This window comes from Lagenorhynchus albirostris, chromosome 15 (assembly GCF_949774975.1).
Source record: "Lagenorhynchus albirostris chromosome 15, mLagAlb1.1, whole genome shotgun sequence".
In the NCBI taxonomy this organism is placed as follows: Eukaryota; Metazoa; Chordata; class Mammalia; order Artiodactyla; family Delphinidae; genus Lagenorhynchus; species Lagenorhynchus albirostris.
The window spans coordinates 28,995,540-29,121,537 of record NC_083109.1 but is presented as its reverse complement, the minus strand read 5'-3'; the positions used below and the strand labels follow the sequence as shown (position 1 = coordinate 29,121,537).

Genomic DNA, 125,998 nt, shown 5'->3' with positions numbered 1-125,998 from the left:
ATCCCATAGGTTTTGGATCATTGTATTTTCATTGTCATTTGTTTCTATGTATTTTTAAATTTCTTCTTTGATTTCTTCAGTGATCTCTTGGTTATTTAGTAGGGCACTGTTTAGCCTCCATGTATTTGTGTTTTTTTCTTGTAGTGATTTCCAATCCCTTAGCGTTGTTGTCAGAAAAGATGCTTGATACAATTTCAATTTTCTTAAATTTTCCGAGGCTTGCTTTGTGACCCGAGATGTGATCTATCCTGGAGAATGTTCCTTGTGCACTTGAGAAGAAAGTGTATTCTGCCAATTTCAGGTGGAATGTTCTATAAATATCAATTAAATCTGTCTGGTCAATTGTGTCATTTGAAGATTGTGTTTCCTTATTTATTTTCTGTTTGGATGATCTGTCCATTAGTGTAAGTGGGGGGTTAACGTCCCCTATTGTTATTGTGTTACTGTCAATTTCCCCTTTCATGGTTGTTAGCATTTGCCTTATGTATTGAGGTGCTCCTATGTTGGGTGCATAAACACTTATAATTGTTATATCTTCTTGGATTGAACCCTTGATCATTACGTAATGTCCTTATCTCCTGTAACAGTCTTTATTTTAAAGTCTATTTTATCTGATACGAGCATTGCTACTCCAGCTTTCTTTTGATTTCCATTTGCGTGGAATGTTTTTCCATCCCTTCACTTTCAGTCTGTATGTGTCCCTAGGTCTGAAGTGGGTCTCTTATAGACAGCATATATATGGGTCTTGCCTTTGTGTCCATTCAGCCAGTCTGTGTCTTTTGGTTGGGGCATTTAATCCATTTACATTCTAGCTTATTATTGATTTGTATGTTCCTATTACCATTTTCTTAATTGTTTTGGGTTTGTTTTTGTGGGTGTTTTTCTTCTCTTGTGTTTCCCGCCTAGAGAAGTTTCTTTAGCATTGGTTGTAAAGCTGGTTTGGTGGTGCTGAATTCTCTTAGCTTTTGCTTGTCTGAAAAGCTTTTGATTTCTCTGTCGAATCTGAATGAGATCCTTGCCAGGTAGAGTAATCTTGGTTGTAGGTTTTTCTCTTTCATTACTTTAAGTATATCCTGCCACTCCCTTCTGGCCTGCAGAGTTTCTGCTGATAAATCAGCTGATAAACTTATGGGGATTCCTTTGTATGTTATTTTTTGCTTTTCCCTTGATGCTTTTAATATTTTTTCTTTGAATTTAATTTTTAGTAGTTTGATTAATATGTGTCTTGGTGTATTTCTTCTTGGATTTATCCTGTATGGGACTCTCTGTGCTTCCTGGACTTGGGTGGCTATTTCCTTTCCCATGTTAGGGAAGTTTTCCACTATAATCTCTGCAAATATTTTCTCAGACCCTTTCTTTTTCTCTTCTTCTTCTTCTGGGACCTCTATAATTCGAATGGTGGTGTGTTTAGTGTCCCAGAGGTCTCTGAGATTGTCTTCAATCCTTCTCATTCTTTTTTCTTTATTCTGCTCCTTGGCAGTTATTTCCACCATTTTGTCTTCCAGTTCACTTATTCGTTCTTCTGCCTCAGTTATTCTGTTATTGATTCCTTCTAGTGTATTTTTCATTTCAGTTATTGTGTTGTTCATCTGTTTATTTGTTTTTCAGTTTTTCCAGATCTTTGTTAAATATTTCTTGTATTTTCTCAATCTATGCCTCCATTCTATTTCCGAGATTCTGTATTATCATTACTCTGAATTATTTTTCAGGTAGATTGCCTATTTCCTCTTCATTTATTTGGTCTTGTAGGTTTTTACCTTGCTGCTTCCTCTGTGACATATTTTTTTGCCGTCTTTTTTTTTATGAGTGGGATTGTGTCTTACTGGTTGTTTGACCTGAGGCTTCCAGCACTGCTGTTTGTAGGATGTTGGGTACAGCTGGGTCTTGGTGCTGAGATGAGAACCTCTGGGAGACCTCACACCGATGAATATTCCCTGGCGTCTGAGGTTCTCTGTTAGTCCAGTGGCTTGGAGTTGGTGCTCCCACTGCGGGAACTTTGACCTGACCCCCAGCTCGTGAACCAAGATCACGCAAGCTGTGCTGGGTGGCCAAAAGAAAAAAAAAGGAGAAAAATAACAAAGTAAAAATAAGATTAGGCTAGGAAACTAACAGCTATGTTAGAAAAATAAAAATAAAGATATAGATGAAACAACAATCAGGAGGTAAATCAGAACCACAATAGTAGAAAAGAGGAGGAGAAAAAAAATGGTGGAAAAGGCCTTGGCTGTGGAGCACAGGGCCTATGCTTAGTACCCACAGGGCTGAAAAAGGTTGGAGGTTTGTGGAGGGTGGGGCTTAGGCTCAACAGAACAGAATAGGCCCAGGTGTGCCCCCCACCTCTGGTCTCAGAAGGGCAGGCAGGGGGCCCCACCTTGGAGCCCAGCAGGCTTCCTGGGCTCGAGTGGGCAGTGAAAATGCCCTCGCTCCTCTCCTGCTCCTCCCATCCTGGAGAGCCCCTGTCGCCTGCCTCTCCTGACTTCCCCGGCCTCCCTCCTATGCCCCAGGACCCACAAGGCCCGTAGGGGGCTTTGGAGGGTGGGGGACTGCCCTGGGAGCTCAGCAGGTTACCCGTGCCCAGTGGGTGGGGCAAAAGCCCTCTGCTCCTTTCCTGCTCCTCTGGTCATGGAGGGCCCCTCCCGTCTGCCTCTCCTGTTCTGTCCCAGCCTCCCTTCTACACTCCCAGGACCAACCCAGCCTGGAGGGGACCTCTGAGGGCATAGGACCCAGCCCAAGAGCAGGGCAGGCGTCCCTGGCCGATTGGGCAGGGGAAACGCTGGGCCCACTTCCCCCCGATCCAAGCCCCCCAGGGTCCCTCCAGGCATGGGAACCCCTCCACCCTCTCAGCCACCCCTCAGGGGTGCCGGTTCCTGTCTGGCCTCCACTTCTCTTTCTGTCTCAGTCACCCGCCGGTCCTACTGGTTCACCCTAGCTGTGGGGAGACATGAACTCTGTGTCTTCCCAGACCACCATCTTGATTCCTCCCTATAGTTATTATAAAACAAAATATTTGTTATATTCCCTGTGTTGTACAATATATCCTTGTATCTTATTTTATACCTAATACTTTGTACCTCTTAATTCCTTACCACTTTATTGCCCCTCTCCACTTCCCTCTCCCTACTTATAACCACTAGTTTGTTCTCTGTTAGTGAGTCTGTTTCTTTTTTTTATATTCACTAGTTTGTTGTATTTTTTAGATTCCACATACAAGTGATATCATACAGTATTTGTCTTTGTCTGTGTGACTTATTTCACTTAGCATAATGTCTTCCAAGTCCATCCATGTTGTTGCAAATGGCAAAATCTCCTTTTTCTATGGCTGAGTAGTATTCCATTATTTATACATATATATGTTATATATAACATATATTGTATGTATGTTATATGTAATGTATATACTATATACATTCCACATCTTTTTTTTTTTTTTTTGGCTGCATTGGGTCTTTGTTGCTGTGCACGGGCTTTCTCTAGTTGTGGCAAGCAGGGGCTACTCTTTGTTGTAGCACACAGGCTTCTCATTGTGGTGGCTTCTCTCTTGTTGCAGAGCATGGGCTCTAGGCATGCGGGCTTCAGTAGTTGCAGCACACAGGCTCAGTAGTTGTGGCACGCAGGCCCTAGAGCACGTGGGCTTCAGTAGTTGCAGCGCATGGGCTCAGGAGTTGTGGCAAGTGGGCTCAGTAGTTGCAGCACACAGGCTCTAGGGTGCGCAGGCTTCAGTAGTTGTGGCACAAGGGCCTTAGTTGCTCCACGGCATGTGGGATCTTCCCAGGCCAGGGACTGAACCTGTGTCCCCTGCATTGGCAGGTGGATTCTTAACCATTGTGCCACCAGGGAAATCCCATACCACATCTTTATCCATTCATCTGTTGATGGACATTTAGGTTGCTTCTGTATATGATTCTTTTATATGAATAGGTAAAACCATAGAGACAGAAAGCAGATTAGAGGTTACCAAGGGATGCGGATGGAATGGGGGAAATGGAGAGTGGTTACTTAATGGGTATGTGGTGTTTTTATGTGGTGATGAAAAGGGTTTTGAAACTAGAGAGAGCTTACCAGCTCTCTATGCACAGTGCACAACATTGTGAATATTCTAAATACTATTGAGTTGTAATGGTCAAAGTAAAGTGGTTAATTTTATGTTAGGTGAATTTCACCTCATAAAAAGGAGAAAAAAAGTTTCCTCACGGAAAGAGTTTACTAAGGCTTTTTGTTGTGGGAAGGTTATTCCCACGGAGGAAGGCTGAGGAGTAGGGACATCAGGGAGGTGAATTTGGCAGTGGCTTTTGGCAGAAGAGTCAATGGTTGGCTCAGACAGTGTTGCAAGAACCTATACCCTGAGCAGCATGAACCGCAAAGCAGGGCTGGTTTGCCTCTCACTTACCTGCCAGGCGTGACACAGAAGGGCTTTGTACTCCTAGCCTGAGCTGAAAGACGGGGACTCTTACTTCTATCACACAAATAAGCATAGTCAACTAAGGAAAAATAGAGTCACACACTGCCTAGTGATCAGTAAGTAAAAAGCCTGGATGCTCAAAACTGTTCTTGAAAGTCGACTAAAACCTTCTTGAAGTATATATGGTCCATGTGGTTCTGTGTATACAATCTTACATAGAATAATCTTTGGCACACCTGCTTTTGAGAACCATTGACTAAACTAAGAGAACAAAAGGAGAAGTCTGCAATTAGATACTGGGGCATTCTGACCATTTTATCATGAAGAGAACTCCTAAGTCCCTGGAGGTAAAGGGGTTGGGTGGAGAATTCTAATGTGCTTTGACCTGCTTACAGACTTTACTCCTTTCCAGTTTTCACATTAAGACTCTATAACAGGGGTCCCCAACCCCCAGTCAACGGACCGGCACCGGTACAGGTCCACGGCCTGTTAGGAAGTGGGCCACACAGCAGGAGGTGAGCGGCGGGTGAGTAAGCAAAGCTTCATCTGTATTTACAGCCGCAACCCATTGCTCGCATTACCGCCTGAGCTCCACCTCCTGTCAGATCAGTGGCGGCATTAGATTCTCTTAGGAGTGGGAACCATACTGTGAACCGCGCATGCGAGGGATCTAGGTTGCGTGCTCCTTACGAGAATCTAATGCCTGATGATCTGAGGTGGGGCTGAGATGGTGATGCTAGCACTGGGGAGCGGCTGCAAATACAGATTATCATTAGCAGAGAGGTTTGACTGCACAGAGGCCATAATAAATCAATTGCTTGCAGACTAATATCAAAACCCTATCAGTGAGTGGCAAGTGATAAGTAAGCTGCATCTTACGGAGTAGACTGGACATAAGCAGAACACTTTGGGTGTCACTGTCTCCCATCACCCCCAGACGGGACCATCTAGTTGCAGGAAAACAAGCTCAGGGCTGCCACTGATTCTGCATTATATAATTATTTCATTATATATCACAATGTAATAATAATAGAAATAAAGTACGCAATAAATGTAACACGGTTGAATCATCCTGAAACCATTCCCTCCCCCGCCCCCCCAGTCCGTGGAAAAATTGTTTTCCACAAAACTGGTCCCTGCTGCCAAAAAGTTGGGGACCGCTGCTCTATAACATTAGTTCAGTTAGTGAATTGGTCTGTGGCTGTGAGGACTAAATGAGATAATAAAGGCATTAGGTTTGCTGCTGGATTTAAATCTAAATTGTGCTTGGTCAGAGCCACATGTGTACTATTTCATAGGTCTTGTATTCTACTCATTTCTTTAAAAAATATTTTATTATATAAATGCTCATAAAGAATGACTATAGAAAGAAATTACTCGAGTCCCAAAATTCCATATATTCATTGTTAGTCTTGTCTCCTTTGTTGGGTTTTGTGAGCTTACTATGTACTCAGCTTTCTATTTATTTTAACATCAAAACACATTCTGAATCTTTGCAAACATTAGAATGACTTTAGTATCTCATTAAGTATCTCACTATTTACTTAGCCAGTTTTCTGTAGTTGGACATTAAGATTAGTTTTTTCATTAACAAATAATGTGATGACCATATTTTTGCATAAGGATTATTCTATATTTAGATAATTTAAAAAGGAATCTCTGAGTCAAAGGATGTCAGTGTTTTAATTAACACTTGAGTCGATTTACTCTGTTATAAAACAGGCACAGCTACACTTTTCACAACATGCTCCTTAGAACTGATGATTATCATTCAGAAGAAAAACACTTTTCTAGTTTGACAGCTGAAAAATGATATATCATTGTTTTAAAAGTTTTAAAGTAGGGATGTATTTTTAAGTTATTTCCTCTTTTGTGTATTGTCTTCAAAATAAACTTCTGTGATAGACATTTTCCATGTTATTACATAAATCTTCATAATGATGACCGAATGTACATTTAGTGAGTGTAACATAACGTGGTCATTCTTCCTATTTGGGAAATTCATAGTATCTCTGATTTTCTATGACTTCAAATCAGGCAGTAATGAATATTTTATGTAGAAATATTTTTTCTTTGGATTTTCTAAGTTTTTAGGAGCAATATTCATGATTCAAAGGCAGGCAATAGAAAGAAAGAAACTCTCACCAAATGAATCCAGGTGTATGCATAAAAGATCTCTGGAAAGCTATGTATGAGGAATTGGCCAGTTCAGTTGCCTGTGGGGAAAGGACACCAGTTCAAGGGGAAAAGGAATGGATGGGAGAGTTTCCACTCTATTCCATTTAGAACTTTAAAAATATTGAACCGTGTGAGTGCACTACCTAGTTAAAAAAATTAAGTACATTTAAAAAATCAAAAATGGTAAAATAATGAATGTACTTAAGAAATAAATCCACCAGGAGGCAGCATTTCTCTGTCAGGAGGAAGGAACCGCAGCAAATGTGTGGGCTCAGTCTTATTCAGGGATGCTTGGATTGTGGGTTGGATTTTTTCTTCCTAACCTTCTGTATTTTCTAATTTTCTACAAACACCTATACAGAAATAAAATACACTTTAAGGAAAGAAGGAGGTGTCAAGCCCTGCCCCTCTTTAGCTGTAGGGACATACCTTTGTCCATGTTTATAAATTCCTAAAAGTAAGGTTACAAAGGGAGGGGGGGGCTACATTTAAAATGTTGATAGATCTACCAGGTACCCTTCCAGTGGTATCACCCTACACCACTTATAATGGTGTATGCAGGTGCCAACACAGTGTATTGTTACAGTGTTAGAGCTTGTTCAATTTAATTTTAATTTAAGTTAAAAATATCTCCTTGTTTTAATTAGTATATATTTAGCTATAAGGGACGTTAGTTATGTTTTCATATATTTAAAAGCAATTTACATTTATTTTTCTGTGAACTACTTCCTTCACCCTACCGAGGGCTGGGAATTTGTCCATGTTTTTTTCCCACTGCTCTGTGCACTGAACACCTGTTGTTGAATAAATGAATGATGAGTAACTTTTCTGAGCTCACATTCCTCATCTATAAAATGGGGATGTGTCTTCTTGTTGCTTCATGCGCGCAGGATTGAGCCTTCCGCCAAGTTCAGTTTGGATATCTGAGACTGATGACCCTATAAATGCACCACAAGTGTTTGAAAGGATTTATTATAGCCATAATGAGGCTTTCTGGGGAGAGCAGGGCAGGGTCCCAAGCAGGCCTGAAAATGGCTTGAGAGAGTCAGGTGGGGCGACTGTCCCATTTCGCTGTGCTTGCTGGGATGGGGGGCTGTGGTAAGGTCCTATAGAAGGGCCAAGGCATGTATGGCTTGGACATCCCACAGGTGCCAAGAGAGAGCACCCACAGCTTTCTTAAGAGCTTGAAAGCTGTCAGCAGTCAAAGAGCAAAAAAAAGTGGGCTCTGGTGTTACAGAATGAAGAACCTCATCTCACTGAAGATTAAATGAGGTAATATACACAGTAAGGTTGCTGCAGAGGAAGTGGTTAATGAATGTTTGCTATTTTTATTGTTATTCTTGAGTCTTTCAATTCTAGGTTTTTGTTTTGTTTTGTTTTTGCGGTACGCGGGCCTCTCACTGTTGTGGCCTCTCCCATTGCGGAGCACAGGCTCTGGACGCGCAGGCTCAGTGGTCATGGCTCACTGGCCCAGCCGCTCCGCAGCATGTGGGATCTTCCCGGACCGGGGCACGAACCCGTGTCCCCTGCATCGGCAGGCGGACTCTCAACCACTGCGCCACCAGGGAAGCCCTCAATTATAGTTTTGTTTTTTCTTTTGAGTATAACCTTAGAATTTTTTTTTTCTGGAGTGAGATCTATAGTTACAGAGTTTGTTTACTCTTACATATCACATGGCTTACTTGTCTTTGTTTCATCCCACTGAACCAGGTACAGGACTTTGCATGAAATCAAAGAAAGGGCATGCCCGTTTCCAGAATCCTCATATTGAGGGCCATGCACAGTGCTGGGTGCTTCATATAGGTCATGTCAGGGAATGCTAGTTGACACGAATGAAAGAGAATATTCCTGGGGTATGGGCTGGGGAGGCTGATGGGTAAAGCTGAATATGTGCATATCCACTCTTAGATATATACCCAACAGAAATGCTGACGTATGCTCACAAGAAGACACGTACAGGAAAAGCATATAGTGATTCTCTTCATAATAACTGTACAAATATCCATCAACAGTACAACAAATAAATTGTAGTATATCCACACATTGGAATATTGCACTTCAAGGAGTAGGAAAGATACACACAATAACACAAATATGGATGAATCTTCTATAAAAATGTCAAGTGACAGAAGCCAAGACCAATCACAAAATACATACTGTGTTATTCCACTCATATAAAAGGCAAAAACTAATCTCTGCTTCCACAATCTAGGAGAATGGTTACATTTAGAGGGGGCACAAAGGGAGATTCTAGGTTGCTTGGTAATGTTCTATTTTTTGATTTGGGTGCTGGGTGGGTTTAGTTTGTGAAAATTCAGCAAGCTGCACATATGAATGCATTTCTGTGTGTATGTTAAGATCCTACAAAAAATTAAAAAAAATCCTTATTGGGGAAAATCTGAAAGGAAACTTGTCATGTTAACTGTGGTAGTGTCTCAGTGATGAGATTCTGGCAGGTATTTTTCCCTTCTTTTCCTGTATGTTCCTAATTTACAATAATTTATTCAAAATTTTTAATTGAATGCCTACTATGTACTAGGCACTGTTCAATTCAGCTCTGCTGGATATAAAAAAGTGAACAAAATAGAATTCTCTGTACTTGATGAGCTAACATCCTAACTAAAAGGGGAAGATGGACAATAAATAATAAACATGCAAATAAATAATTGCTTTGGAGAAAGGAAATCAGGACGAGGGAGATGGTGAGTGCTACGAGTATGGTGCTATTTAATTAGGTTGGTCAGAAAAGACCTACTGATAAAGAGCAATTTGAGCAGAAATCTGTTGGATGTAAGGGAGCAAGTCATGCAGAAAATGTTGAGGATTGAGAAGGATTCTAGGTGGAGGGCACAGCAACTGCAAAGTCACTGAGGTGGGAATGTATTTTTCAGAGACTATCAAGAAAGTCACAGGCCACTTATCAATTGACTGCATCTCAAGTCCTTTTTGACAGCTAGCATGATTTTAAGGTTTGTCAGTGGAGGGTGCTGGAGAGACATTGCAGGAGAAGAGGACTTTCTGTTCTGGTTCTGCTGTGCTCTCAGCCCACTTCTGCAGGGAAGATGGCTTCTTTAGCACTGCCACCTGCAGTGCACATTGGCCATCAGCACCCAGCGACCAGCAGCTTCCCCTGGCACCTGTCTTGGGTGGTTCTGTACAGAATGCCTCTGGGGAGATACCTCACCATGAATGGCTTTCCCTGGCCATTGCTAGAGGGCAGATTCCCAGGAGCTTCCACTAGTGAGGACCACGGTGACTCCTCTGCCATCTGTAGAGCCACAGCATGCCCTCTCCAGCTAAGCCTGATCTCAATCTCGTTTGGGGCTGGGGGGTGGGCTCTTTTTGGGCTCTCTCAGGCCTAGGGTTAGAAGCTGCTCCTTAAATATGAAACCCCTGTATTTTTTGGTGTTCTCCAACCCCTGATTACTCCACCCCCCTGTTATGGTCAATAACTCTTTGTATTAAACTTTCCCCATGCACATTACTGATGGTTTCTGTCTCATGGATAGACCCTGACTGACACAGTCAGCCTGGCTCTAAAGGAGTGGGCGAGTAAGAGGATGGAGGGGATGAAGTTAGAGAGCAGCTAGGGGCCCTGAAGGACACTTGTTTTCACTCAGTGGGAGGGGATCGGAGCAAAGGAATGACAGGACATGACAGATTTTGGAAAGTTCCATCTGGTTGCTTAGAGGAGAAGGGACAACTCATTGTTTTGACTTGCATTTCTCTAATAATTAGTGATGTTGAACATCTTTTCATTTATCTGTTAGCCGTCTATATGCCTTTTATTCAGGTATTCTGCCCATTAAAAATTTCTTTTTAGTATTGAGTTGTATGAACTGTTCACATACCTTGGATATTAACTCCATGTCAGTCATATCATTTGAAAATATTTTCTCCCATTCCATTGGTTGTCTTTTTCTTTTGTTGAAACCATCAACAAAACAAAAATCAAAAAGCTTTTAAAAGCAAAGGCTTTTAAGTGTAATAATGTCCCATTAGTTTATTTTTGTTTTTATTACTTTTGCCTTAGGAGACAGTTCCAAAAAATGTTGCTATGATTTTGTGTCAAAGGGTGTCCTGCCTATGTTCTCTTCTAGGAGTTTTATGGTTTCAAGTCTTACAGTTACTCTTTAAACCACTTTGAATTTATTTTTGTATATGATGTAAGGAAATGTTGTAATCACATTGTTTTACATGTAGCTGTCCAGTTTTCCCAGAACCACTTATTGAAGAGACAGTCTTTTCTCCATTATATATTATTGCCTCCTTTGTTGTAGATTAATTGACCATAGGTACATGGGTTTATTTCTGGGCTCTATTTTGTTCCATTGATCTATGTGTCTGGTTTAGTGCCAGTACTATGCTGTTTTGATTATGGTAGCTTTGTAGTATAGTATGAACTCTGGGAAAGTGATATTCCAGCTTTGTTCTTTTTCTCAAGATTGCTTTGGCAGTTCGGGTTATTTTTTGTGGTTCCATATGAATTTTAGGATTATTTGTTCTAGTTCTATGAAAAATTTCATTGTATTTTGATAAGGATTGCATTAAATCTGTAGATTGCTTTGTGTAGCATGGCCGTTTTAACAATATTAATTCTTTGAATCTAAGGGCATGGGATATCCTCCCATTTCTTTGTATCATCTTCAATGTCTTTCATTAGTGTTTTATAGTTTTTAGAGTATAGGTCTTTCACCTCCTTGGCTAAATTTATTGCTAGGTATTTTATTCTTTTTGATGCAATTTTAAATGAAAATTTATAAAACTTTCTGATAGTTCATTATTAGTATATAGAAACAACAGATTTCTGTATATTAATCTTGTATCCTGCTACTTTGCTGAATTAATGTATTAGTTCTAATAGTTTTTGAGTAGAGACTTTAAGGCTTTCTATATAAAGTATTGTGTAATCTGCAAATAGTGACAGTTTTACTTCCTCCATTCCAATTTGGATGCCTTTTATTTCTTTTTTTGTCTGATTTCTCTGGCTAGGACTTCCAATATTATGTTAAACAGAAGTGGTGAGAGTGGGCATCCTTATCTTTTACTAAATTTAGAGGAAAGGCTTTCAGCTTTTACCATTGAGTATGATACTGGCTGTGGGCTTGCCATAAATGGCCTTTATTATGTTGAGATATGTTCCCTCTATGCCCACTTTGATGAGAGTTTTTATCAGGAATGAGTGTTGAATTTTGTCAAATGCTTTTTCTGTATCTATTGAGATGATCATGTGATTTTTATCCTTCCTTTTGTTAATGTGGTGTATCACATTGATTGATTCGTGAATTTTTAAAAATAAATTTATTTATTTATTTATTTATGGCTGCATTGGGTCTTCATTGCTGTGTGTGGGCTTTCTCTAGTTGTGGCGAGTGGGAGTTACTCTTTGTTGCAGTGGGCGGGCTTCTCATTGCAGTGGCTTCTCCTGTTGTGGAGCATTGGCTCTAGGCACACGGGCTTCAGTAGTTGTGGCATGCAGGCTCAGTAGTTGAGGCTCACAGGCTCTAGAGCACAGGTTCGGTAGTTGTGGCACCCGGGCTTAGTTGCTCTGTGACATGTGGGATCCTCCCTGACCAGGGCTCAAACCCGTGTCCCTTGCATTGGCAGGCAGACTCTCAACTACTGTGCCACAAGGGAAGCCCAATTTGTGAATGTTGAACCATCCTTGTGTTCCTGGAATAAAATCAACTTGATCATTATGTATCATCCTTTTTATATTTTGTTGGATTTTATTTGCTAATATTTTGTTGAGGATTTATGCATCAATATTCATCCAAGATGTTGGCCTCTAATTTTTTTTTTTTAATAGTGTCTTTGGTATCGGGTAATGGTGGTGTTGTAGAATGATTTTGGGATTGTTCTGTCCTCTTCAATTTTTTGGAATAGTTTAAGAAGGATAGGTATAAGTTCTTCTTTATATGTTTGGTAAAATTTCCCTGTGAGGGGCTTCCCTGATGGCACAGTGGTTAAGAATCCGCCTGCCAATGCAGGGGACATGGATTCAAGCCCTGGTCTGGGAAGATCCCACATGCCACAGAGCAACTAGGTCTGTGTGCCACAACTGCTGAGCCTGTGCTCTAGAGCCCGTGAGCTATAACCACTGAAGCCCACATGTCTAGAGCCCATCCTCCACAACAGGAGAAGTCACTGCAATGAGAAGCCCGTGAACCACAATGAAGAGTGACCCCTCCTCACCACAACTAGAGAAGGCCCACGCAGAGCAATGAAGACTCAATGCAGCCAAAAAAAAAAAAAAAAAAAAAAAATTCCCTGTGAAGCCTTAAGTCCTGGACTTTTGTTTGCTGGGAGTTTTAAAAGTTTTTATTTATTTTTTAATTACAAATTCAATTTTACTACTAGTGAGTGGTTTGTTCAAATTGTTTGTTTATTCTTGATTCAGTCTTGTCAGGTTGTATGTTTCTAGAAATTTGTCCATTTCTTCTAGGTTGTCCAATTTGTTGGCATACAACTGTTTGTAGTATATTCTCTTATGATTTTTTGTATCTCTGTGATATTGGTTGTTATTTGTCCTCTTTCATTCTTATTTATTTGGGTCCTCTCTCTTTTCTTCTTGGTGAAACTGGCTAAATGTTTATCAATTTTATCTTTAAAAAAGAACAGGGGGCTTCCCTGGTGGTGCAGTGGTTGAGGGCCTGCCTGCCAATGCAGGGGACACGGGTTCGAGTCCTGGCCTGGGAGGATCCCACATGCCGCGGAGCAACTGGGCCCATGAGCCACAGCTGATGAGCCTGCACGTCTGAAGCCTGTGCTCTGCAACAAGAGAGGCCGCGATAGTGAGAGGCCCATGCACTGTGATGAAGAGTGGCCCCTGCTCGCCGCAACTAGAGAAAGCCCTCGCGCAGAAACGAGACCCAACACAGCCAAAAATAAATAAATTTAAAAAAAAAAAGAACAGATCTTGGTTTCACTGATCTTTTCTATTTTTTTGATCTCGATTTTATCGATTTCCGTTCTGATCTTTATATTTCCTTCCTTCTGCTGATGTTGGGCTTTGTTCATTTTCTAATTCTTTTAGGTGGTAGGTTATGTTGTTTGAGATTTTTCTTGTTTTGTGAGGAAGACTTGTATCACTGTGAACTCCCCTCTTAGAACTGATTTTGTTGCATCCCATAGATTTTGGAGTGTTGTGTTTCCATTTGTCTTGAGGTATTTTTCTGATTTCCCCTTTGATCTCTTCATTGACCTATTGGATTTTTAGTAGCATGTTGTTTAGTCTTCACGTGTTTGTTCTTTTCCCATTTTTCTCTCTGTAGTTGATTTATAGTTTCATACCATTGTGATTGGGGAAAAAATGCTTGATATAATTTCTATCCTTTTAAATTTGTTGAGACTTGTTTTGTGGCCCAGCATGTGATCTATCCTGGAGAACGTTCCATATGCACTTGAAAAGAATGCATATTTTGCTGCTTTTTGATGTAATGTCCTGTAGTTATCTATTAAATCCAGCTGGTCTATTGTATCATTTAAGACCAATCTTGCCTTTTTGATTTTCTGTCTGGATGATCTGTCCATTGATGTAAGTGGGATATTAAAGTCCCCTACTATTATTGTATTATTGTTAGTTTCTTCCTTAATGTCTGTTTGTATTTGCTTTACATATTTGGGTGCTCCTGTATTGGATGCATATATGTTAAGGGGTGTAATATCCTTTTCTTCTATTGATTCCTTTATTATTACCTAATGATTTTCTTGGTCTTTTGTTATAGCCTTTGTTTTAAAGTCGGTTTCGTCTGATATGAGTATTGCCACCCTTCTTATCATTTCCATGAAATATTTTTTTTCATCCCCTTACTTTCAGTCGTGTGTGTGTGTGTCTTTGGCCCTGAAGTGAGTCTCTTGTAGGCATGATATTGAAGGGCCTTGTCTTTTTTTTTTTTAATCCAATCAGCAACCGTATCTTTTGAGTGCAGCATTTAGTCCACTAACATTTAAAACAGTTATTGGTGGGTCTGTACTTTTTGCCACTTTATTACTTGTTTTCAAGTTGTTTTTGTAGTTCTTCTTTGTTCATTTCTTCTTCTTTTTGTTCTTCCAAACAAAGACAATTTTCTTTGGTAGTATGCTTGTGTTCCTTTGTTTTCAGTTTTTGTGTATCTATCATAGGTATTATTTTTTCTTTTGTATTTTTGAATTTTATTTTATTTATGTTTTTATACAGCAGATTCTTATTAGTCATCAATTTTATACACATCACTGTATACATGTCAATCCCAATCACCCAATTCATCACACCCCCACCCCTACCCACCTGCTGCTTTCCCCCTTGGTGTCCATATGTTTGTTCTGTACATCTGTGTCTCAATTTCTGCCCTGCAAACCAGTTTATCTGTACCATTCTTCTAGGTTCCACATATATATGATAATATATGATATTTGTTTTTCTCTTTCTGACTTACTTCACTCTGTAGGACAGTCTCTATATCCATCCATGTCTCAACAAATGACCCAGTTTCATTCCATTTTATGGCTGAGAAATATTCCATTGTATATATGTACCACATCTTCTTTATCCATTCATCTGTCGATGGGCACTTAGGTTGCTTCCATGACCTGGTTATTGTAAATAGTGCTGCAATGAACATTGGGGTGCATGAGCCTTTTTGAATTATGATTTTCTCTGGGTATATGCCCAGTAGTGGGGTTGCTGGATCACATGGTAATTCTATTTTTAGCTTTTTAAGGAACCTCCATAGTGTTCTCCATAGAGGCTGTATCAACTTACATTCCTACCAACAGTGCAAGAGGGTTCCCTTTCCTCCACACCCTTTCCAGCATTTGTTTGTAGATTTTCTGATGATGCCCATTCTACCTGGTGTGAGATGATACCTCATTGTAGTTTTGATTTGCATTTCTCTAATAATTAGTGATGTTGAGCAGCTTTTCATGTGCTTCGTGGCCATCTGTATGTCTTCTTTGGAGAAATGTCTATTTAGGTCTTCTGCCCATTTCTGGATTGGGTTGTTTGTTTTTCAATATTGATCTGCATGAGCTGTTTATATATTTTGGAGATTAATCCTTTGTCCATTGATTTGTTTGCAAATATTTTCTCCCATTCTGAAGGTTGTCTTTTCGTCTTTTTTATGATTTCCTTTGCTGTGTAAAAGCTTTTAAGTTTCATTAGATCATATTTGTTTATTTTGTTTTTATTTCCATCACTCTAAGAGGTGGATCAAAAAAGATCTTGCTGTGATTTATGTCAAAGAGTGTTCTTCGTATGTTTTCCTCTAAGAGTTTTATAGTATCCGGTCTTACATTTAGGTCTCTAATCCATTTTGAGTTTATTTTTGCGTATGGTGTTAAGGAGTGTTCTAATTTCATTCTTTTACATATAGCTGTCCAGTTTTCCCAGCACCACTTATTGAAGAGACTGTCTTTTCTCCATTGTATATCCTTGTCTCCTTTATCATAGATTAGTTGACCGTAGGTACGTGGGTTTACCTCTGGGCTCTCTATCTTGTTCCATTGGTCTATGTTTCTGTTTTTGTACCAGTACCATATTGTCTTGATTACTGTAGCATTGTAGTATAGTCTAAAGTCAGGGAGTGTGATTCCTCCAGCTCCGTTTTTTCCCCTCAAGACTGCTTTGGCTATTCGGGGTCTTTTGTGTCTCCATACAAATTTTAAGATTTTTTGTTCTAGTTCCGTAAAAAATGCCATTGGTAATTTGATAAGGATTGCATTGAATCTGTAGATTGCTTTCAGTAGTATAGTCATTTTTCACAATATTGATCCTTCCAATCCAAGAACATGGTATATCTCTCCATCTGTTGGTATCATCTTTAATTTCTTTCATCAGTGTCTTATAGTTTTCTGCATACAGGTTTTTGTCTCCTTAGGTAGGTTTATTCCTAGGTATTTTAGTCTTTTTGTTGCAATGGTAAATGAGAGTGTTTCCTTAATTTCTCTTTCAGATATTTCATCATTAATGTAAAGGAATGCAAGAGATTTCTGTGCATTAATTTTGTATCCTGCCACTTTACCAAATTCATTGATTAGCTCTAGTAGTTTTCTGGTGGCATCTTTAGGATTCTCTATGTATAGTATCGTGTCATCTGCAAACAGTGACAGTTTTACTTCTTCTTTTCCAATCTGTATTTCTTTTTCTTCTCTGATTGCCGTGGCTAGGACTTCCAAAACTATGTTGAATAATAGTGGTGAGAGTGGACATCCTTGTCTTGTTCCTGATCTTAGAGGAAATGCTTTCAGTTTTTCACCATTGAGAATGATGTTTGCTGTGGGTTTGTCGTATATGGCCTTTATTATGTTGAGGTATGTTCCCTCTATGCCCACTTTCTGGAGATTTTATCATAAATGTGTGTTGAGTTTTGTCAAAAGCTTTTTCTGCATCTATTGAGATGATCATATAGTTTTTCTTCTTCAATTTGTTAATATGGTGTATCACATTGATTGATTTGCGTATATTGAAGAATCCTTGCATCCCACTTCATCATGGTGTATGATCCTTTTAATGGGTTGTTGGATACTGCTTGCTAGTATTTTGTTGTGGATTTTTGCATCTATATTCATCAGTGATATTTGTCTCTAATATTCTTTTTTTGTAATATCTTTGTCTGGTTTTGGTATCAGGGTGATGGTGGCCTCATAGAATGAGTTTGGGAGTGTTCCTTCCTCTGCAGTTTTTTGGAAGAGTTTGAGAAGGTTGGCTGTTAGCTCTTGTCTAAATATTTGGTAGAATTCACCTGTTAAGCCATCTGGTTCTGGACTTTTGCTTGTTGGAAGATTTTAAATCAGAGTTTCAATTTAATTACTTGTGATTTGTCTGTTCATATTTTCTATTTGTTCCTGATTCAGTCTTGGAAGGTTATACCTTTCTAAGATTTTGTCCATTTCTTCCAGGTTGTCCATTTTATTGGCATAGAGTTGCTTGTAGTAGTCTCTAGGATGCTTTGTATTTCTGCAGTGTCTGTTGTAACTTCTCCTTTTTCATTTCTAATTTTATTGATTTGAGTCCTTTCCCTCTTTTTCTTGATGAGTCTTGCTAAAGATTTATCAATTTTGTTTATCTTCTCAAAGAACCAGCTTTTTGTTTTATTGATCTTTGCTATTGTTTTCTTTGTTTCTATTTCATTTATTTTTACTCTGATCTTTATGATTCCTTTCCTTCTGCTCACTTTGGGTTTTGTTTGTTCTTTCTCTAGTTCCTTTAGGTGTAAAGTTAGATTGTTTAGTTGAGATTTTTCTCGTTTCTTGAGGTAGGCTTGTATAGCTATAAACTTCCCTCTTAGAACTGCTTTTGCTGCATCCCATAGGTTTTGGATCATCATGTTTTCATTGTCATTTGTCTCCAGGTATTTTTTGATTTCCTTTTTGATTTCTTCAGTGATCTCTTGGTTATTTAGTAACGTATTGTTTAGCCTCCATGTGTTAGTGTTTTTTACATTTTATTCGCTGTAATTCATTTCTAATTTCATAGCGTTGTGGTCAGAAAAGATGTTTGGTATGATTTCAATATTCTTAAATTTACTGAGGCTTGATTTGTCACCCAAGATGTGATCTATCCTGGAGAATGTTCTGTGCACACTTGAGAAGAAAGTGTAATCTGCTGTTTTTGGATGGAATGTCCTATAAATATCAGTTAAATCCATCTGGTCTATTGTGTCATTTAAAGCTTGTGTTTCCTTATTTATTTTCATTTTGGATGATCTGTCCATTGGTGTAAGTGAGGCGTTAAAGTCCCCCACTATTATTGCGTTACTGTCGATTTCCTCTTTTATAGCTGTTAGCAGTTGCCTTATGTATTGAGGTGCCCCTATGTTCGGTGCATATATATTTATAATTGTTATATCTTCTTCTTGGATTGATCCCTTGATCATTATGTAGTGTCCTTCCTTATCTCTTGTAACATTTTTTATTTTAAAGTCTATTTCATCTGATATGAGTATAGCTATTCCAGCTTTCTGTTGATTTCCATTGGCATGGAGTATCTTTTTCCATCCCCTCACTTTCAGTCTGTATGTATCCCTAGGTCTGAAGTGGGTCTCTCTTTTTTTTTTTTTTGCGGTACGTGGACCTCTCACTGCTGTGGCCTCTCCCGTCACGGAGCACAGGCTCCGGACAATGCAGGCTCAGTGGCCATGGCCCATGGGCCCAGCTGCTCCGCGGCACGTGGGATCCTCCTGGACCGGGGCACAAACCCGCGCCCCTTGCATCGGCAGGCCGACCCCCAACCACAGTGCCACCAGGGAAACCCTGAAGTGGGTCTCTTGTAGACAGCATATATATGGGTCTTGTGTTTGTATCCATTCAGCAAGACTGTGTTTTGGTTGAAGCATTTAATCCATTGATATGTATGTTCCTATGACAATTTTCTTAATTGTTTTGGGTTTGTCTTTGTAGGTCCTTTTCTTCTCTTGTGTTTCCCACTTAGAGAAGATCCTTTAGCATTTGTTGTAGAGCTGGTTTGGTGGTGCTAAATTCTCTTAGCTTTTGCTTGTCTGTCAAGATTTTGATTTCTCCATCTAATCTAAATGAGATCCTTGCTGGGTAGAGTAATCTTGGTTGTAGGTCCTTCCCTTTCAGCACTTTAAGTATATCATGCCACTCCCTTCTGGCTTGTAGAGTTTATGCTGAGAAATCAGCTGTTAACCTTATGGGAGTTCCCTTGTATATTATTTGTCATTTTTCCCATGCTGCTTTCAATAATATTTCTTTGTCCTTAAAATTTGCCAATTTGGGGCTTCCCTGGTGGCACAGTGGTTGAGAGTCCGCCTGCTGATGCAGGGGACGTGGGTTCGTGCCCCAGTCTGGGAAGATCCCACATGTGGAGCGGCTGGGCCCATGAGCCATGGCCGCTGAGCTTGTGCATCCGGAGCCTGTGCTCTGCAACGGGAGAGGCCACAGCAGTGAGAGGCCCGTGTACTGCAAAAAAAAAAAAAAAAAAAAAAAAAAAATTTGCCAATTTGATTACTATGTATCTTGGCGTGTTTCTCCTTGGGTTTATCCTGTTTGGGACTCTCTGTGCTTCCTGGACTTGGGTGGCTGTTTCCTTTCCCAGGTTAAGGAAGTTTTTGACTATAATCTCTTCAAATATTTTCTCTGGTCCTTTCTCTCTCTCTTCTCCTTCTGAGACCCCTATGATGCGAATGTTGTTGCACTTAATGTTGTCCCAGAGGTCTCTTAGGCTGTCTTCATTTCTTTGCATCTTTTTTCTTTATTCTGTTCTGCAGCAGTGAATTCCACTGTTCTGTCTTCCAGGTCACTTATCCATTCTTCTGCATTAGTTATTCTGCTTTTGATTCATTCTAGTGTGGTTTTCGTTTCAGTTCTTGTATTGTTCATCTCTGTTTGTTTGTTCTTTAATTCTTCTAGTTCTTTGTTAAACATTTCTGCATTTTCTCAATCTTTGCCTCCATTCTTTTTCTGTGGTCCTGGATCATCTTCACTATCATTATTCTGAATTCTTTTTCTGGAAGGTTGCTTATCTCCTCTTCATTTAGTTCTTTTTCTGGGGTTTTATCTTGTCCCTTCATCTGGTACTTATCCCTCTGCCTTTTCATCTTGTCTATCTTTCTTTGAATGTGGTTTTTGTTCCACAGGCTGCAGGATTGTAGTTATTCTTGCTTCTGCTGTCTGCCCTCTCTCTATTGTAGGTTTTGATTTGTGGTTTCCATGGTGTTCATATATGTTGATCCATAATTATATCTACTTGTTTTAAACTGGTAGTCATTTAAGTTCAAACACATTCTAAAAGATCACCTTTTTTACTTCCCTCCCCACATTTTCTGCTTTAGTTGTCATATTTTACATTTTCATGTTTATCCCTAAACTGTTTATTGCAGATATAGTGGGTTTTATAAAAAGCAATTTTTGTCTTTTAATCTATGTACTGGCTTATTTAAGTGACCTTCAATCCTTACTATATATTTGCCTTTTCTATTGGGATTTTCCCTTTCCTACAGATTCTTATTTCTTTTCCATTTAGAGAAGACCCTTGAATTCTTTTTATTCTTGCTTGTCTGAGAAGTTCTGTATTTTTCCTTCTATTCTAGATGACAATCTTGCTGGGTAGAGTATTCTAGATTGCAGATTTTCCCCTTTTAGCCCTGACAGTATATCTTGCCACTCCCTTCTGGATACAAAGTTTCTGCAGAGAAACCAGGTGATAGCTTTATAGGGATTAACTTGTATATGACTCTGTTTTTTCTTGCTGCCTTTAGAATACTCTCCTTATCTTTAACTTTTGCCATTTTAATTATGATATGACTTTGTGTGGGTCTGTTTGGGTTCATCTTGCTTGGGAAACTCTGTACTTCCTTTACCTGGATATCTGTTTCTTTCTTCAGTTTGGGAAGTTTTCATTCATAATTTCTTCACATACATTTTTGAAGATATATGATTTTTACTCTTCAATTTGTTAATGTGGTATATCACATTGATTTATTTATGAATATTGAACCACCTTTGCATCACTGGGATAAATCCCACTTGATCATGATGTATGATCCTTTTAATGTATTGTTGAATTCAGTTTGCTGATGTTTTGTTGAGGAATTTTTGTGTCTATGTTCATCAGGGTATTGAGCTGTCATTTTCTTTTTTTTTGTGGTGTCTTTCTCTGATTTTGGTATCAGGGTGATGCTGCCCTCATAGAATGGGTTTGGAAGCATTCTTTCCTGTCCAATTTTTGGGAATAGTTTGAGAAGTATAGGTTTTAACTGTTTTGTTAATGTTTAGTAGAAATTACCTGTTAAGCCATGTGGTCCTGGACTTCTGTTTTGGGGAGTTTTTGATTACTGATTCAGTTTCATTACTGGTAATCAGTCTGTTCATAATTTTAATTTTTTCCTGTTTTGGTCTTGGGGGACAGTACATTTATATGAATCTATCCATTTCTTCTAGGGTATCCATTTTATTGGCATATTATTGTTTTGTAGTAATCTGTTATGATCTTTTGAATTTTTGTGATGTCATTTGTAACTTCTCTTTCATTTCTGATTTTATTTATTTGGGCCCTTTCTCTTTGTTTTTTGATGAGTCTGGCTAAATGTTTATCAATTTAGTTTATCTTTTCAAAGATCTAGCTCTTAGTTTCATTAATATTTTTTCTATTTTTAAGTCTCTATTTCACTTGTTTCTGCTCTGATCTTTAAGATTTGTTTCCTTTTACTAATGTTGGATTTTGCTCATTCTTCTTTTTCTAATTCCTGTAGGTATAAGGTTAGATTGTTTATTTGAGACTTTTCTTGTTTCCTGAGGTAGGCTTGTACTGCTATAAACTTCTCTCTTATAACTGCTTTTACAGTGTCCCATAGATTTTGGACCATTTTACTTCCATTTTCACTTACATCAAGGTATATTTTGATTTCTTCTTCACTTTCTCCAGTGACCCATTGGTGTTTAGTAGCATATTATTTAGCCTCCATGTGTTCATATTTTTGCAGTTTTTTTCTTGTAGTTGATTTCTAGTTTCATATTGTTGTGGTTAGAAAAGATGCTTGATATTTCAATATTCTTAAATTTATTGAGACTTGTTTGTGGCCTAGCATGTGATCTATCTTGGAGAATGTTCCATATGCACTTGAAAAGAAAGTTGTATTCTGCTGCTTTTGGATGAAAAAAAAATATGTATACATACATTACCTATATCTATATCCACATCCATCTCTATCTATATCTCTATCTATCTGATCTGTCATTTAAGGCCAGTGTTTTCTTATTGATTTTCTGTCTGGATGATCTGTCAATTGATGTGAATGGGGTGTTAAAGTCCCCTACTATTATTCTGTTACTTTCAATCTCCCTTTATGTTTGTTAGTATTTGCTTTATGGATTTCGGTGTTCCTATGTTGGGTACATGTCGCTTTACAATTGTTATATCTTCTTGTTTGATCAATATCTTGTTGGATAAATCACTTTATCATTATGTAATGTCTTTCTTTGTCTCTTGTTATAGTCTTTATTTTAAAGTCTATTTTGCCTGACGTGAGTATTGCTATCCCAGCTTTCTTTTCATTTCCATTTGCATGGGATACATTTTTTCCATACCCTCATTTTCAGTCTGTCTGTCTTTAGATCTGCAGTGAGTCTCTTGTAGGCAGTCTTGTTTTGTTTTTAGCCATTCAGCCACTCTACGTTTGTTGATTGAAAACATTGAGTCCATTTACATTTTAAGTAATTATTGATAGGTATGTTTTTATTGCCATGTTGTTCATTTTTTTGCCTGTTTTTGTAGCTCTTTTTTGTTCCTTTCTTCTTCTTTCACCCTTTTCCCTTGTGATTTGATGACTATCTTTAGTGTTATGTTTGGAATCTTATATCTTTTTTGTGTGTATCTGTTATAGGTTTTCGGTTTGTGGTTACCATGAGGTTCATATTTAACAACATGTATACAAATATACATACATATATATAATTATTTTAAGTTGATGGTATTTTCAGTTTGAATGCATTCTTACAACCTTGCATTTTTATTCCTCCCCATATTTAATGTTTTTTTAATTTACTTATTTATTTGGCTGTGTCACATCTTTATTGCAGCATGTGGGCTCTTCTTTACAGCATATGGGCTTCTCTCTAGTTGTGGTGTGTGGGCTCCAGAGCATGCGGGCTCAGTAGTTGTGGCATGCGGACTCTCTAGTTGTGGCATGTGGGCTGTAGAGCAGGTGGGCTTAGTTGCCCCATGGCATGTGGGATCCTAGTTCCCCAACCAGGGATCAAACTCATGTCCCCTGCATTGGAAGGCAGATTTTAAACAACTGGACCACCAGGGAAGTCCCAAATGTTTTTGATATCATATTTTACATCTTTTTGTTTTGTGTATCTCTTAACTGCCTATTGTGGATATAGATGATTTCACCAACTTTGTCTTTTAACCTTCCTACTAACTTGATCTACTACATTTACTGTATGTTTGCCTTTACCAATGAGATTTTTCCTTTTGTAATTTTTATATTTCTAGTTTTGGTGTTTTCTTTTCTGCTTAGAGGAGTCCCTTTAACATTTCTTGTGAAGCTGATGTAGTGTTTCTGAACTCTTTTAGCTTTGCTTGTCTGTAAAACTATTAAAGTCTGAATGATAGACTTCCTGGGTAGAGTATTCATGATTATAGGTTTCTTCCTTTCATCATTTAGAATATATAGTGCCACTACCTCTGGCCTTCAAAGGTCTGCTGAAAGGTCAGCTGATAGTCTTATAAGAGTTCTCTTGTACATAACTAGTTGCTTTTCTCTTGCTTCTTTTAAGATTCTCTTTCTATCTATATTAATTGCTATTAATTAGTTGTTATTTTAATTATAATATGTCTCAGTATGAACCTCTTTGGGTTCACTTCGTTTGGGACTCTGTACTTCCTGGACCTAGATGTCTGTTTCATTTCCCAGGCTAGGGAAGTTTTAAGCTATTATTTCTTCAAATAGGTTCTCTGCTCTCTTCTCTCTCTCTTCTCCTTCTGGGACCTCTATAATGTGAATTTTCTCATGCTTGATGTTGTTCCAGAGGTCTCTTAAACTATCCTCATTTTTTTTAAACCATCCTCATTTTCAAAAATTCTTTTTTCTGTTCAACTTGGGTGACTTCCACTACTCTGTCTTCCAGTTCACTGATCTGTTTCTCTATATCATCTAATCTACTGTTGATTCCTTCTAGTGTATTTTTTTTATTACAGTCTTCACCTCTGATTTTCTTCTTTATATTTTTTAACTCTGTTAAACTTCTCACTGTGTTCATTCATTATTCCCCAATGTTCATTGAGCATCTTTATGATCTTACCTTGAACTCTTTATCAGGTAGACTGCTTATCTCCACTTTACTTAGTTCTTCTTCTGGGGTTTTGTCTTGCTCCTTCCTGGAACATATTCCTCTGTTTTCTCATTTTGTCTAATTCTCTGTGTTTATTTCTATGTATTGGAGAGGTCATTTATGCTTCTTGATCATGGAGAAGTGGCCTTATGTAGGAGACATCCTATGCGGCCCAGAAGCACACACACTCCCCTATGGTCACCAGAGCTATATGCTCTAGAGGTGCCCCCTATGTGGGCTGTGTGGGCCCTTCTCTTGTGGCAGGGTCAACTACTATGGGTATGCTGGTAGGTGGGGCTGACCCTCAGGTCAGTTGGCTGCCAGGCCCTGCTTCATGTGGTGGCTGCCAGCTCCCTGGTGGGCAGAGCTGGGTCCCAGCATGGCTGATCGTGTGGCTCTGCTGTGTGTGGGATATCACTGGACTGGTTCTGGCCAATGGGTTGGCGAGTAAGAACCCAGCATTAATAGGCTAGAGGGAGTTCTCCAAAATGACACCTGTCAACACTAGTGTCCTCGTAGTAGAACAAACTCTCAAAAATGGCTGCCACCAGCATATTGCTTTCATGTTACTCACCTGAGCTGGGACTCAGAGTGTGAGATTTTGCATGCACACTTTAAGAGTGTCTTGTTCTTACAGCCCTGGCTCTCCCATACTCAAGCCCCACTGGCCTTCAAATCTAGATATTCTGGGAGCTCATCTTTCTGGTGCAGGACCCCCAGACTGGGGAGCTTGATGTGGGGCTTGGACCCCTTCTCCTTGGGGAGAACCTGTGGAATTGTGGTTATCCTTCTGTCTGTGCGTTACCTACCCAGGGGTGTGGGTCTTGACTATACTGCATCTCCACCCCTTCCTTCTCTTCTTATTGTGGTTCCTTCTTTGTGTCTTTAGTTGTAGAAAATCCTTTCTGTTATTTTCAGGTCATTCTCAGAGAGAGTAAATAGTTGTAATTTTGGTGTGCTCATGGGACAAGGTGAGCTCAAGGTCTTCCTACTCCATCATCTTGGCCACACTGAATAATTCCAAGGTTTTTGATCTGAAAAGCTGGAAGGAGGGAGATTCCAATTACAGTGGGAGGGGATAGGAGTCATGGATTCAGTTTTGGATGTGTTACATTAGACACAACAAACTGAGAAGCACATTTACCAAGCCTTAATATGAATGATGGGAATTCATGGCATGTTAGCTCCTCTCCCACTACCCACTGCTCACACCTCTGTAGTCCTATGAGGACTGCAGCTCTGCTAATAAAGGGGACAGACTTTATTGGAAAAGAGTACAGAAAATTACTTGCCAGGGTGGTTGTAAAAATCAACAGTGATATCAGTGTCAAATAATTAGAGAAGGACAACATCACAGCTAGCCTAAGGTCTCTAATGGTTGGAGCAACACATAGGTAGACCAGCCAGAAATTTAACAAGGGAGATCTAGGAAGGAAACAGCCAGAGTTGGTCTTGATAAAATCTTTACTTATGCCTGGTGGTCTGGAATGCTGTGCTCATGTTCAAGGCTGTGATCACCTAAGGAGAGACCAGAGAGGACACCAGCCAGCTTACTCCTTCCTTGCTGAATGTGAGGTGTTGTAAACATAGAACATAAAAGGTCGAACCTACTTGTAAGTTGCTTGAATGTATTCCCCAAACCACCCACAGATCCATCAGCAAAGGATGGATGCCTTACTGGATAAAGGTGCTTTAAGCACAACCTCTGACTAATCCTATGCTGCCCAAGGGTGACCTCTAGGAAGTCAGGCTTAAAAGTAAAAACAAGAATTAAAAAAAAAAACCCTAAGTAGAGATATTAGCCACCACACAATGTGAGGGAAATAGACTCCATGGAATTAATCCAGGCAAACAAATCCAGGACACAAAGAAACAAGTAAACAATACTAACAACCATCCCTTCCGGGGGGGATCAGAATTCAGAGTTTCAGTGATATATAAAATGTCCAATCTTCAACAAGAAATTATAAGACATGCAACACATACACACACACACACACACACCCAGCAAAGTGTAACTTCCACAGAGAAGAAAAGCAGTCAATACACATAATCTCTGAGGGGGCCCAGATGTTAGAGTTAGCAGAACAAGACTTCAAAGCAGCTGTTATCATTATGTTGGCCTAACAGGTCTATAGAACACCCAACAGCAACAGAATACACATTCTTCTCAAACACACACTGAACATTCTCAAGGATAGACTAAATGTCAGACAACAAAAGAAGCCTCAATCAACTATTTTTTACATTAAACTTCTTATTTTCAGATAAGTATAGATTCACATGCATCTGTAAGAAACAATATGGAGAGATCCCACAGACACTTTACCTAGTTTCACCCAGTGGTAACATCTTGCAAAACATCTTGTACAGTATTACAACCAGGATATTGACAATGATACAGTCAAGAGAGAGAACATTCCATTACAAGGACCCTTGTTGTGCCCTTTTATACCCACACTCACTATTTCTCCTTCAACTACCTCCTTAACATCTGGCAACCACTAATCTGTTCTCTATTTCTATAATTTTGTCATTTCAAGAATGTTGTATACTGTTGGCTCTCTGCATCTACGGATTCCACATTCATGGATTCAACCAACTGTGTATTGAAATTCTGCGACTGGTTGAATTCATGGGTGAAGAACCACTGGATGAAGACAGCTGACTATACGATGTCATTTTTATATAAGAGACTTGAGCATCTTTGGATTCTGGTACCTAAGAAGGGTCCTGGAACCAATCCCCCATAGATACTGAGGGATGGTTATACATGGGATTGTACAGAAGGTGACATTTTAGAATTGGCTTTTTTTACTTGGCATAATTCTAGGAGATTCCTCCAGGTGTTGCATGTGTCAATAGTCTGTTCCTTTTTATTGCTGAGTAGTATTCCACAGTATGGATTACTCACCAGTTGAAGGACATCTAGGTTGTTTTCAATTTGTGGTTACTACAAATCAAGCTGCTATAAACATCTATGTACAGGTTTTTTTGTGACCACAGGTTTCGTTTCCTGGAATAAGTGCCAGGAGTACAATTTTTGGGTTATATGTTGGTTGTGTGTGTGTGTGTGTGTGTGTGTGTGTGTGTGTGTGTTTTACTGCCAAACTCTTTTCCAGAGTAGCTGTAACATTTACATATATACCAGCAATGTAAGAGTTATCATGTTTCTCAGTATCCTTCCCAGCATTTGGCATTGTCACTATTGTTTTTTAAGCCTTTTTGTTGATATATAGTGCTATCTCACTGTGTTTTTAGTTTGCATTTCCCTAATGTTTAATAACATTAACATCTTCTCATGTGCTTGCCATCTGTATCCTCTTCAATGAAAAGTTTATATATTTTTCACATTTCCTTAATTAGATTACTCTTTTTTTTACTGTTGAATTCTGAGAATTCTTTATATATATATTCTGAATACTAGTTCTTTGTCAGATATGTGGTTTGCAAACATTTTCTCCCAGTTTGTAGCTTGTTTTTTCATCCTCTTAACAGGATCTTTTGCAGAGCAAACGTTTGAATTTTGATGAAGTCTAATTTATCAATTTTCCTTGCTGGGATTTTGATAGGAATTGCGTTAAACCTGTGTATCATTTTGGGTAGAACTGACTTTTTAACTACGTTGGGTCTTCCAATCTATGAACATGGTATGTCTCCCCATTTATTTAGATATTCTTTGATTTCTTTCACCAGCATTTTGTCATTTTCAGCATATAAATACATGTGTTTTATTAAATTTACATCTAAGTTTTTTTTTTTTACCATTGTGAATATGTTTTAAATTTTGGTTTGGATTATTCATTGATAGTACATAGAAATGCATTTGATTAAGGAATTGGCTCACACAACTATGGAGGCTGACAAGTCTGATATCTACATCCTATTGGTTCTATTTTTCTGGAGAACCCTGACAAATACAAGCACCACCACTACCACAATCATCCCTTTGTCTTTTTTGCTTCGATTTAAAAAGAGTCATAAATTGAGGGAAGGGGACTGACTACAGAGAGGCATGTAAAAATTTGGTGGAGATAAAGAAAAAGAGTCTTAAAACCCACTCTGCCAGACCAATAAATAGAATGTCAAGGATCTTTCTGAGGGACAGCCTTTTAGGCATACAGAAACTGCAAAGATGACACAAATGAGAAGCTATTGAAGTGGTCAGAGTCAAGGTACTGGCCTCTGAATCCCCCTTGTTGGTTGATATCTAGGAATTGTAGGTCAGGGCCACTGACCTATGTCAAGAAGAAGGTATTGAGCTGCAAGTCACTTTGGGTACATTGGCTTTCACTTTGTCCCTTGGATTCATCATGCTTTTTTCCACCTCACTGCTTTATGAGTCAGGGTTCTTGGTTGCAAGCAAAAGAAACTGACTTTTGTTGGCTTAAGCAAAAGGGGATGGAGTAGAAATTAGAGAGGATGCTAACAGACAGACCAGACAGAGGGCAATACGGGATTCCATGAGTCTCCAGAGAGTTAGGAAGCAGGCAGCAGGAAGCAGTATGGCAGATCATGTATTTCCAAAAATATCTACAGCAGTATTTCCAGCCCTACAAGCTCTTCCAGAATCTTTCCACTTTTTATTATGGATTGGGTCTACTTCCTCTCCCTTTGAACTTCTCTGATGAACAGAGCATGTGGCAGAGGTGACACTGGTGACTCCCAATCTTAGATCATAAAGGCAACATGGCTTCCATCTGACTCTCTCTCTTGAGATGCTCCCCCTTGCAATCCAGCCATCATGTTGTAAGGAAGCCCAGGCCATGTGGAGAGGTAGTAGGTAGGTGTTCCAGCCCACAGCCCAGCTTAGGACTCAGCCAACAGCCAGCATCGACCACCAGAAGTATGAGTAAACAAGCCTTCAGATTATCCCAGACTTAGCCTTTGAGCTGTAAAACCTTAGCTTCACTAAGTTGAGCAAAGATGAGTTATCTCTACCTAGCCCTGCCTGAATTGCAGATTCATGAGCAAAATAATTATGGTCATTATTTTAAGCCTTAAGGTATGGGTTGGTTTGTCACACAGTGACTGGTAACAGGAACATACAGCAACTATGTCATAGCAGAAATCACCTGGTTAGGACACTGCCCAGGGCTCTACCACCATTAAATAAATTAATATGTGCAAAGCCCTTGAAACAGTTTCTGGCATGTAAGGAACTCTCCAGGAAACACACTAATTTGGCTTTTAATCATTATTTTATTGTCATTATTGAAATTTCAGCTTAAACGTCACTTCCTCAGAAAGTCTTTCTCTGATGCCACAATCTAACTCCCCACCATTTGGGGAGAGGTGGCCTTCCGTTTTATTTTCTTTTTGTCATGTGTCACTAAATTGAATTAACTTATTTATTTACGAATTTGCTTGTTTACTTGTATTTCTCATTTTACTTTTTATACCTTTAAAAATGTATTGAATACCTCTGTATACCACCTGGAAGGTAATCCCCATGAGTGCAGGGAACTTGGAATCTGACTGCTCTGTCCTTGCATTGAACAGATCGCAGGTGTGGTGGACATGCAGATGTGCTGTCCAGACTTTCCTTCAGTGAAGGGTTTGTTGCTCCAACTGCTAGAAGTGCTTCCCGCAGATGACCCTCAGCTGTCGGCCACTTCAGGGATGGCCTTGGCTGTAGAGTCGCCAAAAGTCACGCCCCTTCTGAGGCGAATTGGTGACAGATGGAAGCATAGAAAGGCCCAGCCATCTCAGCTAAGCCTGGAACAACTCTAACAGGTCATTCTAGCTTCAGAGCTGCCCATGGGTGTGCGCCCAGGCTGTCACTGGACCTGCATCATGGGCCGACTTCTCCTCTGGCCCCTTCCTCCTTCTTCCTCCCCTTCCCTTCCTTGGGGGTTGATCCCAAGGTCACCCCTCAGTCAATACCCTGCACCCTAATCTCCATCTCAGATTCAGCTTCCTGAGAAGCTCAGCCTGCGACAGCCAAGCTTAAGGAAGACAGGAAGTTGGTGTTCGCAGGGAGAGTGAGGTGTCTGGGGCTCCCACAAGGGGAGACCATCTTGGATGACGTATGGAGCCTCCCTGCTGACAGGAGTGTGCTTTATACTAAGAGCAGGAGATGACCTCCTGCTCTGGTATCAGGTGCTTAGCAGAGCTCCTTCCACTCTTGGCAAATGCGTAAGAGAAGTGAATGCACAGGGGTGGAGAGAGGGCCCTGGTCAGCTGCCAGGCCTTTATATTTACTCCTGGAGAGCTGGGCTGTGAGTGCAGACTCTCACAGCATGACACAGATGTGAGGATCCAGTGGTTCACCATGCTTCTCAAATATTTCTGCCCAAGTACCTCAAAGGGAAAGGAAGGTGAGTTCAGATACCTGGTGCAAGAAGACAGGTCATGTTTGCCCAGTGACATCAAATATCCTGGAGGGGTGTGTGGGCCCCCATTTGAGAAACTCAGATCTGGATGAGAAATCCAAGGCATAGAGCTCAATCTGGCTGGGGTCTGATTGAGATCAGGACTTGGAATGAGACTGGATCAGGGCTCAGGGTGGGGTCAGAGCTCAGTCCGGTACCAGAGTTCTGTTTGGGACCAGGGTTCAACCTGGGTTCAGGGCTCAATCAGATATCAGGATTGAAGCTCAGTCTGGGGCCAGGAATGTCTGGGGCTGGGTCAGGGCTTGATCTAGGGCCAGTCAAGTCATGGGTTAGCTGTGGTAGGAGCCAGGACTTAGTGTGAGGTCAAGGTATAGGACTCATTCTAGCATCATGGTCATGACTAAGTCTAGGCAGTCATGGATAGTGATGGCTCTATCTAATGTCATGAGCACAAGCTGGAACCTCATCTGAGTTTCCTTGTGGGGTTTGCTCAGGGCTTGGCCTCAGTTCAAGTCTGGGCTTGATCCTAGGCTTGGTATACCCTGGCATCAGGACTCAGTCCTGGAGCAAGCAGCTGAACCAACATGTTGTTCTGCAGCAGGGTCAGCAAAGCCCAACCTGTGGGCCAAACCTGGCCTGTTGCCTGTTTTTGTAAATAAAGTTTTATTGCAACACATCCACACTCATTTGTCTACCCCTAGTCTATGGCTGCTTGCACACAATGACAGCAGAGTGGAGTAGTTGGAACAGAGACCATATGGTCTGCAAAGCCCCAGATATTTACTATCTGGTCCTTGACAGTAAAAGCTAGCCAACTGCTGTTTTAAAGGCTTCTCTGGCATGTGAAAGCCAGATTATGACCTAACTCAGTGTCAAGAGCGTCCCTGAAGGCAGCATTTAAGAGACCAAGGGGACTTAAAGGAAGCAGGGGGGGGCCTGAGTCTCAGGTTGCTGGTGTCGTTCTGGGTCCCCATGGCCAGCTGACTCTAAGGTTTTGCAGTCTTAAACTATGTGTTCTGCCTTCCTCCATGAAGGGCACTATCAAGGTTTTGCCCTATCAACTGACAGGTAATCCCTACCTGCACATTTTTCTTTGCAGCTTCAAAAGTAGCATTTCCATCCACAGTCCCCCTTGGGCTATCTTCACTCAATGTCCCCACCTATCCCAGTCCTGACCAGAGTATTCTCACTGGCTGCTGCAGTGGCTTCTGCTTTCAGCTGGAGCTAGAAGGACCTGTGAGGCCAGTTTGGTCCCAGTGAAGTGCTACCTCGGCCCAGCTGAGAGGTGCGAGGGCAAGGGGGCTGAACTGGAGATGCAGCTACCCGGCAGGTGACCCCATCACCTTCAGCTACTTTCTCTTATTCAAATACACACACTCTGACAGGCCATACAAGCTTCAGAGCTGCCCGTGGGGTGCACCCAGGCTTCACTGGGCCTGAATCATGGGCCGATTTCTCCTCTGGTTCCTTCCTCCTTCTTCCTCCCCCTCCCTTCCATGGGGGTTGATCCCAATGTCATCCCTCAGTCAACACCCTGCACCCTAAGCTCCATCTCAGACTCAGCTTCCTTGGAAACTCAGCCTATGACAGCCGAGCTTAAGGAAGACGGGCAGTTGGTGTTTGTGGGGAGAGTGAGGTGTCTGGGGCCCCCCCAAGGGGAGACCATCTCGGTCTCCCTCCTGACAGGTGTGTCCTTTGTACTAAGAGTGGGAGATGGCCTCCTGTTGACTTCAGCCCCCAAGGCTCCTTCCTGTTGCTCAAATTTGAGGAAATGGCTGCCTGCTCTGAACCTCCAGCTGCCCTTTTTATACAGGATCAGCAACCAAAACCTTTGGATGGTTTGGAGAGGAGTCCTGGAGCTGAGGGCCTGACTCATTAAATGCATCCACTCATCTGGATTCTCCAAGCTGTCCCCATGCTGTGTGGAATCATCAGAGAAATGTCTTCATTAAGGCTTAGGTCACAAAGGTCATGCAAAAGTCTGTGTGTTTGCCTGACCCCCTTCATGAATTGTTCTCACCTGAGTCATGACCAGGAGACGTCTCACTGCAGATGTGCCTGTTTTGTTGTCGTTCAGATTATTTAAATTGCATGCTTAGTTATAATTCCTTGGCTATCTAGAGCATTTCGGAGCTGATTTCTATGTCTGATGCAGTTATCTTCAGGGCCTGATGGTCTCCACTCTTGTCCTCATCCTAGTAGTCTCTGTTCTGCTTTGATGCTAAGAGAGTGATTGTGTGTAGGGTAAGCTGCTGGGGATGTTTTTCAAAGGCAACACTGTTCTGGTTCCAAAGAAGTAAATGAACATTGGGTGTAGCTGGGTTTGTTGTACGAGATCCCTGATGACCATAGCTAGATCAGATTTGGGGCTCTATCCCCAAACTCAGCTGGGCTTGATGGTCCTTCCTCTTTCTTCAGCTTCTTTCAGGCAGCAGTAACCACTCCCTTCCCCACACGTTCCCCCTCCCCACCTCCAGTTGCTGGGCCTGTGTCTTCATTGAGGGAAATTCTCCCATCACTTTAAACCCAATGCTTTTCAGGAACATGACTTTGGGGTAAAACTTTGCTGATGTAAATGGCATGCACAAGGGCCCCAGCTCTGTCTCTAGCTTACCCCGTGGCCATAGGCTAGACTGTCCCCTCTGTGTAAGACAGGAGTGTTGAGGGATATTTAGGTGTCAGTGCCAAAACTTTTGGGTTCTCTGTCAGAGCTTGGAGAATATTCTTGATCTTGCTGTGGTCAGAGCATTGAAGAGTTGAGAGACAAGCAAGGATAGTGCAGGGGTCAGCCAGAGTGACGGTGAACTGGCTGGCAGGAGGTGGCACAGCTGGGTGGGCCAAGGTTACTGTGACTCTCAGTCCATTAGTCCATCAGCAATGAGGGTGATGAGATGAAGGTGGTAGTGGCTCCTTATATCATCCATCATTGTCCAAAAGTTTAAGGGTTACTGAGTCTAACACCTCATTTTACATATAGGGACACTGAGGCCCAGGAGGGGAAGGACTTGCCCAAGTTCACAGAGTAGGGCAGAAGCTGAATCAGAACTGGAACCCAGACCTCCTGGCTCCCATATGGGAAGGGCAGAGAGGTGGACAGGAGGAGAACAGGGGACATCTCCTCCACTCTTGGCCCCCCATGGCCCATAATTTGGCTGTGGCCACGTGGATGATCACAAAGACCTTGATGTCTGGGAAGTGGGAGCTGACAAGGTCCACCTGCAGCTGCCTTGGGCCACTCTTGGAGGGGATGATGTTGAATTGGACTGAGGCCCTCTCTTGGGGCTGCAGGCTGGGCACACTGGGGAGATGGGAGAAAGGCAGACCTTCAGCTCTGTCTCCTTCCTGAACCTGGTCTGCCAGTCCACAGCTCTCCAGAGCACTTAGGATCAAGGTCACACCTTGTGGCTTAACATTCAAGCCTTTCAATATGCTTCAGCTTAGTTATCCCTTCTACCACTTCTTGCTTCTTTCAACCAGTCAGGCTAGTCTCCTCCCTGTGCCCTGAACATACCTTACACTTCCCCTCCTCTGGGCTTTTGTCTGGTCTGTTCGTCCTACCTAGAGTGCCCTTCCCATTCCAATTACATCTGAGGCCCAGATTAAGTTTTTCTTCTTCCAGGAGACCTTCCCTGACTATACCAGCCATGGAGACCTCTGACTGGGAAGTTGTCCATCCTTCTTGATCCCTGAAAATCTCCTCAATTCATCACTTAAGCCCCAGCTTAAATACCAGCTCCATTGGGGCTTTCCCCTGGTCCCACCCAATCCCAACTCAAGGGCTATCTCTGAGCTTTTGGACCTTGAGGGTCCATCCCTTTGCACAAATCACACTGTCTTCATTTGAAGAGCCATATATTGCTGAGAGTCCTTCTTCAGGCAGAACCGCATCTGTTCATCTTGGTGTTCCCAACAGCTGACAGGTGGGTCAGAGCACAGGCCAATATGATGAAGGACCAGATGAGTGTGAGTGAGTGAATGAATGAATAAATGAGTGAATGATTGAGAATAAGTAAGTAAATGAGTACACTGATAAATAGAATATGTGTGGATGAATGCATACATGAATGAATGAGTGAATGAATAGGTAAATGAGTGAGCAAATTAAAGGAAGAATGAGTGGATGAATGAACAAGTCAAAACTGAGCTGAGTAGATAAATACATGAATGAATGAGTGAAAACATGAAAAAAAGTGTGAATGAATGAGTGAAGGAGAGAGTAAATGAATAAGAGTGAGTGAATGAATAAGTAAATGGATAAATGAAAGAAAATATGAATGTGAATGAGTGGACAAGTTATATGACCAAATAAGTTAATTATTAAATAAAGAAATGAATAAATGAAGAAAGGCTGATGTGTCTAGGCAGTGGGCTGGTTCCTGGGGATCCAGAATCTCTCCCTCTTCCCCCTGCTGGCAGTGTCTTTATGGCCCATTTTATAAGGAAGGGCTATAAGCAGCCCTCCCACCCCAGGCTGACACTTACTCGATGCTGAGCTGTCCCTGGAGAAGGCCACTGCCCTCCACCATCAGCATACAGTCCTGCACTCTCTCCGAGAGGGGGTTGACCACCATCACTTCCACCCCCACCGTGGCTGGGCCAAGCACCTGGAGGGGCAGTACCCATAAGTCAACCCCCATCCTCCCCATTCTCCCAGGAAACCCATGATCTTGGCTGGGTCAGAGGATGGGGAGTTAAACTTGTCTACCCCTTGCTTCCACCTACCCCATTACTGAGATCTATCATTATATCCATACTCCTGCATCCACACCACTTATTCCAACCTTTGAGAGCTGAAGCCAGAGCTAAAAGTACAAACCCCCAGCCTCTGATGCCCTCCCCCAGCTCTGACGGAGGCCTGCCAGGAACAGCTTACAGGAGTCACCTTAATAATGATGAAGTCCTCCAGAGTAATGTCCTTCTCCACCAGGAGCTTCTCTCCCTTGGTGACAAGGTACATGGCAGCCAAAAGGATCTTCTTGTCCTCTGTCAGGTCTTCCTTATATTGAGGGTAAGATATTGCAATTGGGATCTTTTTCTCTGGAAGGGAAAGCAGAGGTGGGAACTGGGAGTCTGATGTTCTTTTTCAAAGAACCTAGAAAAGGAAGGGAAGGCTAAATTCATAGTTATACCCTCTATGATCCTTGCAACCAATCTGAGATAGTAATTACTATCATCAGTTCACAGATTAAGAAAGCTAAGGCTCAGAGAAGGTAATTTCTTGTCCAGTGTCACATAGCAAGTAAATCAAGGCTCCAAGATAAGGTCGGATTCAAATTCAGGCCAGTCAGCTACGATGACAGCAGACTGTCTCTCTAAGAGCTTCTGGAGATGTGTTTAAAATCCCCCCAATCATTCCAAAAGGAAATCTCTCACTCCATCAACAATTTATCCCATCAGGAATTCACTCACTGCTTAATGAGCACATACTATGTGCTAGTGCAGAGAAGAGGGAGGCCAAAGGCCTACCTCAAGCTTCCAACTCAGTGAGGAGGCCAACTTCCTCACAGCTTCTCCAAATCCTCTCTCCCCATTAAGGCGCAGTTCCAGTCAGGCTCACCAACTGTGGAAAGGCTTCACTGATGCCCTTACTCAATCATCTTGTGCCCTTTGCCTACTGAGCTCCTGTGGTTCTGGCCATTTCCATCTCTCTCTCATCAGCCACAACCAACCTGCCTATGCAGTCCCTTCTTTTTTTTAAAAAAATAAATTTATTTATTTACTTGTATATACATTTTTATTTTTGGCTGCTTTGGGTCTTTGTTGCTGCATGCGAGCTTTCTCTAGTTGTGGCAAGCGGGGGCTACTTTTCATTGTGATGTGCAAGCTTCTCACTGCGGTAGCTTCTCTTGTTCCAGAGCACGGGCTCTAGGTGTGTGGGCTTCAATAGTTGCAGCATGGGGGCCCTAGAGCGCGTGGGCTTCAGTAGTTGTGGCACACGGGCTTAGTTGCTCCATGGTATGTGGGATCTTCTCGGACCAGAGCTCAAACCCATGTCCCCTGCATTGGCAGGCAGATTCTTAACCACTGCACCACCAGGGAAGTCGCATGCAGTCTCTTCTTTTGAGCATGGGTCACCACAGGCCATAGGTGATTGTTAGTCACATATATATATTTGACCACTGTACATTTTTTTCTTTTAGGTACAACATGTCATTTCCAGTTTGCTCAGGCTCTACCATCCCCTACTGCCTTATCGCTACTGCTTCCTTTATTTCTGTTTCCTTCCTGCCTCCAAAGGCATCTGAGTTTTCAATCTGTGGGAAAGATCCTTAAAGGATTCAAACTCTCTGTTCCCCAAGAGCTTTGCATATAGTCGATGCTTCTTGAATGCCCATAGCTGATCCATGTGTCAAAGTTCTACCATGTTTTTATGGGTTCCCTTAGTCCAGCAGGCCATTACTAGGAGAACCCTTACTACAGTACTAGTAATAATTAATCATTTTAAAAGCTGACTTTTACTGAGGGATTAAAGTGTCTGGGGCACTTGGAAGCACATTCATGGATTAACTCATTTAATCCTTACAACAATCCCATGAGCAAATATTATTATCCCCAGCTTATAATAATACCAACAATACTGACAATCACTACCATACATTTAATGTTCATTAGTGGTAGGAATTATACCAAATATTTTATATATGTTATATCATTTACTCCTTGCATGGTGGGAGATGAGTTGTTCTCAAAGTGTGGTCCTGGGACCAGTAGCATCAGCATCTCCTGGGAACTTATTAGAAGTACAAATTTTAAGGCTCCAGAGTGAAGAACCACCAGATGCTCCCAATTATGCACATGGACAGAGCTTTGGACATTAGTTCAGACCACGGGAGAAGGGAGGAGAAAGACTACTCCTTACAATATTCAGAACAGAGCTCCTTGAAGTTCTGTAGGTCATGGACTCCACCAACAATCTAATAAAAACTGAGACCCTTTTCTTAGAATAAATGTTCTCAACAGCACCATCAACCACTAGATATAACTGATAATTATAGACTACTTCATCCAACAAGAGCAGAATACACATTCTTCTCAAGCTCATATGGAATATTTCCCAAGAAAGACCGCATTCTGGGCCATGAATAACACATTAACAAATTTAAAAGAATAAAAATTATACAATGTATGCTCTCAGACCACAAGAGAATTAATCTAGATATCAGTAACAGAAAGATAACTGGAAGACTCCAAAATATTTGGAGATTAAACCACACACTTGTAAATAACACTTAGGCTAAAGAAGATATCTTGAAAGAAATTCAAAAATATTTTGAACTAAATGAAAATATAACTTAAAATTTGTGGGATGCAGCAAAGCAGTGCTTAGGTAGAAATTTATAACACTGAATGCATATATTAGAAAAGAAGAAAGATCTAAAAGCAATAAATCTTAAATTTCCATCTTAAGAAACTAGAAAAAGAACAAATTAAATCCAAAGTAAGCAAAAGGAGAGAAATAAAATTTAGAAAAAAGCTAGATGAGAAATCAATAAAATTGAAAACAAGAAATCTAAAGAGAAAGTCACCAAAACCAAAAGCTGATTTTTTTTTCAAGATCAATAAAACTGATAAGCCTCCAGCCAGGCTAAATAAGAAAAAAAGAGAGAAGACACAAATTACTAATATCAGAAATGAAAGAGGGACATCACTATAGATCCCATGGACATTAAAAGGATAATAAAGGAATATTTTGAACAACCTTATGCCCACAAATTTTATAACCTAGATGAAATGTACCAATTCCTTGAAGACAGAATCTGCTAAAAGTCACAGAATAAGAAACACACAATCAGAACAGGTCTATATCTATTAAAGAAATCAATAGTAAATCAAAGAATCAATAGTGAATAACCTTTCAAAACAGAAAACACTGTGCCCAGATGAGTTCAGTGGTGAATTCTACCAAGCATTTAAGGAAGAAATGACATCAATTCTCTACAATCTCTTCCAGAAGATGGAAGTAGAGGGAATACTTCCTAAACCATTTCATGAGGGCAGCATAACTCTAATACCAAAACCAGACAAAGACATTACAGGAAAAGGAAATTACATACTGATATCGCTCATGAACATTGATGCAAAAATCCTCAACAAAATATTAGCAAATTTAATCCAACAATGTATAAAAAGAATTCTATACCTCGATCAAGTGGGATTTATTCAGGTATACGAGGTTGCCTCAAAATTCAAAAATCAATTAATGTAACCCATTACATCAATAAGCTAAAGAAGAAAAGTCACATGATCATCTCAGTAGATGCAGAAAAAGCATTTGACAAAATCCAATACCTATTCATGATTAAAATTCTCAGCAAACTAGGAATAGCTGAGGAATTTCCTCAACTTGACAAAGAACATCTACAAAAAACTGATAGCTAACAACGTACTTAACAGTGAGAAACTCAAAGCTTTCCCACTAAGAACAGGAAAAAGGCAAGGATGTCTCCCTCAACACTCCTTTTCAACACTGGACTGGAAGTCCCAGCTAAGGCAAAAAGACAAAAAAGGAAATAAAAGGTATACATATTTGGACAGTTTTGAAATAAAACTGTCTTTGTTCACAGATGACATGATTATCTATGTAGAAAATCTGAAAGAATCAATAATAAAAAACTCCTGGAAGTAATCATACTAATTACTAATTATAGCAAAGTCACAGGATATAAAGTTAATTTACAAAATTCAATCACTTTTTTAAATATACCAGCACTAAACAAGTGGAATTTGAAATTTAAAATACCATTTATATTAGCACCCCCACAGTGAACAACTCAGGCATTAATCTAACAAAATATGTAGAAGATATGTATATACATGAGAAAAACTATAAAAAACTCTGATGAAAGAAATAAAAAAGTAACTAAATTAACGCAGAGATATTCCGTGTTCATGGATAGGAAGACTTGATATTGTCAAGATGTCAGTTCTTCCCAACTTGATCTATAGTCAAGGCAATTCCATCAAAATCCCAGAAAGTTATTTAATGGATATCAACAAATTGATTCTAAACTGATTTATGAAAAGAGGCAAAAGACCCAGAAGAGCCAACAAGCCAACACAATATTAAAGGAAAAGAACATCAGAGGATTAACACTCCCTGACTTTGACTTACTATAAAACTACAGTAATCAAAAGAGTGTAGTATTGATGAAAGAATAGACAAATCAGTGGAACAAAATAGAGCCCAGAAGTAGATCCACACAAATATAGTCAACTGATCTTTGATAAAGGAGCAATGGAGAAAAGATTGTCCTTTTAATAAGTGGTGCTGGAACAACTGGATATCCACACTAAAAAAAAGATTCTAGACACATATGTTATACCCTTTACAAAAATGAAATTAAAATGGATCATAAGCCTAAATGTAAAGTGTGAAACTATAAAACATCTAGACAATAACATAGGAGAAAACCTAGATAATATTGGGTATGATGATGACTGAATTTTTAGGTACAATACCAAAGGTATGATCCGTGAAATAAAAAATTGATAAATTGCACTTTATTAAAATTAAAAACTTCTGCTCTGTGAAAGAACTGTCAAGAGAATGAGCAGGTGAGCCAAAAACTGGGAGAAAATATTTGCAAAAGACACATCTGATAAAAGACAATTATACAAAATATACAAAGAACTCTTAAAATTCAACAATAAGAAAATGAACAACATGATTAAAAAATGGGCAAAAGATCTATACAGACACCTTACCAAAGAAGATGTACAGATGCATATGAAAAGATGCTCACATCATACATCATTATGAAATTTCAAATTAAAACGAGATACAACCACATACCTATTAGAATTACAAGAATCCAAAACACTGACAACACAAAATGTTGGAGAGGATGTGGAGCAACAGGAACTCTCATTCATTGATGGTGGGAATGCAAAGTGTTACAGCCATTTTGGGATACTTTGACAGTTTCTTAGAAAACTAAACATATTCTTATCACACCATTAGCAATCATGCTTCTTAGTATTTACCCATATAAATTGAAAACATGTTCACAAAAAAACCTGTACATGGGGCTTCCCTGGTGGCGCAGTGGTTGAGAGTCTGCCTGCCGATGCAAGGGACACAGGTTCGTGCCCCGGTCCGGGAAGATCCCACATGCCGCGAAGCGGCTGGGCCCGTGAGCCATGGCCGCTGAGGCTGCGCATCTGGAGCCTGTGCTCCGCAACGGGAGAGGCCACAACAGTGAGAGGCCCGCGCACCGCAAAAAAAAAAAAAAAAAAAAAAAAAAAAAAAAAAAAAAAAAAAAACCTGTACATGGATGTTTATACCAGCTTTATTCATAATTGCCAAAACTTGGAAGCAATTAAGGTATTCTTCAGTAGGCGAATGGATCAATCAACTGTGATATATCCATATAAAGGAATACTATTCAGTGATAACAAAAAATGAGCTATCAAGCTATGAAAAAATCATGAGGAATCTTAAGTACTTATTTCTAAGTGAAAGACACCAATCTGAAAAGGCTACACACTGTATGATTTCAACTCTATGATATTTAGGGAAAGGCAAAACTTTGGCGACAGTAAAAGGATCAGTGGTTGCTAGGGGTTTGAGATGAGGGAGGGAGAAGTGAATAGGTGAAGAACAGGGAATTTTAGGGCAGTGAAACTATTCTGTATGATACTCTAATGATGGATACATGTCATACATTTGTCAAAACCCACAGAATGTACAATACGGAGTGAACCCTAATGTAGACTATGGACTTTAGTTAAGAATAACATGTACCAGTATTAGCTTGTCAACTGTAACAAATGTACCACACTAATGCAAGATGCTAATAATAGGGAAATATGGGAGGTGGTGAGGGGTATATGGGAACCCTCTGGACTTTTTGCTCATTTTTTCTGAAACCAAAACTGCTAAAAAAAAAGCCTATTAATTTAAAAAATTATAAATTTTAATAAATTATTTATATTTAATAGCTATACAATTTGTCTTAGTAATTCCATTTTTGTGAATGTAGTCTAACAAAACAGTCCAAAATCTAGATCAAAAAAAGGGGATTTTTTTCACCAAGATGTTTACTTTAGTGCTTTTTAGAAATAGCAATAGCTGATAACTACCCAAAAGAAGGGAAAAGATGAAATAAATCACCATATATTTGTTTACAGATTATACATCCATTCAAATGATGTGAATGAAGAGCTTATAAAAATATTTAAATTACAATGTAATATGAAAGGAGCAGGGCACTAATGAGTGTTTGTGATATCATTAGAACTGTTTTCCTTTTTTTGGCAGGCTTTTACAAACTGCCAACAAACACATGAAAGAATGCTCAACATCATTAATCATTAGAGAAACGCAAATCAAATCTACAATGAGATATCATCTCACACCAGTCAGAATGGCCATCATCAAAAAATCTAGAAACAATAAGTGCTGGAGAGGGTGTGGAGAAAAGGGAACACTCTTGCACTGCTGGTGGGAATGTGAATTGCTTCAGCCACTATGGAGAACAGTATGGAGGTTCCTTAAAAAACTACAAATAGAACTACCATATGACCCAGCAATCCCACTACTGGGCATATACCCTGAGAAAACCATAATTCAAAAAGGGTCATGTACCAAAATGTTCATTGCAGCTCTATTTACAATAGCCCAGAGATGGAAACAACCTAAATGCCCATCTTCAGATGAATGGATAAAGAAGATGTGGCACATATATACAATGGAATATTACTCAGCCATAAAAAGAAACGAAATTGAGCTGTTTGTAATGAGGTGGATAGACCTAGAGTCTGTCATACAGAGTGAAGTAAGTCAGAAAGAGAAAGACAAATACCATATGCTAACACATATATATGGAATTTAAGAAAAAAAAATGTCATGAAGAACCTTGGGGTAAGACAGGAATAAAGCCACAGACCTTCTAGAGAACGGACTTGAGGATATGGGGAGGGGGAAGGGTGAGCTGTGACAAAGCGAGAGAGAGAGGCATGGACATATATACACTACCAAATGTAAGGTAGATAGCTAGTGGGAAGCAGCCGCATAGCACAGGGAGATCAGCTCGGTGCTTTGTGACCGCTTGGAGGGGTGGGATAGGGAGGGTGGGAGGGAGGCAGACGCAAGAGGGAAGAGATATGGGAACATATGTATATGTATAACTGATTCACTTTGTTATAAAGCAGAAACTAATACACCATTGTAAAGCAATTATACCCCAAAAAAGATGTTAAAAAAACCTAATTCATTGATTAATCAACTCCTTAATATTTGTTTGATAATTTCTGAGTGCTAGAAAATGCGTGCAAATTTTGCATTCTATTCCATAATAACTTCGAGTTAATATAAATAGTGCATTAATTTATATAACATGGAATGATACAGCACCATATATCCAAGACAATAGGAAGCCCAGTTTGAGAAGCATACACAAATATATTTTGATGTTCCTAATATCTTAAACATTATATAGAATGTGTATGTGTGTGTGTGTATTTACTGTGTCTATGTCTCTATCTGTGTGTATATTTGACTGAAAGCAAATTGATTATAGATTTTGGTGACCATACATAGAACCAAACATTTTAACAGATTCTTTTCTTTCGTTTAATTTTCCTTTTTAAATTAAAAAAAAGGAAATTTTACTGGACTTATATTCTGTAATATCTTTTATTTTAATAAAAATATAAAGACCCTATTTTGGAACCAAAAAAAATTATTTATTTTGCTGCAGTGTATCTTAGTTGCAACACATGGGATCTTTGTTGCCACGTGTAGGATCTTTAATTGTGGCATGTGGAATCTTTAGTTGCAGCATGCGAACTCTTGGTTGTGGCATGTGGGATCTAGTTCCCTGACCAGGGCTCAAACCCGGGCCCCCTGCATTGGGAGCACAGAGTCTTAGTCACTGGACCACCAGGGAAGCCCCAGAACTGTTTTTCAAAAAGCAACAGGCATTAAAAATTTGGAAGGAAAACGTTAACAATTTGTAGGTGGGTGGCAGGATCATAGGTGATCTTTCCCTTCTGCTCTCTAAATCTTTAATGAATATGTATTATATTTTTTTTGAATTTTATTTTATTTTTTTATACAACAGGTTCTTATTAGTTGTCCATTTTATACATATTAGTGTATATATGTCAATCCCAATCTCGCAATTCATCACACCACACCCCACACCCCCGTCACTTTCCCCACTTGGCGTCCATACGTTTGTTCTCTACATCTGTGTCTCTATTTCTGCCCTGCAAACTGGTTCATCTGTACCCTTTTTCTCGGTTCCACGTATATGGGTTAATATACGATATTTGTTTTTCTCTTTCTGACTTCACTCTGTGTGACAGTCTCTAGATCCATCCACATCTCTACAAATGACCCAATTTCGTTCCTTTTTATGGATAATATTCCATTGTATATATGTACCACATCTTCATTATCCAATCAGCGGTTGATGGGGATTTAAATTGCTTCCATGACCTGGCTATTGTAAATAGTGGTGCAAATGGACATTGAGGTGAATGTGTCTTTTTGAATTATGGTTTCATCTGGGTATATGCCCAGTAGTGGGATTGCTGGGTCATATGGTAATTCTATTTTTAGTTTTTTAAAGAACCTCCATACAGTTCTCCATAGTGGCTGCATCAATTTACATTCCCACCAACAGTGCAAGAGGATTGCCTTTTCCCTACACCATCTCCAGCATTTGTTGTTTGTAGATTATCTGATGATGCCCATTCTAACTAGTGTGACGTGATAATCATTATAGTTTTGATTTGCATTTCTCTGATAATTAGTGATGTTGAGCAACTTTTCATGTGCTTCTTGGCCATCTGTATGTCTTCTTTGGAGAAATGTCTATTTAGGTCTTCTGCCCATTTTTGGATTGGGTTGTTTGTTTTTTTAATATTCAGCTGCATGAGCTGTTTATATATTTTGGAGATTAGTCCTTTGTCCATTGATTCGTTTGCAAATATTTTCTCCCATTCTGAGAGTTGTCTTTTCGTCTTGTTTGTAGTTTCTGTTGCTTTGTAAAAGTTTTTAAGTTTCATTAGGTCCCATTTGTTTATTTTTGTTTTTATTTCCATTACCCTAGGAGGTGGATCAAAAAAGATTTTGCTGTGATTTATGTCAGAGTGTTCTTCCTATGTTTTCCTCTAAGGATTTATAGCGTCCAGTCTTATATTAGGTCTCTGATCAATTTTGAGTTTATTTTTGCGCATCGTGTTAGGGAGTGTTCTAATATCATTCTTTTACATGTAGCTGTCCAGTTTTCCCAGCACCACTATTGAAGAGACTGTCTTTTCTCCATTGTACTTCCTTGCCTCCTTTGTTACAGATTAGTTGACCATAGGTGTGTGGGTTTATCTCTGGGGTTTCTATCCTGTTCCATTGATCTATATTTCTGTTTTTGTGCCAGTACAATATCGTCTTGATTACTGTAGCTTTGAAGCATAGTCTGAAGTCAGGGAATCTGATTCCTCCAGCTCCGTATTTTTCCCTCAGGACTGCTTTGGCAATGCGGGGTCTTTTGTGTCTCCGTAGAAATTTTAAGATTTTTTGTTTTAGTTCTGTAAAAAGTGCCATTGGTAATTTGATAGGGATTGCATTGAATCTGTAGATTGCTTTAGGTAGCATAGTCCTTTTCACAATATTGATTCTTACAATCCAAGAACATGGTATATCTCTCCATCTGTTTGTTTCATCTTTAATTTCTTTCATCAGTGTCTTATAGTTTTCTGCATACAGGTCTTTTGTCTCTCTAGGCAGGTTTATGCCTAGGTATTTTATTCTTTTTGTTGCATTGGTAAATGGGAGTGTTTCCTTAATTTATCTTTCAGATTTTTCATCATTAGTGTACAGGAATGCCAGAGATTTCTGTGCATTAATTTTGTATCCTGCAACTTTACCAAATTCATTGATTAGCTCTAGTAGTTTTCTGGTGGCATCTTTAGGATTCTCTATGTATAGTATCATGTCATTTGCAAACAGGGACAGTTTTACTTCTTCTTTTCCAATTTGTATTCCTTTTATTTCATTTTCTTCTCTGGTTGCCATGGCTAGGACTACCAAAACTATGTTGAATAATAGTGGTGAGAGTGGGCATCCTTGTCTTGTTCCTGATCTTAGAGGAAATGCTTTCAGTTTTTCACCATTGAGAATGATGTTTCCTGTGGGTTTGTCATATATGGCCTTTATTATGTTGAGGTAGGTTCCCTCTATGCCCACTTTCTGGAGAGTTTTTATCATAAATGGGTGTTGAATTTTGTCAAAAGCTTTTTCTGCATGTGTTGAGATGATCATATGGTTTTTATTCTTCAATTTCTTAATATGGTGTATCACATTGATTGATTTGCATATATTGAAGAATCCTTGCATTCCTGGGATAAACCCCACTTGATCATGGTGTATGATCCTTTCAATATGTTGTTGGATTCTGTTTGCTAGTATTTTGTTGAGGATTTTTCATATATATTCATCAGTGATATTGGTCTGTAATTTTCTTTTTTTGTAGTATCTTTGTCTGGTTTTGGTATCAGGGTGATGGTGGCCTCATAGAATGAGTTTGGGAGTGTTCCCTACTCTGCAATATTTTGGAAGAGTTTGAGAAGGTTGGGTGTTAGCTCTCTTCTAAATGATTGATAGAATTCACCTGTGAAGGCATCTGGTCCTGGACTTTTGCTTGTTGGAAGATTTTTACTCAGAGTTTCAATTTCCTTACTTGTGATTGGTCTGTTCATATTTTCTATTTCTTCCTGGTTCACTCTTGGAAGGTTATACCTTTCTAAGAATTTGTCCATTTCTTCCAGGTTGTCCATTTTATTGGCATAGAGTTGCTTGTAGTAGTCTCTTAGGATGATTTGTATTTCTGCAGTGTCTGTTGTAACTTCTCCATTTTCATTTCTAATTTTATTTATTTCAGTCCTCTGCCTCTTTTTCTTGATGAGTCTGGCTAATGGTTTATCAATTTTGTTTATCTTCTCAAAGAACCAACTTTTAGTTTTATTGATGTTTGCTTTTGTTTCCTTTGTTTCTATTTCATCTATTTCTGCTTTAATCTTTATGATTTCTTTCCTTCTACTAACTTTGGGTTTTGTTTGTTCTTCTTTCTCTAGTTCCTTTAGGTGTAAGGTTAGATTGTTTATTTGAGGTTTTTCTTGTTTCTTGAGGTAGGCTGATAGAGCTATAAACTTCCCTCCTAGAACTGCTTTTGCTGCATTCCATAGGTTTTGGATCGTCGTGTTTTCATTGTCATTTGTCTCTAGGTATTTTTTGATTTCTTCTTTGATTTCTTCAGTGATCTCTTGGTTATTTAGTAACGTATTGTTTAGCCTCCATGTGTTTGTGTTTTTTACCTTTTTCCCCTGTAACTGATTTCTCATCTGATAGCGTTGTGGTCAGAAAAGATGTTTGGTATGATTTCAATATTCTTAAATTTACTGAGGCTTGATTTGTCACCCAAGATGTGATCTATCCTGGAGAATGTTCTGTGCGCACTTCAGAAGTAAGTGTAATCTGCTGTTATTGGATGGAATGTCCTATAAATATCAACTAAATCTATGTGCTCTATTATATCATTTAAAGCTTGTGTTTCCTTATTTTCTGTTTGTATGATCTGTCCATTGGTGTAAGTGAAGTGTTAAAAGTCCCCCACTATTATTGTATAACTGTCGATTTCCTCTTTTATAGCTGTTAGCAGTTGCCTTATGTATTGAGGTGCCCCTATGTTGGGTGCATATATATTTATAATTGTTATATCTTTTTCTTGGATTGATCCCTTGATCATTATGTAGTGTCCTTCCTTGCCTCTTGTCACATTCTTTATTTTAAAGTCTATTTTATCTGATATGGGTATTGTTACTCCAGCTTTCTTTTGATTTCATTTGCATGGAATATCTTTTTCCATCCCCTCACTTACAGTCTGTATATGTCCCAAGGTCTGAAGTGGGTCTCTTGTACACAGCATATATATGGGTCTTGTTTTTGTAACCATTCAGCGAGTCTGTGCCTTTTACTTGGAGCATTTAATCCATTCACATTTAAGGTAATTATTGATATGTATGTTCCTATGACCATTTTCTTAATTGTTATTGGTTTGTTTTTGTAGGTCTTTTTCTTCTCTTGTGTTTCTCACTTGGAGAAGTTCCTTTAGCGTTTGTTGTAGAGTTGGTTTGGTGGTGCTGAATTCTCTTAGCTTTTGATTGCCTGTAAAGCTTTTGATTTCTCTGTCGAATCTGAATGAGATCCTTGTTGGGGACAGTAATCTTGGTTGTAGGTTCTTCCCTTTCATCACTTTAAATATATCATGTCACTCCCTTCTGGCTTGTAGAGTTTCTGGTGAGGAATCAGCTGTTCATCTCATGGGAGTTCCCTTGTATGTTACTTGTCATTTTTCCCTCGTTTTCAACAATTTTTCTTTGTCTTTAATTTTTGCGAATTTGATTACTATGTGTCTTGGGATGTTTCTCCTGGGTTTTTCCTGCCTGGTACTCTCTGTGCTTCCTGGACTTGAGTGGCTATTTCCTTTCCCATGTTAGGGAAGTGTTTGACTATAATCTCTTCAAATATCTTTTTGGGTCCTTTCTCTCCCTTCTCCTTCTGGGACCCCTATAATGCAAATGTTGTTGCATTTAATGTTGCCTCAGAGGTCTCTTAGGCTGTCTTCATTTGTTTTCATTCTTTTTTCTTTATTCTGCTCCATGGCAGTGTACTCCACCAGTCTGTCTTCCAGGTCACTTATCCGTTCTTCTGCCTCAGTTATTCTGCTATTGTTTCCTTCTAGTGTATTTTTCATTTCAGTTATTGTATTGTTCATCTCTGTTTGTTTGTTCTTTAATTATTCTAGGTATTTGTTATTTAATTCTTCTAGGTCTTTGTTAAACTCTTCTTGCATCTTCTCGATCTTTGCCTCCATTCTTTTTCTGAGGTCCTGGATCATCTTCACTACCATTATTCTGAATTCTTTTTCTGGAAGGTTGCCTATCTCTACCTCATTGAGTTGTTTTTCTGGGGTTTTATCTTCTTCCTTCATCTGGTACATAGCCCTCTGCCTTTTCATCTTGTCTGTCTTTCTGTGAATGTGGTTTTTTTCCCACAGGCTGCAGGATTGTAGTTCTTCTTGCTTCTGCTGTCTGCCCTCTGGTGGATGAGGCTATCTAAGAGGCTTGTGCAAGTTTCCTGATGGGAGGGACTGGTGGTGGATAGAGCTGGGTGTTACTCTTGTGGGCAGAACTCAGGAAAACCTTAATCCGCTTGTCTGCTGATGGGTGGGGCTGGGCTCCTTCCCTGTTGGTTGTTTGGCCGGAGGCAACCCAACACAGGAGACTACCTGGCTGTTTGGTGGGGCTGATGGTGGACTCTGGGAGGGCTTACTCCAAGGAGTACTTCCCAGATGTTCTTCTGCCTGTGTCCTTGTCCTCACGGTGAGCCACAGCCATCCCCTGCCTCAGCAGGATACCCTCCAACACTAGCAGGTAGGTCTGGTTCAGTCTCCTATGGGGTCACTGCTCCTTTCCCTGCGTCCTGATGCGACCACTACTTTGTGTGTGCCCTCCAAGAGTGGAGTCTCTGTTTCCCCTAGTCCTGTCAAAATCCTGCAATCAAATCTCGCTAGTCTTCACAGTCTGATTCTCTAGGATTTCCTCCTCCCGTTGCCGGACCCTCAGGTTGGAAAGTCTGATGTTGGGCTCAGAACCTTCACTTCAGTGAGTGGACTTCTGTGGTATAAGCGTTCTCCAGCTTGTGTGTCACCCACCCAGCAGTTACGGGATTTGATTTTATTGTGATTGCTCCCCTCCTACTGTCTCACTGTGGCTTCTCCTTTGTCTTTGGATGTGGGGTATGTTTTTTGGTGAGTTTCAGTGTCTTCCTGTCTATGATTGTTCAGCAGTTAGTTGTGATTCACGTGCTCTCACAAGAAGGAATGAGCGCACGTCCATCTACTCTGCCATCTTGCTCCTGCTTTCCCCTACGTAGCTGTATTACTTTTAATATGAAAAAAACCAGGAGAAAGTGTATGTTAATTAACATTTCCTTGTGAAGTGTTATTTTGTGATTTAGACTGTGTGAAAAATAAGTGACAGAAAAGCAAAAAGTATGTGACACCTCCTTCACATACTTTCACATCCTGTCAAAACACACAAGGTTTCACTTAGCTGAAACTGGTTCAGAGGAACAATGTCTTTATTTAATCAAATCCTTCAGAATGTATGTGCTGGTGGGGCAGGGGAGAGAGAAAGACAGGGACAGAGGAAGAATATGGGAGGAAAGGGGAAGGGAGAGGACTGAGGGTGGTTGTGGGTTGTAGCTGATGCCTGCAGAATTCTTGGGACAGGGCCTGGCACATGTAGGCACTTAATAAACATCTCTTACTGGTCCATTCCTCTCACACCAAACACCTGGAGCCAGATGAGCTCTGAAATTTGTTGGATTTTAGAAAGGTAACACAGGGCATATTCCACATACTATGAAATGCTCCCAGCAGGTATTTATTCAGTGTGTGAATATTCATACTAAGTGGGATCACCTGAGCATTATATGTTTGCCACTAGATGATTGTGTACTTTTATTACTATCTTCATTATTCAGCCCCTCTGAACCTCAGTTTTCTCATCTGCAAATGCTCAGAAATATCCCTTTCTTTCCTGGGAATGAATGTAGGATGCCGTGAAGTCTGCCCCCAACCCCAACCCTCCTGGAAAAGGAGCTGGGCCAACCAGGTCCCACCCAGCTCTGGTGTTCTTATCCTCTTCTGGCCCCAGCTTCACTGCATGGGATTCGTGCAGGATCTCTGCCACCGGCTTGTGGGTGTAAAGTATGGTGACTTGGACCCACTGGACCCAGGATGTGAGGTTAGCCAAGCAAAGGACCAGCCTCAGGTCATGGCCCAGCACGGGCGGCTCCAGCACCTTGAACTTTCCAGTGATACTGGGCTTATTGGCAGGCTCCAGGAGGTCTTCATGCCAGAGACCATGGCTGCCCACACTGTGGACCTGGGCCCTCCTTCCAGAGGCTTCCACTCTTAATAGCTTCTTCATGGTCTTGCTGTACATCTAACTCTCCTTCTGGGATCCTGCAGGGCATCGGACATCATGAGACAGGCATTCTCTCCTCTGCCACCTGTCCCAGGGCCAGCTCTTCTCATTTTCCCTTTTCTCTAGGTAAAACCACCACTCGATCCCCACTTTAACTTACCATGGCTGTCGGAGGTCTCAAATTGGAAGCTCAAGAGCCATATGCAGACCTCATCCATATGCATTGTGTTTGATTCTGGACTATTTAAATAAAATTTTAATCAGTTGCCAACAACTTCAGGTTAGTAAATTTCACATAACATTATAGATGTGTAGCCCCTCTGACAGCTGGATCTGAAGTCTCATATGATAATGATAGCTGACACTTTTGTAGACTTGCTATATGCCATACACACATATGTATATATATACACACACACATATATATATATTTTTTTTTTTCCTAGGAGGAAGGTACTATATTATCATCCCCATTTTACAGATAAAGAACCCAAGGCACAGAGAAGTAAAGCAACTTGTAAGGGAGCTGGAATTTGAATCCAGGCAGTCTGGCTCCAACTTCCATGTTCTTAATCATGCTCCCTTCCCACTCTCTACATGGCAGTTATAGTCTAGAGCTGAGTAAGGGGTGCTCTCTCTGGAAGGGAGTGTACTTGCTTGTTCTCCATGGTCTCCACCTGTAATTCTCCCACTGGCCTGCTGCACTCATGGCTTGCCATCTGCAAGCTCCTGAAGACATGTGAGTTTAGGAACCCTGATCATCCACTTACCCTGTTGCTTAGCACAGACTTCTCTCTCTATTTTTTGATCTCCAGATCAATACACAACCTGACAGCCCCCACCTCACCCCCAGGATGTGCCACAGGTGCCTCCAACCCAACCAAGCATGCCATCTTCTGCCTGGCAGCATTCCCCATTTCAGCAAACAGCTCCATCATTCACCCAATATACAAACTGGAAACTGGATGTGTCCTTGACTCTTCCCTCATCTTTACCGCTCACAGCTGATGAGATAGCAAGTTCTGCCAAGCATCCTCATTGATCTCTGGAATCTTCCCCCTTCTCCCATCATTCTTTTCCCCTCATACCACTGTACAAAACGTCTCACCATCAGATCAATTTGCCACCAGGTGACTGTGGACTTTTTCTTACTATTATCATTACCCAGTCCCTCCCAGTCTCAGTTTCCCATCTATGAAGTGAGGACAAGAGGTGCAAAGGCTAGGCCCCAAGCACAGTGCTCAAGAATGCCCCTCCCTTCCTGAGGACGTGGGCTGTATGCCCACTCTAGTCCTTTTTCCACCCTGATCATTCCAAGATCCAACTCTGATAGTTCTGATTCCCTCCTTGAACCCTGTGCTGTGCTGCTTCTCAAACGTTCTCCCAAGTACCTCTCTACTGTGTGACCTGGGCGTGAAGGGACACATGTGGACCTAAAGGTTCTTTAACATATCATGTTTTATTATTAAAATGTATGTGAATTGTTCATTCTATTCCATAATGTACTCATAATATATTTTTACTAAGAAAATGTTTCATTTCCCTGTCAAAACTTCTAAAGTCAGTTTCTCAGGGAGGGCTTCTCTGGCCACCTGATTTTTTAAAACAGCTTTATTCAGATATACAATAATTCCATAACAAGCAATCCACCAGTTTAAAGGTTACAAGCCAGTGTTTTTTAGTACATTCATAGAGTCGTGCACTCATCACCACAATCTAATTTCAGAACAATTTCTGTCACCCCAAAGAAACTCTGTAACCATTAGCAGTCACTTCCTGTTCCTCCCTGCCCCACCCATAGCCCTAGGCAACTGTTAATTTAATTTCTAACTTGCCTATTCTGGGCATTTCATATAAAGAGAATCATACAATCTGTGGTCCTTTGCGACTGGCTTTTTTTTCACTTAACATAATATTTTTAGGGTTCATTCATGTTGTAGCCTACATCAGTACTTGATTCCTTTTTATTGCTAAATAGTACTCCATTGTATGGACAGACCACATTTTATTTATCCACTGACAGATGTTAGGGTTGTTTCCACTCTAGCTATTTTGAATAATGTTGCTATGAAGGTTCATGTACAAGTTTTTGGGTGGATTTTTTTTTTCATTTCTTTTGGGTGTATACCTAGAAGTGCATCTGCTAGGTTGTTATGTTAACTCTGTGTTTAATATTGTGAGGAAGTGTCAAAGTGCTTGCACCATTTTACATTCCCACCAGCAATGTACGAGTGTTCCAATTGCTCCACAATCTCACCAACTCTTATTGTCTGTCTTTTTGCTTATAGCAGTTCTAGTGGATATGAAGTGGTATGTTGTTGTGGTTTTGATTTGCATTTCCCTGATGATTAATGATGCTAAGCACCTTTTCATGTTTATTGGTCATTTGTATATTGTCCTGGGAGAAAGGTCTTTCAAATCCTTTGCCCATTTAAAAATAGGGTTATTTATTTATTACTGAGCTATAAGAATTATTTATATATTATGGATACAAGTCCCTTATTAGATACATGATTTGCAAATATTTTCTGTTCTGTGGGCTTTTCTTCTTTCTTGATGGTGTCATTTGTAGTACAAGTTTTTAATTTTGATGAAGTCCGATTTATCAATTTTTTCTTCTGTCATTTATGCTCTTGATGTCATATCCAAAAAGGTTCTGTTTAACTCAAGCTCATGAAGATTAACTCCTGTTTTCTTCTAAAAGCTTGTAATTTTAGCTCTTCGATATAGGTCAATGATCCATTTGAGTTAATTTTTATGTACTGTGTGATGTAGGAGACCCATTTTATTCTGTGCATGGGGATAATTAGTGGTCCCAGCACCATCTGTTGAAAAGACTGTTCTCATTCTTTCCCCACTGAATTGTCTTGGCACTCTTGTCAAAATCAATTAAACATAATTTTAAGAGTTTATTTCTGGATTCTATTTCATTGATCTATATGTCCATTCTTATGCCAGTATCACACTATCTGGTTTATTGTATATTTATAGTAAGTTTTGAATTTGGGAAGTTTGAGCCCTCCAACTTTGTTCTTCTTTTCCAAGATTGTTTTGGCTATTCTGGTTCCCTTGAATTTCCAAGTGAATTTTAGGAACAGCTTGTCAATTTTGGAAAAAACTTAGCTGGAACTTTGATAGAGGTTTCATGGATTCTGTAGGTCAATTTTGGGGCATTGCCACCATAAAAAAATAAAGTCTTTCAATCCATGAAAATGGGATGTCTTTCCATTTACTGAAGTCTTTAATTTCTTTCAACAATGTTTTGTAGTTTTCAGTGTACTAGACTTGCTCTTTTTTTGGTTAAATTTATTGTTAAGTATTTTATTATTTTTGATGCTATTGTAAATGGATTTGTTTTCTTAATTTTATTTTCAGATTATACATTGCTAGTGTCCTGAAATACAATTAATTTTTAAAAATTGATCTTGTGTTCTACAATTTTTCTGAACTCATTTATTGGCTCTAATAACTTTTAGTGGATTCCTTAGGATTTTATATATACAAGATCATATCATGTGCAAATAGAGATAGTTTTACCTCTTCCTTGCAAATCTGGAAATTCTTCTATTTCTTTACTTTCCCTCCCACCTTACCCTCCTACCTTCCTTCCTTTTCTTTCTTTTACTTTATTTTTTCTTCTTTCTTTTTATTTTTTAAAAAAATTATGGTAAAATATACATAATATAAAATTTACCATCTTAACCATTTTTAAGTGTGCACTTCAGTGGCATTAGGTACATTCCTATTGTTGTGCTATCTTCACCATCATCCATTTCCAGAACTCTTTTCATCTTGCAAAACTGAAACTCCGTGTTCATTAAACAATAACTTCCCATCCCTCCTCTCCCAGCCACTGGCATCCACCATTCTACTTCTTGTCTTTAAGAATTTCACTACTCTAGATACCTCATACAAGTGGAATTGTATGGCATTTGTCCATGTGGGACTGGCTTATTTCATTAGCATCATGCCTTCAAGGCTTCATCCACTTGTAGCATGTGTTAGAATTTCCTTCCTTTTTAAGGTTGAATAATATTCCGTTGTATGTATATACCGCATTTTGTTTATTCATTCATCTCTTGATGGATACTTGGGTTGCTTCCATGTTTTTTTAGCTATTGTGAATAATGCTGCTATGAACATGGGTGTAATATCTCTTCAAGTCCCTGTTTTCAGTTCTTTTGGATATATATTCAGAAGTGGAATTGCTGGATTATCTGATAATTATATTTTTAATATTATGAAGAACTTCAATACTGTTTTCCACAGTGGCTGCACCATATAAAAATCCCAGCAACAGTGCACGTGTTCTAATTTCTCCACATCCTTATCAACACTTGTGCTTTTCTTACTTTCTTCTTCCCTCTCCTCCTCCATCCCTTTATTCCTTTCTTCTTTCCTTCCTTCCTGACTTCTTTCCTTCTGTGATAGTAGCCACCCTAATTGTTATGAGGTGGTATCTCATTGTGGTTTTCATTTTCATTTCCATAATGATCAGTGATGTGAGCACATTTTCATGTGCTTATTGGCCATTTGTATACCCTCTTTGGAGAAATGTCTATTCAATCCTTTGCCCATTTTATTTTTTTTGCGCTGTCGAGTGTTTAGAGTTGTCTACATATTCTGGATATTAACCTCTTTTCAGATACATGACTTGAAAATATTTCCTCCTATTCTACAGGTTTCCTCTGTTGATAATGTCACAAAAGTTTGATGAGGTCCAATTTGTCTTTCTTTTTTTACCTTTGCCTTTGGTATCATGTCCAAGAAATCACTGCCAAATTCAATGTCATGAAGTTTTCTCCTATGTTTCCTGTTAAGAGTTTTATAGTTTTAGGTCTTACATTTAGGTCTTTGATCCACTTTGAGTTAATTTTTGTGTATGGTGTAAGGTAAGGGTCCAAATTCATTCTTTTATATGTTGATATCCAGTTTTCCCAACACTGTTGAAAAGAGTTTTCCCAACACTGTTTTTTTCTTGACTAATTTCCTTGGCTAATACTTCCATCACAATGTTGAACAAAATGGCAATGGTGTACAACATTGTATTTTCCTCATCTTAGGGGGAAAGCATTCAATCTTTTACCATTAGATATGATGTTAACCTGTAGAAGACTTTTATCAGGCTAAGTTCACTTCTATCCTTAATTTGTTGAGAACTTTTTATCATGAAGGTGTGTTGGATTTTGTTAAATATTTTTCTGCATCTATTGGGATGATCACGTGGTTTTTGTCCAGTTTTTCTATTGATATGGTATATTACATTAATTAGTTTTCAATGTTAAACCCATCTTGCATTCCTGTAATAAACCCTTGGTCATGGCATATAATCTTTTTTATGTGTTGTTGGATTCACTTTGCTAGTATTTTTGTTGACAATTTTTGCTTCTATGTTCATAAGGGATATTGATCTCTAGTTTTCTTTTCTTGTGATGTCATTATCTGGTTTTGCTATCAGGATAATACTAACCTCATAGAAAGAATTGGGAAATGTTCCCTCCTCTTTTTTTGGGAGGAGTTTGTGAAGAATTGGTATTAATTCTTCTTTTAATGTTTGGTAGAATTCACCAGTGACATCATATGGGCCTGATCTTTTCTTTGTGGGAAGTTTTAAATTACTACTCCAATCTCTTTACTTATTATAAATCTATTCAGATTTTCTAATTCTTCCTGAGGCAGTTTTGGTAATTCTTAGAGGAATTTGTCCATTTTATCTAAAGTTATCTAATATGTTGGTAAATAGTTGTTCATTCTTTCTCCTAATGAACTGTTTTATTCACAACTCTTCTGACACAAAATGTGTGGGAGTTTTCCACACCAATCAACTCTCCAACTCTCTGGTCACCACCTTGCTGTCCTGCATTTGAATTCAATCCATACTCTAACTACCTGGAGTTAGTGTCAGATTCCACAGATTTAAAGGCTCAGTCCAAGACTGCCCGCAATTTAGATACCAGTCACAAGTATTGGGTGCCCAAGTTACCTACATTTCTGTTTGACTTGGTTACAAATTGGGGGTTACCATGACTGTGATGGCCCCAGGTTCAGTAATTTGCTAGAGCAGTTCACAGAACAGAAAAACAGTTTAGTTACTATTACCAATTTATATTAAAGGATATAACTTAGGAATAGGCAAATAGAAGAGATAAACAGAAGAAACATAGGGCAAGGTAGAAAGAGCGGGGAGGTAGCATGGAGCTTCCATGCCCTTTTTGGGAGGGTAACTCTCTTAGTTCCTGGATGTGTTCACCAACCTGGTAGCTCTCTGTACCCTGTGTTTAGGGGTTTTTATGACAGTTTAATTATATAGGCATGATTGATTAAATTATTGGCCATTGGCATTTAACTCAATCTCCTGTCCCTTTCCCATCCCCAGAGGTTCAGGTGAAGTGTAAAGTTCTAATCTTCTAAGCATGGTTTTGGCCTTTTTGGTAACCAGCCCCATCCTGAGCTACCTGGGGACCCCCAGCCACCTGTCATCTCATTTCCATACAAAAGACACTCTTATCACTCCAGAGATTTCAAGGGTTTTTAGGAGCCATGTCCAGGAACTGGGGACAAAGACCAATTAGTTATTTTTTTACCACACTCCTTATAATTTTTTTGTAAGTTTAGTAGTGATGTCCTCTCTGACCTTAGTTATATGAGTCTTCTCTCTGTCTAGCTAAAGATTTGTCAGTTTTGTTGATCTTTAAAAAAAATCAACTTTTGGTTTTATTGATTTTCTTCATTGTTTTTTATTTATTTCTCCTCTAATCTTTCTTATTTCCTCTTTCTGCTTTCTTTGGGTTTTCTTTGCTCTACTTTTTCTAGTTTCTACTTTTTCTAGTTTCTTAAGGTGGAAGGTTAGGTTATTTACTTGAGATCGCTCTTCTTTAATATAGGTATTTACAGCTATAAAGTTCCCTCCAGGTACTGCTTTATCTTGCCTCATAAATTTTGGCATGTTGTGTTTTCATTTACTTTCATCTCAAAATATTTTCTAATTTCACTTGTGATTTCTTCTTTGACCCACTGATTATTTAGGTGTATGTATTGCTTCATTTCCATATATTTGTGCATTCCCCAAATTCCTTTCTGATTTTGATTTCTAATCTTATTCCATTGTGATCAGAGAATATACTTTGTATGATTTCAATCCTTTAAAATTTCTGAGGTTTGTTTTATGGATGAGCATATGGTCAATTCTGGATTATGTTCTATTTGGACTTGCCAGGAATGTGTATTCTGCTGCTACTGGGTGGGCCTTCTATAGATATCTGTTAGTGATCACCTGATTTTAATGACAAATGTTCACTTCCTCCCAATCTGTTCCTAAAATCCTTCTCTGCTTTATTTTCCACCAGAATACTTATCACCATCTGAGATACTATTTATTTTACTTTTTCCTAACTTCTAACTGCCCCACTAGAATGTTAGTCCCTTTAAGGCAAGGGTCATACATGTTTTGTTCTCTGGGCACCTGGCACACAGCAGATGTTCAATAAATATATATCAATACAGAGAAATGTGAAAATGTGCCTCATGTATCTCATAACATAAGCCAGTCTTACAATCAATAAAGCAAGGCCCTCCGACATATGGATCACAGTCCTTAGGCATTCAAAGCCCATTATGTGCTATCAGCCTGCATTCATTCATTCATACGAATCCATATTGAGCATCACTATGTGGTAGATGCTGAAACAGGAGCTGGAGATACAGCAGAAGACAAAGTAGTCAGGTTTCCAGCCATACCAGAACTCACAGTCTAGTTGGTGGGGAAAGAATAAAGATTCAAGCAAATATCAGATTGTGATATGTACTTAGAAGGAAGCCAGTAGGGTCCTGAGACCCCTGGTCAGGCAGACTTGGGATGAAGTCAGCAGGACCTTCCCAGGCAGAGAAAGCATCCTGTGCAAAGTCCTTTAGGTATAAAAGAGCCTCCAATGACCCTTTCACACTTGCTATTGCCTGAACAAGCTGTGCCTTCCCCCATGCTGTTCCCTTGGCCATTTTGTACTTTGGCAGGCGGACAGCAACACGCTGTGCTGGGACTGTCTGCTTTCCTGTTCATCTTGCCCACTCTCCTACCTGACACTTGGGGGACCCACTAAATGCAAGAAGGAAGGGCACAGCAGAAAAGTGTAGAAAGAGACAGACAGCAGAGTAACAGAGAGGGAGAGAGAGGGTGGCAGGGGAGTTCCCTGGGGTCTGGTCACTGGGTCTCTGTGGTGTCCCCCTAAATGGTATGTCCAAGTCCTAATCCCTGGTACCTGTGAATATAACCTTATTTGGAAATAGGGCCTTTGCAGATTAATTAAGTATCCTGGGATAAGATCACCCTGGATTTACGGTGGGACCTAAAGTCAATGATTGATGTCATTGTAAGAGAAAGGAAATGGAGATTTGAGACACATAGGAGGAAAGAAGGCCACGTGGAGGCAGAAATTGGAGTGATGCAGCCACAAGCCAAAGAATGCAGGGGCCATCATCAGCTGGAAGAATCAAGGAAAGATTCTCCCCTAGAGCCTTTGGAGGGAGTATGGCCCTGCTAAACCTTGATTTTGAACTTCTGGCCTCTAGAACTATGAGAGAATAACTTTCTGATGGTTTAAGCTGCTACATTTGTGGTAATTTGTTATGGAAGCCCTAAGAAGCTAACAGGCAGGGCCAGAGGCAGATGGCTGAACTGCCAACCTGGCTCCCCTGCAAACCCCTGGCACCAGCCTCTGACTAAGATCTTGCCTCTGTGTTTAGTGCCTCTGCCTGAAGGTTAGCGGGGGAAGCTGCCTTCCTCCACTCTACTCTGAAGCCTGTTGCAGAAAGCCCACCTGAATCTGAGGACGGCCAGTGCGTTTTTTGTACACAGTTTCCTTTGCTTGGAAGGCTGGTTCCTCTTTGCTCAGCATCCAGGCTGACTCAGTGGCAGGGGCAAAGCACATTGTCCCCAAGGACTCTGAATCTGCTCTATCATGTATCCTCCTTCAGTGGACGGAGCAAGCAGACAGGCCCTGCCATTTCATCCACAGAATGGGATGCCCATGGCTTGGATGAACAGCACTGCTTACAGTGAATCTGGAATCAAGATGCATAGGGTCCTCTCCTGGAATGCCTTCCCAACCCTTCATCTCCTGGCTAAATCTACTCCCTTCAGGATCCCTTCCCATGGATGTTCTTCTTGCCCTCTCCTCCCTGGCTGGTTAGCAACCTGTCCTCTGGGCTTCCTCAGCCTTCTGGCTTCCCCAACACAGTACAGCTGATCACCCTGTACTGTCCTGATGCTGTCCGCTCACCAGATGGTGAATCCTCTGGGCACTTCTCTTTCTCCCCTGCCTCTAAATCATGCCTGACACTTAGGAGTGCTTTATTTCTTGAGCACATAAAAGAACCTGGCACGGTACATGGCACATTGTGGGCACTCATGGAAGAGAGGAGCAGTCTAGCAGAGTGGAGAGGCAGAGGCTCTGAGATTACACAGAGGCTCTGGTTAGCATTCCAGCTCTTCTAGATTTTGGAAACTTGGGGAAGTTACTTAACCTTCCTATGCTTCAACTTGCTTATGTAAGACGGGGTTTTTATGAATATTAAATGAAATAATGTGCAGACATTGCTTATCACCATGCTTAACAATATTTAGATGCTATTATTATTATTAACCTAGATGTAAAATCACTTGCCCCATGGTGGGCAATCAACAGTAGATAATAGTATGATTAGATAGCGCAGCCAAGCGTAAAGGAATAGCATGGGCTCCGGAGCCAGACTCGCTACTCACTGGCTGTGTCCCTTCACTGAGTCCACTTCCCTCTGTGCACCTCTGCTTTTTCCTCTATCAAATAAATGTTAAACCAGCGTCTACCTTACAAGCTTGTGGGAACTGCTTTGTAAGCATTTGTTAAATAATAGAATTAAATAACATGTGAATATGGCCAGTCCACAGTGGGACTCAGCAGTGGTGACTACTGTTATTGGCATCTTGTAACAGGATGTTGATTTCTCATGTGGCCATGGCTAAAGCTTAGGATAAGAGACCTCAAAGACCCCGTATTCTAAGTTTTAGAAACTCCCAGCAGATGGGACCAGGCATCAACCTGAAGGACTTATGAGAGAAGTAGTAGTTTGAAGAGGCCTTACCACCTACCGCCCCTCACTGCCCACCCTGAGACAGTGAAGAAGAGAAGGTCATCAACATCAAGGGCCATGTTCCTAGAGAAGGAACTGGGGGAACGTGTGTGTGTGTGTGTGTGTGTGTGTGTGTGTGTGTTGGGGGGTGTTTAAAAGAATCAATGTTAAAGTTTAGGGGTGCCTGCAGGAAGGAGCTGGCCGGTAAAGACTGGCAGAGTGCCTACAGGAAGGGGAAGCTGGCATTTCATCCTTGTGGGAGGTCTGCTTATTGAGCCGTGTGTTCCCTGAGCACAGAGGAGAGAACTGAAGGGAGATGGCAGGTGGGTAACAGCCCATCAAGAACTCTCCCCACCAGCTTTGGAGGTGGTCACAGCATCTAGATGAGTGTGGGGGCCACAGCCTTGCAAACCCCCTCCAGAATCTGGGGACAAAAACTTCCATGCATCAGAGGGAAGCTGTGTGACTGCCAGTGGGGTGGGAGGGGCTCCACTGCAAGAGGGGGCAATGTCTCAAGAAATCAGCAGTGCCTGGGGACAGCACAGGAGTGAGTCCCAAGGCAGCAGGCTGTAACGGAGCCACCATCTGTCCTCCCTGAGCTACGGAGTAACTAGGGCAGCAGCACCCGCCTGCCTTAGGGCACTGAATCCTCGCTCCCTGAAGTCAAAGGCATTTCCATTCTTCTGTCCTCCTCCTTCTTGGCCTAACACACCAGAAGGCTTAGACCGGTGTTCTCAACATTGGCTGCACGTTGGAATCGCCTGGGGAGCTTTTATAAGTCCTGATGGCTGGGCCACACCCTCTAGAGACTGCAATTCACTTAGGGTGCAGTCAGGGCTGCTGTGGTAGATTAAAATGGCCATAATACTTTCTTTGCAACTCTTCCTATTAAGATGTAGAGTGTACTTCCTGGCCCTTCAATCTGGGGTGGTGTTTGTTGCTTGACCAACAGAATGTGGCAAAGGTGACATAGTAAGTTCTGAGTGAGGCCTTGAGAGACCTTGCAGCTTTCATTCTGACCTGCTGAGCACGTTGCTGCCATGTGGACAAGCCGGGGCTAGCTACTGGAGCACGAGAGGCTCCAATAGCCAGCCCAGCAGTCCCATCTGAGGCCCCAGATACATTTGAGATCCCAGCAGACACCACGTGCGAACCATTGCAGCTGAGCACAGCCCACACAGCTGACCCACAGAATCCTGAGCAAAAAGTAATTGTTGTTCAATCTGTGCCCCAGGTGACTCCAGTGCGTTGCAAACCACCACCCTAGAGGGTAAACTGCAGGGGCTGGAGGAAGCCAGAGCTGGTGCCCCTCGATTACAGCAAACTTCTGGGGTCACCGCTCCAGTTCGTGCTCAGAGGAGGGGAGGAGACTAGCTCTGATTCAAGTTTGAACTTGAAGTCTTGATTACCCAAATAACATTCCTTTAACAAGCAGGAGTAGCTGAAAGTGTGTGATCAGATCACAGCACTGCTAAGGGACCTGTTATTTAGGGGGAGGGGAAGAGGGTGACTTTTTATAGCTAGAGGCAGTGACCAGAAAAAATACATGTTTTGTTTTTGTACCCCCGACAAGTACAGGCTCTTCAGTAAACCAGTGACCATTAATTAGTGACCATGGCTTAGTAGATGATAAGCAGGAGCTGCTATATTATTATTATTTTGCGTGGGGCCTATTGCTGTGTGTCCTAGGTGTTCAATAAATAATACCTGCTACTAACATCACTATTATTAGTAATTATTGTTATCACATGTGAGCATACCTGATACAGTACCTGGAACATATATGTTAAAGGAAATGTAGCTATTGATATTGTTAGATGTGGGAAATCTACTTGCAAACAGAGGAAGCTGTTAATATAAGCTAAAAGTACTTGGCTCAATCTCAGAGACAGTACTGAAGGAGGCTATCACCACCACATCACATGGGAAAGGGCCTGGCCCTGGGGCGGCCCGTGGTTGTCCCTCTGCAGCAGCCGGGTCACTGGGGAGGCTGATGGAGGCCGCTATACGCCCTTACCTTCCAGATACTTGTAGAGGCTGGTGATGTCCACGTGGGAGTCGCTGCCCACTGCCTTGGTGCTGAGGCACCTCCCGATCTTCTTAGTACTTAGTGTCTGAGGACACACGCTCCCGGCTTCATCCTCATTCCAGAGCCAGGTGATGTAGTCCACGTTGACCTCCGCAAACACAGAAGGACTGTGGTGGGCCAAGTGCACGTCGCCCTTGCGGATGGCGGTGACTGAGGCCGGGCCGCACTGGAACACACCTGCGCAGGAGGGATGGGCGTGAGCAGCTCCAGGGGAGCAAAAGCGGGGGTCTGGGACCTGCCCCCCTAAGCCTGTACTTTCACTCTCCTCCCTGGGGGTGGCATCCAGAACCTGCCAACCATTGTAAGCGGGGCCCGGGTCCTGCCGGACAAACCAGCTCTCATTCCAGACATGGAAATTCCTCCCACAGAGAGAGGATGGGGCAGGGTGGCCTCCGGTGAGCAGAGAGGAGCCCTCGGAGAGGGAAAGTTCCTGTTGCCAGCTAGGCCCTGGGCCCTGCTCTGTGGCTGAATTTTTTTTTTTTTTTTTTTTTCCGGTACGCGGGCCTCTCACTGTTGTGGCCTCTCCCGTTGCGGAGCACAGGCCCCGGACGCGCAGGCTCAGCGGCCATGGCTCACGGGCCCAGCTGCTCCGCGGCACGTGGGACCTTCCCGGACCGGGGCACGAGCCCGTGTCCCCTGCATCGGCAGGTGGACTCTCAACCACTGCGCCACCAGGGAAGCCCTGGCTGAATTTTTTGAACCGTTCATCAACTGTAATGATAGAGCACCTAGCATTGAATATACCTACAGGCAGACCTTTTTAAATTGCACTTCACTTATTGTACTTTATAGACATTGCATTTTTTTACAAATTGAGAGTTTATGGCAACCCTTCCTTAAATAAGTCTATCTGCCCTGTTTTCCCAATAGCACCTGCTCACTTCATGTCTCTCTGTGTCACAGTTTGGTAACTCTTGCAATATTTCTAACGTTTTCATTATTATTGTATTTGTTATAGTGATCTGTGATGAGTGATCTTTGATGTTACTAGTACAACATGCTGAAGGCTCAAATAATAGTTAGCATTTAGCAATGAAGTATTTAAAAATTAAGGTATGTAGATTGTTTTTTAGACATAATGCTATAGCACGCTTAATAGACTATAGTATAATGTAAACATAACTTTTATATGCTCTTTTGGATTAAAAAATTCATGTGACTCACTTTACTGTGATATTTGCTTTATTGAAGTGGTCTGGAACTGAACTGGCACTATCTCCGAGGCCTGCCTGTATGTATAAATATACGTGTGTATATCTATATATCTATATCTATATATCTATAACCTGTTGTTCAAGGTCCAGAAATACAACAGCAAATAAGATGGAAGATCCTTGTTCTCGTGCAGCTTACATTCTAACAAAGGAGACAGATAGGGAGACAGGCAAAAGTAAGTAAGCAGATAAATAAAACAATAAAGTAACAAAAAATAAACAAATAAATAAAACAATAAAGTAATAATAAATGCTGTGAAGAAAGAGAGGAGCTTGAGTTAGGGAATAACTGCAGGAGACCTACTCTAGGTAAATGACATCTAAGATGAGACTTAAAATGAAAAGAATTAGCCATAGGAAGAGTGAAGGGAACAGTGTTTCAGACAGAAGGAACAGCATGTGCAAAGGCTCTTGAGACAAGAAAAAACTTAGTGTGTTCAAGGAACAGAAAGTATATCTCTGGGCTACGGCAAGCACGGGGGTAGGTAGGTTTCATATTATGCACAGTTCTGTAGGCCTTCGTTTAGGCTTTAAGTCTCTTATGTTAAAGATGAGAATATGAGATTAGGAAAAGTGACATAATTTGCACAAGGTCACACAGTAAGGAAGCAGCACAGAGAAACGCTTCTTGGCCTGGGTTGGCGTCTTTACTCTGGCCTCCAAACTTTTCTTTGGGAAAATATTGTGAAAAGCATTTGGGGGTGAAAGGGAGAACATGGATCACCTGTATGGCGACAGAGATCCCCAAAACAAAAAGAAGGGTCTGTCTATTCTGCATAAAGAGAAGAATGCAATTTTTTTTAGAGCTCCTGTATCCACAAGGCTTCCATGAATAACCTTGTCCGAATGTCTGCTTATACATGTGCAAGTTGCCAAGAAAAGCCGACTTTCTAAAGAGCAGGGGAATAGTGAAGAGCACATAGTACAGAAGGAAACACAGCCAGCCTCAGCAGCCCCCTTCTTAAAAATGTCCTTCAGCCACGCCCAGGGGAATGTGCCCAGGACTCCTTCCTCCCAAGCTGGTGTCCAGCCTCAGACCATCTCTCTGCCTCTCTTCTCCCCTTTCCTTCTCCTCTTTTTGGTTTTCCAAAAGCCTTGTTTGTAAAGGCAAATATTTGGTCCAGCCATGTGAGGTGGTTAGATAAACAATGGTTTTGCTGTACAATTGAAAGGCAGGACAGGTTTGTAACTTCTCATCCACTCACTAGCTGTGGAGCCTTAGACAAGTTACTTAACCTCTCTGTGCCTTGGTTTCCTCATCTGCAAAATAGAGATAACAATACTAGCTTGCTTACAAGGTTGTTTGGAGGAATGAATTAGTACACAGGTACACCTTGGAGATATTGTGGATTAGGTTCCAGACCACTACATGTGGATAAAATGTGGATACAGCAATAAAGCAAGTCACACAAACTTTTTTGGTTTCCCAGTGCGTATAAAATTATGCTTACAGTATGCTGTAATCTATTAAGTATGCAATAACATTACGTCTAATAAAACAATGTACATACTTTAATGAAGCTGTTGGAAAAATGATGCCAATAGACTTGCTTGCCACAAGATTGCCACAAACCTTCAATTTGTAAAAAAATGCAATGTCTGGGGCTTCCCTGGTGGCGCAGTGGCTGAGAGTCCGCCTGCCGATGCAGGGGACGCGGGTTCGTGCCCCGGTCCGGGAGGATCTCACATGCCGCGGAGCGGCTGGGCCCGTGAGCCATGGCCGCTGAGCCTGCGCGTCTGGAGCCTGTGCTCTGCAACGGGAGAGGCCACAACAGTGAGAGGCCCGCGTACCGCAAAAAAAAAAAAAAAAAAAAAAAGGAAAGAAAGAAATAAAAATGCAATGTCTGTGAAGCACAATAAAAAGAAGAGTAATAAAATGAGTCAGCCTGCATGTGCAGCACAACTGGGTCTGGCATAGACGAGGTGCTCACTGAGCATGGTGTTACTACTTTTTGAACACTATAAAAAATAAGGGGACTTCCCTGGTGATGCATTGATTAAGAATCCACCTGCCAATGCAGGGGACACAGGTTCGAGCCCTGGTGGAGGAAGATCCCATATGCCGTGGAGCAGCTAAGCCCGTGCACCACAACTATTGAGCCTGCGCTCTACAGCCCGCGAGCCACAACTACTGAGCCTGTGTGCCACAACTACTGAAGCCCGCGCGTCTACAGCCCGTGCTCTGCAAAAAGAGAAGCCACCTCAATGAGAAGCCCGCACACCGCAACGGAGTAGCCCCCACTCGCCGCAACTAGAGAAAGCCCGTGCGCAGCAACAAAGACCCAATGCAGCCAAAAATAAATAAATAAATTAGAAAAAAAAAGAAAGGAAACCTTGTATGTACCAATATGGAATTGTTTCATGTAGAGCAAAATGAACAGTTTACATTATGCTGCTGATATTAAGTGAGGGGAAGTGGGGGTGTGTGGGGATTGTGCATATGTGTGCCCCTGTAGCTGCAGGGCTTCTCTCTGATGTTGTGTCCAGAAGGAGGAGGGGGAGGCTGGCAATGGAGAGAGGGAGACTTACACTGTAGCCCATTCTGTACCTTTTGAATATTAAAGCACATGAATGTATCTCCTACTTTAAAAAATCAAATCAAAATGAATTTTGTAAAGCTTTGTGCAAAGAGTTTTGCTTGAGCTGAGAAAGGAGCTTGTTTCCCACCTGAGACACAGCTCAGAGCACAGGCAGCTGACAGACAGCAGGAGCGGGATACAGAGGTGACTCTGCAGGGGCGGGACTTGGCCCCACCTGCAAGTCACAGGTGTCTAGGGGAGGGCTCATAGCCCTGCAGAGCGGAGAGCCAGGGGTACAAGGCTGTCAAATCCTGAGCCCACCTCTTGGCTTCTGAGTCATGTGTCCAAAGACCCCTGTATCTCAGAAGAGGAGTCACCCTGCCAGGGACCACCCCCTCTGCTGGGCACCTGTCACCCCTTCCAGAACTGGCTCAGACTCAGTGGAGCTGAGCTCCATCTGGGAGGGCCTCAGGGTGCCCCTGGGAGCCAGCGGCTGAGGACCCACCACATGCTGTCCTCCATCAAGTCCTCCAGTGTCCACCCGAAGGAGTCCATGTACTTGTCCACACTAAGGTTCCTGCCCGTGTCATGTGCCAAGTTAAATTTGGACACAATCTGTATCGAAATCCCCAAGCACCCAAGGAGTGAAAAGCAGGATGCTTGCAAGATTCCAGGACAGGCCGGGACCCCAGACTCAGGGAGGAGTGGTGTGGCCACCCCTAGCAGGCCGCCTGCCTCAGGTCTGGCCACAGCCCCCTCCCTATCTTTGCCAGGGCCGACTCTCGTCTCCACTCTGAGAAACACCTCCATCTCCTGTACATTCTCTCAGGGGACTTCTAGAGTCACCACCACCACCCCCATTTGAATAGATGGGCTCTGAGGCTGGCAGGACCTTGGAAGCCATATAATAACCCTATAATAGCCATAATAGCCTGTAGGGACTGAGGACCCAGGACCACAAGACTCACTCAAGGGCACTCAGTGGGCTTGAGAGGTGGGACTCCTGTAAAATAAAAGACCAAAAGTCAAATAAATGAGGGATCTGGTTTCTCTCTTCATTACCCAGACTTCTATTTCCCCATCACTAATAAAGAAAGATTTTTTTTGTTGGGGGAGGAATGCCTATGCAAATATATGGAAACAAATGCAAACTGAGCTGACTAGGGGTTGGGGAACTTCTTTCCCAGGGTACCTGTACACATGACTCCAGCAAAGACCCAGCACTGGCCGTATCTGACTGGCTTGAACCTGCCCTTGAACGACTTGTGCAGAATGGCCAGGCTGCCACGCCAGTGCAGTGGGCTGGTGCTGCCACCGTACTTGCCCTGCCACTGGCCTTGTACCACGCCCTGGTCATTGTTGCTGTTCACCTGGGCAGAGGAGGCCAAAAATCCACCACCAGGCAGGGCTTCCCTCTTCAGGAACATTGCCATCGTAAAATCATCTCCAACTTTGGGCCACCCATTTATTTGGGGCCACCGCTTGTTTTTAAATTGTCTGAAAATTGGGGCCATCTGCTGTTTTAAAATACCTACTTTTTGGTACCATTTATCATTTTCAGTTACCTTCCATTAGGATGCTCTATTGCTGAAAATCGTATTCAGTTTTAGAGCATTTCCTGTTTTAAGTAATCTGTTTTTTGGGACTGTTGGTGGTAATGATAGTTATAGAGATGCTTAACATTCATTAAATGTTTACCGTGTGCCAGACACTATTCTAAGGGCTTAGCACACATTATATTAATCTATATTAATCTATGTTAGTCTATGATGTAGGTTCTATTACTTCCTTTTTTTTTTCAGATGAGGAAACTGAGATTCATAGAGGTTAGGGCACTTGCTCAAATCGCACAGCAAGTTAGCAAAAGGGGTTCAGGAGTTCAGGACTTTGACTTGGGAGCCTGTACCGCTATCCTACAGGGTTGTACCACTCTACTGTTCGGGACTGGTCACTGCTTTTGATTCTCTGTGCTCCAACATGTCTCTGAAGTCTTGAGGAATTGAGAGTATCAAATATGAGAAAAACAGCTTTGCCCATTTTTGGAATCACAGTTACCCACCCACTGATCTTAACACCTACTTGCTATAGAGAGAGCTAGTAGGCCCTCTGGCTACCTTCCAAGGAGGAAGCACTGGCATGTAATAGATTAAAGATGGTACTCCTCTCACAGCGAGGTGGTTCTGTGTACCCTTTCCCTGAATCTGGGTTGGCCTGTGACTACTTTGATTAATGACATGGTGGAAGTGATGTTGTGCCTGTTTCCAGGCCCAGGCTTTATGAGACTGGCAGCTTCCACTTAATTTTAGAATAATCGCTTGGGGAGAAGCCAGCTGCCTTATCTGATTACCCTGAGACTGCCATGCTTTGAGGAAGCCCAACCTAGCCATGTGGAAAGGCTGCATGGAGACACAGAGCAATGACTGGCCAGACCCAGCTCTTCCAACCATCCCAGCCCAGGGGCCAGACATGAGAGTGAGCAAGCCACCTGGGCATTCCAGTTCCAGCAGACACAGCATGGAAGAGAACCAAGGAAACATTGACTGTTGGAACCAATGCCCTAGATATATGGTCCCGTCAAACCATCCCAGACATCTGCAGCCATTCAGACACACCCAGCTGAAGCAGCTTGGAACAGAGGTGTTCTGTCCCCACGTTGCCCTGACCAAGTCCCTGATTTGCAAAGTTGTCAACATAGTAAATGGCTGTTTTATACCACTGAGTTTTGGGGTGATTTGTTATGCAGCAGTAGAGAATTAAAACAAGAGGTGATGGGAAAAATCTTAGGTTGTGGCCCTGGAGTTGGCCCGGGGACCCACGAGGGAGGGAGCATGCAGGGATAGCTGGGCTCCTTACCATGGCGCTGATGGCTCCAGTGACGTAGATGGGGTCGTAGTGGTGGGACGCTTTGGTGGTGGCTGGGTCATCTTGGTGACTAGGGCTTCGGTCCAGGATGCAGAAGCAGATGTCCAGGATGTCCTCCTCAAACTGTCCCCAGAGAGGCTGCTCTTAGAGGCCAGAGCCACACCTACACTTCAGACCCTCTCACAACCCTCCCCTAGTCAGTCACTGTATTGTGCAGGGAGTTTGCCTACCCCACTGCCCACCCGTCCACCCCCTCCAGGGACACAACAGAGCACACCCAAGTCTCAAAAACCCTCTTTCAAAGAGTCACTGGGAACCAGAAGCTCAGCCTTAATCACCTCCCTTCCCTGTTCAGTAGGCCCATGGCTCCCCACGAACCACAGTAAAGTTCATGATAAACTGGGACTCTGGAGCCGCATCGATCCCACTGGTTTACATAATGTTTTCAAATGACTTAGTTGACAACATTTAAAAACTGGGGGATTTTCACATACAAATTAAGATTTCTGGTCTTTGAAAATTGGGAAGGTCTGGGAACCCTGGGCTCACTTTCCTATTTGGCAATAAGAAGTGGATGCTGGGTTTCCCTGGTGGTGCAGTGATTGAGAGTCCGCCTGCCGATGCAGGGGACACGGGTTCGTGCCCTGGTCCGGGAAGATCCCAGATGCCGCGGAGCGGCTGGGCTTGTGAGCCATGGCCACTGAGCCTGCACATCCGGAGCCTGTGCTCCGCAGCGGGAGAGGCCACAGCAGTGCAAGGCCCGCATACCACACACACACACACAAAACAAACAAAAAAAACGAAGTGGATGCTGAGATGGGGTTACCCTTAGGTGGACCTTAAACTCTCTGGTATATCATCCCTGCCCAGCCCCTGAGCCCCAGATGCTTTCAAACCCCAGCTCCTCAGTCTGACAGTCAAGGCTCTCGACTTGCCCGGAGCCCGGGCAGACAGAGCTCCTCTACAGAACCTCCGCTACTCTCTGGCTCCCCTCCTCCACTGCTCTGTCTGCTCTTCCCTCTGCCTGTCCAGATCCTGCCCGACTTTGGGGGCTCCACCCCCATATCATGAAACCTTCTGCAATCCCTGAGATGGAGTTTCCCTTCATGACCTTCTGAACTCCCTCTGCTCCCATCTCTACCTTTCCAACCGCCTCCACCCCCTCCCACAACATCTCACCTTGTATTGTAGCTACTTATCTAAGTCAGGGGCTCTCAAAATGTGGTTCCAGGCCAGCGACGGCAGCAGCACCTGGTAACTTGCTAGAAATACAGACTCTCAGGCCCCACCTCAGACCTAGTGAATCAGCAACTTGGGGAGTTGTGGCCCAGCCACCTGTGTGTTTTAACGAGCCCTCGGTGGCCTTCTGGTGCACACTCAAGATTGAGAGCCCCTGATCTAAGCTATTTATTTGTACCCAATGTACCACCCCTTCCCAAGGACCCAGCACAACTAGTAGTAGAGACTGGAGAAGTGGACTTGGTCTAAGAGTCAGCCCAGCTTGTCCCTCCTGGGAAGAAGAGGGCAGACATAATGGCTCCTGCACTGACTTTTCCCATCTCCCCAGCCCCCCTTCTGTCTCTTATGACTCTCAGTCCCCCTTCTGGCCTGGGTCCCTGGAGACCTTCCTGAAGTTCCAGCCTTGGGCTCAGATGTGCTTCTCCACTCCTCGGAAGATGATCCCGCTGTCATTGAGCATGTATGTACTCCTGTCTCTCTTCCTCTGTGGCCAGAAACACATCATCCTCTGAAAGGCAGTGGTTGGGTCTGGCGTGGGCAGGGAGTCTGGCCTCACTGGCCTGGGGAAAGGGCTACAGCAGGGCTCAGCTGCAGGATGGCGCCTAGAGGCTGCTGGGGCAGGAGAGGTCAAGAGGGGCTTGCTGGCTCCCAGGCTGCCTCCCGGCCAAGCCCTACTCTACCTGGCCGGTCTTTCCCCAGGCAGGGACCACCCCCAACCCAGCCCCAGATGGAAGGAATTTAGAAGTCCTGATGCTTTCGAGTGACCTGATTTAATGACAATGGCAGGTTCATATTTGTTAAACATTAATAAGAATACTGATCCAGGCTACTGCTTACTGACTTACCCCTTAATAAGAATACTTACCCCAGTACTCCTTAAGATGTGCCTTGCATATTACAAACATTAGTTCTATGGTTTCTCACCATAACACTAAGAGGTAGGCACTGTTATTCCCATATTACAGGTGAGGAAACTGAGACTCAGAGGGAAGAAACTTAGCAAAGCTGGGACTAAACCAAGGCTGTCTGGTGGCTGAAACCTGGCTCTTACCCAATCCTAGGCCTCTCCTGCCATTAGGCCACCTCCTTGCCCACTGGCCTCCATACACCAGAACCCACTAATACCTGCCCCTCTGTCGCGGCAGGTTTGGAACATCTGCTACCAGCTTCCTCTGTCCCGTGCCTGTCTCCTCCTGGGCCCACTCTTGCCAAGCTCTTGGCATTCATCTCCCTGTCCCTAACTTGCCTCCCAGGACTTCCTGAAGGACAGCTTCCAGGAAAACCTCAGCCTTGGACTCAGGAGCTCGTATCTGGGCACCATGGGTTGAAAAGCAGAACAAACTCGCCCAGCTTCCTGTTACTGTGTTTGCAGCGAGAGGAAACCTTGGTGCTCAGCTGGTAGCAGGCAATGACAGCATCTGGAGGGTTGGTGAGGCTGATGGTCATGGTGTTCTCCATATGAGCCTCCTTCATTGCCATCCAGGCATTGCTCTCCTCCAGCTCCGATGTCTGGAACACAGCTTTGGTGCGGAGGGCCTCAGAAGCCTGGGGTCCTGGCAGAGAGGAGAGGGAATCAGGAGACCCAGCCACCCACAGGAAGCTCACCTCTGGAGAAAGGGAAAAGCTACAGACCTGGAAGATCAACCTTCAGGCCCTGAGCTGCTGGGACACTGCTGTGGGGAAGGGCCTGACCAAGATGCAAGAGAGCCAGCTGTAGGGAGGGGTCCACTTTAGCTGTTCTAACTTCCACCCACTTCCTGGATCAAGGAGGAAGTGAAAGCACTCTTTGAAACCAAAGTGTGCCTTCTGTCTGATCAGCAAAGGAAAGCATGGACTCCAAAAATGCCTGATGAACTTCCATACCCTTCCAGAGCTCTGGATTTCTTGGTGTGCCTAGGATTCCAGAGTTGTCATCTCATCTGTCCCACTGCCTGCTGGCAGCACCTTCCAACCATCCCCAGAAAGCTGTCATCAAAAGCCTCCAGGAGCCTGAACAAAGATGGCAGAGTAGAAAGACGTGCTCTCACTGCCTCTAGTGAGAACACCAGAATCACAGCTAGCGGCTGGACAATTATCGACAGGAAGACACTGGAAGTCACCAAAAAAGATACCCCACAACCAAAGACAAATGAGAAGCCATAATTTGACGGTAGGAGGGGCACAATCACAACAAAATCTAAGACCATAACTGCTGGGTGGGTGACTCACAGACTGGAGAACACTTATACCACAGAAGTCCACCCACTGGAGTGAAGGTTCTGAGCCCCATGTCAGGCTTACTAACCTGGGGTCTGAAAACAGAAGGAGGAATTCCTAGAGAATCAGACTTTGAAGGGTAGCAGGATTCGACTGCAGGACTTCGACAGGACTGCATGAAACAGAGACTCCACTCTTGGAGGGAACACACAAAATAGTGTGTGCATCAGGATCCAGGGGAAGGCCAGTGAACCCAGGGGAGACCGAACCAGACCTACCGGCTAGTGTTGGAGGGTCTCCTGCAGAGGCAGGGGATGGCTGTGGCTCACCGTGAGGACAAGGACACTGGCAGCAGAAATTCTGGGAAGTACTCCTTGGCATGAGCCCTCCCAGAGGCTGCCATTAGCCCCATCAAAGAACCCAGGGAGGCTCCAGTGTTGGGTTGCCTCAGGCCAAACAACCAACAAGAGGGAACATCAGCAGTCAAGCGGATTAAAGTTTTACTGAGCTCTGCCCACCAGAGCAACAGTCAGCTCCACCCACCACCAGTCCCTCCCATCAGGAGACCTGCACAAGCCTCTTAGGTAGCCTCATCTACCAGACAACAGACAGCAGAAGCAAGAAGAACTACAATCCTGCAGCCTGTGGAACAAAAACCACATTCACAGAAATATAGACAAGATGAAAAGGCAGAGGGCTATGTACCAGATGAAGTAACAAGATAAAACCCCAGAAAAACAACTCAATGAGATAGAGATAGGCAACCTTCCAGAAAAAGAATTCAGAATAATGATAGTGAAGATGAAACAGGACCTTGGAAAAACAATGGAGGCAAAGATGGAGAAGATGCAATAAATGTTTAACAAAGACCTAGAAGAATTAAAGAACAAACAAACAGAGATGAACAATACAGTAACTGAAATGAAAACTACACTAGAAGGAATCAATAGCAGAAAAACTGAGGCAGAAGAACGGACAAGTGACCTGGAAGACAGAATGGAGGAATTCACTGCTGCAGAACAGAATAAAGAAAAAAGAATGAAAAGAAATGAAGACAGCCTAAGAGACCTCTTGAAAAGCATTAAATGCAACACCGTTCGCATTATAGGGGTCCCAGAAGGAGAAGGGAGAGAGAAAGGAGGCGAGAAAATATTTGAAGAGATTATAGTCGAAAATTTCACTGACATGGGAAAGGAAATAGCCACTCAAGTCCAGGAAATGCAGCAAGTCCCAACAGGATAAACCCAAGGAGAAACACGCCGAGACACATAGTAATCAAATTGGCAAAAATTAAAGACAAAGAAAAATTATTGAAAGCAGCAAGGGAAAAATGACAAATAACATGCAAGGGAACTCTCATAAGGTTAACAGCTGATTTCTCAGCAGAAACTCTACAAGCCAGAAGGGAGTGGCAGGTTTACCTAAAGTGATGAAAGGGAAGAACCTACAACCAAGATTACTCTACCCGGCAAGGAACTCATTCAGATTTGATGGAGAAATCAAAAGCTTTACAGACAAGCAAAATCTAAGAGAATTCAGCACCACCAAACCAGCTCTACAACAAATGCTAAAGGATCTTCTCTAAGTGGGAAACACAAGAGAAGAAAAGGACCTACAGAAACAAACCCAAAACAATTAAGAAAATGGTCATAGGAACATACATATTGATGGATTAAATGCTCCAACCAAAACACAGTCTTGCTGAATGGACACAAAAACAAGACCCATATATATGCTGTCTACAAGAGACCCACTTCAGATCTAGGGACACATACAGATCGAAAGAGAGGGGATGGAAGAAGATATTCCATGCAAATGGAAATCAAAAGAAAGCTGGAGTAGCAACACTCATATCAGATAAAATAGACGTTAAAATTAAAAATGTTACAAGAAGCAAGGAAGGACACTACATAATGATCAAGGGGTCAATCGAAGAAGAAGCTATGACTATTATAAATATATATGCACCCAACATAAGAGCACATCAATACATAAGGCAACTGCTAACAGCTATAAAAGAGGAAATTGACAGTAACCCAATAATAGGGGGGGACATTAACATCTCACTTACACCAATGGACAGATTATCCAAAATAAAAAAGGAAACAGAAGCTTTAAATGACACAATAGACCAGATAGATTTAATTGATATTTATAGGACATTCCATCCAAAAACAACAGATTACACTTTCTTCTCAAGTGTGCATGGAACATTCTCCAGGATAGATCATACCTTGGGTCACAAATCAAGCCTCAGTAAATTTAAGAAAATTGAAATCATATCAAGCATCTTTTCTGACCACAACGCTATGAGATTAGAAATAAATTACAGGAAAAAAAAACGTAGAAAACACTAACACACAGAAGTTAAACAATATGTTACTAAATAACCAAGAGATCACTGAAGCAGTCAAAAAGGAAATCAAAAAATGCCTACAGAAAAATGACAATGAAAACACAATGATCCAAAACCTATGGGATGCAGCAAAAGCAGTTCTAAGAGGGAAGTTTATAGCTATACAAGCCTACCTCAAGAAACAAGAAATATCTCAAATAAACAATCTAACCTTACACCTAAAGGAACTAGAGAAATAAGAACAAACGAAACCCAAAGTTAGCAGAAGGAAAGAAATCATAAAGATCAGAGCAGAAATAAATGAAATAGAAACAAAGAAAACAATAGCAAAGATCAATAAAACTAAAAGCTGGTTCTTTGAGAAGATAAAGAAAATGGATAAACCATTAGCCAGACTCATCAGGAAAAAGAGGACACAAATCAATAAGATTAGAAATGAAAAAGGAGAAGTTACAACAGACACCACAGAAATACAAAGCATCCTAAGAGAGTACTACAAGTAACTGTATGCCAATAAAATGGACAACCTGGAAGAAATGGACAAATTCTTAGAAAGGTATAACCTTCCAAGACTGAACCAGGAAAAAATAGAAAATATGAACAGACCAATCACAAGTAAGGAAATTGAAACTGTGATTTAAAAACTTCCAACAAAAAAAAAGTCCAGGACCAGATGGCTTCACAGGTGAATTCTATCAAACATTTCGAGAAGAGCTAACAGCCAACCTTCTCAAACTCTTCCAAAAAACTGCAGAGGAAGGAACACTCCCAAACTCATTCTATGAGGCCAGCATCACCCTGATACCAAAACCAGAAAAATATACTACAACAAAAAGAAAATTACAGACCAAAATCACTGATGTATATAGATGTAAAAACCCTCAAAAAAATACTAGCAAACAGAATCCAACAACCCATTAAAAGGATCATACAGCATGATCAAGTGGGATTTATCCCAGGGAGGCAAGGATTCTTCAATATACGCAAATGAATCAATGTGATACACCATATTAACAAATTGAAGAATAAAAACCATATGATCATCTCAATAGAAGCAGAAAAAGCTTTTGACAAATTTCAACACTCATTTATGATAAAAACTCTCCAGAAAGTGGGCATAGAGGGAACCTACCTCAACATAATAAAGGGCATATACGACAAACCCACAGCAAACATCGTTCTCAATGGTGAAAAACTGAAAGCATTTCCTCTAAGATCAGGAAAAAGGCAAGGACGTCCACTCTCACCACTATTTTTCAACATAGTTTTGGAAGTCCTAGCCACAGCAATCAGAGAAGAAAAAGAAATAAAAGGAATACAAATTTGAAAAGAAGAAGTAAAACTGTCACTCTTTGCAGATGACATGATGCTATACATAGAGAATCCTAAAGACCCACCAGAAAACTACTGGAGCTAATCAATGAATTTGGTAAAGTTTCAGGGTACAAAATTAATGCACAGAAATCTCTTGCATTCCTATACACTAATGATGAAATATCTTTTTTTTAACATCTTTATTGGAGTATAATTTCTTTACAATGGTGTGTTAGTTTCTGCCCCATAACAAAATGAATCAGTTATACATATACATATGTTCCCATATCTCTTCCCTCTTGCGTCTGCCTCCCTCTCACCCTCCCTATCCCACCCCTCCAGGTGGTCACAAAGCACTGAGCTGATATCCCTGTGCTATGCGGCTGCTTCCAATTAGCTATCTACCTTACGTTTCTTAGTGTATATATGTCCATGCCTCTCTCTCGCCCTGTCACAGCTCACCCTTCCCCCTCCCCATATCCTCAAGTCCGTTCTCTAGTAGGTCTGTGTCTTTTTTCCTGTCTTACCCCTAGGTTCTTCATGACATTTTTTCCCCTTAAATTCCATATATATGTGTTAGCATACGGTATTTGTCTTTTTCTTTCTGACTTACTTCACTCTGTATGACAGACTCTAGGTCTATCCACCTCATTACAAATAGCTCAATTTCGTTTCTTTTTATGGCTGAGTAATATTCCATTGTATATATGTGCCAATCTTCTTTATCCATTCATCCGATGATGGGCACTTAGGTTGTTTCCATTGCCGGGCTATTGTAAATAGAGCTGCAATGAACATTTTGGTACATGACTCTTTTTGAATTATGGTTTTCTCAGGGTATATGCCCAGTAGTGGGATTGCTGGGTCATATGGTAGTTCTATTTGTAGTTTTTTAAGGAACCTCCATACTGTTCTCCATAGTGGCAGAACCAATTCACATTCCCACCAGCAGTGCAAGAGTGTTCCCTTTTCTCCACACCCTCTCCAGCATTTATTGTTTCTAGATTTTTTGATGATGGCCATTCTGACTGGTGTGAGATGATATCTCATTGTAGTCTTGATTTGCATTTCTCTAATGATTAATGATGTTGAGCATTCTTTCATGTGTTTGATGGCAGTCTGTATATCTTCTTTGGAGAAAAGTCTATTTAGGTCTTCTGCCCATTTTTGGATTGGGTTGTTTGTTTTTTTGTTATTGAGCTGCATGAGCTGCTTGTAAATTTTGGAGATTAATCCTTTGTCAGTTGTTTCATTTGCAAATATTTTCTCCCATTCTGAGGGTTGTCTTTTGGTCTTATTTATGGTTTCCTTTGCTGTGCAAAAGCTTTGAAGTTTCATTAGGTCCCATTTGTTTATTTTTGTTTTTATTTCCATTACTCTAGGAGGTGGGTCAGAAAGGCTCTTGCTGTGATTTATGTCATAGAGTGTTCTGCCTATGTTTTCCTCTAAGAGTTTGATAGTTTCTGGCCTTACATTTAGGTCTTTAATCTATTTTGAACTTATTTTTGTGTATGGTGTTAGGGAGTGATCTAATCTCATACTTTTATATGTACCTGTCCAGTTTTCCCAGCACCACTTATTGAAGAGGCTGTCCTTTCTCCACTGTACATTCCTGCCTCCTTTATCAAAGATAAGGTGTCCATATGTGTGTGGGTTTATCTCTGGGCTTTCTATCCTGTTCCATTGATCTATATTTCTGTTTTTGTGCCAGTACCATACTGTCTTGATTACTGTAGCTTTGTAGTATAGTCTGAAATCAGGGAGCCTGATTCCTCCAGCTCCTTTTTTCGTTCTCAAGATTGCTTTGGCTATTCGGGGTCTTTTGTGTTTCCATACAAATTGCGAAATTTTTTGTTCTAGTTCTGTGAAAAATGCCAGTGGTAGTTTGATAGGGATTGCATTGAATATATAGATTGCTTTGGGTAGTAGAGTCATTTTCACAATGTTGATTCTTCCAATCCAAGAACATGCTATATCTCTTCATCTATTTGTATCATCTTTAATTTCTTTCATCAGTGTCTTATAATTTTCTGCATACAGGTCTTTTGTCTCCTTAGGTAGGTTTATTCCTAGATATTTTATTCTTTTTGTTGCAATGGTAAATGGGAGTGTTTTCTTGATTTCACTTTCAAATTTTTCATCATTAGTATATAGGAATGCCAGAGATTTCTGTGCATTAATTTTGTATCCTGCTACTTTACCAAATTCATTGATTAGCTCTAGTAGTTTTCTGGTAGCATCTTTAGGATTCTCTATGTATAGGATCATGTCATCTGCAAACAGTGACAGCTTTACTTCTTCTTTTCCGATTTGGATTCCTTTTCTTCTCTGATTGCTGTGGCTAAAACTTCCAAAACTATGTTGAATAAGAGTGGTGAGAGTGGGCAACCTTGTCTTGTTCCTGATCTTAGTGGAAATGCTTTCAGTTTTTCACCATTGAGGATGATGTTGGCTGTGGGCTTGTCATATATGGCCTTTATTATGTTGAGGAAAGTTCCCTCTATGCCTACTTTCTTCAGGGTTTTTATCATAAATGGGTGTTGAATTTTGTCAAAAGCTTTCTCTGCATCTATTGAGATGATCATATGGTTTTTCTCCTTCAATTTGTTAATATGGTTTATCACATTGATAGATTTGCGTATATTGAAGAATCCTTGCATTCCTGGAGTAAACCCCACTTGATCATGGTGTATGATCCTTTTAATGTGCTGTTGGATTCTGTTTGCTAGTATTTTGTTGAGGATTTTTGCATCTATGTTCATGAGTGATATTGGCCTGTAGTTTTCTTTCTTTGTGACATCCTTGTCTGGTTTTGTTATCAAGGTGATGTGGCCTCGTAGAAGGAATTTGGGAGTGTTCCTCCCTCTGCTATATTTTGGAAGAGTTTGAGAAGGATAGGTGTTATCTCTTCTCTAAATGTTTGATAGAATTCGCCTGTGAAACCATCTGGTCCTGCGCTTTTGTTTGTTGGAAGATTTTTAATCACAGTTTCAATTTCAGTGCTTGTGTTTGGTCTGTTCATATTTTCTATTTGTTCCTGATTCAGTCTTGGCAGGTTGTGCATTTCTAAGAATTTGTCCATTTCTTCCAGATTGTCCATTTTATTGGCATAGAGTTGCTTGTAGTAATCTTTCATGATCTTTTTTATTTCTGCCGTGTCAGTTGTTACTTCTCCTTTTTCATTGCTAATTCTATTGATTTGAGTCTTCTCCCTTTTTTTCTTGATGAGTCTGGCTAATGGTTTATCAATTTTGTTTATCTTCTCAAAGAACCAGCTTTTAGTTTTATTGATCTTTGCTATTGTTTACTTCATTTCTTTTTCATTTATTTCTGATCTGATTTTTATGATTTCTTTCCTTCTGCTAGCCCTGGGGTTTTTTTGTTCTTCTTTCTCTAATTGCTTGAGGTGCAATGTTAGGTTGTTTATTCGAGATGCTTCCTGCTTCTTAAGGTGGGCTTGTATTGCTATAAACTTCCCCCTTAGAACTGCTTTTGCTGCATCCCATAGGTTTTGGGTCGTTGTGTCTCCATTGTCATTTGTTTCTAGGTATTTTTTTATTTCCTCTTTGATTTCTAAAGTGATCACTTCGTTATAAGTATTGTATTGTTTAGCCTCCATGTGTTTGTATTTTTTACAGATCTGTTCCTGTAGTTGATATCTAGTCTCATGGCGTTGTGGTCGGAAAAGATACTTGATACAATTTCGATTTTCTTAAATTTACCAAGGCTTGATTTGTGACCCAAGATATGATCTATCCTGGAGAATGTTCCATGAGCACTTGAGAAAAATGTGTATTCTGTTGTTTTGGGATGGAGTGTCCTATAAATATCAATTAAGTCCATCTTGTTTAATGTATCATTTAAAGCTTGTGTTTCCTTATTTATTTTCATTTTGGATGATCTGTCCATGGGTGAAAGTGGGGTGTTAAAGTCCCCTACTATGAATGTGTTACTGTCAATTTCCCCTTTTATGGCTGTTAGTATTTGCCTTATTATTGAGGTGCTGCTATGTTGGGTGCATAAATGTTTACAATTGTTATATCTTCTTCTTGGATCGATCCCTTGATCATTATGTAGTGTCCTTCTTTGTCTCTTCTAATAATCCTTATTTTAAAGTCTATTTTGTCTGATATGAGAATTGCTACTCCAGCTTTCTTTTGGTTTCCATTTGCATGGAATATCTTTTTCCATCCCCTTACTTTCAGTCTGTATGTGTCTCTAGGTCTGAAGTGGGTCTCTTGTAGACAGCATATATAAGGGTCTTGTTTTTGTATCCATTCAGCCAATCTGTGTCTTTTGGTGGGAGCCTTTAGTCCATTTACATTTAAGGTAATTATCAATATGTATGTTCCTATTCCCATTTTCTAAATTTTTTTGGGTTCGTTATTATAGGTCTTTTCCTTCTCTTGTGTTTCTTGTCTAGAGAAGTTCCTTTAGCATTTGTTGTAAAGCTGGTTTGGTGGTGCTGAACTCTCTCAGCTTTTGCTTGTCTGTAAAGGTTTTAATTTCGCCATCAAATCTGAATGAGATCCTTGCTGGGTAGAGTAATGTTTGTTGCAGGTTTTTCTCCTTCATCACTTTCAGTATGTCCTGCCACTCCCTTCTGGCTTGTAGGGTTTCTGCTGAGAGATCAGCTGTTAACCTTATGGGGATTCCCCTGTGTGTTATTTGTTGTTTTCCCTTGCAGTTTTAATATGCTTTCTTTGTATTTAATTTTTGACAGTTTGATTAATATGTGTCTTGGCGTATTTCTCCTTGGATTTATCCTGTATGGGACTCTCTGTGCATCCTGGACTTGATTAACTATTTCCTTTCCCATATTAGGGAAGTTTTCAACTATAATCTCTTCAAATATTTTCTCAGTCCCTTTCTTTTTCTCTTCTTCTTCTGGAACCCCTATAATTCGAATGTTGGTGCATTTAATGTTGTCCCAGAGGTCTCTGAGACTGTCCTCAGTTCTTTTCATTCTTTTTTCTTTATTCTGCTCTGCAGTAGTTATTTCCACTATTTTATCTTCCAGGTCACTTATCCGTTCTTCTGCCTCAGTTATTCTGCTATTGATCCCATCTAGAGTACTTTTAATTTCATTTGTTGTGTTGTTCTTCGTTGCTTGTTTCATCTTTATTTCTTCCAGGTCCTTGTTAACTGTTTTTTCATTTTGTCCATTCTATTTCCAAGATTTTTGATCATCCTTACTATCATTATTCTGAATTCTTTTTCAGGTAGACTGCCTATTTCCTCTTCATTTGTTAGGTCTGGTGCATTTTTATCTTGCTCCTTTAACTGCTGTGTGTTTTTCTGTCTTCTCATTTTGCTTATCTTACTGTGTTTGGGGTCTCCTTTTTGCAGGCTGCAGGTTCGTAGTTCCCGCTGTTTTTGATGTCTGTCTCCAGTGGCTAAGGTTGGTTCAGTGGGTTGTGTAGGCTTCCTGGTGGAGGGGACTAGTGCCTGTGTTGTGGTGGATGAGGTTGGATCTTGTCTCTCTAGTGGGCAGGTTCACATCTTGTGGTGTGTTTTGCGGTGTCTGTGGCCTTATTATGATTTTAGGCAGCCTCTCTGCTAATGGGTGGGGTTGTGTTACTGTTTTGCTAGTTTGGCATAGGTTCTCCAGCACTGTAGCTTGCTGGTCGTTGAGTGAAGCTGGGTGCTGGTGTTAAGATGGAGGTCCCTGGGAGATTTTTGCCGTTTGATATTATGTGGAGCTGGGAGGTCTCTTGTGGACCAGTGTCCTGAAGTTGGCTGTCCCACCTCAGAGGCAGAGCCCTGACTCCTGGCTGGAGCACCAAGAGCCTTTCATCCACACGGCTCAGAATAAAAGGGAGAAAAAGTAGAGAGAAAGAATTAGTAGAAGTAGGAAGAAAGAAAGAAAGAAAGGAGGGAAGGAAGGAAGGAAGGAAGAAAGAAAGAACGAAAGAAGGAAAGAAGGCAGGAAGGAAAGAAAGCAGGGAGGGAGGTAGGGAGGAAGAAAGGAAGGAGGGAAGGAGGGAGGGAAGGAAAAAAGACAGAAAGAAAGAAGATACAGTACAATAAAATGAAGTATTATAACGTTATTGAATTAAAAAATAATTATTTAGGGGAAAAAAAAGGGGGCGGATAGAACCTTAAGACAAATGCTGGAAGCAAAGCTATACAGACAAAATCTTACACAGAAGCATACGCATACACCCTCACAAAAAGACGTAAAGGGGAAAAAATCATAAATCTTGCTCTCGAAGCCCACCTCCTCAATTTGGGATGATTCGTTGTCTAAAGGAGGGAAGGAAGGAAGGAAAGAAAGAAAGAAAGAAAGAAAGAACGAAGGTAAAGTTATTAAAATTAAAAATTAAGAAAAAAATTTAAAAAAAAAACCCATGGACGGAGAGAACCCTAGGACAAATGGTGGAAGCAAAACTATACAGACAAGATCTCACACAGAAGCATACACATACACATTCACAAAAAGAGGAAAAGGGGAAAAAAATCATAGATCTTGCTCTTGAAGCCCACCTCCTCAATTTGGGATGACTCGTTGTCTATTCAGGTATTCCACAGATGCAGCGTACATCAAGTTGATTGTGGAGATTTAATCCGCTGTTTCTGAGGCTGCTGGGAGAGATTTCCCTTTCTCTTCTTTGTTCTCACAGCTCACAGGGGCTCAGCTTTGGATTTGGCCCTGCCTCTGCGTGTAGGTCGCTGGAGGGCGTCTGTTTTTTGCTCAGACAGGAGGGGGTTAAAGAAGCGGCTGATTCGGGGCCTCTGGCGCACTCAGGCCGGGGAGGGGGGGAGGGAGGGGCACTGCGTGCGGGGCGAGCCTGCGGCGGCAGAGGCCGGCGTGACGTTGCACCAGCCTGAGGCCCGCCGTGCATTCTCCCGGGGAAGTTGTCCCTGGATCCCGGGAACCTGGCAGTGGCGGGCTGCGCAGGCTCCCTGGAAGGGGGGTGTGGATAGTGACCTGTGCTCGCACACAGGCCCCTTGGCGGCAGGAGCAGCCTTAGCGTCTTCCGCCCGTCCCTGGGGTCCGCGCTTTTAGCCGCGGCTCGGGCCCGTCTCTGGGGTCCGCGCTTTTAGACGCGGCTCGCGCCCGTCTCTGGAGTTCCTTTAAGCAGCGCTCTTAAACCCCTCTCCTCGCGCACCAGGAAACAAAGAGGGAAGAAAAAGTCTCTTGCCTCTTTGGCAGGTGCAGACTTTTTCCCGGACTCCCTACCGGCTATCCGTGGTGCACTAATCCCTTCAGGCTATGTTCAAGCCGCCAACACCAGTCCTCTCCCTGCGCTCCAACCGAAATCGAAACCCAAGCCTCAGCTCGCAACCCCGCCCGCCCCGGCGGGTGAGCAGACAAGCCTCTCGGGCTGGTGAGTGCCGGTCGGCACCGATCCTCTGTGCGGGAATCTCCCCGCTTTGCCCTCTGCACCCCTGTTACTGTGCACTCCTCCGCGGCTCCGAAGCTCCCCCCTCCGCCTCCCGCAGTCTCCGCCCACGAAGGGGCTTCCTAGGGTGTGGAAACTTTTCCTCCTTCACAGCTCCCTCCCACTGGTGCAGGTGCCGTCCCTATTCTTTTGTCTCTGTTTTTTCTTTTTTTCTTTTGCCCTACCCAGGTACGTGGGGAGTTTCTTGCCTTTTGGGAGGTCTGAGGTCTTCTGCCAGCCTTCAGTAGGTGTTCTGTAGGAGTTGTTCCACGTGTAGATGTATTTCTGGTGTATCTGTGGGGAGGAAGGTGATCTCCGCGTCTTACTCTTCCGCCATCTTCCCCCTGAGTTCCTGTTTCTTGCATTTTGTCCATTCTATTTCCAAGATTTGGGATCATCCTTACTATCATTATTCTGAATTCTTTTTCAGGTAGGCTGCCTATTTCCTCTTCATTTGTTAGGTCTGGTGCATTTCTATCTTGCTCCTTCATCTGCTGTGTGTTTTTCTGTCTTCTCATTTTGCTTATCTTACTGTGTTTGGGGTCTCCTTTTTGCAGGCTGCAGGTTCATAGTTCCTGTTGTTTTTGATGTCTGTCTCCAGTGGCTAAGGTTGGTTCAGTGGGTTGTGTAGGCTTCCTGGTGGAGGGGACTAGTGCCTGTGTTGTGGTGGATGAGGTTGGATCTTGTCTCTCTAGTGGGCAGGTCCACGTCTGGTGGTGTGTTTTGGGTTTCTGTGGAGTTATTATGATTTTAGGCAGCCTCTCTACTAATGGATGGGGTTGTGTTCCTGTTTTGCTAGTTGTTTGGCATAGGTTGTCCAGCACCGTAGCTTGCTGGTCGTTGAGTGAAGCTGGGTGCTGGTGTTAAAATGGAGGTCTCTGGGAGATTTTCGCCGTTTGTTATTATATGGAGCTGGGAGGTCTCTTGTGGATCAGTGTCCTGAAGTTGGCTGTCCCACCTCAGAGGCAGAGCCCTGACTCCTGGCTGGAGCACCAAGAGCCTTTCATCCACACGGCTCAGAATAAAAGGGAGAAAAAGTAGAGAGAATTAGTAGAAGTATGAAGAAAGAAAGAAAGAAAGAAAGAAAGAAAGAAAGAAAGAAAGAAAGAAAGAAAGAAAGAAAGAGAAAGAAAGAAAGAAAGAAAGAAAGAAAAAAGGAGGGAAGGATGGGGGAAGGAAGGAAGGAAGGAGGGAAGGAAGGAAAAAAGACAGAAAGAAAGAAGATACAGTAAAATATAATATAGTAAAGTATAATAAAGTTATTGAATTAAAAAATATTATTTAGAAAAAAAAAGGACGGATAGAACCTTAGGACAAATGTTGGAAGCAAAGCTATACAGACAAAATCTTACACAGAAGCATACACATACACCCTCACAAAAAGAGGTCAAGGGGAAAAAATCATAAATCTTGCTCTCGAAGCCCACCTCCTCAATTTGGGATGATTCGTTGTCTAAAGGAGGGAAGGAAGGAAGGAAGGAAGGAAGGAAGGAAGGAAAGAAAGAAAGAAAGAAAGAAAGAAAGAAAGGAAGGAAGGAAGGAAGGAAGGAAGGAAGGAAGGAAGGAAGGAAGGAAGGAAGAAAGAAAGAAAGAAAGAAAGAAGGTAAAGTGTAATAAAGTTATTATAATTAATTATTAAGAAAAAAATTAAAAAAAAAAAAGGACGGATAGAACCCTAGGACAAATGGTGGAAGCAAAGCTATACAGACAAGCCCTCACACAGAAGCATACACATACACATTCACAAAAAGAGGAAAAGGGGAAAAAAATCATAGATCTTGCTCTCGAAGTCCACCTCCTCAATTTGGGATGATTCGTTGACTATTCATGTATTCCACAGATGCAGGGTACATCAAGTTGATTGTGGAGATTTAATCCGCTGTTTCTGAGGCTGCTGGGAGAGATTTCCCTTTCTCTTCTTTGTTCTCACAGCTCACAGGGGCTCATCTTTGGATTTGGCCCTGCCTCTGCGTGTAGGTCGCTGGAGGGCGTCTGTTTTTTGCTCAGACAGGACGGGGTTAAAGGAGCCGCTGTTTTGGGGGCTCTGGCGCACTCAGGCCAGGGGAAGGGAGGGGCACGGCGTGCGGGGCAGGCCTGCGGCGGCAGAGGCCGGCGTGACGTTGCACCAGCCTGAGGCCCGCCGTGCGTTCTCCCGGGGAAGTTGTCCCTGGATCCCGGGAACCTGGCAGTGGCGGGCTGCACAGGCTCCCCGGAAGAGGGCTGTGGATAGTGACCTGTGCTCGCACACAGGCCTCTTGGTGGCGGCAGCAGCAGCCTTAGCGTCTTCCGCCCGTCCCTGGGGTCCGCGCTTTTAGACGCGGCTCGCGCCCGTCTCTGGAGTTCCTTTAAGCAGCGCTCTTAAACCCCTCTCCTCGCGCACCAGGAAACAAAGAGGGAAGAAAAAGTCTCTTGCTTCTTTGGCAGGTGCAGACTTTTCCCCGGACTCCCTCCCGGCTATCCGTGGTGCACTAACCCCTTCAGGCTATGTTCAAGCCGCCAACACCGGTCCTCTCCCTGCGCTCCAACCGAAACCCGAGCCTCAGCTCGCAGCCCCGCCCGCCCCCGCGGGTGAGCAGACAAGCCTCTCGGGCTGGTGAGTGCCGGTCGGCACCGATCCTCTGTGCGGGAATCTCCCCGCTTTGCCCTACGCACCCCTGTTGCTGTGCTCTCCTCTGTGGCTCCGAAGCTCCCCCGTCCACCTCCCGCAGTCTATGCCCGCGAAGGGGCTTCCTAGGGTGTGGAAACTTTTCCTCCTTCACAGCTCCCTCCATTGTCCCTATTCTTTTGTCTCTGTTTTTTCTTTTTCCTTTTGCCCTACCCAGGTACGTGGGGAGTTTCTTGCCTTTTGGGAGGTCTGAGGTCTTCTGCCAGCCTTCAGTAGGTGTTCTGTAGGAGTTGTTCCACGTGTAGATGTATTTCTGGTGTACCTGTGGGGAGGAAGGTGATCTCCGCGTCTTACTCTTCCGCCATCTTCCCAGCCTCTCCGATGAAATATCTGAAAGAGAAATTAAGGAAACACTCCCATTTACCATTGCAACAAAAAGAATAGAATACCTAGGCATAAACCTTCCTAGGGAGAAGAAAGACCTGTATGCAGAAAACTGTAAGACACTGATGAAAGAAATTAAAGATGATACCAACAGATGGAGAGATATACCATGTTCTTGGATTGGAAGAATCAATATTGTGAAAAGGACTATACTACCCAAACCAATCTACAGATTCAATGCAATCCCTATCAAATTACCAGTGGCATTTTACAGAACTACAACAAAAAATCTTAAAATTTGTATAGAGACACAAAAGACCCCACATAGCCAAAGCAATCTTGAGGGAAAAAAATACAGAGCTGGAGGAATCAGACTCTCTGACTTCAGACTATGGTACAAAGCTACAGTAATCAAGACAATATGGTACTGGCACAAAAACAGAAACATCGATCAGTGGAACAAGATAGAAAGCCCAGAGGTAAACCCATGCACCTATGATCAACTAATATATGACAAAGGAGACAAGGATATACAATGGAGAAAAGACAGTCTCTTCAATAAGTGGTGCTGGGAAAATTGGACAGCTACATGTAAAAGAATGAAATTAGAACACTCCCTAACACCATACTCAAAAATAAACTCAAAATGGATTAGAGACCTAAATGTGAGACCGGACACTACAAAAATCTTAGAGGAAAACATAGGAAGAACACTCTTTGATATAAATCACAGCAAGATATTTTTTGATCCACCTCCTAGGGTAATGGAAATAAAAATAAAAATAAACAAATGGGACCTAATGAAACTTCAAAGCTTTTGCACAGCAAAGGAAACCATAAATAAGACCAAAAGACAACCCTCAGAATGGGAGAAAATATTTGCAAACGAATCCACGGACAAAGGATTAATCTCCAAAATATAAAAAGAGCTCATGCAGCTTGATATTAAAAAAACAAACAACCCAATCCAAAAATGGGCAGAAGACCTAAATAGACTTTTCTCCAAAGAAGACATACAGATGGCCAAAAGCACATGAAAAGCTGCTCAACATCACTAATTATTAGAGAAATGCAAATCAAAACTACAATGAGGTTATCACCTCACACCAGTTAGAATGGGCTTCATCAGAGAATCTACAAACAATAAATGCTGAAGAGGGTGTGGAGAAAAGGGAACCCTCTTGCACTGTTGGTGGGAATGTAAACTGATATAGCCACTATGGAGAGCAGTATGGAGGTTCCTTAAAAGACTAAATATAGAATTACCCTATGATCCAGCAATCCCAGTACTGGGCATATACCCAAGAAAACGGCATTTCAAAGAGACACATGCACCCCAACGTTCATTGCAGCACTATTTCCAATAGCCAGGTCATGGAAGCAACCTAAATGCCCATCAACAGACGAATGGATAAAGAAGATGTGGTAAATATTAACAATGGAATATTACTCAGCCATAAAATGAACGAAATTTGGTCTTTTGTTGAGACGTGGATGGATCTAAAGACTGTCATACAGAGTGAAGTAAGTCAGAAAGAGAAAAACAAATATCGTATATTAACGCTTATATATGGAACCTATAAAAATGGTATAGATGAACTGGTTGCAGGGCAGAAAGTGAGACACAGATGTAGAGAACAAACGTGTGGACACCAAGGGGGAAAGCCGCGGTGGGGGGAGTGGAGGTGGTGGTGTGATGAGTTGGGAGATTGGGATTGACATGTATACACTGATGTGTATAAAATTGATGACTAATGAGAACCTGCTCTATTAAAAAAGAAAAATGTTGTTTGTACCAGAATGATTACTGTGTGTTGCAGGGAGAGTGGGCTACTTTATAACTTTATGTTGTTTTCCTTAATTCCTTGGAACTTTCTTTGTAAAATAGATGAATTTCTTTTAGGAATTCCAGAAAGCCTTTAGAGAAATATTCTTAAAATTGTTTGCTTTACAAATGTATGTTATTATTTTATTGAGAAATAAGATTAAAATCATCTTTCTGATTTTAAGATAAAAAAATAAAAATCATGAAAAAAATGAATATATGTGTATATATAACTGATTCACTTTGCTGTACACCTGAAACTCACACATTTACATAGTTGTAAATCAACTATACCCCAGTATAAAATAAAAATTAAATTTAGAAAAAAAATAGAATAGTGGAAATAACTGCCACAGAGCAGACTAAAGGAAAAAGAATTAAAAGAATTGAGGAGAGTCTCAGAGACCTCTGCGACAACAGTAAACACAGTGACATTTGAATTATAGGGGTCCCAGGAGAAGAAGAGAAAAAGAAACGGTCTGAGAAAATATTTGAAGAGATTATAGTCAAAAACTTCCCTAACTTGGGAAAAGAAAGAGTCAAGGCCAGGAAGCACAAAGAGTTCCATACAGGATAAATCCAGAAAGAAACACTCCAATACACATATTAATCAAACTATCAAAAATTAAATACCAAGAAAAACTATTAAAAGCAACAAGGGAAAAGCACCAAATAACATACGAGGGAATCCCCATATGGTTAACAGCTGATCTTTCAGCAGAAACTCTGCAGGCCAGAAAGGAGTGGCAGGACATATTTAAAGTGATGAAAGGGAAGAACCTCCAACCAAGATTATTGTACCCAGCCAGGATCTCATTCAGATTTGATGGAGAAATTAAAACCTTTACAGACAAGCAAAAGCTAAGAGAATTCAGCACCACCAAACCAGCTCTACAACAAATGCTAAAGGAACTTCTCTAGGCAGGAAACACAAAAGGAGAAAAAGACCTACCAAAACAAACTCGAAACTATTAAAAAATGGTAATAGGAGCATACATATCAGTAATTACCTTAAATGTAAATGGATTAAATGCTCCAACCAAAAGACACAGGCAGGCTGAATGGTTACAAAAACAAGACCCATATATATGTGCTGTCTACAAGAGACCCACTTCAGAGCTAGGGACACAAAAAACAAAGTGAGGGGATGGAAAAAGATATTCCATACAAACGGATATCAAAAGAAAGCTGGAGTAGAAATTCTCATATCACACAAAATAGACTTTAAAGTAAAGACTATTACAAGAGACAAAGAAGGACACTACATAATGATGAAGGGATCAATCCAAGAAGAAGATATAACAATTGTAAATATTTATGCACCCAACATAGGAGCACCTCAATACATAAGGCAAATACTAACAGCCATAAAAGGGGAAATCGACAGTAACACAATCATAGTAGGGGACTTTAACACCCCACTTTCACCAATGGACAGATCATCCAAAATGAAAATAAATAAGGAAACACAAGCTTTAAAGGACACATTAGGCAAGATGGACTTAATTGATATTTAGGGGACATTCCATCCAAAAACAACAGAATACACTTTCTTCTGAAGTGTACATGGAACATTCTCCAGGATAGATCATATCTTAGGTCACCAATCAAGCCTCAGTAAATTTAAGAAAATTGAAATTGTATCAAGTATCTATTCCTACCACAACACTATGAGACTGGATATCAATTACAGGAAAAAAACTGTAAAAAATACAAACACATGGAGGGTAAACAATATGCTACTAAGTAATCAAGAGTTAGCACTGAAGAAATCAAAGGGGAAATCAGAAAATACCTAGAAACAAATGACAATAAAAACTTGATGACCCAAAACATATGTGTTGCAGCAAGAGCAGTTCTAAGAGGAAAGTTTATAGCAATACAATCCTACCTCAAGAAATAAGAAAAATCTTAAATAAACAACCTAACCTTACACCTGAAACAATTAGAGAAAGAAGAACACCAACCCCCCCCCAAAAAAAATTAGCAGAAGGAAAGAAATCATAAAGATCAGATAAGAAATAAATGCAAAAGAAATGAAGAAAACAGTAGCAAAGATCAAGAAGACTAAAAGCTGGTTCTTTGAGAAGATAAACAAAGTTGATAAAAGATTAGCCAGACTCATCAAGAAAAAAAGGGAGAAGACTCAAATCAACAGAATTAGAAATGAAAAAGAAGTAACAACTGACACTGCAGAAATACAAAGGATCATGAGAGACTACTACAAACAACTATATGCCAATAAAATGGACAACCTGGAAGAAATGGACAAATTTTTAGAAAAGCACAACGTTTCAACACTGAACCAGGAAGGAATAGAAAATATGAACAGACCAATCACAAGCACTGATATTGAAACTGTGATTAAAAATCTTCCAGCAAACAGAAGCCCAGGACCAGATGGCTTCACAGATGAATTTTATTAAACATTTAGAGAAAAGCTAACACCTATCCTTCTCAAACTCTTCCAAATTATAGCAGAGGGAAGAACGCTCCGAAACTCATTCTACGAGGCCACCATCACCCTGATACCAAAAGCAGACAAAGATGTCACAAAAAAAGAATCACTGATGAACACAGATGCAAAAAACCTCAACAAAATACAAGCAAACAGAATCCAACAGCACATTAAAAGGATCATACACCATGATCAAGTAGGGTTTATCCCAGGAATGCAACGATTCTTTAATATATGCAAATCAATCAATGTGATACACCATATTAATAAATTGAAGGATAAAAACCATATGATAATCTCAAAAGATGCAGAAAAAGCTTTTGACAAAATTCAACACCCATTATTTTATTTCATTATTATTTTTTAACTTCTTTATTGGAATATAACTGCTTTATAATGGTGTGTTAATTTCTGCTTTATAACAAAGTGAATCTGCTATACACATACATATATCCCCTTATCTCCTCCCTCTTGCCTCTCCCTCCTACCCTCCCTATCCCATCCCTCTAGGTGGTCACAAAGCACCAAGCTGATCTCCCTGTGCTATGTGGCTGCTTCCCACTAGCTATCTATTTTACATTTGGTAGTGTATATATGTCCATGCCACTCTCTCACTTCATCTCAGCTTACCCTCCCCCCAGCCATGTCCTCAAGTCAGCTCTCTATATCTGCATCTTTATTCCTGTCCTACCCCTAAGTCCTTCAGAACCTTTTTTTTTTCTTTTTAGATTCCATATATATGTGTTAGCATATGGTATTTGTTTTTCTCTTTCTGACTTACTTCACTCTGTATGACAGACTCTAGGTCCATCCACCTCACTACAATTAACTCAATTTCATTTCTTTTTATGGCTGAGTAATATTCCATTGTATATATGTGCCACATCTTCCTTATCCATTCACCTGTCGATGGGCACATAGGTTGCTTCCATGTCCTGGCTATTGTAAATAGAGCTGCAATGAACACTGTCAACACCAATTTATGATAAAACCTCTCCAGAAAGTGGGCATAGAATGAACCTAAATCAACATAATAAAGGCCATATATGACAAATCCATAGCCAACGTCATTTTCAATGGTGAAAAACTGAAACCATTTCCTCTAAGATCAGGAAAAAGGCAAGGATGTCCACTCTCACCATTACTATTCAACATGGTTTTGGAAGTTTTAGCCATGGCAATCAGACAAGAAAAAGAAATAAAAGAAATCCAAATTGGAAAAGAAGTAAAACTGTCACTGTTTGCAGATGACATGATACTATACATAGAGAATCTTTTTTTAAAAAAAATTAATTAATTTATTTTTGGCTGTGTTGGTCTTTGTTTCTGTGTGAGGGCTTTCTCTAGTTGTGGCAAGCGGGGGCCAGTCTTCATCGTGGTGCGCGGGCCTCTCACTATTGCGGCCTCTCTTGTTGAGGAGCACAGGCTCCAGACGCGCAGGCTCAGTAGTTGTGGCTCACGGGCCTAGTTGCTCCGTGGCATGTGGGATCTTCCCAGACCAGGGCTTGAACCCATGTCTCCAGCATTAGCAGGCAGATTATCAACCACTGCGCCACCAGGGAAGCCCCTACACAGAGAATATTAAATATGCTATCAGAAAACTACTAGAGGTAATCAATGAATTTGGTAAAATAGCAGGATACAAAATTAATACACAGAAATCTCATGTATTCCTATGCACTAACAATGAAAAATCTGAAAGAGAAATTAAAGAAATACTCCCATTTACCATTGCAACAGAAAGAATAAAATACCTAGGAATAAACCTACCTAAGGAGACAAAAGACCTGTATGCAGAAAACTGTAAGACTCTGATGAAAGAAATCAAAGATGATACAAACACATGGAGAGATATACCATGTTCTTGGATTGGAATAATCAATATTGTGAAAATGACTGTCCTACCCAAAGCAATCTACGGATTCAATGCAATCGCTATCAAACTACCAATGGCATTTTTCACAGAACCAGAACAAAAAATTTTACAATTTGTATGGAAACACAAAAGACCCTGAAGAACCAAAACAATCTTGAGAAAGAAAAAAGGAGCTGGAGGAATCAGGCTCCCTGACTTCAGTCTATACTACAAAGCTACAGTATTCAAGATAGTATGGTACTGGCACAAAAACAGAAATATAGATCAATGGTACAGGATAGAAAGCCCAGAGATAAACACACCCACGTATGGACACCTAATTTATGGCAAAGGAGGTAAGAACATACAATGGAGAAAAGACAGCCTCTTCAATAAGTGGTGCTGGGAAAACTGGACATGTACATGTAAAAGAATGAAATTAATACACTCCCTAACACCATACACAAAAATAAACTCAAAATGGATTAAAGACCTAAATGTAAGGCCAGACACTATAAAACTCTTAGAGGAAAACATTAGGCAGAACACTCTATTACATAAATCACAGCAAGATCCTTTTGGACCCACCTCCCAGAGAAATGGAAATGAAAACAAAAGGGACATAATGAAACTTAAAAGCTTTTGCACAGCAAAGGAAACCATAAACAAGATGAAAAGACAACCCTCAGAATGGGAGAAAATATTTGTAAATGAAGCAATGGACACAGGATTAATCTCCAAAATATACAGGCAGCTGATGCAGCTCAATGTCAAAAAAAACAAACAACCCAATTAAAAAGTGGACAGAAGACCTAAATCGACATTTCACCAAAGAAGACATACAGATAGCCAAGAGGCACATGAAAAGATGCTCAACATCACTAACTATTAGAGAAATGCAAATCAAAACTACAATGAGGTATCACCTCACACTGGTCAGAGTGGTCATCATCAAAAAATCTACAAACAATAAATGTGGAGAGGGTGTGGAGAAAAGGGAAGCCTCTTGCACTGTTGGTGGGAATATAAATTGATACAGCCACTATGGAGAACAGTATGGAGGTTCCTTAAAAATCTAAAAATAGAACTACCATATGACCCAGCAATCCCACTACTGGTCATACACCCTGAGAAAACCATAATTCAAAAATAGACATGTACCACAATGTTCATTGCAGCACTATTTACAGTAGCCAGGATACGGAAACAACCTAAATACCCATCAACAGACGAATGGATAAAGAGGATGTAGCACATATATACAACGGAATATTACTCAGCCATAAAAAGAAATGCAATTTGTTTATTTGTAGTGAGGTGGATGGACCTAGAGTCTGTCATACTCTGTCATACTCTGAAGTAAGTCAGAAAGTCAAAAACAAATACCGTATGCTAACACATATATATGGAATCTAAAAAAAAAAAGTTCTGAAGAACCTAGGGGCAGGACAGGAATAAAGATGCAGACGTAGAGAATGGTGAGGGGAAGGGTAAGCTGGGATGAAGTGAGAGAGTGGCATTGACATATATACACTACAAAATGTAAAATAGATAGCTAGTGGGAAGCAGCTACACAGCACAGGGAGAGCAGCTCGGTGCTTTTTGACCACCTAGATGGGTGGGATAGGGAAGGTGGGAGGGAGGCGCAGAGGGAGGAGATACGGGGATATATTTATACATATAGCTGATTCACTTTGTTATGTAGCAGAAACTAACACAGCATTGCAAAGCAATTATACTCCAATAAAGATGTAAAAAAAAAACAAAAATTGTGACACCAGGAAATGGACACAGCATTCTTAAAGTGAGACAGTCTTATAAAGCCAATGATACCCTGTGAAGATGATAACACCTGCTCTCTAAGAAGGCGGTTTCCGCCCCCCCCATTTGATCCGACCTTGTTGACCCAAGGAAGACTAAATGAGTTTAAATGTATGAACAGTACCTGAACAAAGTAAGTATTTAGTACTCCAAAGAATAAAGGGAAGTCTTCAACAACTACAACAGCAACAACAACAAAAGTCATGCTCATGCTCATAGAAACAGAAAGTAGAAAAGTAGTTGCCAGGGGCTGGGGCTGGGGGTAATAGGAAGAGGTCGGTAAAAGGTACAAAGTTTCAGCTACAAGATGAATAAGGTCTGAGGATCTAACATAAAACATGGTGGCTATAGTTGATAACACTGAATTGTATCAATATAATTGAAATTTGCTAAGAAAGTAGAATTTAAATGTTCTCACCAGAAAAAAGAGAGAGAGAGAGAGAGAGAGAGAGAGAGAGAGAGAGAGAGAGAGAGAGAGAGAGAGAAAGAGGATAAACTTGTGAGGTGATGGATGTGGGATGTGTTAACCAGATTGCCGGGGAGATCCTTTTACAATGTACATGTTTATCAAATCACTATGATGTACATTTAAAAAATCTTACACTACTATTTGTAATAATGAAGCTAAATTATTTATAATGATAAAGTACAAATAAATACAAATACAAAATCTAAGAAATAAATACAAATAATACTTGCAATAATAAAGCTGAAAAAAGTGTATAAAATTGAAGTTCCTTTATTTCACTACCACTAAAAATCTACCTTTCAGAAACCATGGTTAAGTTTTAATATAGAGATTTTAGGCTTCTTTTCTGTTCTAGACATTTACCTTGAGGGATCTCATCCATGCTCATGACTTTTAATATCATCTCTAGTTTGCTGTCTTTCAAATCTCTATCCCCTGAATTCCAGAAACTGGTAACCAAAGTCTCCTGGAAACTCCACCAGGTTATCTCTCAGGCACCAAAAGCACATGTCCAAGACCAGTCTTTTTATCTCCCCCCCAGTCTGCTCCTATGGCATCCCTTCCCATCCTCTAACTCCAGCCAGAAGCTGAGGCTTTCTCTCCTCTACTTATTCTATCTCTCAATTCCCACTTCTAGTCACCATGGCCTTTGAATCGTGCTCCTAACTCTATTTAAAGAATTGTACATGTGTATGAAGTCAATAGCATTGATCTTTTCCTTTGGGCTACTTTTTTCTGAGTCCAGATGGTTTCTTGGATGTGAAGGGGGCTCCTGGCCATGGAAGCCTTTCTGTCCCGCATTTATTCTTTGTAGGCAAGACTCCAGCTTCCATGATCTTCCCTGAGTTCCAAAGGGAAGATTCAAACAGTTGATAATCAAGGGAGTAGCAGCCAAGAAACCACCTGAGGCAAGATTGAAGGGACCAGAGAAGCTCATCAAGATTAGAAGACTACCTGAGATGAGATTAAAGGAATACAGACCCTGCACACATCCTAATCTTGTCAGCAACCCCACCCTTGAACTATTGCTATAAAACTCCTCATCAAATCCTCCCGGGTTGGGATGCATAGTTTTTTGGGGCAGGAGCCTGCTGTGACCCACTTTGCCTGGCAAAGCAATAAAGCTATTCTTTTTTACTTCACCCAAAACTTTGCCTCCAAGATTCAATCCGGCACCAGTGTACAGAGGCTGAGCTTTCGGCATTAGCCATAGTAGTCGAGAAGCCCAGGGTCTAGAGGTGCTTAGGACAGTGGCTATCACCCATATGGAGGAGCCCTGGCAAGTGTCTGGGGAGGCATGTTGGGGGCAGTGGTGAGGGATGTCTTAGTTTGAATTCCCGTGAAAACAGAACCTAAGGGAAAGGCTTGTGTGCCTACAGTTGTCTTGGGAGGTGATCCAAGGAGCTAGAAGTGAAGGAGCATTAAAAGTGACACAGAAACGAAGGAATGTCTACTGAGTGTGTTAATAAATGGATTACTGTTATGAATGTTTGTGTCCCACCCCAGATTCATATGTTGAAATCCCAGTGAAGATATTAGGAGGTGGGGCCTCTGGGCCTTTGGGCAGGCTCTGCTGTCATGAATGGGATTAGTGCCCTTTTTTATAAGACTCAAGAGAGTTCCCTCACTCTTTATGCCATGTGAGGATACAATGAGAAGACAGTATTAGTCTGCAGCCAGAGAGGGTCCTTATCAGAACCTCATCATGATCTCAGACTTCAGCCTCTAGACCCATGAGAAATGAATTTCTGTTGTTTATAAGCCATCCAGTCTATGTTTTTCTTTGTTATAGCAGCCTGAACAGATAAGACAATTACAGTGAACAACTGGGGCTTAATCCTGCTGGTCATTCTCTGAAGAACTGTATGGAACACACCTTAAGCCTGTCCCTCCAAAAAGATTATAGAGTCAAGTCCAGTCTCCGCTGGTAGTGGGTCACCTCCAGAGGTGTCAACTCCTCACACTTCTGGAATGTGCCTGCACAGGGCTGAGCAGCCTTCTGAAGCTTATCTAAAAGCAGAGCAGAGACTTGCCCATGGAACACACTTGTTGTGAGACCCTGGCAATGGTGCATGGGATGCTACCCCAGCTGTGCCGAGAGGAAGGCTTGGTCCATCATGAGTGTCTACTACAAGGGGGGAGTGGAGTGAACCCAGCTCCTGGCTCCCACTCCCACCAAATCATGGAAATTGTCTGATTACTTTATATACACTTATGTTCCATTAGTTATTTTGTTTGAAGAAAGGGTTTTGCAGCTGAAATCACTTAAAAGACACTTCTCTTTATAGTCTGATTTCAATTTCAACACTAGTGGGAAGATTCACTAGGTGTGCCCTCCTCAATTCTCTGTCAAGTGTCTGAAATTCCTGGTTTAGAATCTGAATCACTCATTTGGCTCACCCTGGATGTCTGTTAAGATGCAAGTGCCCCTGACTGTACCCTCCCTGATTTGCTGTCACCTATTCAACTCTCAGTGGTACTGTGACTGCTGGAGTCTCCTAAAATGGTTTTGATGGGGGAGAAAGAACTGGCCGACCCAGGCAACAGGTGAAGGATGAGCCCACATCAGCTCACCCTGGAGGGTAAGTGTTCAAAGGCAGCATTTCTGCTTTTTTATGGTAGTGCTATGTGCTATGGTAGTGCTATGGAGGCGATAGTGACTAGCAGCAGCAGAACTGCTCCTGCATGAGCCTCCCTGTGTGACTCTTGGCCAGGCTCCTGCCTTGCTATGTCTGTTTCCCCATCCATGAAAAGAGAGTGGATGGTAAGGGTGGAGGGGAATGTTGGCCTGGCCAAGCTCCAAGTTTCTTCTGGGTGGGAACTATGGGGAATTGGACAACAGACTTACTGAAAAAGGAAGCTGGTATCAGCTGGAGCTAACATTTTTTTTTAAAGATTTTTTTTGATGTGGACCATTTTTTAAAGTCTTAATTGAATTTTTTACAATATTGCTTCTATTGTGTATTTTTTTTTTTTTTTTTTTTTGGCCAGGAGGCATGTGGGATCTTAGCTCCCTGACCAGGGATTGAACCTGCACCCACTGCATTGGAAGGCAAAGTCTTAACCACTGGACCGCCAGGGAAGTCCCTGGAGCCAACATTTATTAAGTAGAAAAGCAGACCCAGTGTGGCCAGGCTTTTAGAGAAGCAGCAAGTTTGAATGTTATGTCAGTCTCATGGTTTTAAAATGTCAGCAATAGATTCAAACACTTTAAAAACAAAGTATAGGCCAATTTAAATCCTCCATGGGCCTACTACATTCACCAATTGTTCTTAAACATTAGTGTTCAGGAGAACCTTCTGGAATGAAGGTAAGTATATGTATTTCCTGGTTTGGTCTACAAAGATCTTGTACGAGGAACATGCATTATTTTGTCTCTAGTAAGAATTTTTGCCTTAAAGTATATTTTGTCTAATATTAGTATAGCCACTCTTCTTCTTTTGGTTACTGTTTGCATGGTATATATTTTCCCATCCTTTTACTTTCAACATGTTTTTCTCTTCGAATAGACAGCATGTAGTTTGGTCATTAAAAAAAAAATTCCATTCTGCCAACTTCTGCCTTTTAATTGGAGGGTTTAACCCATTTACGTTTGCTGTAATTACCATTAAGATAGGATTTATATCTGCAATTTTGCTATTTGTTTTCTGTCTTATGTCTTTGTTCCTCTATTACTGACTTCTTTTCTGTTAAATAGATATTTTCTAGTATACCATTTAAATTTCCTTGTTGTTTCTTTCACTATAATTTTGAAGTTATTTTCTTAGTGATTTCCTTGGGGTTACAATCAGCATCTTAACTTAAAAAATCTAATTTGAATTAACTTTAACTTAATGTGAATTTCATATAGAAAATTTACTCCAATATATCTCCATTTCCTCCCTAATCCTTGTGTAATTATTATATAAATTACATCTTTATACATTATAAACATATTGACATCATTTTATAATTATTGTTTTATGATGTTTTTAAAAAATTATTTATTTTTAATAATTGTGGTAAAATATACATACAAGTTACCATTTAAATTGTTTTTAAGGGTACAGTTCAGTGGATACTGAGCTGGGTCCTTAGCATCAGAAGGAAAGTCATGGGCAGGGGAAGAGAGTCTAAACTGGAGGTACAAGGGAAAGCTGTCAGACAACAGAATCAGTTCCTACAGTAGTGACTGGGACAAGTGAGGCCAAGAGAATTTGGAGTGTCTGATATACATCTGTTTTACCCCACTCCCTGTCCCCCTCCCATGCTGGATTAATACATACAGTTACAGCAAGTTCCCCCCTCTTTAGGGTGCTAGTTCTCAATCTTGACTGCACATTGAAGTCATCTAATTTCTTGAGTCTGGCATTTGCTAGTTGCTAAATGCTAGAAGCTGGTTCTGGTCTAGGTCTCCCTCTATTGGTTATCTTTAAGATTGCAGTGGGTTTGCCTCAGCTGTCTGAATCCTTAGATCTTTCCTTAATATCCAGGCTGCTGCTCAGTGTCTATCCCTGTGATTCTCCAGAGAAGGAAGTCTCTGCTCTACTCTGGGCAAACCCTCAGAGCTCTGAGTTGAGCCTCAGTGTAGGTCTCTGGTGTCACAGACTCAGCCCTGATTAGACCACTTCTGACCAAAGGAGAAATCAAATCTCACCTCCTTCAAAGGTTCTCCCAGTGACCTCCAGGCAGAAAGATTGTGTCCTTCCTGGTACTCCCAAACCCTGGTGCTGTGGGGTAGGAGTAGTGGTGGGGAACCTCTTTGACTAAGACGAATGCCTGACCCTGGCAATAATAATTAAAGCTGACCTTTACTGAAACTTAACTCTCTGCCAACTGCTATTCTAAGTGCTCAACATATTTAACTTACTGATCATCCCAACTATATGAGGTGGGTCCCATTATAATCTGCATTGTATAAATGAAGAAACTGAGGCACAGAGAGTTTAAATAATTTTCCCAAAGTCATACAGTCAGTTGAGCCAGGATCCCCAGGCAGTCTGATACTATAAATAATATTATTTGTATTGTTTTCTGTGTCCAGGTACTGTTAGCTACTTGACATTCACTATCACTTTTAGTTTTGCAGATGAGAACCTGGGACTCAGAGAGGAGGAATAAGAAAATAGACTTAGGTTTGCCTGTCCTGGTGCTTTTCTAAATCAGGGTGCCTCTGTTGGCAGAATTCATCATCTATGTTCAGTGGACTGCCTGCATCAGATGCATCTGGATGCCATAATAATGCGTATGCCTCACGATTCTGAGCCAGCAATTTTGGAGGATGAGCTGTGAAAATCTGCATTTTAGCAATCACTCCAGTTGATTCTGATTTACACAGAAGTTTGAAAAACTTTACTCTCTGCCCCCTCATTAGAGCACACCTACCACCCACCTTAGATAAAAATTACTTGAGTATGTATCTCTTTCCCTCTATAATGGTTAAAAATTTTTTACTGCAAGCAATAAAATCTCTGACAATAGTGGCTGAAATTCTAGAGAACTTTATTGTTTATTTAATAAAATATCCAGAATTAGACAGTCTTAAGACTGGTATAGCAGCTCAGCAGTGCCATCAAGGACCTAGTTCTTTCACTTTCTGTTATGCTATCTTTGGCTATCTTCTTCATGCTTGTTTCTTCATTGTTACAGATGGCTGCTGCAGATCCAGTCATCTTGTCCAAACTTCCCAGACTTCGTTTCAGCAAGAGCATAGTCACATGACTTAGGCATAGCCAAGCACAAATTATCACCTGGAATTTTTAATTGGGAGCTGGTGGCAAGAAGAAGCAGGGACAATAGGGATTCCATTCTGGGGGACAATGGTGATAATTATGTTGGCCAGAATGGATTCTAGCGCCATGTTATTCTTAGGTCAAGCAATGATGTCCTCACTCGATGGGTTTATGATGCAATTTTCTTATTGAGGTAAAATTGGTGTATAACATTATATGTTTCATGTGTACAACATTATAACCATCCATCACCATATACTTGACCCCCTTCACCCATTTTGCCCATTCCCCAACCTGTTCTCTGTGTCTATGAGTTTTTTTTCCTTTTATTTGTTCATTTTTGTTTTGTGTTTTAGATTTTACATATGAGTGAAATCACTCGATTTTCATCTTTCACATTCTGACTAACATAATTCCCTCAAGGTCCATCCAAGATATTGCAAGTGGCTATATTTCGTTCTTTTTTTTATGGCTGATTAGTATTCCACTGTGTATATATATGATATCTTTATCCATTCATCCTCCAGTGGACACTTAAGGTTGTTTCCATATCTTGGCTATTGCAAATAATGCTGCTACAAAATCAGGGCACATATATATTTTCAAATTAATGTTTTCATATCTTTGTATAAATACCCAGAAGTGGAATGGCTGAATTGTATGGTAGTTCTATTCTTTAATTTTTGAAGAACTTTCATACTATTTTCCATAGTGGCTGAATCAATTCACAGTCTTACCAACCGTGTAAAAAGATTCCCTTTTCTCCACATCCTTTCCAACACTTGTTACTTCTTGTCTTTTTGGTGATAGCCATTCTAAGTATGAGGTGGTATCTTATTGTGGCTGTGATTTGCATTTCCCTAATAATTAGTGATTTTCATGTGTCAGTTGGCTACCTGTATGTCTTCTTTGGAGAAATGTCTACTCAGATCCCCTGTCCATTTTTTAATCTGGTGGGGTTTTGTTGTTGTTGTTAAGTTGTATGAATTCTTTACAATTTTTGGATATTAACCCCTTGTCAGATGTGTAAGTATCTTCTCTCATCCAGTAGTTAACCTTTTCATTTGATGATTGTTTTCTTCACTGTGCAAAAGCTTTTTAGCTTGACGAAGTCCCATTTGTTTATTTTTGGCTTTATTTCCGTTGCCTTTGGAATCAGATCCACAAAAACATAGTTAAGATTGTTGTCAAGGAAGTTACCACCTATTTTTTCTCCTAGGAATTTCATGGTTTCAGGTCTTACGTTCAAGTCTTTAATCTATTTTGAGTTAATTTTTGTGTATGGTGTATAGATACATGCAAGATAATGGTCTAGTTTTATTCTTTTGCATGTGGCTGTCCAGGTTTTCCAACACCATTTTTTGAAGAGACTGTCCTTTCTCCACTGTATATTTTTTTCTCCTTTGTTGTAAATTAGTTATCTGTATATTTGTGGTTTTATTTCTGGGCTGTCAATGCTGTTCCATTGATATGTTGCATCGGTTATTATGCAAATGCCATACTGCTTTGATTACTATAGCTTTGTAGTATGCTTTGAAATCAGGAAGCATGATATCTCCAGCTTTGTCCTTCCTTCTCAAGATTGCTTTGGCTATTCAGGGTCTTTTGTGGTTCCATACAAAGTTTAGAATTATTTGTTCTAGTTGAGTGAAAAATGCCTTTGAAATTTTGATATAGATTGCATTGAATTGAATTTGAGAGTAGATTGCTTTCGGTAGTATGGATATTTTAACAATATTAGTTCTTCCCATTTATGAGCATGGAATATATTTCCATTTACTTGTGTCTTCAATTTCCTTCATCAGTGTCTTATAGTTTTCAATATACAGGTCTTTAAGCTCCTTGGTTAAATTTATTCCTAGGTATTTTACTTACTTATTTTTGATGCAGTTGTAAATGGGATGATTTCCTTAATTTCTCTTTCTGATAGTTCATTATTAGTGTATAGAAACAGCACTGAGTTCTGCAGATTGATTTTCTATCCTATAACTTTACTGAATTCATTTATTACTTCTAATAGTTTTTTGATGGAATCTTTAAGGGTTTTCTATATAAAGTATCATATCACCTGCAAATAGCAAACATTTTACTCCTTCCTCTCCAATTTGGTTGCATTTTATTTATTTTTCTTGCCTAATCACTGTGGTTAGGACTTCCAATACAATGCTGAATAAAAGTGGTGAGAGTAGGCATTCCTGTCTTGTTACTGATCTTGGAGGAAAAGGTTTCATCTTTTCACCATTAAGTAAATGTTAGCTGTAGGTTTGTCATATATAGCCTTTATTACATTGAAGTATGCTTCCTCTACACCCACTTTGTTGAAAGTTTTTTATTATAAATGGATGTTGAATTTTGTTAAGTGCTTTTTCTGCATCTGTTAAGATCATCATAAGATTTTCATCCTTTATTTTGTTAATGTGGTATATCATGTTGATTGATTTGTGGCTGTTGAACCAGCCTTGTATCCCTGCAATAAATACCACTTGATTATGGTGTATGATGCTTTTAATGCATTGTTGAATTTGGTTTGCTAATATTTTGTTGAGGACTCTTGCATCTATCTTCAATAAGGATACTGACCTGTAATTTGTGTGTGTGTGTGTGTGTGTGTGTGTGTGTGTGTGTGTGTGATGTCATTGTCTGGTTTTAGTATCAGGATAATGCTGGCTTCATAAGATGAGTGTGGAAGTGTTCCCTGCACTTCAATCTTTTGGACAAATTTGAGAAGGATAGGTATTAAATCTTGTTTTGTATGTTTGGTAGAATTCACCAGTGAAACCATCTTGTCCTGGACTTTTGTTTTTTGGGAGATTTTTGATTACTGATTCAATGTCCATGATAGTAATTGCTCTATTCAGATTTTCTATTTCCTCATGACTCAGTCTTGGAAGACTAAATATTTCTATGAATTTATCCATTTCTTTTAGGGTGTCCAACTTGTTAGCATAAAATTGTGGTAGTCTTTTATAACCGTTTGTATTTCTGTGCTGTACTGAAATATTTCTAAGGTCTCCTCTTTCATTTCTTATTTTGTTTACTTAAGCCCTCTATTTTTTCTTGGTTAGTCTAGGTAAATATTTGTTAATTTTGCTTATCTTTTGAAAGAACCAGCTCTTAGTTTCATTGATCTTTTTTGTTTGTTTATTATCTATTTCATTTACTTCTGCTCTTGTCTTTATTATTTCCTTCCTTCTCCTAAAGTTGAGCTTCATTTGTTCTTCTTTTTTCTAACTCCTTTAGGTGTAAAGTTAGATTGTTTATTTGAGATTCTTCTTATTTTTTGAGGTAGGCCTGTATTGCTATGAACTTCTCTCTTAGAACTGCTTTTGCTCTACACCATAAATTTTGGTATGTCATATTTGTTTTCCTTTGTCTCTATGTATCTCTTTTTTTCTTCTTTGACTTCTTCAGTGCCCCGTTGGTTGTTTAGTAGCATGTTATTTAATCTCTACATTTCTGGGATTTTTCCCATTAAAAATTTTTATTTATTTATTTGAGTATAGTTGCTTTACATTGTTGGGTTAATTTCTGCTGTACAACGAAATGAATCAGCTATATGTATACATATATCTCCTCCCTCTTGGACCTCCATCACACCCCCTCCCCATCCCACCCATCTAGGTCATCACAGAGCACTGAGCTGAGCTCCTTGTGCTATACAGCAGGTTCCCACTAGCTATCAATTTTACGCATGGTAGTGTGTATATGTCAATCCTAATCTCTCAATTTGTCCCACCACCTCCCCTTTGCCCCCTGTGTGCACACATCTATTTTCTACATCTGTGTCTCTATTCCTGACCTGAAAAGAGGTTCATCTGTACAATTTTTAATGCATATAAATTCCACATATATGTGTTAATATACAATATTTGTTTTTTTCTTTCTGACTTACTTCACTCTGTATGACAGATTCTAGGTACATCCACATCTCTACAAATGACCCAATTTCGTTTGTTTTTATGGCTGAGTAATATTCCATTGTATATATGTACCACATCTTCTTTTTTTTTAACATCTTTATTGGAGTATAATTGCTTTACAATGGTGTGTTAGCTTCTGCTTTACAACAAAATGAATCAGTTATATATATACACATGTTCGATATCTCTTCCCTCTTGCATCTCTCTCCCTCCCACCCTCCCTATCCCACCCCTCCAGGTGATCACAAAGCACCGAACTGATCTCCCTGTGCTATGTGGCTGCTTCCCACTAGCTCTCTACCTTACGTTTGGTAGTGTATATATGTCCATGCCTCTCTCTCGCTTTGTCACATCTTACCCTTCCCCCTCCCCATATCCTCAAGTCCATTCTCTAGTAGGTCTGTGTCTTTATTCCTGTCTTACCCCTAGGTTCTTCATGACAATTTTTTTTCTTAAATTCCATATATATGTGTTAGCATACAGTATTTGTCTCTCTCTTTCTGACTTACTTCACTCTGTATGACAGACTCTATGTCTATCCACCTCATTACAAATAGCTCAATTTCGTTTCTTTTTATGGCTGAGTAATATTCCATTGTATATATGTGCCACATCTTCTTTATCCATTCATCTGTCAATAGACATTTAGGTTGCTTTCATGTCCTGGCTATTGTAAAAAGTGCTGCAATGAACATTGGGGTACAAGTGTCCTGTTGAATTATGGTTTTCTCAGGGTATATGCCCAGTAGTGGGAATGCTGAGTTATATGGTAGTTCTTTTTTTCTTTTTAAATACATCTTTATTGGGGTATAATTGCTTCACAGTGCTGTGTTAGTTTCTGTTGTACAAGAAAGTGAACCAGCCATATGCATACATACATTTCCATATCCCCTCCCTCCTGAGCCTCCCTCCCACCCTCCCTACTCCACCCCTCTATGTCATCACAAAGCACTGAGCTGATCTCCCTGTGCTATACTGCTGCTTCCCACTAGCTATATATTTTACATTTGGTAGTGTATGTATGTCGATGATACTCTCACTTTGCCCCAGCTTCCCCTCCCCATCTATGTCTTCAAGTCCATTCTCTGTGTCTACGTCTTTATTCTTGCCCTGCCATTAGGTTCATCAGTACCATTTTTTCCTTTCTTTTTCTTTTTTTTAGATTCCATATATATACGTTAGCATACGGTACCTGTTTTTCTCTTGCTGACTTACTTCACTCCGTATGACAGACTCTAGGTCCATCCACATCTCTACAAATGACCCAATTTCATTCCTTTTTATGGCTGAGTAATATTCCATTGTATATATGTGCCACATCTTCTTTATCCATTTATCTGTCGATGGACATTTAGGTGACTTCCATATCCTGGCTATTGTAAACAGTGCTACAATGAATATTGTGGTACATGTCTCTTTTTGAATTATGGTTTTCTCAGGGTATATGCCCAGTAGTGGGATTGCTGGGTCATATGGTAGTTCTAGTTTTAGTTTTTTTTTGTGGTATGCAGGCCTCTCACTGCTGCGGCCCCTCCTGTCACAGAGCACAGGCTCTGCATGGCACACGGGATCCTCCAGGACCGGGGCATGAACCCACGTCCCCTGCATTGGCAGGCGGACTCCCAACCACTGCGCCACCAGGGAAGCCCCTATTTTTAGTTTTTTAAGGAACCTCCATACTGTTCTCCATAGTGGTTGTATCAATTTATATTCCCACCAGCAGTGCAGGAGGGTTCCCTTTTCTCCACACTCTCCAGCATTTATTGTTTGTAGATTTTTTGATGATGGCCATTCTGACCAGTGTGATGTGATACTTCATTGTAGTTTTGAATTGCATTTCTCAAATAGTTAGTGATGTTGAGCATCTTTTCATGTGCCTCTTGGCCATCTGTATGTCTTCTTTGGTGAAATGTCTATTTAGGTTTTCTGCCCATTTTTTAATTGGGTTGTTTGTTTTTTTTGACATTGAACTGCATGAGCTGCTTGTATATTTAGGAGATTAATCCTTTTTCCTTTGCTGTGCAAAAGCTTTTAAGTTTCATTAGGTCCCTTTTGTTTATTTTTGTTTTTATTCCCATTTCTCTAGGAGGTGGGTCAAAAAGGATCTTGCTGTGATTTATGTCATGGAGTGTTCTTCCTATGCTTTCCTCTGAGTTTTATAGTGTCTGGCCTTACATTTAGGTCTTTAATCCATTTTCAGTTTATTTTTGTGTACGGTGTTAGGGAATGTTCTAATTTCATTCTTTTACACGTAGCTGTCCAGTTTTCCCAGCACCACTTATTGAAAAGACTGTCTTTTCTCCATTGTATGTTCTTGCCTCCTTTGTCATAGATTAGGTGACGATATGTCCGTGTGTTTATCTCTGGGCTTTCTATCCTATTCCATTGATCTATATTTATTTTTTTGTGCCAGTACCATATTGTCATGATTACTATAGCTTTGTAGTATAGTCTGAAGTCAGGGAGCCTGATTCCTCCAGCTCCATTTTTCTTTCTCAAGACTGCTTTGGCTAATCGGGGTCTTTTGTGTCTCCATACAAATTTAAAATTTTTTTGTTCTAATTTTGTGAAGAATGTCATTGGTAATTTGATAAGGATTGCATTGAATCTGTAGATTGCTTTGGGTGGTATAGTCATTTCCACAATATTGGTTCTTCCAATCCAAGAACATGGTTTATCTCTCCATCTGTTTGTATCATCTTTACTTTCTTTCATCAGTGTCTTATAGTTTTCTGCATACAGGTCTTTTGTCTCCCTAGGTAGGTTTATTCCTAGGTATTTTATTCTTTTTGTTGTAATCGTAAATGGGAGTGTTTCCTTAATTTCTCTTTCAGATTTTTCGTCATTAACTATAGGATTGCAAGAGATTTCTGTGCATTAATTTTGTATCCTTCAACTTTACCAAATTCACTGATTAGCTCTAGTAGTTTTCTGGTGGCATCTTTAGGATTCTCTGTATACTATCATGTCATCTGCAAACCATGACAGTTTTACTTCTTTTCCAATTTGTATTCCTTTTATTTCATTTTCTTCTCTGTTTGACATGGCTAGGACTTCCAAAACTATGTTCAATAATAGTGGGAAGAGTGGACATCCTTTTCTTGTTCCTGATCTTAGAGGAAATGCTTTCAGTTTTTCACCATTGAGAATGGTGTTTGTTGTGGGTTTGTCATATATGGCCTTTATTATGTTGAGGTAGGTTCCATTTGTGCCCACTTTCTGGACATTTTTTTATCATAAATTGGTGTTGAATTTTGTCAAAAGATTTTTCTGCCTCTATTGAGATGATCATATGGATTTTTTTTCTTCAATTTGTTAATATTGTGTATCACACTGATTGATTTGAATATATTGAAAATCCTTGCATCCCTGGGATAAATCCCACTTGATCATGGTGTATGATCCTTTAATGTATTGTTGGATTCTGTTTGCTAGTATGTTGTCGCAGATTTTTCATCTATATTCATCAGTGATATTGGTCTGCAATTTTCTTTTTTTTGTTTTTTGCGGTATGGGGGCCTCTCACTGTTGTGTCCTCTCCCGTTGCGGAGCACAGGCTCTGGAAGCACAGGCTCAGTGTCCATGGCTCATGGGCCCAGCTGCTCCACAGCATGTGGGATCTTCCCAGACTGGGTCATGAACCCGTGTCCCCTGTATCGGCAGGTGGACTCTCAACCACTGCACCACCAGGGAAGTCCCCCCTGTAATTTTCTTTTTTTGTAGTATCTTTGTCTGGTTTGGGTATCAGGGTGATGGTGTCCTCATAGAATGAGTTTGGGAATGTTCCTTCCTCTGCAATATTTTGGAAGAGTTTGAGAAAGATGAGTGTTAGATCATCTCTAAATGTTTGATAGAATTCACCTGTGAAGCCATCTTTTTCTGGACTTTTGCTTGTTGGAAGATTTTTAATCACAGTTTCAATTTCATCATTTGTGATTTGCATGTTCATATTTTCTATTTGTTCCTGATTCAGTCCTGGATGGTTATACCTTTCTAAGAATTTGTTCATTTCTTCCAGGTTGTCCATTTTATTGGCATAGAGTTGCTTGTAGTAGTCTCTTAGGATGCTTTTTATTTCTGCAGTGTCTGTTGTAACTTCTCCTTTTCATTTCTAATTTTATTGATTTCAGTCCTCTGCCTCTTTTTCTTGATGAGTCTGGCTAATGGTTTATCAATTTTTTTTTATCTTCGGAAAGAACCAGCTTTTAGTTTTATTGATCTTTGTTATTGTTTTCTATGTTTCTATGTCATTTATTTCTGCTCTGATCTTTATGATTTCTATCCTTCTACTAACTTTGGGTTTTGTTTGTTCTTCTTTCTCTAGTTCCTTTAGCTGTAAGGTTAGATTGATATTTGAGATTTTTCTTGTTTCTTGAGGTAGGCTTGTATTCCTATAAACTTCCCTCTTAGAACTGCTTTTGCTGAATCCCATAGGTTTTCGATCATCGTGTTTTCATTGTCATTTGTCTCTAAGTATTTTTTGATTTCCTCTTTCATTTCTTCAGTGATCTCTTTGCTATTTAGTAACATATTGTTTAGCCTCCATGTGTTTGTGTTTTTTACGGTTTTTTTCCCCGTAATTGATTTTTAATCTCATAGCGTTGTGGTCAGAAAAGATGCTTGATATGATTTCAATTTTCTTAAATTTACTGAGGCTTGATTTGTGACCAAAAATGTGATCTATCCTGGAGAGTTTTCCATGTGCACTTGAGAAGAAAGTGTAATCTGCTGTTTTTGGATGGAATGTCCTATGAATATCAATTAAATCTATCTGGTCTATTGTGTCATTTAAAGCTTCTGTCTCCTTATTTATTTTAATTTTGGATGATCTGTCCATTGGTGTAAGTGAGGTGTTAAAGTTCCCCACTATTATTGTGTTACTGTCTGTTTCCCCTTTTATAGCTGTTAGCAGTTGCCTTATGTACTGAGGTGCTCCTATGTTGGGTGCATATATATTTATAATTGTTTTATCTTCTTCCTGGGTTGATCCCTTGATCATTACATGGTGTCCTTCCTTTTGTCTTGTGTCATTTTTTATTTTAAACTCTATTTTATCTGATATGTGTATAGGTACTTCCGCTTTCTTTTGAGTTTCATTTGCGTGGAATATCTTTTTCTATCCCCTCATTTTCAGTCTATATGTGTCCGTAAGTCTGAAGTGGGTCTCTTGTAGACAGCATATATATAGGTCTTGTTTTTGTATCCATTCAGCGAGCCTGTGTCTTTTGGTTGGACATTTAATCTATTCACATTTATGGTAATTATCGATATGTATGTTCCTATGACCATTTTCTTAATTGTTTTGTGTTTGTTTTTGTAGGTCCTTTTCTTCTCTTCTGTTTCCCACTTAGAGAAGTTCCTTTAGCATTTGTTGTAGAGCTGGTTTGGTGGTGCTGACTTCTCTTAGCTTTTGCATGTCTGTAAAGCTTTTGATTTCTCTGTCGAATCTGAATGAGATCCTTGTTGGGTAGAGTAATCTTGGTTGTGGGTTCTTCAGTTTCATCACTTTAAGTATATCGTGCCACTCCCTTCTGGTTTGTAGAGTTTCTGCTGAGAAATCAGCTGTTAACCTTATGGGAGTTCCCTTGTATGTTATTTGTCGTTTTTCCCTTGCTGCTTTCATTAAGTTTTCTTTGTCTTTAATTTTTGTCAATTTGATTACTATGTGTCTCGGCGTGTTTCTCTTTTCGTTTATCCTGCCTGGGTCTCTCTGTGATTCCTGGTCTTGGGTGACTATTTCTTTTCCCATGTTAGGGACGTTTTCGACTATAATCTCTTCAAATATTTTCTCAGGTCATTTCTCTTTCTCTTCTCCTTCTGGGACCTCTATAATGGGAATGTTGTTGTGTTTAATGTTGTCCCAGAGTTCTCTTAGGCTGTCTTCATTTCTTTTCATTCTTTTTTCTTTATTCTTTTCCCCGGCAGTGTACTCCACCATTCTGTCTTCCAGGTCACTTATCCGTTCTTCTGTCTCAGTTATTCTGCTATTGATTCTTTCTAGTGTATTTTTTATTTCAGGTATTGTATTGTTCCTCTCTGTCTGTTTGTTATTTAATTCTTCTAGGACTTTTTTTTTGTGGTATGCAGGTCTCTCAGTATTGTGGCCTCTCCCGTCTGGGCGCGCAGGCTCAGCGGCCATGGCTCATGGGCCTAGCCACTCTGCGGCATGTGGGATCTTCCTGGACTGGGGCATGAACCCGTGTCCCCTGCATCGGTAGGCGGACTCTCAACCACTGCCCCACCAGGGAGGCCCCTTCTAGGACTTTTTAAAGCACGTCTTGCATCTTCTTGATCTTTGCCTTCATTCTTTTTCTGAGGTCCTGATTCATCTTCACTATCATTATTCTGAATTCTTTTTCTGGAATGTTGGCCATCTCCGTTTCATTTAGTTGTTTTTCTGGGGTTTTATCTTGTTCCATCATCTGATATATAGCCCTCTGCCTTTTCATCTTGTTTATCTTTCTGTGAATGTGGTTTTTGTTTCACAGGATGCAGAATTGTAGTTCTTCTTGCTTCTGCTGTCTGCCCCCTGGTGGATGAAGCTATGTAAGAGGCTTCTGGAAGTTTCCTGATGGGCGGGCCTGGTGGTGGTAGAGCTGGGTGTTGTTCTGGTGGGCAGAGCTCGGTAAAACTTTAATCTGCTTGTCTGCTGATGGGTGGAGCTGGGTTCCCTCCCTATTGGTTATTTGGCCTGAGGCGACCCAATACTGGTGCCTACTTGGCTCTTTGGTGGGGCTAATGGCAGACTCTGGGTGGGCTCATGCCAAGGAGTACTTCCCAGAACTTCTGCTGCCAGTGTCCTTGTCCCCGCGGTGAGCCATAGCCACCCCCCGCCTCTGTAGGAGACCCTCCAACACTAGCAGGTAGGCCTGGTTCAGTCTCCTACGGGGTCACTGCTTCTTCCCCCTGGGTCCTGATGCACACTCTACTTTGTGTGTGCCCTCCAAGAGTGGAGTCTCTGTCTCGTCCAGTCCTGTCGAAGTCCTACAATCAAATCCCACTAAGCTTCAAAGTCTGATTCTCTAGGAATTCCTCCCCCCGTTGCTGGACCCCTAGGTTGAAAAGCCTGATGTGAGGCTCAGAACATTCACTCCAGTGGGTGGACTTCTGTGGTACAAGTGTTCTGCAGTTTGTGAGTCACCCACCCAGCAGTTATGGGATTTGATTTTATTGTGATTGCACCCCTCCTACCAACTCATTGTGGTTTCTCCTTTGTCTTTAGGTCTGGGGTATCTGTTTTGGTGAGTTCCAGTGTCTTCCTGTCGATGATTGTCCAGCAGTTAGCTGTGATTCTGGTGTTCTTGCAAGAGGGAGTGAGCGCACGTTCTTCTACTCTGTCATCTTGAACCAATCTCTGTGTTTCCTTATTTATTTTCTGCCTGATCAACCTGTTGTTGTAAGTGAAGTGTTAAAGTCTCTTACTATTATTTTATTGCTGTCAATTTCTCCCTTTAGGTCTGGTAATATTTGCTTTATGTTGGGTGCATGTATATTTATAAACGTTATATCTTCTTGCTGGATTGATCCTTTATCATTATGTGATGCCCATTTTGTATTTTATTTCAGTCTTTGTTTTAAAGTCTATTTTGTCTGATATGAGTATAGCTACACCAGTTTTCCTTTCATTTCTGTTTGCATGTAATTTCTTTCTCCATACCTTCACTTATAGTCTGTGTGTGTCCTTACTTCTGAAGTTAGTCTCTTGTGGGAAACATATAATTGTGTCTTGTTTCTTAATCCACTCACCCATTCTATGTCTTTTGATTGAAGAGTTTAGTCCATTTATATTTGAAATACTTATTGATAGGTATGCACTTATTGCCATTTTGTTAATTGTTTTCTGTGTCTTTTTCATAGTTCCTCTCTGTTCCTTTCTTGTTCTTGTTCTCTTCCTTTGTGGTTTGATGACTTTCTTTAGTGTTAAGTTTGGATTCTTTTCTCTATTTCTTTTGTGTATTTACTATGAGTTTTCACTTTGTAGTTGTTGTGAGATTCATATATAAAACCCTATATGTATATAATAGTTTGTTTTAAGTTGATAGCAACTTCAATTTGAACACATTCCAAAACACATTTTTACTCCCTCTCCTATTTTTTGTATCTTTGATGTCTCATTTTACATCTTTTTGTTTTGTGCATCCCTGAACTAGTTATTGTAATTTTAGTTAATTTTTACTATTTTCATCTTTCAACCTTCACACTTGCTTTATAACTAATTGATTCACTACCTTTACTATATACTTACCTTTTCCAGTGAGATTTTTACTTTCATATGTTTTCTTGTTATTAATGAGTGCCATTGCCTTTAAGCTCAGAGAAGTCCTTTAACATTTCTTGTAAGGTTGATTTACTGGTGATGAACTTCAACTTTTCTTACCTGGAAAGCTCTTGATCTCTCCTTTAATTCTGAATGATAAACTTGTGGGTACAGAATTCTTGGTTGAAAGTTTTTTCTTTTCAGCACTTTGAATGTGTTTTGCCACCCTCTTCTGGCTTGCAAATTTTCTGTTGAAAAACCTGCTGCTAGCCTTATGGGGTTTCTCTTATATGTAAGAAGTTGTTTTTCTCTTGCTGCTTTTAAAATCCTCTCTTTAACTTTTACCACTTTACTATAACATGTATTGGTGTGGATCTCTTTGGGTTCATTTTATTTGGAACTCTCTTTCCTTCCCCAGATTAGGTAAGTTTTCAGCCATTATTTCTTCAAATACATTTTCTAGTCCCTTCTCTTTCTCTTCTTTTTCTGGGACCCTTTAATGTAAATGTTATTCTGCTTGGTGTTGTCCCAGAGGTCCCTTAAGAAATCTTCATTTTTTTTAATTCTTTTTTTTTTTTTTGCTGCTCTATCTGGGTGATTTCCATTGTTTTTCAGCTCACTGATTCATTCTTCTGCTTCATCTAGTCTGCTGTTGTATTTTTTAGTTCATTTATCTAGTGTATTTTTCAGTTTGGTTATTGAATTCTTCAGCTCTGTAGCTTGTTTGGAACTTTCTTATATTTTCTAACTCTTTGTTGAAGATCCCACTGTGTTCAACTATTCTTCTCCTGAGTCTGGTGAGCATCTTTATTACCATTACTTTGAACTCTGTATCAGGTAGGTTGCTTATCTCTGTTTCATTACTGTCTTTTTTTCTGAGGTTTTGTCTTGCTCTTTTCTTTGGAATATATTCCTCTGTCTCCTCATTTTGCCTGACTCTTTGTGTTTATTTCTGTGTATTAGGCAAATCAGCTCTCTCTCCCGGTTCTTGAAGGAGTGGTCACTGGAAGACTGGGGGTGTGCTTTGTTCTGTTGTCTGTGCAGTACTCTGGAGGTGCTAGCCTGCCAAGATCTGTCTCTCTGCTTGTTTCAGTCCCATGGGGCCCAGAAACACAAGCCCTCCTGGCCACCAGCACCAGGTGTTCAAGTGTCATCCCCTGTGTGGGGTGCATGCACCTTCTATATCTAGTGGGGCGGGACAGCTGTGGATGAGAGCTAGGATGGGGCAAGCCCATCTGCTGGATCTGGCAGTGCAGGGACTGTGCTGGATGAGTGCTGGACTGGGGTGAGGTCACACTCTGGGTCTGGTGAGGTGAGGGCTGTTGTGGGTGATCAGCAGGCTGTGTGAGCTGTGCTAGTGAGTGAGATTGAGAGTGCCAAAAATGATGCCTGCTAGCTCCAGGCTAATGAGGCAGAAGGAGAGTAAGAAAAATGGCACCTGCCAGCATCTCTGTCCCTGGAGAGGTCTCCAAAAGACCCTTACTCTCCGTATACATCCTAAGACTAGTCAGCAAATCTCCCTCCTCAAGTGCTTCTCAAGCTATGGCTTCTGCGTTGGAACTTGAAGCCAGTGTGTAGGCCCTGCAAGAGTGGAGTTTCTGTTTTATACAGCCCTTCAGCTCTCTCAGAATAAGCCCTGCTGGATTTCAAAGCCAGTCATTCCAGGGGTTCACATTTCTGGTTCAGGTTTCACAGGCTGAAGTGTCAAATGTGGGGCTGAACCCCTTGCTCCTGAGGAAGGAGCTCCCTCCTGCTTGTTGGTCACCTCTCTTACCCATCTTGATGTGCCTTCCCCCCCTCCTTTGTCTTTTGTTGTGGAAGAGCTGTTCTGCCAGTCTTCTGGTCTTTTTTGAGAGAACTGTTCTATATGTAGTTGTAAATTTGGTGTGTCCATGGGAGGAGGTGACCACAGGATCTTCTTATGTCACCATCTTGAACCCTTTTCCTGTGGTTCAGTTTTGACTGTGATGCCAATCGTGTGGCCATCCTTTGCTCCTGCTCATTTTCTAAACCTGGTTCTCCATCTTCTCTCCTTAGAGTGAGTACCTTGTGTCCTTTCAATATTTTCTCCTCTCCTTGATCCGGCCAGAGTCAGTTTCCTTTGCTTGCAGACAGGTCTATCATGCTTGGTTTTTTCAGGTCTCAGCCAAAACAACTCCTCAGAGAGACCTCCTCCAGCCACAGGGGAGGTAGTCTGTTATTCCCCAGGACAACACCTGTGTTTTTCCTTCATTACACTTATAACAAACTGTCAGTATTTTATTTGCTGGTTTACCTGCTTCTGTCTGATTCTCCATTAGGATGTAAACTTCATGAGTTGGGGCCTTCCCTGGTGGCACAGTGGTTAAGAATCCACCTGCCAATGCAGGGGACACGGGTTCGAGCCCTGGTCCAGGAGGATCCCACATGCCACGGAGCAACTAATCCCATGTGCCACAACTACTGAGCCTGCACTCTAGAGCCTGTGAGCCACAACTATTGAGCCCGTGTGCCACAAGTACTGAAGCCCGTGCCTAGAGTCCGTGCTCTGTAACAAGTGAAGCCACCACGATGAGAAGCCTGTACACCGTAATGAAGAGTAGCCCCCGTTCACCGCAACTAGAGAAAGCCTGTGCAGAGCAACAAAGACCAACACAGCCTAAAATAAATAAATAATAAAATAAATTAAAAAAACTTCATGAGTTCATGGACCACTGTATTCTCATGTGTGCAGTGCCTGACACAGAGTAAGTATTTAAGATGGTTGTGATTGAGTAGATACATAGATGACTGATGGATGCACGGATGGTTAAAGAGGCTTGTTTTGGGACAGGGCTGACCTGGGAGGCATCAGATGAGCAGATAAGCCCTTTACCTTAGGTCACATTCCTTACTCCAGAGTCACTTTGAGTCTCCCGGTTCTCTTCATCCATGATGAGCAGGCACATCATTTTTACACGACAGCATCATGAAGAGAGAACCCTATTCTTAAACAGAACCACAAGGGTTGCTCCTGTCCTGGGTGGGGAGTGTTCCTGCCTCCTCAACAAACAGGCACCAGCCAAGCACAAAGGGGAACAATAATAAGATAATATTTAGATAAAATGCTTTAATGTCTGTGCATAATGCCTACTTAGACACTGATAACCCTGGAAATAATAGGGACACATTAATGACACTGGGAAATTATTCAAGAGGCTGACATGCACTGAAGCTTGTGTCAATTAACTGATGCGTAACAAACTACCCCCAAACTTCGTGGTGTAAAACATTTATTTATTGTTCTCATGAGTGAGGATTTCAGACATGGCATGGTGGGGATGGCTTGCCTGTGTTCCATGAAGTTCAGAGCCTTGGCTTGAAGACTTGAGGGCTGAGTGTAACTCAATGTCTGGGGCTGAAGCTACTGAAGTTTCGTTTACTCACATGGTTGGCAGTTGATTCTGGCTGGTGGTGGGAACCTTAGCTGGATTTTCAGCTGGCATATCTACATGAAGTCTCTCCATGTACTGTGGGCTTCCTCACAGCATAGAGGCTGGGTTCCAAATGTGAGTGCTGAGAGAGAGAGAGAGAGCAAGAACGAGAGCAAGCCAGGAAGAATCCATGTTGTCTTTTATGATTTATCAGAAGTCCCATAGCATCACTTCGGCTGCATTGTTCATCAAGGCAGTTTCAAAGGACAACCTTTGAGAAGGGGGGAGATTAGACTTTACCTTTTGATTGAGTCTGGAAGAGCATATGGAACTAGGATTGTGGCCATGTTTGGAAAATATAATCTGCTGTACAGCCCCTCCCCCACTCTGCCCCACCAAATTGAAATGAACTCTGGCCAGTCAGGGTCAGGCTTTTCCCAGTCCTCATCCACTTGCCTCTCTAGCCTCACATTCCTCATGTTTAGCAACAGATCTTCCCTTCTCATGCACCCCCCTCACCCGGATCCAATGTCTCCTGCCTGAATATGAGAATGTCTTAACATCTTTCAAGGTCAACTCATCTGAGACGTTCTCCTTGATTGCCCCAGCCTCCCAGCTGGACCTCAAGTCTTCTTTTCCCTCTGAAACCTGCTCCTCCTTCCAATACTGGTGTGGAGTTCTGAACACCTGGGACATTGACCAAAGAAGATGTTTCCTGGGCCTAGGCCAGGGTCCCAGCACAGGGGTTAGAGGGTTAGACACAGAGAGGTGGCCAATGGGGGGCCAGAGTGAGTCTGGAGGCAGAGGTAAAGAGCTTCCATTTTGCAGTCCCCCAGGGCTTACCTAGTGGAGGAAGAGCAAAAGAGCAGTGCTCCGTGAGCCCTGGAATCACTGTATTGCTCACGCTAGTAGATGTTGGTGTCAGTTATAAGCCTCCTTTCTTCACATTCCACGTCTAATCCCTTGGGATGTCTAGTGGGTTCTGCCTTCTCCACCACTTCTTCGTCGAGCCTTTGCTACCCACACTGGTCTGAGCTACCATCACCTCTTACCTGGATGGTTACAGTAGCCTCCTCACTGGACTCCCTGCATCGGCCAGAGGGTTTCTTTTAAAACACAAGTGAGATCCTGTCACTTCTCTGCTCAAAACCCTCCTGGATGCCCCATCTCATCCAGGATAGAAGCCAAAGTCCTTACAGTGGTCTCCAAGGCCCGATGGAATCTGTGCCCCCCACCCCACCACTCTGCTTTCATTCCGATTACTCTCACCCTCACTTCTCCTCTACAAGAGCATTGCTTCCTTATGTTCTGATTACACACCAGGGATACTCCCACCTCAGGGCTTTGCTCTGTTGTTCCTGGAACTCACTCCTTTAGATCTTCACATGGCTTTCCTTCATAGTTCATTTTCTGTTTCTAGTAAATATTACCTGTCAGAGGGCTGCCCTGCCCAGTCCCTCCTCAACACATATCCCCATCCTGACTTTTATTCATCAGGGTACAATAATTATTTGAAGATGTATTTTGTATTTATTTGATTACTCATTTTATTATCTATCTTCCCACATCCACTTCTATACCTCTGTTTCCCCATGCCAGAAAACTTCTAGAAAACAAAGATCATCTGTGCTGAATCCCTAGAACCTGGTCACAGTAGGGGTTCATGAATCATCTGTGATTCAAGAAATCTTGGAATTTAATGGCTTGGTGACCCTAGGAGGTCGCTCACATCAGGTGAGTTGGATTGTCAATGTCATATACAAAAACACCAAAATCTTCCTGTAGAGTTATGCCTCCAGTCTCCACAGGGATATCAAGTTTCAACAGAAGGCTGGACCTTCAGTCTGAAGCACTGACCATCAGATGATTTTACAAAAGCCTGTAATTCTCACCATGGAAGAGTAGGAGACCCCCCTCTCTCCCCTCTCAAGGGCCCAAAAGTTGGAAAGGGCACACTCCAAATTGACAACTTGTGTGTTCTCTGGAAAAAAGAGTAGAAGAGGGGTGGGAAAGAGAACTGTCTGTTTTTCAGTCTCTGTTTTGCTCATGTATTTAAGGGATTTTTATACTGTAACTATATTTGTATAAAATATTTTAATAAATGTATCTGTATATGTTAAACATTTTTATTTTACAAAAGAGAAAGCTAATTTACTATGGGTTGGCCATTAATAAGGTGATATCAATAACTCATTTTATGCACATTTGCCTATGTTTCTACCTTGTATATTGGCAACTATTGACAGATAAACAAATGATTGCAATAAAGATGATCATAAAGGTATGTGAAGGTTAGTATGAGAGCAAAGAATGGAGAGAACTTGCTCTAAACCTCTGCTTCCCCATTGGTACAAGGGAAGTAAATAATGTCTGCCTTTCAAGGTTGCAGGGAGGGGAAATGACACATGGCAGGAAGACCCCCTACTATGCGGCAGGCTCCAGGAGATGCTGGTTGAATTCAGCTGTTTGAAGCTGGCTTCTAAGGCAGGTGTGATCAAGGTTGGGAGGAGGAGTGGTCTAGAGCCACAGGTAGGACGGGTAAGGAGGCTGTTTCTGGGAAGAGGGACTCATAGCTCCCCTATTGATGGCACTTAGTGTGGGAAGGAGAGAGCCAATAACCAAGTAGTTGCAGGAAAGTAGTCTGGGAGGAGGCATCCAAGAATGCCTCTCCAGGGCTGGGTGACATGGCAGAGACATGGCAGAGACACACTTCCTTGACTTTCTGCATCATTTACCCCCTTGTTTCTTTGTAAACCTGTGATGGCATTTATCACTGGATACCTTTTCAGAATTTGTGTAGGTAGTACAACATAACATGGAGGTTAGGCACTATAGCCAGTCTGCCCAGGTACCACCACTGCCACTTACTAACTCTCCTGTGACCCAATTAAGTCTTGAAGTCTCAGTTCCCTTATCTGTAAGGTGAAGATAATGTTAGTCCTTTCCTCAAAGGTTTGTTGGAAAGCTTAAATAAACAAGTACCTATAAAATGCTTAGAACAGACTTCTGGCTTCCCAGTCTGACATGTAAGAAGCTTGGAAGTCGCCACTCTGTACTAACAACAAGTAAAAATCTGAACAAACTGAAAAATCAACAACTCTTCTTAGATCCATAAGAGAAGTGAGGTCCCAAGGCAAACTGCTGTCCCCCAAACTGGAGAGATTTGTGAATACAGAGAAACACTTGAGCAGCAACCTCTGTGGGAACCAGTGTTGGGGTAGGAAAACCTGAACTGAAGTGACTTTTTTGTTCTGTTTTATACTTTATTAAGATTTTTAAAATAACTCATCTTAAACAAGGTCAGTTTTTACAGGATTACTCTAAAGAAAGTGGTGATTGATGGAGGCTCATTGTGGACAAGTCTGAGAGTTAAAAACTCCAGGGGGACCCAGTCATAGAGGGTCCCCAACATCTCTGTGGGTTTTCCCTCCAGAAACCTTACCAGGTTTTCTTGGTGAAGATCGGAGAAAATTCCCCTCATGTTTTCTTTGCTTTTCTTATTGTTAATTGATCTAAAAGATAATAGTTTGTTCAAAATAATAATTGATCTAAAAGATATTATTTTGTTCAAATAATAATAGTTTGTTCAAATAGTAATATATTTGATTGTGTATTTATATATTTCATATATATGGTGTATATATGTATGCTTACATAATAAGAAGTGAAATGAAGGAAAGCAGTGATATAAGGGACAGGAGAAAAGAATTTGGATTATTATTATAAGGTACTTGCACTAAAAAAAAGAACAAAAGATATGCTAAGCAAGGAGAAAAAATGGAATAATATAAAATGATCAATTAAAAGCACAAAGGCAGAAAAATAGTGAGAGACAAAACTAGAAACAAAGTAACAAATAGAAAACAGTAATAAATGTAGATATTAACCCAACTATATCCAGTTACTTTGAATGTCAATGATCTAAATACACCAATTAAAAGACAGAGATTGAAAGAGTGGATCAAAAAACAAGACCTAACTATATTTTGTCTAGAAGAAATCCACTTTAAATATAAAGACATATATAGATTAAAAGTAAATGAATGGAGAGAGTTGCACCATGTTAACACTAATCAAAAAAATGTGGGAGTAGCTATATTATTTTCTGACAACAGATTTCAGAACAAGGAAAGTTATCGGAGATAAGGAGGGCGTTACATAATGATAAAGGGGTCAGTTCTCCAAGGAAACATAACAATCCTTAACGTGTATGTGCCTGATAACAAAGCATCAAAATATGTAGGATAAAAATTGATAGAACTGTAAGGAGAAATAGATAAATCCACTATTACAGTTGGAGATTTCAACATATCATTATCACAAATGTGTAGATCCAGCAAGCAGAAAATCAGTAAGGACATAGTTGAATTCAACAATGCCATCAGTCAACTGGATATAATAGACATCTATAAACTAATACACCCCAAAACAGAATACACATTTTTCTCCAGCTAACATGGAATATTCACCAAGATTGACCACATTCTAGGCCACAAAACACACCCTAACAAATTAAAGGAATAGAAATTGTGCAATGTGTGCGCTTAGACCACACTAGAATTAAACTAGAAATTAACAGCAAAAGGATAGCTGGAAAATCCCAAGATAAATGGAGATTAAACAACACAATTCTAAATAACACAGGGGTCAAAGAAGAAATTTCAAGGGAAATTTTAAAATATTTTGAGCTAAATGAAAATATAACTTAAAATGTTTAGGATGCACCAAACCAGTGCTTAGGTGGAAGTTTATAGCACTGAATGCATATATTAGAAAAGAAGATCTAAAATCAATAATCAGTTTCCACTTTAGTAAACTAGCAAAAGAAAAGCAAATTAAATCCAAAGTAAGCAAAATAGGAAAATAAAACTTAAAAATAAAGCAGAATCAATGAAAAACAAGAAATCAAAAGAGAAAATCAACAAAACCAAAAACTAATTCTTTGAAAAGATCAATAAAATCAATAAGCCTCTAGGCAAGCTAAATAAGAAAATATAGAGAAGACACAAATTATTAATATCAAAAATGAAAGAGGGGACATCACTGCAGATCCATGAGCATTAAAAGGATAATAGAGAAATGGTATGAATAATTCTATGCCCACAAATTTTGTAACCTAGATGAAATGGACAAATTCCTTGAAGACACAATCTGACAAAACTCACAGAAGAATCTGAAAAGGCCTATATGTATTTAATTTCTATCAAAGAAATTGAATCAGTACAAAACAAGAAGAACCAGCCCAGATGGGTTCAATGGTGAATTTTACCAAAAGTTTAAGGAAGAAATTACACCAATTCTCTACAATCTCTTTTGGAGAGTGGAAGCAGAGAGAATACTTCCTAACCCATTCAATAAGGCCAAATACCAAAACCAGACAAAGACATTATAGGAAAAGGATATGACAGACCACTATCTCTCATGAACATAGATGCAAAAATCCTCAACAAAATACTGTGTAAAACATTGTGTAAAAAGACTTATGTACCAGAATCAAGTGGGATTTATCCCAGATTTGCAAGGCTGGTTCTGCATTCAAAAATCAATTACTGGAGGAGACCTTCAAGACGGCTGAGGAGTAAGACATGGAGATCACCTTCCTCCCCACAAATACATCAGAAATAAATCTACATGTGGAACAACTCCTGCAGAACACCAACTGAACGCTGGCAGAAGACCTCAGACTTCCCCAAAGGCAAGAAACTCCCCATGTACCTGGGTAGGGCAAAAGAAAACAGAATAAACAGAGACGAATAGGAATGGGACGTGCACCAGTGGGAGGGAGCTGTGAAGGAGGAAAAGTTTCCACACACTAGGAAGCCCCTTTACTGGCGGAGATGGGGGCTGGGTGGGAGGGAAGCTTCAGAGCCATGGAGAAGAGTGCAGCAAAAGGGGTGCAGAGGGCAAAGCAGAGAGATTCCCACACAGAGGATCGGTGTCAACCCGCACTCACCAGCCTGAGAGGCTTGTCTGCTCACCTGCCGGGGCGGGTGTGGGCTGGGAGCTGAGGCTCAGGCTTCAGAGGTCAGATCCCAGGAAGTGGACTGGGGTTGGCTGCGTGAACACAGACTGAAGGGGGCTAGTACGCCACAACTAGCCGGGAGGGAGTCTGGGAAAAAGTCTGGAACTGCCTAAGAGGCAAGAAACCATTGTTTAGGGGTGCACGAGGAGAGGGGATTCAGAGCACCGCCTAAATGAGCTCCAGAGACCCGTGTGAGCCACAGCTATCAGTGCAGACCCCAGAGACAGGCATGAAACACTAAGGCTGCTGCTGCAGCCACCAAGAAGCCTGTGAGCAAGCACAGGTCACTACCCACACCTCCCCTCCCGGGAGCCTGTGCAGCCCGCCACTGCCAGGGTCCTGTGATCCAGGGACAACTTCCCCGGGAGAACACACAGCGCACCTCAGGCTGTTGCAATGTCCCGTTGGCCTCTGCCACCGCAGGCTCGCCCTGCATACGTACCCCTCCCTCCCCCCGGCCTGAGTGAGCCAGAGCCTCCGAATCAGCTCCTTTAACCCCATCCTGTCTGAGTGAAGAACAGACGTCCTCAGGTGACCTACACGCAGAGGCGGGGCCAAATCCAAAGCTGAACCCCAGGAGCTGTGCGAACAAAGAAGAGAAAGAGAAATTTCTCCCAGCAGCCTCAGGAGCAGTGGATTAAATCTCCACAATCAACTTGATGTACCCTGCATCTGTGGAATACCTGAATAGACAACGAATCATCCTAAAATTCAGGTGGTGGACTTTGGGAGCAACTACAGACTTGGGGTTTGCTTTCTGCATCTAATTTGTTCCTGGCTTTATGTTTATCTTAGTTTAGTATTTAGTTTATTATCATTGGTAGATTTGTTTATTGATTTGGTTGCTCTCTTCCTTTTTTTAAAAAAAAATTTTTCCTCTTTTGTGAGTGTGTACGTGTATGCTTCTTTGTGTGATTTTGTCTATATAGCTTTGCTTTTACCATCTGTCCTAGGGTTTTGTCTGTCCATTTTTTGGGTATAGTTTTTAGCACTTGTTATCATTGGTGGATTTGTTTTTTGGTTTGGTTACTCTCTTCTTTTTGTTTTTTACTTTTTAATGTTTTTTAATTTTAATAACTATTTTTCACTTTAATAACTTTCTCTCTCTTTTTTTTTTGCAGTATGTGGGCCTCTCACTGCTGTGGCCTCTCCCGCTGTGGAGCACAGGCTCCGGACGTGCAGGCTCAGCAGCTGTGGCTCGTGGGCCTAGCTGCTCCACGGCACATGGGATCTTCCTGGACTGGGGCACGAACCTGTGTCCCCTGCATTGGCAGGCGGACTCTCAACCACTGCACCACCAGGGAAGCCTCCTCTCTTTCTTTCTTTCTTCCTTTCTTTCTTTCTTTCTTTCTTTCTTTCCTTCTTTCTTTCTTTCTTTCTTTCTTTCTTTCTTTTTCTTTCTTTCTTTTTCTTTCTTTCTTTCTTTCTTTCTTTCTTTCTTTCTTTCTTTCTTTCTTTCCTTCCTTCCTTCCTTCCTTCCTTCCTTCCTTCCTTCCTTCCTTCTTTCTTCCTTCCTTCCTCCCTCCCTCCCTCCCTCCCTCCCTCCCTCCTTTCTTTCTTTCTTTCTTCCTTTCTTTCTTTCTTTCTTTCTTTCTTTCTTTCTTTCTTTCTTTCTTTCTTTCTTTCTTTCTTTCTTTCTTTCTTTCTTTCTCTTTCTTTCTTTCTTTCTTTCTTTCTTTTCTCCCTTTTCTTCTGAGCTGTGTGGCCTGACAGGGTCTTGGTGCTCCAGCCAGGTGCCAGGCCTGTGCCTCTGAAGTGGGAGAGCTGAGCTCAGGACACTGGTCCACCAGAGACCTCCCAGCTCCATGTAATATCAAACGGTGAAAGCTCTCCCAGATATCTCCATCTCAACATTAAGACACAGCTCCACTCAACGACCAGCAAGCTACAGTGCTGTACTCCCTATGCCAAACAACAAGCAAGACAGGAACACAACCCCACCCATTAGCAGAGAGTCTGCCTAAAATCATAATAAGGTCACAAACACCCCAAAACACACCAATGGACACGGTCCTATCCCACCAGAAGGACAAGATCCAGCCTCATCCACCAGAACACAGGTACTAGTCCCCTCCACCAGGAAGCCTACATAAACACTGAACCAACTTTAGCCACTAGGGGCAGACACCAGAAACAACGGGAACTATGAACCTGCATCCTGTGAAAAGGAGACCCCAAACACAGTAAGTGAAGCAAAATGAGAAGACAGGGAAACACACAGCAGATGAATGAGCAAGGTAAAACCCCACCAGACCAAACAAATGAAGAGAAAATAGGCAGTCCACTGGAAAAATAATTCAGAATAATGATAGGAAAGATGATCCAGAATCTTGTAAACAGAATGGAGAAAATACAAGAAATGTTTAACAAGGACCTAGAAGAACTAAACAGCAAACAAACAATGATGAGCAACACAATAAATGAAATTAAAAATTCTCTAGAAGGAATCAATAGCAGAATAACTGAGGCAGAAGAATGGATAAGTGACCTGGAAGATGAAATAGTGGAAATAATTGCCACAGAGAAGAATAAAGACAAAAGAATGAAAGAAGGGAAGAAAGTCTCAAAGACCTCTGGGACAACATAAAATGCACCAACATTTGAATTACAGGGGTCCTGGAAGAAGAAGACAAAAAGAAAGGGACTGAGAAAATATTTAAAGAGATTATAGTTGAAAACTTCCCTAATATGGGAAAGGAAATAGTCAATCAAGTCCAGGAAATGCAGAGAGTCCCATACAGGATAAATCCAAGGAGAAGCATGCCAAGACACATATCAATTAAACTATCAAAAATTAAACACAAAGAAAAAATATTAAAAGCAGCAAGGGAAAAACAACAAATAACATACAAGGGAATCCCCATAAGGTTAACAGCTGATCTTTCAGCAGAAACTCTGCAAGCCAGAAGAGAGTGACAGGACATATTTAAAGTGATGAAAGGGAAAAACCTACAACCAAGATTACTCTACCCAGCAAGGATCTCATTCAGAGATCCTTGACGGAGAAATTAAAACCTTAACAGACAAGCAAAAGCTAAGAGAATTCAGCACCACCAAACCAGCTTTACAACAAATGCCAAAGGAACTTCTCTAGGCAGGAAACACAAGAGAAGGAAAAGACCTAAAATAACAAACCCAAAACTATTAAGAAAATGGCAATAGGAACATACGTATTGATAATTACCTTAAATGTAACTAGATTAAATGCTCCAGCCAAAAGACATAGACTGGCTGAATGGATACAAAAACAAAACATGTATATATGCTGTCTACAAGCCACCCACTTCAGACCTAGGGACACATACAGACTGAA

General features: G+C 40.9%; 1 protein-coding gene across 1 annotated transcript; it reads right to left on the bottom strand.

The window, feature by feature from the left end:
- Positions 1 to 29,955: 29,955 nt before the first annotated feature.
- Positions 29,956 to 95,765, bottom strand: TGM6 (transglutaminase 6). The gene is given in 14 exon segments (XM_060124772.1): positions 29,956 to 30,016; positions 33,815 to 33,988; positions 35,173 to 35,294; positions 35,573 to 35,736; positions 50,409 to 50,726; positions 62,810 to 63,058; positions 63,137 to 63,240; positions 67,120 to 67,273; positions 67,807 to 67,984; positions 69,468 to 69,599; positions 71,101 to 71,175; positions 71,177 to 71,221; positions 72,012 to 72,268; positions 95,747 to 95,765. Coding segments are annotated over 14 exon segments (2,052 nt in total).
- Positions 95,766 to 125,998: the final 30,233 nt, after the last annotated feature.